General features: G+C 45.3%; 1 protein-coding gene across 2 annotated transcripts; it reads left to right on the top strand.

Moving 5' to 3' along the window:
- Positions 1–59,364: 59,364 nt before the first annotated feature.
- On the top strand, positions 59,365–106,304 carry ANP32A (acidic nuclear phosphoprotein 32 family member A). 2 transcript variants are annotated; one of them, XM_068275054.1, is made up of 7 exons: positions 59,367–59,521; positions 76,649–76,798; positions 85,917–86,039; positions 86,211–86,409; positions 98,674–98,771; positions 101,202–101,238; positions 104,242–106,304. In XM_068275054.1, the coding sequence occupies exons 1-7, from the start codon at positions 59,468–59,470 to the stop codon at positions 104,295–104,297; spliced, it is 717 nt and encodes a 238-aa protein (XP_068131155.1). In that variant the 5' UTR covers positions 59,367–59,467; the 3' UTR covers positions 104,298–106,304. The 2 variants fall into 2 exon arrangements, with proteins under 2 accessions (XP_068131156.1, XP_068131155.1); XM_068275055.1 differs by lacking the exons at positions 101,202–101,238; positions 104,242–106,304 and having other exon boundaries at positions 59,365–59,521; positions 98,611–98,699.
- Positions 106,305–110,320: the final 4,016 nt, after the last annotated feature.

The following is a 110,320-nucleotide window of genomic DNA, read 5'->3' as shown; positions in this document are numbered from 1 at the left end:
AGAGGATAGATAAAAAAAGGTCAATAGTTCATATATTTGATCACTCTGAGGCACAGACAGACTGGTTCATCTAAAAGTCATTGTTAGAAGTAGCAGGATAGACACAACTGTTTATCTCATCACAGAAAACGGAAGAAAGTTCCAAACAATGTACATAGCCACAATAAATCCCAAGTTTATTAAATCAGGTAAAAGCCATACAGCCTGGTAGCTGACATGTTTCGGACGTGCAGGTCCTTCATCATAGCACAAGTTCATGAAAAAAGCATGCTCTAAATCCCACCCCTCTCACAGGTGGGTCAGATTACACACCCTCCCAAACGAGGTGACGAAGTGGAAGGAAAAAGAGACAAACTAAAATAGGAGAAGTCTCCCAAGGTGAACAATAAAAGCATGCAAAACATATGAAAAAGGAGGGGTAATCAAACACATGACAAAGAAGAAATGTATCTATGCCAAAAGAATACAACCTATCTAAACAAATCTGGATTAGAAAGTCATATCTATAAAACCAAGAATAAAAGAAAAGACAAAAGGCCACCTTAAATTAGCTGAAAAAGGTGGGCAATCAGGTGATACAGCTCAGATCCCATCTAGTGTTCAGTCCATGCGGCGTACGTGTTCCCAACTGGAAAATCCAGAAAGCTTCCCTGATAAGTAATAATCTCTGCCTATCCCCACCCCGCGGTGGTCTAGAAATGCGTTCAATCCCTTGGAAGGAAAAAGAGGACATGTCACCGCAATGGACTTGCCTAAAATGACGAGCCACATTGGCGATCCCAGCCCTAAGCCACCCTTGCCCCTATAGTGCTCAGAAATACTTTCCCTGAGATGACTGGTAGTACACCCAACACATTGGACTTGACACAATGAACAAGACACCAAATAGACAACATACTTAGTATGAAAGTTGATCTACTGCTTCACCCAAAAATTCTTATTGTTGTGAAAAGAATATGTTTATCTCATCACTTTGTTTTCACTTAAGTTTCACTTTAACCCTTTCAGGACCGGCCGCCTAACCCCCCCCTTAAGGACCAGGCACTTTTCCATGGGAGAGAGGGGTGCACGTTTGGGGGGGGGGGGGGGTCAGGCAGCCAGATCCTGTTGCTGGGCTTTCTGGGCTGTGTCCCACTTTGCGGCCAGGTGTCCACCCTTTCAGCAGCAGCTTTGACTCACCTTCCAGGCTCCAGCTATGAGCCGCTGCAAACACCACTGCTCTCTCCGACATCCCCGCTCGTACTGACGCTAAGTCCTGGGTCGCGGCTTAATGACGTCATCAAGCCGCGGCTCGGGACTTATGTCACAATGAGCAGAGATGCCGGCAAGAGTGTTGGTGAGCGCCGAACAGCAGTGAGGTGAGTGGATCCTCTTCTTTCCCCCCTACTGCCACAGCTGTCAAAGTGATCACTACGATCCGCCGGCAATCGTAGTGATCACGTGATCAGCAGCCATACGCGATGGCTGCTGATCACTGAGGGGAGATGCCAGCTGTCATATGACAGCTTAATCTCCCCTCTCCGGTGCGCACGATCGCGTCGGGACGGTGCGTTAGCGCGGACGTTGAATCAACGTCCAGTCATGACGGCAGCACCACCTGTTGGACGTAGATTCAACCTACGTCGGTCCCCAAAAGGTTAAAGGACCACTGTCACAAACAATTTTAAAATTGAAATACATCTAAACACATGCAAACAAGAAGTATTTTTCTGACAAAATGTAAAATAAACTGTACATTACTTTATGTTGCTGTCCCTTACAGTAGTTGATAGAAATCTGATGGAACTGACATGTTTTTGACTAATCCATCTCTTCAGGCGGTATTCTCAGTATATCATTAATTCTTTACAAAAGCACTCCCTGGAAAGGATCTATACAAAGATGCAGTGTGTTGGGTTTATTGCACTACATACACAGATGTAAATAGATAGAAAGTTTGGTAGGGCAGGCAGTTAATAATAATGGTTAATAAAGTTATCCACTTGTAGTTTAAAAACATGGATGCCTAATATATTTTAGGCAGGGAGTAAATCTTTGGAAACTGTACCAGAAAAGGATCTGAGTGACTAAATTTTTATTTTTTTTAATTCACTTTGCTTTGTAGAATTATAATCTTTATTATTGATTTAAAAAGCACCAACATATTCCGTGGTGCTGTACAGATTAAGCAACAAACATGGGGTACATAATAATACATAATAATACAGACAATTGCATACGCAAAGTATAGACACTGGATTGGTAGACATACTGTGGTAATTGCAATAACAAATGTAACATGAAATGTATAGCCAATTCCAAGACACAATAGGGGGTGGTGGGGTGTCTATTATAGTAACCAGCACAGGGTGTCAAATGCCCTAGAAGCCACTGCTGCTATGTAAACAGTCTGTTATGAGATTGTAAAGATGATCTATCTATGTAAAACAAACATTTTCTACGTACTACACTTATCTAATAGACTGTGGTTAACCGCACATCCACAATTGGCATGATTCACAATGCTTTTTCACCTGTTTTCCTCTGTTTTCACCTTATCTATGTTACATTTTTAAGCTGCCAAAGAGCAAAAAATAATATAATTAAGGTAAGACGTAATATTGAAATGAAGTTCATCAGGAGCAACTTACTTTGAGGGTTTGTTTACACTAAGGGCGTTTTCACCTTTTTTTAAGTGCCAGCGATTTCTCCTAAAAGCTCTTGTGCAATGATTCCCTATGAGAGTGTTAACATCTGAGCGGTTCAATTCCGATCCGCTCACCAAAGCTCCGCCTGTACCATTTTTGGGGCGTTATGCCTATAATGGCAGGTATAGGGAAATCACAAAATGCTTGAAAACGCGATTGAATAGCGATTTCCCCAGTGCTTTTAAGAATAAATACATTGTATTTATTATTTTCCGGGTCAAAGTGTTCACTTCCTGACTTGCGTCGTGAAGTAAACAAACAAATCGCTCTCCAAAAGTGCTTAGAAAAGCGCTTCACCAAAAATCGTACCAACCAGGTAAGCACCAGAGACGCTAAAAAAAAATCACTCACAAAAACGCAAAACGCTGGCCTCAGCGATTTTAAATTTGAACAAAGCCTAAGTGATTATTTTGCTAGTAAATGTGCTGAAAGGTTATTTTTATCAATCAGGGCATAAATACAGTAAGTCATTTATGAGAAGTTTTGTGAATAGAGCCCATTGCCATATAAAAGCAGCCACTCTTCTGCGCCCCCACCCTTTTATGAAGAGGAGTACTGCATGCTGATACAGGTAAATCTTACCTGATAAGTAATAAGAGTCCAGCATTGAATTCAGCGGATTTTATTTAATTGTATTACATTTTATTATTATAAGGCTATGCCTATAATCTCATCTCTCCTACGTAATCTTCCTCTAAAATAAATGTCATATAACAACTGCTAAAACTTAAGAATTAGTCATTTGATATTTATTCAACAGTCTCAAACTAGGTGGTGTAACTATAGCGACTGCGAGTGGCTTGCTCCTCCCCCTTTTGCAGAGTAGCGCACTGGAGCAGTTTTATTTACCTGCTTAAGTGCTGCATTGGGTCTCTTCTGATCTTTTTGACAGCCACACGCTCTATGCTGCATGCCTCTGGCTCTGAATGCATGTCACATGATCGGGAGCTGGGGGTATGGAAGCAAAAGCAAAGAGTGCGCGGCCACTGGGGAGAACAGAAGAGACCCAATGCAGCGCTGGATAGAGTATTACACTGCTCCGATGGGCTACTCTGCCATGTGGGGAGATGGAGGTGTTGGTGTGAGGGGGTGTGTTTTATCTGCCTGTGGGGGGATGGGGGATCCCAGGAGGGGGCTATATGCTAATTATGCTAGGGGGAGGGGGTCCCCATGGGTTGTTGCTGCACCATGGCTCAAATTGTCAATGTATTAACCAGAAACATTCTCACCGGTGTGCTCCTCTGGATGAGAAGGCAGTGTGCTCTCGTTATTTTACTGCTTACAATGCTGCACGTTTAAGGTGAACCAGAGACGAAGCACCCTCATGTATTTTACCATATATCTCAATGGGAACATGACAGTAAACACCTACTCTGCTCTTTGTCTCATTTTTCACTGAACAGTCTGCCCATTATCAGCTCTGATAAGAATCCCCGACTGAGCATTCAGTCTAGCTTTGCTCAGGAATCATTATAGCTGAGTCAGTCTTCAGTGATGTCTTTCAAAGCCCAAGCCTACCTCGTTCTGGCTCTGCTTTCCTGCTATGAGGATACATAGCAGGAAATAAGAGCCACAAGGGTGCAGGCTTGGGCTTGAAAAGAAATCACAGAAGACTGACTCAGCTATAATCATTACAGGGCAAAGCTAGACTGAATGCTCAGTCAGGGATTTTATCAGGGCCGATAACAGGCAGATTGTGCAGTGAAAAATGAAACAGAGAGCAGGGTAGGTGTTTCTCTAATGTTCCCACTGATATATATGGTAAAATACGTGAAGGTGCTTCGTCTCTGGTTCACTTTAAAGCTCTCGAGGGCCATATAAAATTGTGAGTGCCGCATTCAGCCCGGGGTCTTGAGTTTGACACCTGTGCAGATATCTCTTCAGACTTCAGACTCTCTACGTACATCGTGCAAAATGTTCTTTACTGTTTTTTTCTGTATTAGCCTGTTTCTACCGTATATGTATGTTGCTGTATTATTATTATTATCATCAATTCATGGAGTGCTAAACAATACATACCGGTAAGTGTTAAATAAATCAGTAAAAATAATAATAATTGTCAGCCAAAGTGCAGTATTGCCCCTCCCCCACCGCCATCTGCTGCTGCCTTGCTGCTTTTGTATACCATGCCTAGGTTGACATGATGGTGCACTGAATGGGGCTTTACTTTTTCTCTACTGTAGCTCAGATCTTGTATCCATTCTCCAACCCCCACATGCTCCATATGTGTAGTCACTTCATTATGATTATCATTTAATCTGTCATTTATGACTGTCTGCTCGTTCTCCATCATTTGCAAGCGAGGCTCTTCATACGTATGAATAGACTCAATAACAGAGGAGCAATGCTCATTAACAATCACAAATGACTGAGTGTACTTTCCTGAGCTACTGCAGCAGGGGCAATCTCCATGGCGCTGACAACTTTCAGCATGTTTGACTGACACCATGGAAAACTTTATTTACATAGTCAAAAGGATGCCCGCTCTATATATGCAAACTAAAGCTACGTACCCACGGACAGATGGATCAGGGATCTCGGACGATTCATCTGTTCAAATTGTTAAAACAAATGACAAGTCGCAATCAATCGTTTAAATGACCATTCTAATTTACTGCAAAAATCCATCGACCTTAGCGGAGATCTAAACGATTGGTCATGCCATGATCCGACATGTATTGTAAAAGTATGGTGGTGTAGTGGCTTGCCTTGCAGCCGTGGGTCCCTGGTTTAAATACAAGCCAGAGCACTATGCACATGGAGTCTGTGTGGTCTCCCCATTAGATGCTTGTGCTACTTTTTTTCACTTCATATGTCCAATGAGAACTGACAGAAATAAAAGAAAAACAGACAATTCTCCCCATGTCTGGGCGGGTTTCCTCCGGGCACTCCTGTTTCCTCCCACATTCCAAAAATGTATTGTCTTCCCCCTAAATGGCCCTAGACTACAATGCTTACACTACACAATACATACTTAGACATATGATTATGGTAGGAATTAGACAATATACTCTGTACAGCGCTGCGGAAGATATCAGAACTATATAAATACTAAATAATAATAATAATAAAAAGGATTAATATAGTTTATTTAGTGCCAAACACATATGCAACAGCTGAAAGAAGCAGCAAATGGCAGATACACCTGGCATGCAGAAGTGCATATTGTCATGAAGATTCAGAGTCAACTAAATGAATGAGGAGTGCCAAACAAATGCACATTACAGCAGGCATAGCAGGTGACCTCCCCTGATGCCCATACACACGTCAATGCTTATTAACAATGTAAAAGTTTAGAGTGGAACATCATGTATATGAGTGATTATAGTGATATTCATACTACTATAGCAAGGCTATTTGTTAAAGGGGTTCTTTCGCGAAAAAAGTAGGCAGTTAAAAAATGTGACAGATGACAGGTTTTGGGCCAGTCCATCTTTTTAAGGGGGATTCTCAGGGCTTTCTTTGTTTTCAACAGCATTTCCTGAACAACAGTTGCAAAATCTAACTGACATAATAGTGTGCAAGTGATTAGGGAGGCTGGCTGGTATCTTGCTATTTTGACCGTTAAACTGTTGTTCAGGAAATGCTGTTGAAAACAAAGAAAGCCCTGAGAATCCCCCTTAAAAAGATGGACTGGCCCAAAACCTGTCATCTGTCACATTTTTTAACTGTCTACTTTTTTCGCGAAAGAACCCCTTTAAATCTAAGCTGACCTAGATTTACATAGTTACATAGTTATTTTGGTTGAAAAAAGACATACGTCCATCGAGTTCAACCAGTACAAAGTACAATTCCAGCCCGTCCCCCACATACCCCTGTTGATCCAGAGGAAGGCGAAAAAACCCCCACAAGGCATGGTCCAATTAGCCCCAAAAGGGAAAAATTCCTTCCCGACTCCAGATGGCAATCAGATAAAATCCCTGGATCAACATCATTAGGCATAACCTAGTAATTATAGCCATGGATGTCTTTCAACGCAAGGAAAGCATCTAAGCCCCCTTTAAATGCAGGTATAGAGTTTGCCATAACGACTTCCTGTGGCAATGCATTCCACATCTTAATCACTCTTACTGTAAAGAACCCTTTCCTAAATAAATGGCTAAAACGTTTTTTCCTCCATGCGCAGATCATGTCCTCTAGTCCTTTGAGAAGGACTAGGGACAAAAAGCTCATCCGCCAAGCTATTATATTGCCCTCTGATGTATTTATACATGTTAAAGGGGAACTTCAGCCTAAACAAACATACTGTTATTAAGTTACATTAGTTATGTTAATTAGAATAGATAGGTAATATAATCTTTTACCCACCCTGTTTTAAAAGAACAGGCAAATGTTTGTGATTCATGGGGGCTGCCATCTTTGTCATGGGGGCAGCCATCTTTTTGGTTGAAAGGAGGTGACAAGGAGCATGAGACATAGTTCCAACTGTCCTGTGTCCTGATAACCCCTCCCAGCTGCACACGCTAGGCTTCAAATGTCAAATACAAAATATAAGAAAAAAAAAATTGCACCGAAACAGCAGAACGAGAACAACATCAGAAATCCCATCATGCTTTGCACAGCATAAGGGGAAAACTGCCCGGGCAGTTTTCTTCTGTGAAGCTAAAAATGAGGTTTGTATAAGAGAAACAAAGTTCTGATGCTGTGAAACTGTTAAAGAAGCACCAGGCCTTTTCAGTGCTGCTGAGTCGATTTTTAGTCTGGAGGTTCACTTTAATTAGATCTCCTCTAAGGCGTCTTTTCTCTAGACTAAATAAACCCAGTTTATCTAACCTTTCTTGGTAAGCGAGACCTTCCATCCCACGTATCAATTTTGTAGCTCCTCTCTGCACCTGCTCTAAAACTGCAATATCTTTTTTGTAATGTGGTGCCCAGAACTGAATTCCATATTCCAGATGTGGCCTTACTAGAGAGTTAAACAGGGGCAATATTATGCTAGCATCTCGAGTTTTTATTTCCCTTTTAATGCATCCCATTATTAAAATGTGATGATCCGCTCAGCTGGCTGCACAGGCAGACAGCTGTTTGTCCATTCCTCTAGTCTGTGGGCTGCAGGTCTCTGGAACAGAGACCTGTCTTTCCATTGCAAGTTTCTGGTCTGTTCTCTTGCTGGGGAATTTGCATACATTCGTTATGCAAATCCTCTACCTGCCTTCTTTGATGACTGGCACTATAAGAGCTTTATGTTTCCCAGAAGGCTTTGCTGGTCATTTCCCTTCCATGGTCTGTTCCTGATGGACACTGCTGGAGTGTCAGCCATTGCTATCTAGTATAGTTAATTCCTGGGGGTTGCTTTAGGCTCCCCTTCTAGCCCAGTCAGGTTGTATTATCTGTTTGTTTGTTCTGTTGCCATGGTCCTGTCCCAACGGCGGTCGACAGGAAATGGTTCTGATCTCTGTTCTTGGAGTATAGCTGGTGCAGCGGTAGCTGTGCGATCTGATGCCTGTTTCTCAGATGTTCCTGCCGATTGTGATCGGCGTGAGTGTGTCAGTTTTGTCAATGATTTGTGTGATCCCTTGTCATGTAAAAACAGATCTTCTTCTCTCAGTACTACTTTAAGATCCTCCATCTATGATCTTGCTATGGGGAAAATTCCCAAACTATGCAGTTTCAAGAGTAAGGGTAATGTGATTAATAAAGTTTCTCATGTTGTTGTCACAACTCCTTCTTCTAATATTGTTCAGTATGTATGCTCAGATCTAGTCAGGTGTGAATGGGAGCCCCCGTTCCAGAAAAAGCAGCTCAAATCGCTGGTGTACGAATTAGAGAACGATTCAAAGTCGTTTTGTGAGTACTACATTGCCAGAAGTGAGTCTGTCTTGAGAGCATGTATAAGTTCTGCTTCTGCCTTAAGAAATGGAAAGGGGTGTGAATTTGACTTTGTGAGTCCGCTGATTTGTATGTGGAAAATGATTCTGAATGAACAACGTGTACTTCATTTAGTTGATGTTTGTAAAAGCACATTGTCAGCTGGCGTTTCTGAGATCCAGCAATCCAGCCTGGAGACCTCTGAATCCCTGTCTTCGAAATGTCCACTTTCGCAATCGACTGCGATCTTGGATTCGCAAATTTTGCGTTCTGACTCCTCGGATTCGGCATCGTTAGCCGAGTCCAAGAGTGAGACAGCGCCTTGGGTTTGCGAACCTGATACTGAAGCACCTTTGCCAGGGCTGGCCCGCTCATGAGGCGGGGTGAAACTTTTGCCTCAGGCGGCAAATTTCCAGGGGCGGCACCCGCCCGTCCGTGGGTGCGGGGAGCCGGCCGCCGAGCTGGAGGGGTAGCTGGCAGGACGGGGGTATTGGGCCAGCGGCGGGGAGGTGGGTCGGACCCCCCCCTCCCTCGCCTGGGTCCCCCGTCCTCCGCTCCCCTCCAGCCATAAATAGAAGCAGCCGCTATGTGTTAGAGGAACGGGCGGGGAGGACTCACCTCTTCCTCGTTCCAGCGTGCGCTCCACTGACGTCACTTCCTGCAACGCTGCAGGAAGTGACGTCAGTGGAGCGCACGCTGGGAAGAGGTGAGTGTCCTCCCCGCCCGTTCCTCTAACACATAGCGGCTGCTTCTATTTAAGGCTGGAGGGGAGCGGAGGACAGGGGACCCAGGCGAGGGAGGGGGGGGTCCGACCCCCCTCCCCGCCGCTGGCCCAATACCCCCGTCCTGCCAGCTACCCCTCCAGCTCGGCGGCCCCCCAGAGCGGCCCCCCACGGGGGGGGGGGGGGGGCGGGGCGACGGTGGCAATTTTTAAAAAATTTGCCTCAGGCGGCAAAAAGTCTAGGGCCGGCCCTGACCTTTGCTCTGTCCAGAGAAGAAGTCTCTGAGCCTGCCCTGTATCATGAATAAAGACATTATGTCCACTCGCATTGACATTTGCAAGTCTGATTCTGAAGAAAGTATTGACTCTCCACCCAGTACTCTGGATGAGTCAATATTGCCTTGTACAATATCTCCTGCAGTGTCCCTAGAGGCTCGTTTAGGTATTGCTGCTATTTTCATCTGTTTTTCTGCAGTTTTGGAATTGCAAGCTAGTTTGACTGCTACGCAGAATTCAGGGTGCAGTGAGATTAAAGTTAGGGAGTCAGTGTGTGGTCCAGTGAAGATGCCTGTACATTCCCCTCATGATTATGAAATTTAATCTCAGTTTATGGTGGAACCTTCCTTGGGACATCTGCCCTGTCCACAAGATAAAGTTCCAGTTTTGCCCTGTAACATGGATAGTTCAGAATCCTTCCTAGAAAACTTGAAAAATGATGTTCCTGAGGTCTTGTTTGATGTCCTGGAGATCTCTGAGTTCCTCCCAAAGGGTGCAGAACTTGTAGGAGATGTCTCCTGCCCCCCAGGTCCTTCTGAGGTGTTGCCCACTTCAGTAGGCATTGCTGCCTTGCTGACTACTTTTGCAGCTCTTGTGGAGCTTCATTCATGTGTAGTCAATGATGATATTACAGTAACAGAAAATTCTGAATTTGAGTCCGAGTCTTCTTTTGAAAGACCAGTACCTGTGACCTTTACTCGTGATGATTTTCTGCCCGGTACTGGTTTTGGTCTTGTCGTGTCGGACTCTGAGGTTGGCAGTTCCCCGACATGTCCTGAGGTTTCTCCTGTACTAGTGTACCCCGATGTGCTCTGTGACCCAGAAAGCCCAAGTGTGCCTCGGTTACCAGCGTACTCAGATGCTTCCTCAGTGGAGACATGTTCTGATATAGCCTGCCTGCTTGCATGCCCAGAAGTGGTCCCTGAAAGTCCTGATCTTGATGGGTGTCCTGCTAATTTGGAGTCTGGAATGATCATAGGTTCCATAGGGGTTCTTGGTGGTTCTCCATGTGAGCCTGGTGAGCGTTCTGGCTTCTTGGGATCTCTGCGGAGCTTCAAGGCGTTCTGGGAGATTCTGGGAAAGGTTTTGCTTGGTGCCCTGAATACGATCAGCAATGGCTTTGGTGTTGTAAGGGACACTTCGAACAGGTATTGCGGCAGGTTTGGTATTCTTGGACGCTCCTTGGAAGGTGGTGGGTATTGTCTGGAGGGTGTCGATGGCTTCTTCTCTGGTGTCCACAGTCCTGATAGGTGTTACGCTGAGACTTGTAGTGCTGATGGGCATGTTTCGGTGGCTTCTGCTTCCGATGAGGTCGGTTTCGGATTGACTGACTCTGGAATTGGGCCTTGTCGGGCTGTCCCGACCTTCATGAGTCTTCAGCTAGAGTTTTGTGATGATACCAGTTTGAGGGATGTCTGGAATCCATCCCTAGAGGATGGGGGGGGGGGGGGGGGTACTGTGATGATCCGCTCAGCTGGCTGCACAGGCAGACAGCTGTTTGTCCATTCCTCTAGTCTGTGGGCTGCAGGTCTCTGGAACAGAGACCTGTCTTTCCATTGCAAGTTTCTGGTCTGTTCTCTTGCTCGGGAATTTGCATACATTCGTTATGCAAATCCTCTACCTGACTTCTTTGATGACTGGCACTATAAGAGCTTTATGTTTCCCAGAAGGCTTTGCTGGTCATTTCCCTTCCATGGTCTGTTCCTGATGGACACTGCTGGAGTGTCAGCCATTGCTATCTAGTATGGTTAATTCCTGGGGGTTGCTTTAGGCTCCCCTTCTAGCCCAGTCAGGTTGTATTATCTGTTTGTTTGTTCTGTTGCCATGGTCCTGTCCCAACGGCGGTCGACAGGAAATGGTTCTGATCTCTGTTCTTGGAGTATAGCTGGTGCAGCAGTTGCTACCAGCTATCTCTTCTGATCTGTCTCTTTGGATCGCGCTAGCCACTTTTTGCTAGCGCTGTGGATCCTTCTGTTCTGTCTCCTGGGATCGCGCTAGCCACTTTTCGCTAGTGCTGTGGATCCTATGTCTCGATTGTCCCTGTTTTCGTGCGTCTGTCTTGTCTGCTACGCTTGCTGGAGGCTCGGTGAGTTAACCGTTAAGCAAGCGCTCGCGTCCTCTGTTTCATGTTTGTCTGTTAATGGTTAGTTAGGTGTGCTTGTCTCTATTGTGCTTATCACGTGGAGACTGCGCATAACCGCGTGCACTGTTGCGAATGAGTGCGGTGTTCGCGGTTAGCTAGCGTTTGTTATTTTCCGTATCTCCTCATTGTATTATTTGCTGTGCCTTTGCTACCCTCGTGCCCTGTTTTGCTCAGTCTTGTGTCTCTGTCGGCAATCGCCATTCTTGCGATTGCATTCCCACTTCGTTTCCGCCGTTGTGTGTTCACCGTCGCTGGGTGGCGACTAGTTTGGTGGACACACATTGGTTCTGTCCCTTTGCTCTGTTTCTTGTGGGCTATCTAGCCCTGCCTGATCGTACCTTGTCCTGGATCTGTACAATTCCCGTCTGGCATCTGTGGCTGTGCAGCGACTGTGTTCGCCTGCACTCCACAGCGCCATCTGCCGGAGGGAATTGCCCTCTGCGGGTGCATAGCACCTAGCCTGGGTGTCCTCAAATATACGCTTGTGGAGGAAATCCGCCGCGTCAGCGCACATCTGGTGCGCTGACCACGGAGACTATTCCGCAATCGTTACATAAAAACAATAATATGGGTGCATGTACAGTACACGGCAACAGCTGTGCAAATGCTAATTCATTTACCTTTCAACAACCCCTGTTATAATTAGAAATAACCAAGGAAAGTTTGACCCTTAATTGCAAATTATTTTTAATGATCACTTATGTTATTTAAAGTGTCCTGGAGGTGACATGATAATATACAGGATCTTCTCAAAAAATTAGCATATTGTGATAAAGTTCATTATTTTTTGTAATGTACTGATAAACATTAGACTTTCATATATTTTAGATTCAAATACACACAATTGAAGTAGTTCAAGCCTTTTATTGTTTTAATATTGATGATTTTGGCATACAGCTCATGAAAACCCAAAATTCCTATCTCAAAAAATTAGCATATTTCATCCGACCAATAAAAGAAAAGTGTTTTTAAAACAAAAAAAGTCAACCTTCAAATAATTATGTTCAGTTATGCACTCAATACTTGGTCGGGAATCCTTTTGCAGAAATGACTGCTTCAATGCGGCGTGGCATGGAGGCAATCAGCCTGTGGCACTGCTCAGGTGTTATGAAGGCCCAGGATGCTTCGATAGCGGCCTTAAGCTCATCCAGAGTGTTGGGTCTTGCGTCTCTCAACTTTCTCTTCACAATATCCCACAGATTCTCTATGGGGTTCAAGTCAGGAGAGTTGGCAGGCCAATTGAGCACAGTAATACCATGGTCAGTAAACCATTTACCAGTGGTTTTGGCACTGTGAGCAGGTGCCAGGTCGTGCTGAAAAATGAAATCTTCATCTCCATGGTGTAACAGTAATACTTTGAGTATTGCACCTTAGGAGAAGGTACAGAAGCAGTAAGGAGTACTGCACAGAGGTAAGTTCCTTCCGTATGCCTAGACTCTCCCGGGGGAGGAGCTAGGCTGAGGATAGGAAGGACAGAACGTTAGTGACACCAGAGAGAGGGTGTCACTAACAGGTCTGGGAACTGCCTCTAACGGCCTCTAAGAGACCTTGGCAGGGTCCATCGACAGGCCCGAGGTGGAAATTATGTACCCCAAAAAAGTGACAGATGTTACCTCGAAGATGCATTTCTCCAATTTAGCGTAAAGCATGTTCTGCCTCAGTTTGTCCAATACAATTCGGATGTGTGTTCTGTGCTCAGAGAGGTTGTTGGAAAAAATAAGTATATCGTCCAGGTATACTAACACGAAATTGCCCAACACCTCTCTGAATACCTCATTGTCATGATCGCTGCTGCAGCAGGTGCTGCTGGCAGTAGTAGTGCTGCAGCTCAGGCAGTTCTGATCTCTTTCCATGCAAGCTGCATAGCTTTGTCTGCCTTTCCCTGCTGTCAGCTTGTGACTGATTATCATTCACCTGTGTGGGAATCTGCATGTCTGCTCCCATTGGATGACCTCAGTATAAAGATCTGCTTCCTGCAGGGCTCCTTGGGTTATCATAGCTTCAGTTTAAGCTTGTCTTGCTGTTGCTTCGGCCCCAGATCGTGTTTCTTGTTCTAAAGATACTTTGCTGGTCTTGCATCATATATTGGTTCATTGCCAATATATATGCATACCAGCACGTTTATTATTTTCCTTGTATTCGTGTTACGTTGATACATCAGTGTCGCTGATGTATACGTACACGAACTGTTTATATCCTGCTCCTGGTTCTGTTTGTGGATTGCGTTCATCTCTGCGAAGAGATAGCGAATCCTTCTGAGTCCTGTTCCCTGTATTGCTCCAGTCCTAGTCAGTGTTCCTGCTTATGTCATATATCGGTTCATTGCCGATATATACATATGTTAGTCAGACGTTACAAATAGTTTCATTGATAGCTGTAATTGTAATACGCTAGGAAAACATACTTATTGTATTTTTGTCTGTGTTACGTTCATCTATCTTGATCCTGCTATTTCCTGACTATCCTGTCCTGTCTTTGTGAGGCACGCCATCGTTGCAACGCATTGGCTGCCTCATTCCAGTCTGTCTTGTTGTGGACGCTTGCTGTCACTAAGTAGCAGCTAGCTAGCAAGCGTTCATTCTGTCTACCTGTCCTGATCTCCTCTGTTTTGGTTTATGCGCTCAGCGCTACCTTGCACTGAGACGTTATCGCGAACGTATTGTTTGTGGCTGTCGGATCTGCACCGGCTCTGTGCGCCACAATCTCCTATTGGAGTCAGTCCTCCCCTCCACTATACTAGGGATAGCCTGTTTCCGTGTGCTAGTGTGTGTACCTCCTTCACGTCAGCTCATGCGTTGCATGCTGACTGTGGAGAATACACCACCAAGCCTAACATTATGATAACCTCATTACCAATCCCCATTGTGGGGGGGATTCCCAGAAAGTATGACACTGTTAATTATGGTTCCTGTTCCTTTAAGAAATTTGAAGAACTTAACTCTGAAACAGAAAATGAGTTTTTCTCTGAATGTGCCAGGTTTCTGGCCAATCCTGATCTCCAAGCGACTCCTGTTTCAACCTGGGCACTCCAGCTAAGTTATATCTTGTTTAAAGGGGAATTGTTTCAGTGGGCTTTCGATGTCCTCGATCATACCAATTTAAAAGAGAGACCGCTGGAATTTCTAGCGTTTGTGATCCATAACTGGCTGCGCAAAACTAATTTGCCTTACCCTTTTAATGAACTCCTGGCAGCAGGCCAATCAGCTGCTCCTTCAATTGCTTGCAAAAATGATCAGCAAGCAGAGAGTATTACTGATAATTTTCCTGCAGCTTTGAATAAATCACCAAAGGCAGCAGGGTCTAAGGCCAAACGCAAACGTTATAAGAAACGTGTCCGATCTGCAGAGTCGTTATCTTTTGCGACTGCGCATCAGACCTGTAATGAGATTCTGCCATTAACGGATAATGATATGCAATTGTCTTTCAGGGGAGTTAAATGGACTTATGAAACTACTAATGAACTTTCATCCCTGGCTAGGGAAAATAAAGATTTTTGTTTAAAAGAATTATCTGAGTATGATTATGAGAAGATATTACAGAGTATTGAACAAATCAACTTATTTGTGAAGCAAGGGAAGTTTGCATACACTACAGTTCAACACTTGCTACAGGTATTGGAGATTCTTAAGAATAAGGAATCTGCCAATCACCTGCTAATTAACCCAATACATGTCCCTGCCACAATCATATCTGCAAACCGTGATCAGCCTGAATGTTCAGCTGTTAAGTATGCATGGGATCCCCCATTCGAGAAGGGAGAGATGGAAGCCCTGGTCTGTGAATGGAAGAATGATTCAGGTTCATTTTGTCAATTTTACAGTGCAAAAAGTGAATTCGTATTGAATGCATGCATTAAGTCGGCCTATAACCTAATAGAGATTGGTGTGTGTAGGTATGACTTTGTGGCTCCATTGATTGATGTGTGGGAACTGATTTTGGATGATTTTTATGTGACTCCGAATTCGCAAATTTGGCGTTCTGACCCACCTGCTTCAGCACCTTTGGCTGATTCAGCAGGTGATTCTGAGCTCTCTTTGTGTGAAATTGAAGTTCCTGCAATTCCACCCTGTACCATGGATAACTCAGTGTTACTTTCCAGTAAAACAGAAGCCACTGGTACTTTCTTAACCTTGCCCTGCGCAAATTTCTCAGCAGAGAATCCAGAGGTCCTGCTGACTTCTGAGTCCAGCCTAGCCAGTCCTCATGACTCTTTGTTCAGTGAAACAGACATCAGAAAAATCTTGCCTGCCTCTGCAAACACTTCTGCAGAAATTACCTGTGTTAATAAAGTTCAACTCCTGTCTGATCCAGCAGATGCCAATAGATGCATTACATTATCTTCTGAGTCCCAGCAATCCTGTCTAGAAACCTCAGAACCCCGGCATCTGAATTTCCCAATTTTACAAATGAATGGTGATTCAGATGCGCAAACATTGTGTCTTGATCTTCCTGTTTCTACACCTCACTCTAGTTTCGTGAATAGCTCAGAGCATCTGCTATGTGAACCTGAAATCGCAGAATTATTACCTTGTTCAGAAAATGTTCCAGTAAATTTGCCCTGTATCGTGAATAGCTCAGAGCATCTGCTGTGTGAACCTGAGGTCACAGAATTATTCCCTTGTTCAGAAAATGTTCCAGTAAATTTGCCCTGTACCATGAATTGTGCAGTAGATCTCTCCTATGAAGCTCAGGTCACAGAATCCTTATGCTGTCCAGCAGGTGCTTCCATGGTTTTGCCCTGCAATCTGGACTGTTCAGTGATCCTGTCCAGTGAAGCTGGGGTCGCAGAGTCCTATGCTTCACCCAGTACTTTGGATACTTCAGACCCTCTAGCAGAGGAGTCTGAGGCACTGCTTAGTTCAGTGGGTGTTGCAGTAATATTCACTTGTTTAGCAGCTGTTTTGGAATTACAGTCTGCTCTAATAAAACTTGATGAATCTCTGCCCAGTGAAGCAGAAGCCATTGGGACATTGTCTTTGTCAGCAAGTGTTGTTGATACCTTGCCCTGTACACAGTCTGATTTAGCTAATGATGCTGAGTCCCTCTCTGATATTATAGTAGCTCGGGAACTTCAGCCCTGTCCTCTGAATGTTTCAGAAGTCTTGCCCTGTAACATGGATGATTCTGATTCTCTGGAAAGGGTAATAGAAATCTCAGAATTTCAGTCCGGTCTGATGAGTGTTCCTGAAACCCAGCCCTGTATCCTGAAAGATTCTGGTTCTCTGGCCGCTGTGGCAGAGGTTCCAGAGTCCCCTTCCTGTCCAGGGAATTCCTCAGTTTTGCCTAGTCCAGTGGGGGCTGCTGCAATACTGACTTGTTCTGCAGCCCCTCATGAGCTCCAATCCAGTGTATTAGATGAGTCTCTGTCCAGTCCAGAGGTAGTTGTGGAGTCCCTATCTGGTTCAGTGCGTACATCCGAAGATTTGTCCTGTCTTGTTAGTGCCCCTGAACCTGATTTGTTAATGACTTTGCTGGAATCAGCGACATCTAAGTCTGATCCTGCATTCTTGTGTGAGAGTCCAGTAGTTGCGAAGTCTAGTCATGATGATTTTTTTTTTGGCCAGTCCTGGTTTCGGTCCTGTCTTGGCTGACCCTGAGGCTTACAGTTCCTTGACATGCCCAGATGTTCTTTGTGTGCCAGAATGCCCAAGTGTGTCTAAGGTGTTAGCATGCTTCGATGCTTCCTTAGTGGAGACATGTTCTGATATTGCCAGTCTGCCTGCATGCCCAGAGATGGTTCTGGTCCCTGAAAGCCCTGATCTTGATGTTTGTTCTTGTGGCCCTGACTCGGGAGTTGCCCTAGGTTCCATAGGGGTTCTTGATAGTTCTCCATGTGAGCCTAAGGGGCGTTCTGACCTGTGGGGATCTCTTTGGAGCTTCAAAGTGTTCTGGGAGATCTCTGAGGAAACTTGTCCTGGTGCCTTGGACTGGTTCAACAGTGGGTTTTGTGTTGGTAAAGACAGTTCCGGTGGGCATTGCAAAGGCTTTGGCGTTTTTGGACGGTCCCTGAAAGGCGGTGGGTATCGCTCAGAGAGTTTCGGAGGGTTTTCTTCTGGAAATCATGGTTCTGATGGGTGTCACACTGGGGCCTGTAGTACTGATGGGCATGGTTCTGTAGGTTCTGGTTCTGATGGGTCCAGTCTTGTGGGGACTGATTCTGGAATTTAGTCCTGCCGGGCTGTCCCGGTCATCATGAATTATCAGTCAGATTGTTTTGTTGGGAATTTCAGTTTTGAAAAGCGTCTGGTATCCGCTTTTAAAGGGGGGGGGGGGATACTGTCATGATCGCTGCTGCAGCAGGTGCTGCTGGCAGTAGTAGTGCTGCAGCTCAGGCAGTTCTGATCTCTTTCCATGCAAGCTGCATAGCTTTGTCTGCCTTTCCCTGCTGTCAGCTTGTGACTGATTATCATTCACCTGTGTGGGAATCTGCATGTCTGCTCCCATTGGATGACCTCAGTATAAAGATCTGCTTCCTGCAGGGCTCCTTGGGTTATCATAGCTTCAGTTTAAGCTTGTCTTGCTGTTGCTTCGGCCCCAGATCGTGTTTCTTGTTCTAAAGATACTTTGCTGGTCTTGCATCATATATTGGTTCATTGCCAATATATATGCATACCAGCACGTTTATTATTTTCCTTGTATTCGTGTTACGTTGATACATCAGTGTCGCTGATGTATACGTACACAAACTGTTTATATCCTGCTCCTGGTTCTGTTTGTGGAGTGCGTTCATCTCTGCGAAGAGATAACGAATCCTTCTGAATCCTGTTCTGTTACCGTTTGTGGATTGCGTTCATCTCTGCGAAGAGATAGCGAATCCTTCTGAGTCCTGTTCCCTGTATTGCTCCAGTCCTAGTCAGTGTTCCTGCTTATGTCATATATCGGTTCATTGCCGATGTATACATATGTTAGTCAGACGTTACAAATAGTTTCATTGATAGCTGTAATTGTAATACGCTAGGAAAACATACTTATTGTATTTTTGTCTGTGTTACGTTTATCTATCTTGATCCTGCTATTTCCTGAATATCCTGTCCTGTCTTTGTGAGGCACGCCATCGCTGCAACGCATTGGCTGCCTCATTCCAGTCTGTCTTGTTGTGGACGCTTGCTGTCACTAAGTAGCGGCTAGCTAGCAAGCGTTCATTCTGTCTACCTGTCCTGATCTCCTCTGTTTTGGTTTATGCGCTCAGCGCTACCTTGCACTGAGACGTTATCGCGAAAGTATTGTTTGTGGCTGCCGGATCTGCACCGGCTCTGTGCGCCACAATCTCCTATTGGAGTCAGTCCTTCCCTTCCACTATACTAGGGATAGCCTGTTTCCGTGTGCTAGTGTGTGTACCTCCTTCACGTCAGCTCATGCGTTGCATGCTGACTGTGGAGAATACACCACCAAGCCTAACACTTATTGATTAGTTCTTGTAAGACGGCCGGGGGCGTTACACAGCCCGAAGGGCATCACCAAGTACTCGTAGTGCCCGTCGGGCGTGTTAAAGGCCGTCTTCCATTCATCGCCCTTTCTAATCCGCACCAGGTTGTACGCACCCCGTAAATCTAGTTTTGAAAATACTTTAGCGTTGGTAACTTGTGTAAACAGGTCATCTATCAGAGGCAAGGGGTAGCGATTCTTTACAGTGATTTTATTCAGGCCCCGGTAATCTATGCATGGTCGCAGACCTCCGTTTTTTTTTGTAACAAAAAAGAACCCTGCGCCAGCGGGCGACCAGGAAGGTCGAATGAACCCCTTGACTAAATTCTCACGAATGTATTCTTGCATGGCCACTTTCTCTGGCCCGGACAAATTGTAAAGATGACCCCTTGGTGGCATACAACCAGATTGAAGATCAATGGGGCAATCAAACGGGCGATGTGGTGGTAACCTGTCAGCAGCCTTGGGACAGAACACATCAGTATACTCTGAATATTGTACTGGAACCCCCTCCAAATGAATCCTGGTCTGGCCTAATGTCACCCTCCCTAAACACTGCTGGAAACAATGAGGTGACCAGCTGGTTAACTGCCCAGTGGTCCAATCGATCTGTGGAGAGTGACGGTGCAACCATGGCATGCCAAGGATGACTGTGGAGGTGGTCATGTGTAACACAAAAAACTGCAGTTTCTCCTTATGTAGCACCCCTATAGTGACTTCCACCTCTGGTGTCTGAGACAGCGGATGATTACTTTGCAGGGGGGAATCATCTACTGCCGTAACCTGAATGGGTGGTTTTACCGGGATGAGCGGAATACCTAAATTCTTTGCAAATTCAAAATCCATAAAATTTGCTGCCGAGCCAAAATCAACAAAGGCCTCGGAAACCTCGGTTTTATCTTCCCATGTAACAGTACAAGGAAGAAGTAACCGTTTATCTTCTAGGGGTAAGAGACGCGCGCCTAGGGTGTTACCCCCTACAACTCCTAGGCGGTAGCGTTTCCCGACTTATTGGGACAATTACGTACTCTATGACCCCCCTCTGCGCAGTAAATGCACAACTGCTCAGACATCCTATGTCTTCGCTCCACTTGAGATAATTTTGACCGACCAATTTGCATAGGTTCGGGTGGAGGCGAGACAGGAGGAGGTGGAGTTACTGTAGGCGCAGCATAGGACACCATCTTTACCTGACTACTACCCCGGGTCTGTTTCTGATAGCGCAGCCTGCGGTCGACTCGAATGGTCGATGAAATGGCCTCATCGACTGTCTTAGGTTCAGGCAGACTTAGCATGAGATTAGAGACCTCATCCGACAGTCCCGATAAAAAGCAATCTAAGAGGGCATAAGTGTCCCACCTGGCTGAAACTGACCACCTCCTAAATTCCGCTGCGTAATCCTCGACCGGACCCTTGCCTTGACGCAAAAGCTTGAGCTTCCGCTCAGAAGTCGCAGCAAGGTCTGGGTCATCGTAAATTACTGCCATAGCTTTAAAAAATTTGTCCACTGACGTGAGGGCTAAGTCTCCAGAGGGCAAACTGTACGCCCACGTCTGCGAATCGCTAGATAACAACGTCTTAATAAATGTGACCCTTTGGGCCATTGTTCCAGAAGTTCGGGGTCTCAACTCAAAGTAAGATAACACTCTACTTCTAAAATTTCGGAAGTCAGATCTGTGACCAGAAAATTTCTCAGGTACAGGCAAACGTATGTCAGAGCTAGGAGGGGATCGCACCTCATCCACTGCTGTCTGGAGGGTTTGTAAAGAACCAGACAAGGCTTCAATCATAGTCTTGTGACTACCCAGCACTTGGTTGATGTTTTCCACCGAAGTGGCAAGTGCGCCCAGACGGTCAGTGTGTGCGTCCATTTGCATTTTGGTCTGGCATTCTGTAACGATCGGTGTAACACAGAGAGGGTCTGATTACCGGGTAACTGCAGTATCACCGAGAATGCAGAATATACCCGATTATTGATGATCTGCAGTATCACCGATAATCAGATATATATTCTAACCTCTGGACACCTGAAGGATAAGAGTGTTTTGGTGTAACAGTAATACTTTAAGTATTGCACCTTAGGAGAAGGTACAGAAGCAGTAAGGAGTACTGCACAGAGGTAAGTTCCTTCCGTATGCCTAGACTCTCCCGGGGGAGGAGCTAGGCTCAGGATAGGAAGGACAGAACATAAGTGACACCAGAGAGAGGGTGTCTTTAACAGGTCTGGGAACTGCCTCTAACAGTAAGGCCAGTTCTCGAGGTCGGGCAATCCAGGTCGTTAACACACAGACAGATACGGTACAGATTCAGGAGACAGATACGGAATCCAATAAACAGGCAGGGTTTGGCAACAGGGTATCAGAATAGCGGGGTACAGAATCAGGAGGCAAATACAGAGTCCAGGAACGAGCAGAGTTTGGCAACAGGATATCAGAGATAGCAAGGTACAGAATCAGAGTTCAGCAGGATAGTCAGGCAGGCAGAAGGTCATAACACTAATACAGTTCAATATTCCTAACGCTAAGGTGTGAGGTCCGTGATCGTCAACACCTTTGGAAACTATGCTAGAACACAGATACAGACAAGGCCTGAGTGCTACCACGTAGTGATCGCAACGCCAGACACCAGAGGAATGACCAGCACCCAGTATATATACACCAGTGCTCTCCAGCACCTCCCTTAAGTGCTGGACCAATGAAAGTTGCTGCAATTGTCAGCTGACCGGCCTGGTCAGCTGACCCTCCTCTGACTGCCATAAAGGCCCTGCCTCTCTGCGCGCGCACGCGTCCTCCTAAACCAGTGTGGACTATCAGTCCCAGCCACACCAGTCATGTGTTGTAATGTTGTTGCTGTATGGGATGCGGAATCCACCGCCACGCTGTCTGAGCATGCGGCGTTTCCTCCGCATCCCGCCCCACTGAGAGAAGCAGGCATATGCGTACAAACCGCCGCGTCAGACGCGGCAGTTTCTCCACGTTCTGCAATGCCAGACACGGAAACAGCCGCCTCATCCTGCGTCCATGCAGCGTCTTTTCCGCGTTTCTTCACACTTTGCGCTCGGAAAGAAAGCTCATCACTCATGTGAGAACACTCTCCTAGAGCAACATTGCACAAGCGCTTTTAAAAATCAACAGCACTTAAAAAAAAAGCGAAAACGCTTAGTGTGAACAAGCCCTTAAACATTTTCATCTGCCCAGGAGAATGCAGTACACCAATTCAACATCAATTCAACATTTGCAGTACACCAATTCAACATTGTGAGAAAAAATATGGAAGTAATCTTCCTTTTGGCTTGTGTACCAGAAGAAAAGAGGTTCCTGGTACCAACAAATTAGTTCCTTGATGCTGGGCATACACGGGCCGATGCGCCCTTATCAATCGAGCCGCTGATGGCTCGATTGATAATTTCCAACAGGTTCGATGACCCCGCCGGATCGAAACCCCGCTCGATCACAGTGGGCGGCCAATAGCGGGGAATCGAGCGGAAGATAAGGAGCGCCCGCGGGGACGAGCGGGAATTGATCCGGACGCCCGCGGGGTCGCGGCGGGAGTCGATCCGGCGGCTAATCGAGCCGCCGGGTCAACTCGTGTATGCCCAGCATTAGCCTTGAGCCTAGCAACCCTGCTGTATTCTTGAGATCACTGATGAGATTATTCAGTTCATAGTTTAGGCTGTGTGAACAGTTGATTCTTGTTGGTACCATTTCTGAACAGCTTCACCATAATCACTGTGATCAGTGTCAAAGGAATGGAGACAGCCTCTAAGGAACTTGTCACAGGAATACCACGACCATGAGGAACAGGATGCAGAGAAGATGGGAGATTTACATATAAAATGTATTTTTTGTTTTTCTAGTTGTACTCCTTGACTGGGGAGATTGCCCATACCTGAGACTGCTTTTATTCACTAGCATCATCAGGAACGAGACCAGCTGAACAGGAAACCAGCAGCACCTGACTGAAACGTTAGAGCACTTTCTACTTTGTGGGATATCCTGTGATATGTGACCCTATATGTGAATTTCTGTTTTGCAAATTGGCTTTTAATCATCTATTTTATGGAATTGTGTGTTTTAACAATAAACAGTCTGCACTTAAAGGAACACTATCAATTAACATGATTTTTAACCTGTGATTGAGAGAGTTCCTGAAGTGCTGGTAAATAATGATGTATACATATTACTTGCTTAGCTTTTGTTAACTACATCAAATTCCTTTCACTCTAAACTGACGGTGGTCTGTTCTAGTCTGACGGCAGACTGAGCCATGAGGGGAGGGGGAATTCCCTCACAGTGCATATGCTAACCCTGTGTGTGTGTGTGAGAGAAAGCTATCAGCAGCTGCCTGTGTCCTGTGTCTCTAACTGACGTGTCTGAAGAGAGCAGAGAAAATGTAACTTGTTATAAACATTTATAACTGTCTGTGACGCCAAAGTTTTTCATACCCCCTCCCCCTCCCGGTAAATGTATGGCACAGCCAGAATCCCCCCCCCCCCTCCCTTTTTTTTTTGCAGTGGGCTGCCTTTGTGCTGATGCATTGTGCACGGTTTCTTCTGGCAACATGTTTCTCCCTAAACAGCACGCCTCTCTCAACAGAAAAACACATGTATTATAGTATCCTTGATGCATTATAGGTTCTGACAAAACCTCTTTGCTGAAACAACCCCCGCAAGTATTTTATTATCCTTGGTGCAATCAACTGCAATGTAGATTAAAAATCTGTCTGTGTCCTTACATACGGTGCTCTTTTACTGCAGTGGGTTGCATCTATACTGGTACAATGTACTTTCTTTCACAATGCTTCTTTCAGGCAACACGCTTCTCCCTATACAGAATGCTGGACAGCATGCCTCTCTATGCAGGAAATCACAAGTATTACAGTATCCTTGGTGCTGTCAGCTGCACCGCAGGTTCTGGCAAAAATAGTAGTTGTCCTAGCGTAAGGTGCTCTTTTATACTACATTGGGCTGCCTCTGTGCTGTTATACTATGCATGGCTCAGCTGATTGTAAACAGACTCTGATCTGGTCCAATCTAGGGAACCAAACAAAACTAATAATCAATCTATCTAGTGGCTAAGTATAATCTAACCAAGCTAGCAGTAGTCTTTTGAGAGAGGTAAAAATCACCTACTCCTCAACCTGCCAAACCTAACTTAATAAAGAGGGGATACCCATAATCTGATATTGCCTAATCAGCACTGTTTACCTCTCAGAAAAAAAAACATATATTTAAACCGGACACAATGGGCAGCCACTCGGTGGAAGAGGAAAAAGTGTGAGAGAACGCGGAAAAGCCGCCGCATGCACTGCTGAGGAGGCGGCTGATTCCGCGTCCAATGCGGCAGTTTGCACGCGGAAACGTGCGTCTGGTAACAGGGCAGAACGCGGAAAAGCCGCCGCATGTAACAACAGTAAGGCGGCTGGTTCCGTGTCCAGCGCGGCAGTTTGCACGCCGCAGCGTGTGTCTGGTGTGGCTGAGTCTGTTAGTGCACACAGGCTTAGGAATACGCGTGCGCGCTGAGAGGCAGAACTCTTATACTGGGTAAGGACAGGTCAGCTGATCACGCCGAGCAGCTGACTCCAGAGCAGGATACTATTGGTTGATCAATTAGGGGTGGTGCCGGAGAGCACTACTCCATATATAGTTAATTTTTTGTAGAAAAAGCAGCGGGTTGGCACTACTGTGAGAGTTGGCGTCCTGCGGTGGTCTTGAATCTATCCCACTTCTAGCATAGCGTGCTCTGGTGTATAGAAATGTACCAGGTGGCAGAGGAGGCAAAGCAAATGGATACCGGCACTGCTGTAAGCTATATTTAATAAATATGGTGAATACAGTACAAAAAGCATACGAAAATTCAGGTTGCTGTAGCTGTGTTACAAATTCATAGCATATCAGGTGGGATACCTTGTGGTGCGGTGGGTGCCGGGTGAGGTTAAGCCTGACGGCCGTTTCGCGCACGTCTGCGCATCTACGGAGGCTGCATAGGCGGGGGAGACGGACTGCCGGTATTTGTAACCAGGCGCGCACAGCGGTGACGTCCCGCTTCTCGGCTCCGCCCCTAAACTTCCTTCTCAAGTCTACAGACGGCTGGAGCGCATAGCGCACCAGCAACGTCTGACGTGATGGCAGCGTGGATACACTGAATCAGTTGATCAGTGTAGCGTGCATTACGCTTAGTCACGCGCCTATGGTGCTAGTTGGGCCGGTCTGGCACCATCTAGTGCTAAAAAATGAGAAAGCACCTCCGATGTGGTTTCAGGGTAGAATAGTAGGAAATGAGGATGAAAGGCATAAAAACAGGTAGCAAGAAAAAGTGGGAGTGACGTTTAGCATGGTGAACATGTATAGTGTCCTAATTCCACATCGTTAAGTGCTGTCCCTGCGGCGGAACTGTCGCCCCTGTAGTGGGCGACTGTGTCGTGATAAGTGACAGTGTGTCACTAAATCTACCTAGACTAAAGAACGGAGTTGATTAAAATCATTGACAAGATTGGTTGCCCGATGAATTGACCCCATAAGGGGTCAAACGAGGGGTCAATCCAATCTCTTAGAGAGGTAGGGAGAGGTATGGGGAGCTAGAAATGGACAGCCACTGCACCAGCATCGGATAAGTTTAAATATAGGGGAAATAGGTCAAAGGAGATGTAACAACTCTAATTGGCATTCTAAGGTTAAAAAGAGACATTCAGTCTAGGGGTCCAAAAAACAAGAAAGATCCGTGTAGTCATTTAGGCCTAAAGGGCCCATTGCATTGGTCCGTAGAATCAATAGGACTTCTTCACGTTTCAGTCTTTTTTCTCGATCGCCCCCTCTAGTAGGAGGTGGGACTTGTATTAAGCCTGCAAAAGTAAGTGCATTTGGATCACCCCTATGATTGTCTCTTATATGTTCCACCACTCTGGGTGATCCCTTGCCGGAGCCTATAGAATTGTAGTGTTCCCGGAATCTTTCACCCAGAGTTCTGGTAGTCTCTCCGATATAGAATCTGCCACAGGGGCACCACAGGGCATAAACCACAAATCTGGTCTTGCACGTCACAAATGTGCGTACGTGCCGTCGAATTGGTCCTACTTGTACATCTGTACCTGTCACCATCTGCTTACATGACTTACACCGACCACATCTGTGGTTGCCCTGTGGTTGGCCCCTGCGCAACCAGCTACTCCCATCAGGGGAGCTAAACTCACTTCTGCTAACAAGGGAACCAATAGTTGGGGATTTTTTAAAAGAAAGCAGAGGTCCCTCCTCTACTAAAGGTCTGAGACTAGCATCCTTTGTTAAAATGTCCCAGTGATTGATTATGGATTCCTTTATGACATCCGACATGGCGGTATATTCAAAAGTAAAGGGGGTTGTTTTCCTCTCATATTTCCTTTTGGCCGTCTTTCTCTGGAGGAGGGTTTGTCTGTCTTGGGAAAGGGCTTTTTTGAAGGCTTTCTGGATTAACTCCTTCTCGTAGCCTCTGGCAATTAGCCTAGACCCTAGTTCCTCGGATTGGCGACGAAACTCAGCGTCGCTCGCGTTGTTGCGGCGAAGCCTGAGGAACTGGCCATAGGGTAATGCCTTGGTCACGTGCTCAGGATGGAAACTTGTTCTGTGCAACAGGGAATTGGATGCGGTGGGCTTCCTATAGCCCCTTGGTATTAGCCTATCATTCTCCACTTCCAATTCCAGATCTAAGAACGCCACCTTTTCATAGCTGGTGGTGGCTGTAAAGATCATGTTACATTTGTTTTGGTTAATGTAGCCTAGAAAGTCAAAGAATGATTCACAAGTCCCGGACCAGAATACGAGGACGTCGTCCACGTACCTGGACCACGTCCTGAGTTGTCGCCTGAAAGGATTGCACGTGGAGTGGATATGCAGCTCCTCCCACCATGCCAAAAATAAGTTAGCATAGGTGCAGGAGACTGCTGTGCCCATGGCAGTGCCAGAGACCTGGTGGTACCACTTTTTATCGAACAGGAAGGCATTGTGTGTCAAGACAAACATGAGACACTCACAAATGTATGCCTTCCATGCCTCATTTCTATCAGTTCTGTTCAAGAAGAGCCTAACAGCCTGCACCCCCAGATCATGGGGTATGCGGCTGTACAAACTCTCAACGTCAATCGTCGCCAGTAGGTCACCTACGTGCCACGTATGGTCCTCGAGGCCCCTTAAAACATCGACCGTGTCGGAAAGGTGGGAGGGGATCTCCTCCATAAGTGGCCTGAGGACGTGGTCCAGGTACCTGGACAGTCTCTCCGTCGTCGACCCAATGCCAGAGACAATGGGCCGACCCGGAGGACTAGTCCGGGACTTGTGAACCTTTGGGATATGGTACCAAACTGGCTTTGTTGGGTAAGTGGGCAGCAGCCCATTGGCTAGCGTGGAGGTGAGTATTCCTTGTTCTACTCCTTTCTTCAGGAGGGACCTTAGGGAATTTTGATAACGGATAGTGGGGTCTTCGGTCAGGGGCTGATAAACACTCCTGTCTTGCAACTGCCTGAGGGCTTCACTTTTATATTGTTCTGCGGTCATCACTACAATTGTCCCTCCTTTATCCGCCCTCTTAATTAATAGATCTGGTCTTGAACGCAGCCACTTGAGGGCCCGAGCTTCCCTTTCAGATATATTCTTAGTAGCCTTTGGATAGATTTCTGCCTTTAAGTCTCTCTCCACCATTTTCTGGAAGACATCCAGGCAGGATCCAGGTTGAACATGGAATGGAGTAACAGATTTACATGGTCTAAAGGTAGAGACATCGCCAAGACCACATCTGGTCACGATTATGATGTACATTCTGAGTCAGACGACGACAATACATCAAGCGATGATGAGCGAGAGGAACTAGCGGTGATCAATGGGAGATGCGATGTTCAAAGTTTTTTTAAAAACACAGCGACATCTACAGCGACATCTACAGCATCAAATAAAACGGTGGGTGCTCGGGTTGCTGAAATCAACTTGGAGAGGTTAAGCGAGAAGGAGGTGAAGTTGTTTTGGACGGTCACAGCATTACAGCAGTATAAAGTATATCCGTTATCAAAATTCCCTAAGGTCCCTCCTGAAGAAAGGAGTAGAACAAGGAATACTCACCTCCACGCTAGCCAATGGGCTGCTGCCCACTTACCCAACAAAGCCAGTTTGGTACCATATCCCAAAGGTTCACAAGTCCCGGACTAGTCCTCCGGGTCGGCCCATTGTCTCTGGCATTGGGTCGACGACGGAGAGACTGTCCAGGTACCTGGACCACGTCCTCAGGCCACTTATGGAGGAGATCCCCTCCCACCTTTCCGACACGGTCGATGTTTTAAGGGGCCTCGAGGACCATACGTGGCACGTAGGTGACCTACTGGCGACGATTGACGTTGAGAGTTTGTACAGCCGCATACCCCATGATCTGGGGGTGCAGGCTGTTAGGCTCTTCTTGAACAGAACTGATAGAAATGAGGCATGGAAGGCATACATTTGTGAGTGTCTCATGTTTGTCTTGACACACAATGCCTTCCTGTTCGATAAAAAGTGGTACCACCAGGTCTCTGGCACTGCCATGGGCACAGCAGTCTCCTGCACCTATGCTAACTTATTTTTGGCATGGTGGGAGGAGCTGCATATCCACTCCACGTGCAATCCTTTCAGGCGACAACTCAGGACGTGGTCCAGGTACGTGGACGACGTCCTCGTATTCTGGTCCGGGACTTGTGAATCATTCTTTGACTTTCTAGGCTACATTAACCAAAACAAATGTAACATGATCTTTACAGCCACCACCAGCTATGAAAAGGTGGCGTTCTTAGATCTGGAATTGGAAGTGGAGAATGATAGGCTAATACCAAGGGGCTATAGGAAGCCCACCGCATCCAATTCCCTGTTGCACAGAACAAGTTTCCATCCTGAGCACGTGACCAAGGCATTACCCTATGGCCAGTTCCTCAGGCTTCGCCGCAACAACGCGAGCGACGCTGAGTTTCGTCGCCAATCCGAGGAACTAGGGTCTAGGCTAATTGCCAGAGGCTACGAGAAGGAGTTAATCCAGAAAGCCTTCAAAAAAGCCCTTTCCCAAGACAGACAAACCCTCCTCCAGAGAAAGACGGCCAAAAGGAAATATGAGAGGAAAACAACCCCCTTTACTTTTGAATATACCGCCATGTCGGATGTCATAAAGGAATCCATAATCAATCACTGGGACATTTTAACAAAGGATGCTAGTCTCAGACCTTTAGTAGAGGAGGGACCTCTGCTTTCTTTTAAAAAATCCCCAACTATTGGTTCCCTTGTTAGCAGAAGTGAGTTTAGCTCCCCTGATGGGAGTAGCTGGTTGCGCAGGGGCCAACCACAGGGCAACCACAGATGTGGTCGGTGTAAGTCATGTAAGCAGATGGTGACAGGTACAGATGTACAAGTAGGACCAATTCGACGGCACGTACGCACATTTGTGACGTGCAAGACCAGATTTGTGGTTTATGCCCTGTGGTGCCCCTGTGGCAGATTCTATATCGGAGAGACTACCAGAACTCTGGGTGAAAGATTCCGGGAACACTACAATTCTATAGGCTCCGGCAAGGGATCACCCAGAGTGGTGGAACATATAAGAGACAATCATAGGGGTGATCCAAATGCACTTACTTTTGCAGGCTTAATACAAGTCCCACCTCCTACTAGAGGGGGCGATCGAGAAAAAAGACTGAAACGTGAAGAAGTCCTATTGATTCTACGGACCAATGCAATGGGCCCTTTAGGCCTAAATGACTACACGGATCTTTCTTGTTTTTTGGACCCCTAGACTGAATGTCTCTTTTTAACCTTAGAATGCCAATTAGAGTTGTTACATCTCCTTTGACCTATTTCCCCTATATTTAAACTTATCTGATGCTGGTGCAGTGGCTGTCCATTTCTAGCTCCCCATACCTCTCCCTACCTCTCTAAGAGATCGGATTGACCCCTCGTTTGACCCCTTATGGGGTCAATTCATCGGGCAACCAATCTTGTCAATGATTTTAATCAACTCCGTTCTTTAGTCTAGGTAGATTTAGTGACACACTGTCACTTATCACGACACAGTCGCCCACTACAGGGGCGACAGTTCCGCCGCAGGGACAGCACTTAACGATGTGGAATTAGGACACTATACATGTTCACCATGCTAAACGTCACTCCCACTTTTTCTTGCTACCTGTTTTTATGCCTTTCATCCTCATTTCCTACTATTCTACCCTGAAACCACATCGGAGGTGCTTTCTCATTTTTTAGCACTAGATGGTGCCAGACCGGCCCAACTAGCACCATAGGCGCGTGACTAAGCGTAATGCACGCTACACTGATCAACTGATTCAGTGTATCCACGCTGCCATCACGTCAGACGTTGCTGGTGCGCTATGCGCTCCAGCCGTCTGTAGACTTGAGAAGGAAGTTTAGGGGCGGAGCCGAGAAGCGGGACGTCACCGCTGTGCGCGCCTGGTTACAAATACCGGCAGTCCGTCTCCCCCGCCTATGCAGCCTCCGTAGATGCGCAGACGTGCGCGAAACGGCCGTCAGGCTTAACCTCACCCGGCACCCACCGCACCACAAGGTATCCCACCTGATATGCTATGAATTTGTAACACAGCTACAGCAACCTGAATTTTCGTATGCTTTTTGTACTGTATTCACCATATTTATTAAATATAGCTTACAGCAGTGCCGGTATCCATTTGCTTTGCCTCCTCTGCCACCTCCATATATAGTTACTGCTGGCCAGTCTCAAGTTGTCTGCCGTTGCGAACACTACGTGGAAGCACTCAGACCTTAGTCAGATCCAACAGTGTGTTTGAACCAGGTGGACCTGGGAATTCACACTGAGTCAGATTACTTGTATTGTTATTCTGTTTATGCTTAGACTAGTTCCAGGGTGTAGAGACCACGGACCTCACACTCAGACTAGGGAACTTGCATTATCCATCTGTTATACTTCAGACTAGTTCCAGGGTGTAGAGACCACGGACCTCACACCCAGAATAGGGAACTTGCATTATCTATTTATTATTCATCAGACTAGTTCCAGGGTGTAGAGACCAAGGACCTCAGACCCAGAATAGGCATTGTTGATATCTGTTATGACCTTACTGCTTTCTTGACTATCCTTCTGATCTCTGATTCGGTACCTCGCATATCTGATATTCCGTTGCCAGACCCCGCTTGCCTTGGATACCGAATCAGCCTACTGTCTTGTACTTTATCTGTCAGTGTGTTGCCGACCAGGCGTGCCCGACCTCGAGAGCTATCTCTCCACTTAAGAGATAGTCTCCAGATATGATAGTGACATCCACCTACAGGTGTCACTCACTCTCTGGTCCTTCCTATCTCCAGCCTGACTCCTTCCCTTGGAGAGTCTCAGGCTGCTGGAAGGTTCCTGTGTCCTCTAGAGCAGTATTCCTGGCTGCTTCTGATCACCTGCTCCGCAGGTGCATGTCTCAAAGTATTACTGTTACACCAAACACTCACATACCTTAGGTGTCCAGAGGTTAGCAATATATCTGTATTATCGGTGATTCTGCAAATCATCAATAATAAGGTATATATCTGTATTCTTGGTGATACTGCAGATCACCAATAATCAGATTCTCTCTGCGTGCTGACACCAATCGTTACAGAACGGCAGACCAAACCCAAATGGACGCACTCAGCAGCCGTCTTGATGCACTCACCACTACGGTGGAGAATTACACCCGAGTGCTGAACAGTAACCAGACCCAAATCAATGCTCTGTCTGGGACTGTAGAAGTCTTTCAGACGGCTGTGAATGCAGTGCGATCTCCTCCTAGCACAGACATACGCATGTCTGTACCTGAAAGGTTTTCTGGTCACAGATCTGACTTCCGGAATTTTAGAAACAGAGTGTTATCATACTTTGAGTTAAGGCCTAATTCATCAGGAACCGTAGCACAGAGAGTAACCTTTATTAAGACTCTATTGACAGGGGATTCCCAGAGTTGGGCATATAGTCTTCCCATGGGGGATAAGGCCCTGACCTCGGTGGAGGAATTTTTTAAAGCTATGGCTATAATTTACGATGACCCGGACATTGCCTCTACCGCTGAGCGGAAGCTCAAGTTGTTACGGCAGGGCAAAGGTCCGGTAGTGTCAGCCAGATGGGACTCATTCGCTCTTTTAGACTGTTTCTTATCAGGGTTGTCAGACGCAGTTTCTGATTTAATGTTGGGTCATAGTGAGCCCAAATCCATTGATGAGGCCATTTCATAGGCCATCAGAATTGATCGTCGTTTACGATATAAAGACAGACCCGGGGTAGGAGCAATGTGAGATACTTGTCCTACGCAGCATCTCCTTCTGTTCCATCTCCTCCTGCTTCACCTCCGCCGGAACCAATGCAGATTGGTCGGTCGAGATTGTCTCAGGTGGAACGGAGACGCAGAGAAACAGAGCAGCTCTGTCTATACTGTGCAGAGGGGGGTCATAAAGTGCAGAATTGTCCCAAGAAATCGGGAAACGCTGCCGCCTAGGTGTAGTCGGAGGTAATACCCTAGGCACGCAATCATTACCTCTAGATGATAAACGGTTTCTTCTCCCTTGTACTATATCCTGGCAGGATAAGACAGAGACTACTGAGGCCTTTATAGATTCTGGCTCAGCAGCTAATTTTATGGATTATGAATTTGCTAAGAAATTGGGGATTCCGATCTCCCCATTGAAACAACAGATCCGGGTCACTGCAGTGGATGATTCCCCCCTGCAGAGTAACTACCCTCTCTCCCAGACCCCAGACTTGGGGGTCACAATAGAGGTGTTGCATAAAGACAGTTTACCATTTTTTGTGTTACGAATGGCATCCTCCACGATCATTCTTGGCATGCCATGGTTACAAATTCACTCGCCTCAGATCGATTGGGCTACGGGTCAGCTAACTAGCTGGTCTGCCCATTGCTATCATCATTGTCTAGCGAAAGTAAAACCAAGATTCACATGGAGGGATTGCCAGATCAGTATTCAGAATTTGCGGACGTGTTTTGTCCCAAGTCTGCAGATAAACTTCCTCCACACTGTCCTTTTGATTGCCCCATTGATCTCAGGTCTGGTTGTATGCCCCCTAGAGGTCATCTCTATAATTTATCTGGGCCAGAGAAATTGGCCATGCAGGAATACATCCGAGAAAACTTGGCTAAAGGTTTTATTCGCCCTTCTCGGTCCCCGGCAGGGGCAGGGTTCTTTTTTGTGAAAAAAGAAGGATGGAGGCCTCCGTCCATGCATTGATTATTGGGGCTTAAATAAAATTACAGTAAAAAATCGCTATACTTTGCCTTTAATAGACGATTTATTTACTTAAGTCACCAATGCTAAGATTTTCTCGAAACTGGATTTAAGGGGTGCGTACAACCTTGTGCGGATCAGGGATGGTGATGAGTGAAAGACGGCCTTTAACACGCCCGACGGGCACTACGAGTACCTGGTGATGCCCTTCGGGTTGTGTAATGCTCCGGCCGTCTTTCAAGAGCTGATTAATGGAGTTTTTAGAGAAGTATTGGGCAGATTCGTCTTAGTATATTTAGACGACATACTAATCTTCTCGTCCAACCTCTCAGAGCACAGAAAGCATGTTAAGTTTGTGTTACGGAAGTTGAGACAAAATATGCTGTACGCTAAGCTGGAGAAATGCATTTTCGAAGTGACCTCTGTTGCCTTTCTGGGGTACATAATTTCAACCTCTGGCCTCTCTATGGACCCTGGGAAAGTTTTAGCTGTTTTGGAGTGGCCCCAACCTGTGGGATTGAAGGCTCTCCAGAGGTTCCTGGGGTTCGCCAACTACTATAGGAGGTTCATAAAAGGGTACTCTACGGTGATCTCACCTCTCACCAGTCTCACAAAGAAAGGGGCAGATACTCATCACTGGTCCCCTGAGGCCTATGCTGCTTTCTCCACTTTAAAGAAACTGTTCTGTACTGCACCCATTTTGAGACACGTCAACACCACCTTCCCCTTTATTGTGGAGGTAGATGCCTCAGAGGTAGGGGTGGGGGCTGTGCTGTCTCAGCGTTCTGGGTTGCAGGGAAGATTACACCCCTGTGCCTATTTTTCACGTAGGTTTTCACCCGCAGAGAAGAACTACGATATAGGCAATAGGGAACTTCTAGCCATTAAGTTGGCCTTCGAGGAATGGCGACATTGGCTAGAAGATGCAGAACATACCATTACTGTCTATACTGACCACAAGAATTTGGAGTACATTGAGGGCGCTAAGAGACTTAGCCCTCGACAGGCCCGGTGGTCATTATTTTTCTCGAGATTCAGATTTGTAATCACGTATACCCCTGGTAGTAAGAACATCAAAGCTGATGCCTTGTCCAGATGTTTTGAGCCCGAGACAGCACAGCCCTCAGACCCAGAAACCATTCTTCCTCAGAGAGTGGTTCTGGCCGCCACTGAGACCTGGAGGGACTGAACAGAAACGTTGGGTCCATTCCAACAGGATGTACCAGAGGGGAAGCCTGAAGGGGTCATGTTTGTACCATTGCCTTTTCGTCTACAAATACTGCAGTTGTTCCATTCCCACAAGAATGCTGGGCATCCTGGGGCCACCAGAACTCAGGACCTCGTTGCGAGATGTGCCTGGTGGCCGTCATTGGCAACTGACTGCAAAGAGTATGTAAGAGAATGTGCAGTGTGTGCTAGGAGCAAACCCTCCCGTCAGGCACCGGTTGGGACTTTGCAACCATTGCCAGTCCCGAGTGAGCCATGGACCCATCTGTCCATGGATTTTGTGGGCGAACTCCCCAGGTCTGAGGGCATGACGGTCATTTGGGTGGTAGTCGATCGATTCAGCAAGATGGCCCATTTCGTTCCCCTGAAAGGACTCCCCTCAGCCCAGGAGTTGGCCGATCTCTTCATCCAACATATTTTCCGACTGCATGGTATTCTGGAAAATATAGTGGCAGATCGGGGAGTCCAATTTGTTTCTAAGTTTTGGAGGGCATTCTGCCATCAGTTAGATATTGAGCTATCTTTTTCATCAGGCTACCACCCACAGACCAATGGCCAGACCGAGAGAACCAATCAGTCTCTGGAACAGTTTCTAAGGTGTTATGTGGCAGATGTACAAACCGACTGGGTCAAATTTCTGCCATTTGCAGAATTTGCACACAACAATTTGAAGAGCTCCTCCTCAGGTTTTTCCCCATTCCAGGTGGTCACCTAAGTTCACCCCATTACCAGTGGCTGCCACTCCGTTTCCAGCCCTGGAGGATTGGCAGAAGTCCTTAAAACAGGTTTGGGAAATGGTAGAAAGGAATTTGAGGAGGGCTTTTCAGAGTCAGAAGAAACAGGCTGATAAGAGACGTTCCATAGAGTGGGAATTCCTTCCAGGTGACTTGGTCTGGGTGTCCACACGACATTTGGCTCTGAAGCAACTGTCCCCCAAGTTAGGTCCCAGATTTGTGGGTCCGTTTCCAGTGACCAGGAAAATCAATGACGCCACTTATGCCATCGATCTCCCTACCAGCATGCGAGGTGTGAGATCGTTCCATGTGTCCTTGCTCAAGCCGGCAGTGCACGTGGATTCCGCTCCCCCCCCCCCTGTGTTGATTGATGACCAACCTAAGTATGAAATTGAGAAGATTCTAGACTCCCGGCTTGTGCAGAGCTCCGTGCAGTATTTAGTGCACTGGAAGGGGTATGGCATCGAGGAGAGAACTTGGGTGCCAGAATGTCGTATGCACGCAGAGGACTTGAAAAGGGAGTTCTTTAACTTGCATCCTGAAGAGCCAGGCAGGAGATGTCCGGAGTTCACTCCTCGGGGGGGTACTGTGAGAGAACGCGGAAAAGCCGCCGCATGCGCTGCTGAGGAGGTGGCTAATTCCGCGTCCAATGCGGCAGTTTGCACGCGGAAACGTGTGTCTGGTAACAGGGCAGAACGCGGAAAAGCCGCCGCATGTAACAACAGCAAGGCGGCTGGTTCCGCGTGCAGCGCGGCGGTTTGCACGCGGCAGCGTGTGTCTGAGTCTGTTAGTGCACACAGGCTTAGGAATACGCGCGCGCGCTGAGAGGCAGAACTCTTATACTGGGTAAGGAGAGGTCAGCTGATAACGCCGAGCAGCTGACTCCAGAGCAGGATACTATTGGGTTGATCAATTAGGGGTGGGGCCGGAGAGCACTACTCCATATATAGTTACTGCTGGCCAGTCTCAAGTTGTCTGCCGTTGCGAACACTACGTGGAAGCACTCAGACCTTAGTCAGATCCAACAGTGTGTTTGAACCAGGTGGACCTGGGAATTCACACTGAGTCAGATTACTTGTATTGTTATTCTGTTTATGCTTAGACTAGTTCCAGGGTGTAGAGACCACGGACCTCACACCCAGACTAGGGAACTTGCATTATCCATCTGTTATACTTCAGACTAGTTCCAGGGTGTAGAGACCACGGACCTCACACCCAGACTAGGGAACTTGCATTATCCATCTGTTATACTTCAGACTAGTACCAGGGTGTAGAGACCACGGACCTCACACCCAGACTAGGGAACTTGCATTATCTATTTATTATTCATCAGACTAGTTCCAGGGTGTAGAGACCAAGGACCTCACACCCAGAATAGGCATTGTTGATATCTGTTATGACCTTACTGCTTTCTTGACCATCCTTCTGATCTCTGATTCGGTACCTTGCATATCTGATATTCCGTTGCCAGACCCTGCTTGCCTTGGATACCGAATCAGCCTACTGTCTTGCACTTTATCTGTCAGTGTGTTGCTGACCAGGCGTGCCCGACCTCGAGAGCTATCTCTCTACTTAAGAGATAATCTCCAGATCTGATAGTGACATCCACCTACAGGTGTTACTCACTCTCTGGTCCTTCCTATCTCCAGCCTGACTCCTTCCCTTGGAGAGTCTCAGGCTGCTGGAAGGTTCCTGTGTCCTCTAGAGCAGTATTCCTGGCTGCTTCTGATCACCTGCTCCGCAGGTGCATGTCTCAAAGTATTACTGTTACACCAAACACTCACATACCTTAGGTGTCCAGAGGTTAGCAATATATCTGTATTATCGGTGATTCTGCAGATCATCAATAATCAGGTATATATCTGTATTCTTGGTGATACTGCAGATCACCAATAATCAGATTCTCTCTGCGTGCTGACACCAATCGTTACAGAAAGAAAGCAGTACTATGTAAGTTCTTGGCTAGTGTGAGGTCCAAGCGAGAGATCAGAAACACAATGGAAGAAACTGTGAAAACACCTTTTTCTATCTGTCCCCTGCCCTAAGTTGTATTCTGCCAGGAAAACTTTCATGGCTGTAATTTTCTTATCGGTGATGTTTACTATATTCCCAACAAGGTACCAACAAGAGAGAAGCAGTCACTTCCATGCTTAGAGATAAACTCTTTCAGGCATCAAAATAAAAAAAAAAAAAAAAAAAAAAGAAAAAAGATAAACAGCCTGGTTATTAATATGTTTTGCACTGTACATACATGTGTTTGTCATGTCACATGTTGCGCCGGGTACACTTTAAGCCCCTCCTTACTCTACTTTTTCAACAAATAAACTACCCAGTACTGAGAACGTAAGACAGGAACTCACAACAGTAACACCCATTACTGAATATTCTATGCCATTTCTTTTTTCTATTTTTCCTGAAAGTCTCAAGACTAGCCTTATTGAAGAATTCCAAAACTTGGTCAGGTCCATGATTGCAAGCGAGTTAGGTCCCATAAAGAAGGTGGTTAAAGAATAGACAGGAGCAATCAAAGCTACTGAGAATGATACAGTATAATCTCCTTATACCTTATAGTATGCTTCAAGGGAGTGGTATACTAAGATGTTTGCTATATCAGAAATTGTCCTAGAAATGGCCCAGCATGCCCTGGTACATTCTGTGCTGCAAAAGACCAACTCAACCGCCCATTGAAGGTACAGTACAAGCACTTGCAAATTTGGTGGACTACAAGGTTAAGTATACCTTAGAGCAGGGGTCTCAAACTCACGGCCCGCGGGCCATTTGCGGCCCTTGATACAATATTTTGTGGCCCTCGCTGGCAAAAGCTTCCTTATAGTTCGCTTCAGTGCTCCCAAGTATTCCGCTGCATTCCCGCTGCTAAACGAGGGCTGCAGAGCCCCCAAATCGCCCAGGGGGCAATCCGACGGCATTTCCTGGAAGGGGCAGAGCTTTCAGCTTCAGCTCTGCCCCTCCTGACGTCAATCTCCTCACGGATCGCTGCCTCTCCCCGCCCCTCTCTGTGAAGGAAGAGTGAGAGGGGCGGGCAGAGGCAGTGATGCGCCGCGATTGTGAAATTCCTTATGCGGCCCAGCCTCATCCTGACTTTGCCTCCTGTGGCCCCCCAGGTAAATTGAGTTTGAGACCCCTGCCTTAGAGCCATACCCAGGCTGGCCAAATTGCTGGCACAGTATTCAGGACACCTTAAAAATTGCAAGTCGCTGAATAGAGGCAGCCACTCGCTTGCTGTGTGTTATCCCAAAACCTCTGTGGGTGGGACTTGCAACATGTGTCCTGCAAAACTTTCTGCTACACTTGAGCCAATCATGAAGCCTCTCTTCAAAATGCAGCTAATCATGATAAGCCACTCACATCTGTAATGCCAGGGCACGGGAGGTGCAGTAAAGATCCGTGCAGCTCCCCATACACACATTAGGCATCCAATACCTTTGTGGGCGGAACTTCACACTTGCTTCTCCACTCTCCTTAGTTTTGCAGCAAGATGGCCTGCTCTGATTTGCACTACCAGTGAAAGTGGCCTGTACTGCGCTCCACACGCTACCAGGAGCGTCATCACTAATAAGGGAAGAGATACCTGGGAGTGCATACAATCCCATGGGAGGACTGTAATGATACTTTTATCAGTGATTACAAAGTGGAAGTGGTAACGCTGCATCCTCTTTTGCTTACGTTCACATCATTCCTCATTTTCCCCAGGCTGTATACAGTACAGTACTGTATATCCAGCGCTGGTGTCATTCTTCTTGTCTTACAAATGTTAACAGGCATCAACTCACTGCACTAAGCCTGAAGAGAGCAGCAGACCATGGGTTTCACACCGACATATGACGCATGCCCACTTTTTACTATATCCAGAGCCAATGTCTCGAAGAGGCCAAAAAAAAAAAAAAACATTTACTACAACCCAAATTTTATTATATCCGGGTTTACTATACCAGGCGTTGCTCTTATAGACTTATAATGAAGATTGGCCAGGACCTGGAGAGGTAGATTACTATACGATCTGCCTCCTCGGTTTCCCCTCTTCTAATTCAGACAAATATCTAGCTATATACAGTGGGGTGCGAAAGTTTGGGCAACCTTGTTAATTGTCATGATTTTCCTGTATAAATTGTTGGTTGTTACCATAAAAAATGTCAGTTAAATATATCATATAGGAGACACACACAGGGCTCTATTCATAAAAAAGTTGTGGCGAAAAAACTCCTGGAGGGAAAATACCGCAGCGGTATTTTACACTTCTGGGTGGTCATTCAAAAAAATGTTGCCAGCTGCGATGCAAGTGCGGAGATCTCCCGCTGAAGGCTGGCGGTAAGCTGTCGGAAGGCATGCGGAAACACTTCAGCCAGCAGAGTCCCTCCGTGCACTGCTCTCTCTGGGAGGTCTGTCCCATTCACTTGTATGTAATCCGCAAAATCAGAGGAAGCGGTATTTCCCGTCCACATACCGCTTCCTCTAAACTTCATGAATGGCCATTTTGTTACTTTTTTTCTAGATAAACCTAGAAAAACACTGGAGAGGGCGGAAATTTCTCGCTCTGCTGGGGGATTGTAGATTTTCATGCGGGAACAGCTTTTATGAATGCCCACTTTGCTAAATGGACGGGAAAATCCGCTGTTTTGAGCGGAAAACTTGCGGTAACCTTTTATGAATAGAGCCCACAGTGATATTTAACCACTTGCCGACCGCCCCCAGCCGATGGGTGGCGGCAAAGACTGGGCCCAAACGACCGCAATACGCCCATCGGCGGGGGCGGCTGCGGGAGTGGCTATGCGGCGATCGCGTCATTCGTGACGCGATCAGCCGCCGGGGACTGGCTCCGCCCACCGCTCGTAGTAACCCGCCGGCCGTTCGGAAGCGCCGGCGGGTTACTAGCACCCGGATCGCCGCATTTACATTGTATAATAGGCTTTGTAATGTATACAAAGCCTATTATACTGGCTGCCTCCTGCCCTGGTGGTCCCAGTGTCCGAGGGACCACCAGGGCAGGCTGCAGCCACCCTAGTCTGCACCCAAGCACACTGATTTCCCCCCCCCCCCCTGCCCCCTGATCGCCCACAGCACCCCTCAGACCCCCCCCTGATCACCCCCCAGACCACTGTTTGCACCCAGTCACCCCCCTAATCACCCATCAATCACTCCCTGTCACTATCTGTCAACGCTATTTTTTTTTTATCCCCCACCCTGCCCACTGCCCCCTCCTGATCACCCCCCACCCCTCAGATTCTCCCCAGACCTCCCCCCCCCCCCGTGTACTGTATGCATCTATCCCCCCTGATCACCTGTCGATCACCTGTCAATCACCCGTCAATCACCAGTCAATCACCCCCTGTCACTGCTACCCATCAATCAGCCCCTAACCTGCCCCTTGCGGGCAATCTGATCACCCACCCACACCAATAGATCGCCCGCAGATCCGACATCAGATCACCTCCCAAATCCATTGTTTACATCTATTCTCTCCTCTAAACACCCACTAATTACCCATCAATCACCCCCTATCACCACCTGTCACTGTTACCCATCAGATTAGACCCTAATCTACCCCTTGCGGGCACCCAATCACCCGCCCGCTCACACGCTCAGATTGCCCTCAGACCCCCCTTTATCAATTCGCCAGTGCAATATTTACATCTGTTATTCCCTGTAATAACCCACTGATCACCTGTCAATCACCTATCAATCACCCCCTGTCACTGCCACCCATCAATCACCCCCTGTCACTGCCACCCATCAATCAGCCCCTAACCTGCCCCTTGCGGGCAATCTGATCACCCATCCACACCAATAGATCGCCCGCAGATCCGACATCAGATCACCTCCCAAGTGCAGTGTTTACATCTCTTCTCTCCTCTAAACACCCACTAATTACCCATCAATCACCTATCAATCACCCCCTATCACTGTTACCCATCAGATTAGACCCTAATCTACCCCTTGCGGGCACCCAATCACCCGCCCACACGCTCAGATTGCCCTCAGACCCCCCTTTATCAATTCGCCAGTGCAATATTTACATCTGTTATTCCCTGTAATAACCCACTGATCACCTGTCAATCACCTATCAATCACCCCCTGTCACTGCCACCCATCAATCACCCCCTGTCACTGCCACCCATCAATCAGCCCCTAACCTGCCCCTTGCGGGCAATCTGATCACCCACCCACACCAATAGATCGCCCGCAGATCCGACATCAGATCACCTCCCAAGTGCAGTGTTTACATCTCTTCTCTCCTCTAAACACCCACTAATTACCCATCAATCACCCCCTATCACCACCTGTCACTGTTACCCATCAGATTAGACCCTAATCTGCCCCTTGCGGGCACCCAATCACCCGCCCACACACTCAGATTGCCCTCAGACCCCCCCTTATCAATTCGCCAGTGCAATATTTACATCTGTTATTCCCTGTAATAACCCACTGATCACCTGTCAATCACCTATCAATCACCCCCTGTCACTGCCACCCATCAATCACCCCCTGTCACTGCCACCCATCAATCAGCCTCTAACCTGCCCCTTGCGGGCAATCTGATCACCCATCCACACCAATAGATCGCCCGCAGATCCGACATCAGATCACCTCCCAAGTGCAGTGTTTACATCTCTTCTCTCCTCTTAACACCCACTAATTACCCATAAATCACCTATCAATCACCCCCTATCACCACCTGTCACTGTTACCCATCAGATTAGACCCTAATCTACCCCTTGCGGGCACCCAATCACCCGCCCACACGCTCAGATTGCCCTCAGACCCCCCTTTATCAATTCGCCAGTGCAATATTTACATCTGTTATTCCCTGTAATAACCCACTGATCACCTGTCAATCACCTATCAATCACCCCCTGTCACTGCCACCCATCAATCACCCCCTGTCACTGCCACCCATCAATCAGCCCCTAACCTGCCCCTTGCGGGCAATCTGATCACCCACCCACACCAATAGATCGCCCGCAGATCCGACATCAGATCACCTCCCAAGTGCAGTGTTTACATCTCTTCTCTCCTCTAAACACCCACTAATTACCCATCAATCACCCCCTATCACCACCTGTCACTGTTACCCATCAGATTAGACCCTAATCTGTCCCTTGCGGGCACCCAATCACCCGCCCACACACTCAGATTGCCCTCAGACCCCCCCTTATCAATTCGCCAGTGCAATATTTACATCTGTTATTCCCTGTAATAACCCACTGATCACCTGTCAATCACCTATCAATCACCCCCTGTCACTGCCACCCATCAATCAGCCCCTAACTTGCCCCTTGCGGGCAATCTGATCACCCACCCACACCAATAGATCGCCCGCAGATCCGACATCAGATCACCTCCCAAGTGCAGTGTTTACATCTCTTCTCTCCTCTAAACACCCACTAATTACCCATCAATCACCCCCTATCACCACCTGTCACTGTTACCCATCAGATTAGACCCTAATCTACCCCTTGCGGGCACCCAATCACCCGCCCACACGCTCAGATTGCCCTCAGACCCCCCTTTATCAATTCGCCAGTGCAATATTTACATCTGTTATTCCCTGTAATAACCCACTGATCACCTGTCAATCACCTATCAATCACCCCCTGTCACTGCCACCCATCAATCACCCCCTGTCACTGCCACCCATCAATCAGCCCCTAACCTGCCCCTTGCGGGCAATCTGATCACCCACCCACACCAATAGATCGCCCGCAGATCCGACATCAGATCACCTCCCAAGTGCAGTGTTTACATCTTTTCTCTCCTCTAAACACCCACTAATTACCCATCAATCACCCCCTATCACCACCTGTCACTGTTACCCATCAGATTAGACCCTAATCTGCCCCTTGCGGGCACCCAATCACCCGCCCACACACTCAGATTGCCCTCAGACCCCCCCTTATCAATTCGCCAGTGCAATATTTACATCTGTTATTCCCTGTAATAACCCACTGATCACCTGTCAATCACCTATCAATCACCCCCTGTCACTGCCACCCATCAATCAGCCCCTAACTTGCCCCTTGCGGGCAATCTGATCACCCACCCACACCAATAGATCGCCCGCAGATCCGACATCAGATCACCTCCCAAGTGCAGTGTTTACATCTCTTCTCTCCTCTAAACACCCACTAATTACCCATCAATCACCCCCTATCACCACCTGTCACTGTTACCCATCAGATTAGACCCTAATCTACCCCTTGCGGGCACCCAATCACCCGCCCACACGCTCAGATTGCCCTCAGACCCCCCTTTATCAATTCGCCAGTGCAATATTTACATCTGTTATTCCCTGTAATAACCCACTGATCACCTGTCAATCACCTATCAATCACCCCCTGTCACTGCCACCCATCAATCACCCCCTGTCACTGCCACCCATCAATCAGCCCCTAACCTGCCCCTTGCGGTCAATCTGATCACCCACCCACACCAATAGATCGCCCGCAGATCCGACATCAGATCACCTCCCAAGTGCAGTGTTTACATCTCTTCTCTCCTCTAAACACCCACTAATTACCCATAAATCACCTATCAATCACCCCCTATCACCACCTGTCACTGTTACCCATCAGATTAGACCCTAATCTACCCCTTGCGGGCACCCAATCACCCGCCCACACGCTCAGATTGCCCTCAGACCCCCCTTTATCAATTCGCCAGTGCAATATTTACATCTGTTATTCCCTGTAATAACCCACTGATCACCTGTCAATCACCTATCAATCACCCCCTGTCACTGCCACCCATCAATCACCCCCTGTCACTGCCACCCATCAATCAGCCCCTAACCTGCCCCTTGCGGGCAATCTGATCACCCACCCACACCAATAGATCGCCCGCAGATCCGACATCAGATCACCTCCCAAGTGCAGTGTTTACATCTCTTCTCTCCTCTAAACACCCACTAATTACCCATCAATCACCCCCTATCACCACCTGTCACTGTTACCCATCAGATTAGACCCTAATCTGCCCCTTGCGGGCACCCAATCACCCGCCCACACACTCAGATTGCCCTCAGACCCCCCCTTATCAATTCGCCAGTGCAATATTTACATCTGTTATTCCCTGTAATAACCCACTGATCACCTGTCAATCACCTATCAATCACCCCCTGTCACTGCCACCCATCAATCACCCCCTGTCACTGCCACCCATCAATCAGCCTCTAACCTGCCCCTTGCGGGCAATCTGATCACCCATCCACACCAATAGATCGCCCGCAGATCCGACATCAGATCACCTCCCAAGTGCAGTGTTTACATCTCTTCTCTCCTCTAAACACCCACTAATTACCCATAAATCACCTATCAATCACCCCCTATCACCACCTGTCACTGTTACCCATCAGATTAGACCCTAATCTACCCCTTGCGGGCACCCAATCACCCGCCCACACGCTCAGATTGCCCTCAGACCCCCCTTTATCAATTCGCCAGTGCAATATTTACATCTGTTATTCCCTGTAATAACCCACTGATCACCTGTCAATCACCTATCAATCACCCCCTGTCACTGCCACCCATCAATCACCCCCTGTCACTGCCACCCATCAATCAGCCCCTAACCTGCCCCTTGCGGGCAATCTGATCACCCACCCACACCAATAGATCGCCCGCAGATCCGACATCAGATCACCTCCCAAGTGCAGTGTTTACATCTCTTCTCTCCTCTAAACACCCACTAATTACCCATCAATCACCCCCTATCACCACCTGTCACTGTTACCCATCAGATTAGACCCTAATCTGTCCCTTGCGGGCACCCAATCACCCGCCCACACACTCAGATTGCCCTCAGACCCCCCCTTATCAATTCGCCAGTGCAATATTTACATCTGTTATTCCCTGTAATAACCCACTGATCACCTGTCAATCACCTATCAATCACCCCCTGTCACTGCCACCCATCAATCAGCCCCTAACTTGCCCCTTGCGGGCAATCTGATCACCCACCCACACCAATAGATCGCCCGCAGATCCGACATCAGATCACCTCCCAAGTGCAGTGTTTACATCTCTTCTCTCCTCTAAACACCCACTAATTACCCATCAATCACCCCCTATCACCACCTGTCACTGTTACCCATCAGATTAGACCCTAATCTACCCCTTGCGGGCACCCAATCACCCGCCCACACGCTCAGATTGCCCTCAGACCCCCCTTTATCAATTCGCCAGTGCAATATTTACATCTGTTATTCCCTGTAATAACCCACTGATCACCTGTCAATCACCTATCAATCACCCCCTGTCACTGCCACCCATCAATCACCCCCTGTCACTGCCACCCATCAATCAGCCCCTAACCTGCCCCTTGCGGGCAATCTGATCACCCACCCACACCAATAGATCGCCCGCAGATCCGACATCAGATCACCTCCCAAGTGCAGTGTTTACATCTTTTCTCTCCTCTAAACACCCACTAATTACCCATCAATCACCCCCTATCACCACCTGTCACTGTTACCCATCAGATTAGACCCTAATCTGCCCCTTGCGGGCACCCAATCACCCGCCCACACACTCAGATTGCCCTCAGACCCCCCCTTATCAATTCGCCAGTGCAATATTTACATCTGTTATTCCCTGTAATAACCCACTGATCACCTGTCAATCACCTATCAATCACCCCCTGTCACTGCCACCCATCAATCAGCCCCTAACTTGCCCCTTGCGGGCAATCTGATCACCCACCCACACCAATAGATCGCCCGCAGATCCGACATCAGATCACCTCCCAAGTGCAGTGTTTACATCTCTTCTCTCCTCTAAACACCCACTAATTACCCATCAATCACCCATCAATCACCCCCTATCACCACCTGTCACTGTTACCCATCAGATTAGACCCTAATCTACCCCTTGCGGGCACCCAATCACCCGCCCACACGCTCAGATTGCCCTCAGACCCCCCTTTATCAATTCGCCAGTGCAATATTTACATCTGTTATTCCCTGTAATAACCCACTGATCACCTGTCAATCACCTATCAATCACCCCCTGTCACTGCCACCCATCAATCACCCCCTGTCACTGCCACCCATCAATCAGCCCCTAACCTGCCCCTTGCGGTCAATCTGATCACCCACCCACACCAATAGATCGCCCGCAGATCCGACATCAGATCACCTCCCAAGTGCAGTGTTTACATCTCTTCTCTCCTCTAAACACCCACTAATTACCCATCAATCACCCCCTATCACCACCTGTCACTGTTACCCATCAGATTAGACCCTAATCTGCCCCTTGCGGGCACCCAATCACCCGCCCACACACTCAGATTGCCCTCAGACCCCCCCCTTATCAATTCGCCAGTGCAATATTTACATCTGTTATTCCGTGTAATAACCCACTGATCACCTGTCAATCACCTATCAATCACCCCCTGTCACTGCCACCCATCAATCACCCCCTGTCACTGCCACCCATCAATCAGCCCCTAACTTGCCCCTTGCGGGCAATCTGATCACCCACCCACACCAATAGATCGCCCGTAGATCCGACATCAGATCACCTCCCAAGTGCAGTGTTTACATCTCTTCTCTCCTCTAAACACCCACTAATTACCCATCAATCACCCCCTATCACCACCTGTCACAGTTACCCATCAGATTAGACCCTAATCTGCCCCTTGCGGGCACCCAATCACCCGCCCACACCTCAGAACATCCTCAGACCCCAGCCCTGATCACCTCGCTAGTGCATTGCTTGCATCTATTTCCCCCCTCTAATCACACCTTGAGACACCCATCAATCACCTCCTGTCACCCCCTAGCACACCTACCCATCAGATCAGGCCCTAATTTGCCCCGTGTGGGCTCCTGATCACTCGGCCAAACCCTCAGGTCCCCCTCAGACCCCCTTCTGATCACCTCCCCAGTGCATTGATTGCATCTATTTTCCCCTCTAACCGCCCCCTGAGACACCCATCAATCACCTCCTGTCACCCCCCTAGCACTCCTATCCATCAGATCAGGCCCAAAACATCCTGTCATCTAAGAGGCCACCCTGCTTATGACCGGTTCCACAAAATTTGCCCCCTCATAGACCACCTGTCATCAAAATTTGCAGATGCTTATACCCCTGATCAGTCATTTTGAGAAATTTGGTTTCCAGACTACTCACAGTTTTGGGCCCGTAAAATGCCAGGGCAGTATAGGAACCCCACAAGTGACCCCATTTTAGAAAGAAGACACCCCAAGGTATTCTGTTAGGTGTATGATGAGTTCATAGAAGATTTTATTTTTTGTCAAACGTTAGCGGAAATTAGATTTTTATTGTTTTTTTCACAAAGTGTCATTTTTCACTAACTTGTGACAAAAAATAAAATCTTCTATGAACTCACCATACCCCTAACGGAATACCTTGGGGTGTCTTCTTTCTAAAATGGGGTCACTTGTGGGGTTCCTATACTGCCCTGGCATTTTAGGGGCCCTATACCGTGAGGAGTAGCCTAGAAAACAAATGCCTCAAAATGACCTGTGAATAGGACGTTGGGCCCCTTAGCGCACCTAGGCTGCAAAAAAGTGTCACACATGTGGTATCGCCATACTCAGGAGAAGTAGTATAATGTGTTTTGTGGTGTATTTTTACACATACCCATGCTGGGTGGGAGAAATCTCTCTGTAAATGGACAATTGTGTGTAAAAAAAAATCAAAAATGTGTCATTTACAGAGATATTTCTCCCACCCAGCATGGTTATATGTACAAATACACCACAAAACACATTATACTACTTCTTCTGAGTACGGCGATACCACATGTGTGACACTTTTTTGCAGCCTAACTGTGCTAAGGGGCCCAAAGTCCAATGAGTACCTTTAGGATTTCACAGGTCATTTTGAGACATTTGGGTTCAAGACTACTCCTCACGGTTTAGGGCCCCTAAAATGCCAGGGCAGTATAGGAACCCCACAAGTGACCCCATTTTAGAAAGAAGACACCCCAAGGTATTCTGTTAGGTGTATGATGAGTTCATAGAAGATTTTATTTTTTGTCACAAGTTAGCGGAAATTGATATGTATTGGTTTTTTTTTCACAAAGTGTCATTTTCCGCTAACTTGTGACAAAAAAAAAAATCTTCTATGAACTCACCATACTCCTAACAGAATACCTTGGGGTGTCTTCTTTCTAAAATGGGGTCACTTGTGGGGTTCCTATACTGCCCTGGCATTTTAGGGGCCCTAAACTGTGAGCAGTAGTCTAGAATCCAAATGCCTCAAAATGACCTGTGAATAGGACGTTAGGCCCCTTAGCGCACCTAGGTTGCAAAAAAGTGTCACACACGTACTCAGAAGAAGTAGTATATTGTGTTTTGGGGTGTATTTTTACACATACCCATGCTGGGTGGGAGAAATATCTCTGTAAAAGGACAATTGTGTGTAAAAAAAAATCAAACAATTGTCATTTACAGAGATATTTCTCCCACCCAGCATGGGTATGTGTAAAAATACACCCCAAAACACATTATACTACTTCTCCTGAGTACGGCGGTACCACATGTGTGGCACTTTTTTGCACCCTAAGTGCGCTAAGAGGCCCAAAGTCCAATGAGTACCTTTAGGATTTCACAGGTCATTTTGCGACATTTGGTTTCAAGACTACTCCTCACGGTTTAGGGCCCCTAAAATGCCAGGGCAGTATAGGAACCCCACAAATGACCCCATTTTAGAAAGAAGACACCCCAAGGTATTCCGTTAGGAGTATGGTGAGTTCATAGAAGATTTTATTTTTTGTCACAAGTTAGCGGAAAATGACACTTTGTGAAAAATAACAATTAAAATCAATTTCCGCTAACTTGTGACAAAAAAAAAAATCTTCTATGAACTCACCATCCTCCTAACGGAATACCTTGGGGTGTCTTCTTTCTAAAATGGGGTAATTTGTGGGGTTCCTATACTGTCCTGGCATTTTAGGGGCTCTAAACCGTGAGGAGTAGTCTTGAAACGAAATTTCTCAAAATGACCTGTGAAATCCTAAAGGTACTCATTGAACTTTGGGCCCCTTAGCGCAGTTAGGGTGCAAAAAAGTGCCACACATGTGGTATCGCCGTACTCAGGAGAAGTAGTATAATGTGTTTTGGGGTGTATTTTTCCACATACCCATGCTGAGTGGGAGAAATATCTCTATAAATAGACAATTGTGCGTAAAAAAAAATAAAACAATTGTCATTTACGGAGATATTTCTCCCACCCAGCATGGGTATGTGTAAAAATACACCCCAAAACACATTATACTACTTCTCCTGAGTACGGCAATACCACATGTGTGGCACTTTTTTGCAGCCTAACTGCGCTAAGGGGCCAAAAGTCCAATGAGCATCTTTAGGCTTTACAGGGGTGCTTACAATTAGGCACCCCCCAAAATGCCAGGACAGTGAACACACCCCACAAATGACCCCATTTTGGAAAGTAGACACTTCAAGGTATTCAGAGAGGAGCATAGTGAGTCCGTGGCAGATTTCATTTTTTTTGTCGCAAGTTAGAAGAAATGGAAACTTTTTTTTTTCTTTTTTTTGTCAGAAAGTGTCATTTTCCGCTAACTTGTGACAAAAAATAAAATGTTCTATGAACTCACCATGCCTCTCACTGAATACTTTGGGATGTCTTCTTTCCAAAATGGGGTCATTTGGGGGGTATTTGTACTATCCTGGAATTTTAGCCCCTCATGAAACCTGACAGGTGCGCAGAAAAGTCAGAGATGCTTGAAAATGGGAAAATTCACTTTTGGCACCATAGTTTGTAAACGCTATAACTTTTACCCAATCCAATAAATATACACTGAATGGTTTTTTTTTTTTTATCAAAGACATGTAGCAGAATAACTTTCGCGCTCAAATGTATAGGAAATTTTACTTTATTTGAAAAATGTCAGCACAGCAAGTTAAAAAAGTCATTTTTTTGCCAAAATTCATGTCTTTTTTGATGAATATAATAAAAACTAAAACTCGCAGCAGCCATCAAATAGCAGCAAAAGAAAGCTGTATTAGTGACAAGAAAAGGAGGTAAAATTCCTTTAGGTGGTAGGTTGTATGACCGAGCAATAAACCGTGAAAGCTGCAGTGGTCTGAATGGAGAAAAAGGCTCTGGTCCTTAAGGGGCGAAAAGACTGTGGTCCTCAAGTGGTTAAGAAGTGAAATGACGTTTATTGGATTTACAGAAAGTGTGTAATAATTGTTTAAACAAAATTAGGCAGGTGCATAAATTTGGGCACCACAAAAAAGAAATGAAATGAATATTTAGTAAATACTCCTATTGCAGAAATTACAGTCTTTAACCACTTAAGCCCACAGGGTTGTTTATTGCATCTGAGCAACTTTCACCTCCCATTCATTTGTCAATAACTTTATCACTACTCATCACAATGCATTGATCTATATCTTGTTTTTTTCTGCCACCAATTAGGCTTTCTTTGGGTGGTACATTTTCCTAAGAATTATTTTATTCTAAATCCATTTTAACAGGAATATTAAGAAATAAATGGAAAAAATCATTATTTCTTAGTTTTTGTCCATCATAGTTTAAAAAGGAATACATGTTACTGTAATTAAAACCCATGTATTTTATTTGCCTATTTGTCCCGCTTATAACACCATTTAAATTATGTCCCTATCACAATGGCCTTCATTCATAAAGCATTACCTCATGCGGTAATGCTGAAAACAGCAGACTTTCCCGACCACTTAGAAATTTGTCAATTCATAAAGGCTGTTACCGCATGAAAAGCTGACATTACCGACCAGGGAGATAAATTACCGACTTGGCTGTAGTTACCTCCAACACGTCAGTAAATTGTCAGCAAATGTCAATTCATAAAGCCTGCAACAAGCGGTAAGCCTGACGATAGTTACCAACATTTTTGGTGAGGCGTTAAAGTGAACCTAAAGTCCCCCCAAAAAAACGAGATGAACTCACCTGGGGCTTCCCTCAGCCCCCAGCAGACGATCGGTGCCCTCGCAGCTCCGCTCCGATGCCTCTGGACCCGCCGGCGAGCACTTCCGGTTTGGCCGTCACCGGCCGACAGGCATGGGAACGCGAGTGATTGTTCGCGTTCCCAGCCTGTATATCGCCCCCTATGCTGCTATTGCGGCCAGGAGGTCGCAATAGCAGCATAGGGGGCGATATACAGGCTGGGAACGCGAACAATCACTCGCGTTCCCATGCCTGTCGGCCGGTGACGGCCAAACCGGAAGTGCTCGCCGGCGGGTCCAGAGGCATCGGAGCGGAGCTGCGAGGGCACCGATCGTCTGCTGGGGGCTGAGGGAAGCCCCAGGTGAGTTCATCTCGTTTTTTTGGGGGGACTTTAGGTTCACTTTAACAAGTTACCGACACCTCTGATGAATGCAAAGTGCAGAGAGCCGAAGTCTGTTTGAGTCATCCGTGGAGAGAGCCGTCTGTGTGAGTAATTTGAGCAGGCAGGAAAAGTCTGTGCGAGTCATCTGTCTGAGTCATTTGTGCAGGCAGGGAAAGTCTGTGCGAGTCATCTGTCTGAGTCATTTGTGGAGTCATTTGTGCATGGCAAAAGAGAGAATCGCCACACTGCTCTACTCTACCGCTCAATGGGCTGCGGTAATTTACCGACCTTCAAAGGCAGCTGGGGAAATCTTTATGAATTAGCACACAGACCGGGAGAATACCAAGTGCGGTATTTTCCCGACAAGATTTTTTTTTATCGCACTGCTTTTTATGAATCAAGGCCAATGTATGGGGCCAATATTTTATTTGGAAATAAAGGTGCCTTTTTTCAATTTGCGTCCATCACTATTTACAAGCCCATAATTTAAAAAAGTATATTAATATACTCCTTTGACATGCACATTTAAAAAGTTCAGACCCTTAGGTAACTATTTTTTTTTTCTTTTTTTGTAATTTTTTTACTGAAAATTTTATTTGGGTAATTTTTGGTGTGGGGAAGTAAACAGCTAATTTTTAAATGTAATTTAATGTATTTATTAAAATATATATGTGGGTGTAGTCTACTATTTGGCCACAGTCAAAAAAGTCAAAAAGTTTTTTGCAGAAATACCGCGGTCTCGGATGAGAGACTGTCGGTTTTCTGCGGGGGACTTAGATCGGTGAATGGGAAGGGAAGTATTTTCCCATTCACTGATCGGGGGGCTAACGGCGGGTGCGCACGCGATCGCGCGCACCGCACACTGGAAGGTGCACAGCCTATCTGGACGAACATATTCGTCCAGATAGACTTAAGTGGTTAAACGCTTCCTGTAGGTTTCAATCAGAGTCTGGATTTTGGTTAAAGGCATTTTGGACCATTCCGCTTTACAAAACATCTCTAGTTCATTCAGGTTTGAAGGCTTCCAAGCATGGACAGCTCTCTGTAACTCACACCACATATTTTCAATTATATTCAGGTCTGGGGACTGAGATGGCCATTCCAGAACGTTGTATTTGTTCCTTTGCATGAATGTCTTAGTGGATTTTGAGCAGCATTAAGGGTCATTGTCTTAAAGGATTCAGCCCTGGCACAGCTTCAGCTTTGTCACAGATTCCTGGACATTGTTCTCCAAAATCTGCTGATACTGAGTGGAATCCATGCGTCCCTCAACTTTGACAAGATTTCCAGTCCCTGCACTGTCCACACAGCATGATCGAGCCACCACCATATTTACTTTAGGTAGCAGGTCTTTTTCTTTGAATGCTGTATTGTTTTTCCTCCATGCATAACTTCCCTTGTTATGCCCAAATAACTAAATTTTAGTTTCATTAGTCCATAGCACCTTATTCCAAAATGAAGCTGGCTTGTCCAAATGTGCTTTAGCATACCTCAAGCAACTCGGTTTGTGCTGTGGGCGGAGAAATGTCTTCCTCTGCATCACTCTCGCATACAGCATCTGCTTGTGTAAAGTGCGCCACATGGTTGAACGATGCACAGTGACTCCATCTGCAGCAAGATGATGTTGTAGGCCTTTGGTGCTGGTCTGTGGGTTGCCTCTGACTGTTCTTACTATTTGTCGCTTCTGTTTATCCGAGATTTTAGTCTGCCACTTCGAGCCTTAACTTGATCTGAGCCTGTGCGGTCTTCCATTTCCTCAATGTTTCTAACTGTGGAAACAGACAGCTGAAATCTCTTACACACCTTCACCTAAACCATGATGATGAACAATCTTTGTCTTCAGGTCATTTGAGAGTTGTTTTGAGACCCCCATGTTGCTACGCTTCAGAAAAAAATAAAAGAGGGAAACTTACAATTGACCCCCTTAAATACTATTTCTCATAATTGAATGCACCGATGTATGTAGGTCAGGGGTTACTGAGCTTACCAATCCAATTTGAGTTCCAATAATTAGTTCTAAAGGTTTTGGAATCAATAAAATGACAACAGTGCCCAAATTTATGCATCTGCCTAATTTTATTTAAACAATTATTGCACACTTTCTGTAAATCCAATAAACTTCATTTCACATCTCAAATATCACTGTGTGGGTCTCCTATATATATTTAACTGACATTTTTTATCGTAACAACCAACAATTTATACAGGAAAATCATGACAATTAACATGGTTGCCCAAACTTTCTCACCCTACTGTACCTGGTGAGTTCAGACAGATCGGTCCCATACCCTTTGCATATTTGAAGAACATTTTATTGCCAAAACACCCCCCTTGCCTCCCCCCACCCACCCTAAAAATTACGCACAAGCCTTTTTCAGATTCCTGTTTAACCACTTAAGCCCAACTGGACGAGATTTCTCGTCCAGTTGGGCTGCGCGCACTCCCGCGGGTCGCGCACGCTCCCGCGGGCCCCCCCGTGCGCGCCCCCGCTGCTGGCCGCTAGCCCACCGATCAGTGAAAGGGATTATAAATCCCTTTCGCTGATCGGACCCCCCCCGGAGAAAAGCCGACAGCGTCTCTTCAGACGCTGCGGCTTTTCTGAGCTCTGGTCTCCTTTCTTCTGCCTGGGAGCGAGATCGATCGCTCCCAGGACTTTTTGATTCTGGCCATCTTGTGGCCAAATAGCAAATTACACCTAAAAAAAAAAGTTTTAAAAATAAACATATAAATATATTAAAAAAAAACCCTGTTTACCTCCCACACCAAAAAATACCCACATACAAGTTTAAATTAAAAAAAAAAAATTACAATAATAAAAATTAAAAAAAAACAAATAGTTACCTAAGGGTCTGAACTTTTTAAATATGCATGTCAAAGGAGTATATCAATATGATTTAATAAATTATGGGCTTCTAAACAGTGATGGACGCAAAACGGAAAAAATGCACCTTTATTTCCAAATAAAATATTGTCGCCATACATTGTGATAGGGACATAATTTTAACGGTGAAATACCCGGGGCATATGGGCAAATACAATACGTGAGTTTTAATTATGGAGGCATGTATTATTTTAAAACTATAATGGCTGAAAACTGAGAAATAATGAATTTTTTCCATTTTTTTCTTATTCTTCCTGTTAAAATGCATTTACAGTAAAGTGGCTCTTAGCAAAATATACCACCCACAGAAAGCCTAATTGGTGGCGGAAAAAACAAGATATAGATCAATTAATTGTGATGAGTAGTGATAAAGTTATTGGCAAATGAATGGGGGGTGAAAGTTGCTCGGATGTAAAAAAATTTCAACCCTTCGGGCTTAAGTGGTTAAACACAGTGACCCCATCCCTAACAAGATCAACCTAGACAGCTCTCATTTAATGAACAAACCTGGTTAAGCACCATAAGATATATGTGGCTGCCCAAAAACACATAACTAATACAATATAAAGTGAGTATGCTATTGTACCCCCAATGTTAGTTAAAAGTTTGGTCGCTCAGCGTCATGTTAGTGCTGTGCACAACTAAAGGTCAACTATACTCACGTTTGGTGGACTTGACAGCCAATAAATTCACCTTGGAAAGCCATTGAACCTCTATTAAAAAAATACATCCGAGCAAAAAACAAAAACAAGATCTACTTACCTGGGGCTTCCTCCAGCCCTGGCAGCCTATCTGTCCCTCACCACATCTCCAGTGTCCCCGGATCCTGTTGCAGATGTTGACCTCGCCAAGTCAGCATCTACTGCACGCCAACGTGAGGCTGCACCGCTCGCGCTTCACGTTGTAAAGAATCTTATAGTGGATAACTGGGGAACAGATAGGATTCCGAATCTTGAGGAATGGAAGAATAGCTTGTGCAGTATGTTCGGGTCAGTTGTCACCGACCAGGAAGACTTCACATATTACTGGAGAGTGGAGGGAGACGCCAGGGCATGGGAGGTGCAGTAAGGAACTGCACAGCTCCCCATACATACTATTTATGTTATATCTTGCATCTCATGTTGTCTACATATGTGGGGTGCACTACTCGCCACTTGAGAGCGCGTATAGCGGAGCACTATTGTGGTACAAATTGGAACACTTTCCGTAAATCCGCTGTATCCAAACACTTTGAAACTGTGCACAGGGGGGATTTATCTGCTTTTAGGTTTCAGGGGGTGGAGCGGGTGGTTTGTCCAGAGGTTGCGATATCCAAAGACTGTTGCTAAACGCGAAGCCTTTTGGATCCATCGATTGGGTACTCGCACACCACAGGGTTTAAATAAAAACTGGAATTTAAGCTTGGTTTACACATATTGATAGCATATGCACTTTTTCTCAATTGCATAAAGAGTTATGTCTGTTCATTATATTGTATTTGTGCTGCTTTTGTTCTCTTCTTTCTTGTCTATATATTTATATTGTTAATTCAGTGGTTACTTTTTATACATCTCTTTCAATGTTATTAAAGTAATGCTTTTACAAGTGTTTTCTGAGAGTGTATGTTCCTTTAAGGAGTAGTTTGTGTGTTCCCGGGGGTGGAGCTTTTCCTCCCTGGCTCCATATAAATTCCTCCTTATACAGGTTCACTTTTAACTACGATTAAGGGCAGATGGTAAGCCCGATACGCGTGAGTTGATCCTGTGATTTTATTGCACTGTCTGTGGATTTTTCAAATAAATATATCAGCCTTTTTCTACTTCAATCTGGTCTGGTTTGCGGATCCCTTTTTTGTTCATTTATCTCGTATGGCCTGGCTGACCTGATCCTGCACCGACTGATATGATGTTTGGGGGTTTAGAGCGTTTATGAACTTTCTTTGTTGCTACAGCTCCCCATACACACATTAGGCACCCTTTTTTAATTTAATTTAGCGCTAAGGTATCCTTCAATATTGGCTTATGTTAAAAAACAAAACAAAAAAACCCACTTATTCTTTCTGCAAACCATGATGTAATGATGAACCCGATGCAAAGAGCTTCATTATGAAGCCTATCTATGATTAGGTTCCATAAAAAATGGCATAATATCAAAGCTGAGTGTTTGCCTTTAAAAAAAAAAAAAAAGCTGCACTTAGTACAATCTCTCTCCATGTTTTTTGCATGGAGTGTATATGATCTGGAAATAAATTACAGACAGACATTCACTGTGAAGAGGTTCTGTGGAAAAGAACTTCAGATGTTTGTTAACCTCCCTAGCGTTCTGATTATATGCGGCACACGGCCGCGGGAGGCTTTTTTTTGGCTATTTTTTTTTTTTTTTTAACATGTAGCTAGCGCTAGCTACATGCTTCCCCCCTCCCTTCACTATCCCACACACCCCTCCGATCGCCGCAAATACCCAACAGGAAATCCAGTTCTGAACGGGATTTCCTGTATGGGCTTCCCCCGTCGCCATGGCGACGATCGGACTGACGTCATCGCCGTCAGGGGGAGTCCCGATCCATCCCATAGCGCAGCCTGGCGGTGATTGGCCAGGCTGCGCAAGGGGTCTGCGGGTAGCGGTGACGATCGGAACAAACACGCAGCTAGCAAAGTGCTAGCTGCATGTTTGAAAAAAAAATGTATGCAAATCAGCCCACCAGGGCCTGAGCAATCCAGCACAGCTGAGCTCGTCCGTAACGCCCAGCTGGAGTTGGAGGATCTGTCGATTGAAAAAAGGAATGGTCCTATGACTTTTTAATGACCCATGCGTGTTAACTATTTTATAACCTGGGTTGTTGAGGGCTGACAAGCCTCCTTTTAGTGTCTTTGGTGCAGGGCACAAGGTTAGAGTGTTGAGACACCCCGGCACTTACTGGACCAAGAGTGCTGGAATACTGATTATCATTGATATTCTACTATTGCTTCCTCTAGCCCAGGGCCAATCCATCTACATTGGGGGCCCGGGGGACGCTCTTCACATCCCATTGATGCTGATTGAAGATGTGGCTGCTAAACCCACGATTACCTACCCCCAGCTCTTGGGTCCTTGAACTGTGCATTTACACAGGGGATTACATGGCCCTGAACATAAAGACCCTCAGATGATGCAATATTAGGTTTGTCGCACAGTGCGGCTTTTCAGGAACCTTGCGTTGGTATCGCAACGTAACATGCACAGTGCGAAAGAACCAGTAGTAAGGCCAGAAACCCACTAGGAGCGATTTCTAATTTGAAAAAGCTCTTGCTAATGCAATTCAATGGGGGATTTTTATAAAATCAAATCGCTGAAGTGGGATCACATCCGTAGCATTACATTAGCAAGAGTTTTCAAATCGCAAAGCGCGTAGAAAATCACTCCTAGTGGGTTACTGGCCTACGAAGAAGCAGCAACTAAAATTTGATATGACCTTAAAAGTTTAAACACACATGCTGCTTGGGAATCAGACGTGATGCACAGTAAACTGCAACAGGTTTGAGGATGCACAGATGTCAGTGGATTTTGAGAATGAAATGCCTGGCTATGTGTAGATATCCTTTGAACTTCAAATAGCACAAAATGATCAGACACTGGGTACATTTTATTGATGAGACCAAGGTTGCTTTTGAAAAGAGCAATTCATCTGCGTAGAAATAACTAGCACAGGTTGAGCATCCACTTCCTTGGTGTAGTAATCAATACCAGGGCCGTTTCTGGACATTTTGGCGCCCAAGGCAAGGGAGCTGTCCCCTCCGAACTTATGAATAGGAAGTCTATGGCCTACATTTACTGGCTTTATTGTTTCTCAAACCAAGTCTATAAAGTATTTTCACGCATTATTACCAGGCCAGATATTACTCACTGGCTCAAACTCACACAACCCACATAACACATCCTTCCTATAACTGTTAAGAGGATAGCACAACTACAGTATACTGTTTATGTGAAGCCCGCACACACACAAATTGCCTGTCCTCTGATTTTGGAGTGTTGGACAACAATCAGGCGTGTGTATATGTGGCAAACGACAAGACAGACGAATGATAACAGGCAGTTTGCCCGATCCATCCGGAGGACCGACTCACACGACCGTTGGGCCGTTAAAATGTAGTTGGCCACGCGTGTTCAACATCGTTTCAATGGTGTTGTTGTTTTGAATGCAGCCATGTCGTGTAGTTTGTCGTTTCGCTTGCCCATGCAGTATTTTAAATCGGTTGGTGGTGTCTTGTCAATGATGGCAGATTGAAATATTTTCAGGAAACATTTACAGGATGAAATAGTGTCCTTGAAATTCCAGCTTTATTATGTAAATTAGTAGTGCCTATTTAAGCATTAAAATTACCATTCATCCATGTCTTAATGGACCTAGCAGTTATCTGTAAGTATTCCGTAAAAAGCAGTCTACAAAAAAAAAAAAGCTCCTTAGTGCCCCTCTCAAGCAGCTGTCACTTCAGGCATCTGCCTGGTTTGTCTATGCCCAAAAACGGCCCCAATGCATTCTTATAAACAGTGTAAAATGAAACTGTTGTAACTATCTTGGCTCAAAAACAGGTCACTGTGTAACTCGGCGAATTTAACAAAACTATTCAGCGGCGTTTCGTGCATACACCGCTATATACAATGGAACAAAATCCTGCAAGACAAGATTTCCTACATAACTGCCAACACGGAGGCAATAGCGCTCATACACGGGCAGGAGAGGGGATCGCTAGGAAACGAGATTACTGCCAGGCAGGCACCACCCGGATCCCCCATGCCAGTCTCTTCCCTGCAGTGCGCGCCCTTTCTCCAAGCAGCTTTGCGCGGCGCTGGGCACTTCTGCCCATCACTTTTACACAGGAGCGCCCGGGAACAGATAACAATTGGCTGGTTATACGAGAAAGCGCCTCCCGATTGGTCAGAACAAGCGTCAGTCAAGAGAAACGTCGCCGCCCCCTGAGCCAGCAGGTTAGTGTTCGCCGCGGTGCAGCGCAAGACCCGCGAAGCGCAGTGCCCGGAATCGGGTGAGACTCGGAGATCGCAAGATGGACATGAAGAAGAGAATCCATCTGGAGCTGCGAAACAGAACCCCGGCCGATGTAAGAACTGCTGCCCTTGTGGCCACTGCCAGTAGCTGCCAAGCCGGCTGGTGTAGAAATGCCGCCAGAGATAGGGGGGCACCTGAGCAGAGGGCACTCGCTGCGAGCTGGCCGCTGTTTACTGCTGGGCTCCTCATCATCGGGAATGTTTGTAACTTTGTAACCTCAGGAACGCGCCGCCCTCTCGTCGCGCTTCGTCTAGTGCAGCTCGCAATGATCACACATCTCCGAATCCGCCGACCGACTTGTATAGATCACTTTCCCCAATCGTCGATCTACCGATCTAGATCTCCCCAAACATCTCCAATCCGCCAATTAACTTAGATCTCCCAGTCGTCCCCAATCCGCCGATCCTCTAGATTACTTTTCCCATTCCGCCGATCTTTTAATATAGATCACTCCCTCATTCATCTCCAATTCGTCGATCTACTACTATAGATGACTCTCCCCAATATCCCCCCAACACCTGCGCAGCATCGTTCGGATAGATCTGCCCTGAAGTTCCGTGCGGGTTTCCGTTTGTTTGATTTTTAAACCCCCGGAAATTCTTAGTTTAGCGTCTGTTCTACTCTGTACAGTGATGTATGGCTTTGTGGTTGCTAGACGGTCAGGTTAGTGGGCAGCATTGTGCAGTGATGGGTGGTTATGTGCTGCATGCCAGGCTGGTGGGCAGCATTGTGATGGGTGGCGGATAGTACTAGTGGCAGAGGATCCAGTGAATGCGCGGCGGCGTCCTATGGAATGTGCCTGTCTCAGCAGCCTGGCCGCGCGTAATGACTCCGGGTTAGTGGCGCTGTGGGCAGCCTGGAGTTGTGCAGCGCGGCGGCTCGACGTTCTGTGGCAGCGTTCCATTCTCCCCGCGGCGTCATTGTTGCCGAGTGATAGGTGGGCATTGCTCTGCCATGGGCTGGGCGCCGTGTCTTGCACAGTATCAGCCCGTATAATACACACAGTAGATCGGGTTATGCGCTGTGTGTGAGGAGCAGTGGCGGGTGCTGCTGGCGGGGCCGCATGGTTTTTGTTGTAAGCTTGGTTAGCAGAGAGGGTGGGGTGACGGGAAAGGTGAGTTCTGGGTGTGGCGTATTTGGTTGCCACTTTCTGTCGCTGGGAAGGGCCGCCCCAGCCGCCTTTTGTATTCCCCTTTGAAGCGGCGTCTGTTTATACAGCAGAGGCGCCATCTTTATAGCCTGCCAGCGAGACTGCCTCCCTTCCCCGCCATGGTATCAGGGTGTTACGCAGCCGCCTCGCTCGGATAACATAATGGCGGATCCGGGGTCACATGACCAGCCGTTGAGGCCATTTTGTTTCTGTAGCGTGTCCTTAGGAAGGGCACGCAAATAAAACCATAACGGCAACAGTGTGAGTGTATGTAGTTGGGAATTCTAACGTGCAGCGCTATGGCAGCAGCACAGACTGCTAATAAACTGTAATTCTCATTTCTCAACTGCCCGCCCTTCTGTCTGAGGGGAGGGACTGGAGCTCCTCTGCTGGATGGAGGATCGCTCTCCATTTGTCTTCTGTGACACTGACAAGAACAGGTGGACACAAGGCAGCGTTCTGTAGTGTGCTGGTTGCTAAACTGCCATAGTTATTTTTTTATTTATTTAACTTTGCCAAATTGATAACATGAATCCCCAACTGACACACACAGCCACTGATACTTGCAGCTTATTAATGTGCAAATACCTCATAAGCTTGCCTTGGTAAGTTGAGATTTATGCAGGTCATACAGTGTGACCATTCAACAATATAACATTTAATAAAAAGTTTTCTTCACCAATGGCAAATAAATCTTAAAAAAGAAAACACAGAGCAATTCATCACTTCAACATACATAGCAAGCATTAGGGCCTTTTAGGCCCGGTTCACATTAGCGGTGGCTATCCGGAATAGCCGTGCCGGAGCCGCACCGCATGCTGGCCGGACGAAACGGACGCACGGCATAGCAATGTAAGTCTATGCCAGGGTTCACATGTGTCCGTTTCGTCCGGACCGGATCCGGACTCCGGTGTCCGTTCCAACATGCGCTATTTTTTGGTCCGGCTCCTCCGGCAGCCGTATCCGGGGCGGAGCCGGACTGCACCATCCGGCCAATGGAAACCAATGAGAACCGGAGAGCGCACAACACACTGGCAAAAAATCCGGATGTTCTACCCCACTTCCTATGAGGATTGTTGCGGCGATATTGTATCGGGGACACATGGGCAACCATTTTGGAGTGGAGCAGCACGAGCTGGAGATGTTGGCAGCATGTTGGAGGTGGAGGTGAGTGCTAAACAGCGGAGGGCCTGATTCCACAGGTCCCCCTTCTGCTGACCTCCCAGACCCAACATTTTTTTTTGTTTTTATACAGGTTGTTATCTCTTTTAGAATCCGGATCCGGACCGCAACCGTGTTCATACCGCACGGAAACCGTATGCAACCGGACCGGATCCGGACAGGAACCGTACGGTTCAGGTCCGATCCGGCTCCGGTGCGGTCCGGACATCCGGTGCGGTTTTTGCAAAACCGCAAGTGTGAACCGGGCCTTAGGGCCCTTTTCCACTAGCAATCACAAACACCATTTTGTTATGCGATTGCGCTTTTTCATTTGCATTGCTTTATCCCTCTTAAAATCGCTTCAGAAAGCGTTGCAAATCGTATCCATATAGTGGAAAATACTTCTCATGATTTCTGTGACAAAGTAGCAACCCTAGCGATTTTAAAAATACTAGCGATTTTGCGATTCAGCTGTGTAGTGGAAAAAGGCCCTAAGTCGTGATTTGGAATTACTGGCGATTCCAGAAGCTCTAGGCTAATTAAATTCAAATGTGGAAACCTGCATGATTTTTGGAGCGATTTAATAGAGGACAGTGATAGTCCAACATCACTTTCTTCTAAATCGCTCCGGAATCGCTTGTTTTTTAAGTTGCAAAATCCCTCTCAGCATTCTGAGAGTGATTTTGCAATCGCAAGTGGGCATTCAGCGTTACAGTGCTTAGAATCTTGGATGCAGATATACAGGATTCCAGCATATACTGTTTGAGCCCTGGATATTGTCAGGGTAATATTTTGCTGATGTCATTGTTGACGGCTTGGGCTCTACCAGCAGCTAACTTATGTTAAACAAACTCTAACCTCCTCCCTTCTCATTCATCCATGGCAAGATTTGCCTCTCCTCACTTCTACGATCCAGTACCTCTTGCCTAACCTTAAAGTGTCAGTTCATGCATACTTAAAGGGACACTTAAGCCAGGAAAAAAAATGAGTTTTACTCACCTGGGGCTTCTACCAGCCCCCTGCAGCAGTCCTGTGCCCTCGCAGTCACTCACTAATCCTCTGGTCCCCTGCTGCCAGCTAGTTTCGTTTTTGCCGACAGTCCCATCAGGACTGGCCATGCGTAGCTTTTTCCGCATTTCCGACTGTAATTAGCGGGCTGCAACACGTACAAAAATACGCGTTGCCGCATTACGCACGCATAGATATGCGACAACGCGTATTTTTTTACGCGTTGCATCCCGCAATAGTGCTAATTACAGTCGGGAATGCGGAAAAGGCTACGCATGGCCAGTTCTGACGGGACCATCAGCAAAAACGAAACTAGCTGGCAGCGGGGCACCAGAGGATTAGTGAGTGGCTGCGAGGGCACAGGACTGCTGCAGGGGGCTGGTAGAAGCCCCAGGTGAGTAAAACTCTTTTTTTTTTTTTTTTTTTCTTCTGGCTTAAGGTTCACTTTAAAGGATACCCGATGTGACATGATGAGCTAGACATGTGTATGTACAGTGCCTAGCACACAAATAACTATGCTGTGTTCCTTTTTTTTATGTCTCTGCCTGAAAGAGTTAAATATCAGGTGTGTAAGTGGCTGACCCAGTCCTAACTCGGACAGGAAGTGACTACAGTGTGACCCTCACTGATAAGAAATTTCAACTATAAAACACTTTCTTAGCAGAAAATGGCTTCTGAGAGCAAGAAAGAGGTAAAAAGGGGAATTTCTTATCAGTGAGGGTCACTGTGTAGTCACTTCTTGTCTGAGTCAGCCACTTACATACCTGATATTTAACTATTTCAGGCAGAGAAAGAAAAAAAGGAACACAGCATAGTTATTTGTGTGCTAGGCACTGGACATACACAGTCTATCTCATCATGTCACTTCGGGTATCGTTTAAAAAGACTCTGAAGTCTCCCGAAAATGAGGTTTTTAAGAGGATTTTACTTTAAAAACCTCATTAACATTATTGCCCCTCTTAAAATGCAGCAGAACCGCGGCTGAAAACCCCCCTCAATTACCCCAAACGCACAGGGGTACATCGTGGGCTCCTTCCGCATAGAGGCAGCGCAGCTCTGCCTCTATGCGTGTCAATCAGCCCAGATCGCCGCCTCTCCCCCGCCCCTCTCAGCCTTCCTTCACTGAGAGGGGCGGGGGAGAGGTGGAGATATGTGCTGATTGACGCGCATAGAGGCGGCAGCAAAATCCGCGACCAAGAAAGTTGTGGATTTTGCCTACCAAGTAAGGGGTGAGTTTAGGGTGATTGAGGGGGTGTTCAGCCACGGTTCTGCAGTGTTTTAAGAGGGACAATAATGTTAATGAGGTTTTTAAAATAAAAACCTCATTTTCGGAAGACTTCAGAGTCTCTTTAAGGGTGCTTAAAATGGGAGTGTGATTTTACTCCCAGATTCAGATACTGCCATAGTGCTGTTTTACCTTTTTCATTGTTTTCATCAATTGCTTTTTAACACTAGTGTTATATTTCCTCTGTGGTGTTTATCCACAAGTTACCACAATCCATAAGACATATTTATGTGTCCAGGTAGCATTATTAACTGAATGGTCGCAGGGATTTAGAAGGTTGACACGGTGGCACTCACATGGGGAAATGTTAATCAGATTTAGTAAATGCCGCAGACTTTTTCTGTACGAGGGTGGAGCTACGCATTGGAACTCACTTGATACTGGGCTTTGGTGAATGCTATTGCACCAACAACGTGCCATTAGAATATAACTTTAAGCATGAGCGTACCTCTGTGTTTTTTATGTACAACAGAGGTATGCTGTAATATATACCATGTATACCAGAAGTTGTTTTTGTTTTTTTTTCTAACTTTTATGATTTATGTAGTTTAAAGAGAATCTGTATTGTTAAAATCGCACAAAAGTAAACATACCAGTGCGTTAGGGGACATCTCCTATTACCCACAATTTTGCCACTCCTCGCCGCATTAAAAGTGGTTAAAAACAGTTTTAAAAAGTTTGTTTATAAACAAACAAAATGGCCACCAAAACAGGAAGTAGGTTGATGTACAGTATGTCCACACATAGAAAATACATTTATACACAAGCAGGCTGTATACACCCTTCCTTTTGAATCTCAAGAGATCATTTGTGTGTTTCTTTCCCCCTGCAGCTATCTTCCACTGAAGTGTCAGGCTGTTTCTTCCTGCAGAGTGCAGACAGCTCTGCCCATATGTAATTCATCAGTATGTGAAAGCCCAGCCAGCTCAGAGGAGGATTTATCCAGCTTGTAAAAGATAAGAGAGAAGAGAGAAGCTGCCCTAATCTAAATAATACACAGGCAGTGTGCAGAGAGGGGCCTGGAAGGGGGAAATGCATCACAGAACCACAACACTGAAGAACTTGGCAGCCTTCCAGACACAGGCTGACAAGTCTGACAAGAGGGAGATAAGTTGATTTATTACAGAGATGGTGATAGTAGAACGTGCTGCAGTAAGCCAGAGCACATTAGAATAGCTTTTGGAACTTGTAGGATGATAAAAAACAGGATGCAATTTTTGTTACGGAGTCTCTTTAAAGAGGAACTCCAGTGAAAATAATGTAATACAAAAAAGTGCTTCATTTTTACAATAATTATGTATACATGATTTAGTCAGTGTTTTCCCATTGTAAAATATTTCTCTCCCTGATTTACATTCTGACATTTACCACGTGGTGACATTTTTACTGCTGGCAGGTGATGTCAGTGGAAGGAGATGCTGATTGCTTTTTTTTTTTGGCAGTTGGACCCAGCTGTAAACAGCTGTTATTTCCCACAATGCAATGATGTTCACAGACAGGAAACTGTAAGGACCATGGTCCTGACATCACACTGTGGGAGGGGTTTCACCACAATATCAGCCATACAAAGCCCCCTGATGATCTGTTTGTGAAAAGGAATAGATTTCTTATGTGAAAGGGGGTGTCAGCTACTGATTGGGATGACGTTCAATTCTTGGTCCCGGTTTCTCTTTAAGGTGGATACAAGATAAAATATGGGGTTATTACAAATAGCCTCCTTACATATCTCGTGTATTCTCCTCCCAAATATTTTCTTTTCTTTTTATCCCTCCTATTACCTTATTAGCCACCTTTTCCACCACTACAGCATATCTACATCCTCTGTGACTGCATCTAAGCCACGAGGGCGTAGATATACGTCTTGTGCCTTAAGCACAGCTGTGTACAATTTGGCTTGCCCCTGTGCAAAACCTATGCCACTATTTACTGTAGCACTAATTGGTGAATTGGAGTATATGTTCCTTGAGCCAATAAGATTGATATTTACCATTAAAAATACTTTTATGCATATTTGTACCTGTATTTTATACTGTACCAATTTTTTCTCAATAAACACTTTTGGTTGATGAAAAAAAAATACTTTTATTTTCTCAGTTCATAGTGAGATATGCACACTGTAGCATTATTTCAGAATCAAATATCCTCACCATAGGTGTCGAGAGTAGGGATAGAGTTATTGCTGATTAAATAGGGACATAGCTACAATGTCAAAACTGCTCTGGTCCATAAGGTGGAAACGAGGTCTGAATGCAAAGTGGTTAGGTCATGTATTTCCCCATCTCTCCAACAGCCGCTGCGTTCCCTAGTCCAATATCACAAGTGCTCCCGAGTGCATCTCTTCAGGGGGCTCATAGAATCGCGAACGCAGAAAAATCACATGCCCTTTGCTTTTTCAAGATGGTGGTAGCCTGAATTTGATACAGCATCCCACTTATACGTTTTGAACAATGGGTGAGGTTTAGCTAGGTAGTATTGTACATTCTATTTATAATGCTGTGGTTGCAATATGTTCAAAGCTGTTCCTACTTTGGTTCCTGTTAAAGTTTGATGTTGTTTTACAATGACGAAAGGATGTGGAAACAAGGTTTTAAATCGGGATGATACCAGGATGTGGTTTATATTTTTGAACCGTAAAACTGTAATGTTGCTCCTGATTTAAATATACAGTGGATTGCGAACGTTTGGGCAACCTTGTTAATTGTCATGGTTTTCCTGTATAAATCATTGGTTGTTACGCTAAAAAATCAGTTAAGTATATCATGTAGGAGACACACACAGTGATATTTGAGAAGTGAAATGAAGTTTATTGGATGTACAGAAAGTGTGCAATAATTGTTTAGCTACCTAACGACCACGTCACGCCAATGGGCGTGACCGTGGCAGCAGCACCAGGACCGCCTAATGCCAATTGGCGTCAAGTCCTGGGGCCGGCTACTGCAGGAGATCGTGCACAGGCTGCGCGCGCATCTCCTGCTTGAGGGGCAGAGCTCCGCCCCGCCTTCAGTCTCCTCGGGGCGACTATTAGACAGTAAAACCGCCGTCTTTTGACTAAGTACAGCGCTGGGATGTGCAGCAGCGCTGTACTGGGGACAGCCGTGTGACACGGCTGTCCCCCTGGAGCACAAGAGAGCAATCGGCTCTCATAGGCAGAAGCCTATGACAGACGATCACCAGGATTGACCGTCTGGGGGGGAGGGAGGGGTTTTAGAAAACAAAAAAACAACAACAACATTTATTAATAAAAATATAATGTAAATATTTGTTTAAAAAAATAAAAATAAACACTGTGTGTGTGTGTGTGTGTGTGGGGGGGGGGGGGGGGGGTCAGACCCCACCAACAGGAAGCTCTGTTGGTTGGGAGAAAAGGGAGGGGAAGAAATCACTTGTGTGCTGAGTTGTGCGACCCTGCAGCTATGCCTTAAAGCTGCAGTGGTCAATTATGTACAAATTGGCTTGGTCTTTAGGGGGGTTTAACACTGTCGTCTTCAAGTGGTTAAACAAAATTAGGCAGGTACATAAATTTGGGCACCACAAAAAAGAAATGAAATCAATATTTGGTAGATCCTCCTTTTTCAGAAATTACAGCCACTAAACGCTTACTTTAGCTCCAATGAGAGTCTGGATTCTGGTTGAAGGTATTTTGGACCATTCCTCTTTACAAAATCTTTAATTCATTAAGGTTTGATGGCTTCCGAACATGGACATCTCTCTTTAACTCACACAACAGATTTTCAATTATATTCAGGTCTGGGGACTGAGATGGCCATTCCAGAACGTTGTACTTGTTCCTCTGCATGAATGCCTTAGTGGATTTTGAGCAGTATTTAGGGTCCTTGTCTTGTAGAAAGATCCAGCCCCAGGGCAGCTTCAGCTTTGTCACTGATTCCTGGACATTGTCTCCAGAATCTGCTGATACTGAGTGGTATCCATGCGTTCCTCAACTTTGACAAGATTCCCAATCCCTGCACTGGCCACACAGCCCCACAGCATGATGGAACCACCACCATATTTTACTGTAGGCAGCAGGTGTTTTGCTTGGAATGCTGTGTTCTTTTTCCTCCATGCATAACCCCCCTTGTTATGCCCAAATAACTCAATTTTAGTTTCATCAGTCCACAGCACCTTATTCCAAAATGAAGCTGGCTTGTCCAAATGTGCTTTAGCATACCTCAAAAAGCTCTGTTTGTGCTGTGGGCGGAGAAATGTCTTCCTCTGCATCACTCTCGCATACAGCATCTGCTTGTGTAAAGTGCGCCACATGGTTGAACGATGCACAGTGACTCCATCTGCAGCAAGATGATGTTGTAGGCCTTTGGTGCTGGTCTGTGGGTTGCCTCTGACTGTTCTCACTATTTGTCGCTTCTGTTTATCCGAGATTTTAGTCTGCCACTTCGAGCCTTAACTTGATCTGAGCCTGTGCGGTCTTCCATTTCCTCAATGTTTCACTTTCACATACAGCATCTCCTTGTGTAAAGTGTGCCGAATGGTTGAATGATGCACAGTGACTCCATCTGCAGCAAGATGATGTTGTAGGTCTTTGGTGCTGGTCTGTGGGTTGACTCTGACTGTTCCCACCATTCATTGCTTCTGTATATCTGAGATTTTTCTTGGTCTGCCACTTTGAGCCTTAACTTGAATTGAGCCTGTGGTCTTCCATTTCCTCAGTATGGACATCTGAAATCTCTGAGACAGCTTTCTGTATCCTTCCCCTGAACCGTGATGGTGAACAATTTTTTCTTCAGGTCATTTGAGAGTTGTTTTGAGACTCTCATGTTGCTACTCTTCAGATAAAATTAAAATAGAAGGGAAACTTACAACTGACCCCTTTAAATACTCTTCCTCATAATTGGATTCACCTGTGTATGTAGGTCAGGGGTTACTGAGCTTACCAAGCCACTTTAAGTTCCAATAATTAGTTCTAAAGGTTTTGGAATCAGTAAAATGACAACAGTGCAACCATTTATGCACCTGCCTAATTTGGTGTACTTTCTGTAAATCCAATAAACTTAATTTCACTTCTCAAATATCACTGTGTGTGTCTCGTATATGATAAATTTAACTGACATTTTTTTTATCATAACAACCAACCATTTATACAGGAAAATCATGACAATTAACAAAGTTGCCCGAACCTTTACAGCTCACTGCATGTAACTATATGCTATTCACTTTATAGCTTCTTGATAACAACTAAAAATATAATTGTATTTGATTTTTTTTGTCTGTTGTTATTATTTATGAACAATTCTTTGTATAAACAATCGGAAATGATCGTTTGTGACCACTAATGGGGAAAAAAATCCTAACCAATCTGGTTACATTAATGAAATCTATGCAATTTTGTATCATTAGCGGCCACCTTAAGACTAAAATTTTATCTCATTCACAGGATCACAGGAGCTTTGTTTTGTTCCCAAAAAGTAGATGCTTTCATAGATCAGTAATATCTGGATCACACACCTGAAACAAGCATGCAGCAAATCTAGTCAAACTTCAGTCAAACTTCTGATTTGCATGCACGTTTATGTTCTATGGCTAAAAGCATTAGTTTATTTAGTTTAAAGGCAAATAAATATGTCAGCCTCTATATCCTTCTCACTTCAGGTATCCTTTAATATAGCTTTAAAAATCTGAAATTATGTTGCATTATTTCAGTCAACATGGAAAATACATTGTTATATATTTTTATTCAAGGAACATGAGTTGTTGGTACTATAAACTGAGGAGTCAGATGATTTTTGTACGAACTCCAGAGCCTTGCTAGTAATTACCACAATAACTTGGGAAAACCTCATTTCTTATAGATCCATCAATTATTCTCTGAGGTTTTTAAAGAAATAGTTAAAGTGGACCCAAAGCAAACAATTTTTCAAAATAAAAAATATTTAGTTGCAGCACTCTGACACATACAGAGATAAATAAGAACTTCTTCAAGCCTATGAGCATTTCAGTGCATGCTTTTCACCCTTCTCTTTTCATAACTAGGGTTATACAGGGGGCCGCCATTAGCATTTCCTCCTTTGCCGGACACTACCTACTCCACCAGTTTGCCGGATTCTGTCCCGGCAATAAGGGAGGGGTTCCTCCAATAAATGTAAAATATTTTATATTTGTCATCATGCAGCTGAAAAAAGGCTGCTATTTATTATTATTATTATTTAGAAAATAGATTTTATTTTTGAAATCTTGTATTTTTAATTTGGGTCCACTTTAATAAGTACCTTTTATTCCTGCATTTGGTACAGGATTGTACTTGTCAAATGACAGCGTGGCACTCTTTTGCAGACTTTAACCCATTTTGGAGTAAAGGCTCTGGTCCCTCTAAGAACCAGAGCCATTTTTACTTTTGCATTTCCTGATCACTATGATTGGCTCACAGTGATCATGAGCCAATGAAAATGGCTTCTGGCCAATGCACAAAACTACGCTGCATCAGGCTTAGGCAGCCACAAGTGAGCCGTAGTTTTAACCTGCAGTGGTCTCGAGGCGTTTAAAGAACCACTCCATTTATTACCCACTTCCCATGGCTGAACCATCCTCCCTTCATTGCCCCAATGGAAGGAGGTCAGAGTGTCTCACAATCTGGCCACACCCCCTGTCTGCCCTCTCATTTGAAGATATTACTCTTTTACTAAAGCCAGAGAAAGGAAAAATAGTATAGCAACATCCTACATTTAAGCAGAGGCTTAAATGTGACTGCTATGGGGCATACCTGTGCTCCCATAACAGGGAGTACTTTCATTTCCATTATGTGCAATACCCACAGTTTCATGGTTGGGAACACCTACATCTCTACAAAGGTAGAACTCACACTTCCACAGTGGTGATTACCTGCACCATCTTAAAGGACTCACGAGGTGACATGTGACATGATGAGATAGACATGTGTATGTACACTGCCTAGCACACAAATAACTATGCTGTGTTCCTTTTTTTTCTTTCTCTGCCTGAAAAAGTTAAAAAACAGGTATGTAAGTGGCAGTTCCTGTCCAGGTTGGGACCAGGTCGGACTCTACACACGCCAGACTGTAGGCAACGACGGGTCCGTCGTCACCTCCCGCTGGGCGGGCGTTCCAGCGACAGTCCGGCGTGTGTACAGTCTGTCTGCAGACTGATACGGCTGCATTTCCATAACTGCTATCCACACTAACGTAAAAGGGAGTATATGCCCCTTCATAGCAGGTATTACCCATACTTCCATAAAAAGGACAAAAACTGGAGGTACCGCTCCACCGCACCGTGAGAGACAGTGCTGGATCACGGGCACGGACTATGATTAAGGACTTTATGTTCGAAACATGTAAGTCAAGTGCTTTTCTGTAGATCTGGATATGTCCTGAATAAACTGATTAACACTGATGCGGAGACATTGTGCGGACCTTCCTTCGACTTCCATAAAAAGGAGTGTCTGCATCCCAATATTTGGTACTACTGATACGTTCATAAATGGGAGTCTCTGCAGCTCCATAACAAGGACTACCCACTACTTTACTTCTACAATGAGTACTACCCACACTTCCATAAAAGGGAGTGTCTGCACCTCCATAATGGGTGGTACACCACTTCCATAAAAGTGAGTGTCTGCACCTTAATAATGGGTGGTACCCCACTCCCATAAAAGGAAATGTCTGCACCTCCATAATGGGTGGTACCCCACTACCATAAAAGGAAATGTCTGCACCTCCATAATGGGTGGTACCCCACTCCCATAAAAGGGAATGTCTGCACCTCCATAATGGGTGGTACCCCACTTCCATAAAAGGCAGTGTCTGCACCTCCATAATGGGTGGTACTCCACCCATTGCTTTCTCTCCTATATTTGTACCTATATTTCAGGTATGTGAGTAAATAACTATCCAGGATCCTGTAAAGTCAAATGACACAAACTGATATTAAACATGCACAAAGAAAACCGTGTAAGTGCAAAGGCTGATAGCTCCCATACATTTTAGAAAGCCATGCAGAGTTCAGGTAAAGTTCGTAACACAATTTTCAGGTTCATGAACATTTGGAGAGAGAACAGCCGGGAGTTCTGTCGCATTAGGTGCGCATTTTCACACTCCATTACCACCGCACACCCAATCGACCACATCAACCCAAGATTTGGGTAGAAATTAAAATGATCGAATCAGATGGTCGATTGGACCACAAAATCACCAGATGTATGGGTACCTTAAGTCTAAGTGCAGAACAAAACCTTTTTGTAGTATTCATTCCAGCTCCTTTGATTCCTGTATTCTTTGTATTTTAATTCTGTCCATTAGCCCATCCCAGCATTCTATAAGAAGGCTGCAGCATCTAATCGCTGTGTGCAGATGGTGCTGTTTAATATTTTAGGACGTAGCTTCCATCTGATCAGAGCAAGGAAAGTGCTGCCACTTGACAGATGTCTTGCTGTCCTCAAACCTGGCGTTTTCTAAGATTTACATTAGCCTGTAGAGTAAGATATTTTGTAGCACATAATGCTTTTATCTTTTGTAGTATTATTTCAAGGCTCAGCACAGTTTATAGCTGGCTGCAGGTTGATATTTTAGTGTTAAGTAGCATTTTAAATGACTTTTGTTTTCAGTATCTTTCCAAATGCTTAAAGAGAAATTTATTTATTACAGTTCTTATTTAATTAGGTTATAATGTTTATGCCTTCTGTCAGTTCAGTGAAAACTGATATATTAATGACGAGGCGTAACAAAATTTCCTTCTAAAGTCTGAATTCTCCTAAGGGAGTGTTCCCCGGTACTCCATCTGGCTTCAGCGTCCAACAGCACTTATAGGAAGAAATGGATTAATGTACAGATATAGATTCAGCTCAGTGGGTCATTCTATGAGATCTTTGAAAGTTTGCATGCAGTGCCGTGGTAGCAGTCATTTCACCAGGAAATGAAGTAAGATTGGATGTACAGGTTTCAAAACTTTATGAAAGTTATTTTTCCCAGTTGAAGTGCCTGGTTGACATTGGGCATGATTCACAAAGCTTTTTCACCTGTTTTCCTCTGTTTTCTGTCCTCTTATCTGTTACATTTTTAAGCTTCCAAAGAGCAAAAATATAATATAATTAGGCAAAAAAAAGTAATATTAAAATTAAGTTAATCGGGAACAATTTACTTTGAGTGATTATGTTGCTTGTAAATGTGCTGAAAGGTTATTTTTATCAATTAGGTGATAAATAAGTTATTTATGAAAAGTTTTGTGAATAGAGCTCGATGTGGTATTTCAATTATGACCGCTTGACCCTCATTCATTCCAGCACCATGAGCTGCCCAGCACTGACTGAATGCCAGCAAAAGTTGCCAGTTGAAGTTTAATGGCTCATATTGCGCTTAAAGCTAATGTAACCCCGTTTCTTTAAAAAAAAAAAAAAGGCAGATACTCACCTAAGGAGAGGGGAGGCTTGGTCCTAATGAGCCATCCCTCTCCTCTCCCGGTGCTGCGCTGGCTCCTCCGTTCACATCCCCCACCGAGGGGAATTCGGAAGTCTTCGGGACGCGAGTGCGTCATAGAGGGCGCGCGTGCGCAGTGTAGAGCGGCCCGTCTTCGGGAGCACTCGGGCTCCCGAAGCATTTCCGAAGCCTCCCTTCGGCCAGGAGACAGCGGTATTTGACCGAAACGGTCGAATACCGCTACGGGGGAGCCAGGACAGCAGCGGCCACCGGGAGAGGAGAGGGAATGCTCTATGGCATAGTTCCCCAACCCTGTCCTTAAGGCCCACCAACAGTTCATGTTTTGCAGGAAACCACACACAATCACAGGTGAGGTCATTAGTGTCTCAGCAGAGCTGATTAACTACTCTCTGTGGATTTCCACAAAACATGCACTGTTGGTGGGCCTTGAGGACAGGGTTGGGGAACTCTGCTCTATGGGACCAAGAGCCTCCCTCTCCTTAGGTGAGTATCTGACTTTAAAAAAACAACGGTTCCCACTAGCTTTAAAGAGACTCTGAAGCGAGAATAAATTCTATTTTTTAACTTGTATTCCAGTCAATGACTATAAACCCTGCTAACCGCCGCTATCCCGCGGCAAAACGAGGGGTTTATACCCACCAAATCCCCTGCAAAATCCACGACTTTCTTGGTCGTGGATATTGCTGCTCATGGAGGCAGAGCTATGAGCTGCAGCTCTGCCTCTATGCGCGTCAATCTGCCGGCAGATCTCCGCCTCTCCCCCGCCCCTCTGTGAAGGCAGATTTGAGAGGGGCGGGGAGAGGCGGCGATCAGCCGGGATTGACGCGCTGAGAGGCAGAGCTACAGTCATTAGCTTTGCTTCATTCAGGAAGTGCTCCACGGACAAAGGAGAGGGGATTTGAAGGGTATAGAACCCAGGGCTGTGGAGTCGGTACAAAAATCTTCCGACTCCGACTCCTCAGTTTATAAAACCACGACTCCGACTCCGGGTGCCCAAAATTGCCTCGACTCCGACTCCTTAGTCTAATACTTAAAGGAATACTGTAGGGGGTCAGGGAAAAATGAGTTGAACTTACCCGAGGCTTCTAATGGTCCCCCGCAGACATCCTGTGCCCGCGCAGCCACTCACCGATGCTCTGGGCCTGCCTCCTGTTCACTTCTGGAATTTCAGACTTTAAAGTCTGAAAACCACTGCGCCTGCATTGCCGTGTCCTCGCTCCCGCTGATGTCACCAGGAGCATACAGCGCAGTCCCAGTATGGTCTGTGCCTGCGCAGTACGCTACTGGTGACATCAGCAGGAGCGAGGACACGGCAACGCAGATGCTGTGGTTTTCAGACTTTAAAGTCTGAGATTCCAGAAGTGAACCGGAGGCGGGGCCGGAGCATCGGTGAGTGGCTGCGCGGGCACAGGATGTCTGCGGGGGACCATTAGAAGCCCCGGATAAGTTCAACTCATTTTCCCCAGACCCCCCTACAGTATTCCTTTAACAGGGCTGTGGATTTTGTACAAAAATCATCCGACTCCGACTCCTCAGTTTATGAAAATCAACGACTCTGGGTGCCCAAAATGGCCCGAACTCCTCGACTCCGACTCCACAGCCCTGATAGAACCCTCGTTTTGCTGCGGAATAGCGGCGGTTTAGCAGGGGTTATGGAGGGAAGGAATACAAGTTAAAAAAATAGAATTTATCCTCGCTTCAGTCTCTCTTTAACACTAGCACTAATCCACAAACCATGCCTAAACCTAATCTCTTCCTAAATTATCCCTAACACCTCCCCTGCTTATTAGCCAGCGCTCGTTGCTCAGGCCTTTTGTCTAACCCTAGCATCACTCTGATTTAAAGTAACTGAAGCTGAATAACTAGGTTGCGCTTGGTGGGCGCATATCAAAGTATTGTATGTTACCTACTCCCCTGATGCCTTACTGTAACCATTCTTCTTTTGATGCCATTCCCCCCCCCCCCCATTTAACCCTATTTTTATTTTCCATTTTTAATAGCTTGGCCTCACCTTTCTTCCTACATGGATAACTGAAACGTTCTCTGGGCATGTATGCGCATGCGTGAGGCCCCGTTCACACTGCACGCGTTGCCGTCTGGATTTCAGCAATGCGTGCAGGAGGCCGACATGCATGACATCAGACAGTGCATAAACAGCACTGTCTGATGTTCACACTGCATGCGTTCCGGACCAATGCTGCACGCATTTTTTCACAAAATGCGCGGCTGACCCATTCACTTACGTGAATGGGATCAGCCACACGACGCATAGAAACACAGATAGCGTGTATGTGTTGCATTCCGAAAGGCACGGCCATCCGCGTTTCATGATGTGAACGTAGCCTGAGTCATTTGATAGAATATAGCTTTGGCTATTTTGGATTGTGGCTACACTTAAGTCTATTGGCAATGTGATTCGGCACATATATGCGAACGCTTTTTTTTTTTTTTAGCTTCCTATTGATTGTGTTCTGCATAATACCAAGACTGTTGTTTGTTTCATCCCAGGCTGATAAAATTATCATTTACGATATATTGTTTTATTATGAAAAGTGTAGCCTTTCACTATTAGGCAGACTTTACCTATATTGTATCACACCAAGACTTTAGACAGCAATATTACTGTTACATATTACAGTTTACTGCAAGTAACACTGTTAGCACGACCCATGGTATTCAAGTAACGTGAGCGTTGCTACGGTATTGACATTACTGATGTGTTACCATAGCAATGCTCCTGTATTTCAGTACCGTGGGTTGTGCTACAGGTGTAACTTTGGGCACCCTGCTGGTAGTAGCGGTAACATTGTCATACACTGTCTACGCACAGCAATATTACCATAGCTTGGTGCATCAACTCCGTGGCTTCTAATTGTATATTCTTACTTGTTACTGGTTAGACTAGACTTGATTAATAAATGTAACTTTGTCAATTAGCACCTGGGAGCAGAACAGTGGTCTCAGTCGCAATGAGATAGCAGGTTGGATTTCTGGTTGACGCATAAAGGCTGCCATAGACATGTTCAACCTTTCCCAAGAGCCATCTAAACTGTGTGTGAGGCTTACGTTTTTTTTCACTTTTCGCTTGCCTTGGGCAACCCTTGCATCAGATCCATTACGTTCTTGTTACTTTAGAAGTTTATACCTTCACATTCATTATGTTTTGTTTCCTATCAGGTGAAGGAGCTTGTGTTGGATAACTGCCGGTCAAAAGAAGGAAAAATAGAAGGGCTCACAGATGAATTTGAAGAACTGGAATTTCTAAGCACAATAAATGTCTGTCTCAGCTCTGTTGCAAATTTACCGAAGCTAAACAAATTGAAAAAGGTAATTTGATCTGCTGGTGGTTTGGAATTTTCAAAGTGATAATATCCATATCTATGAACTACGTTTCATACAGACATCCCTTAACTGCTGTCCAGTCTCACTGGATCAGGGAACCATTTCTTGTTTGTATTGTTTACCAAGTGTCCTCTGGCCAAATGTATTTGGAGTAAAAAGTGTTACAGCAGAATGGCTGAATTTGTTGTACCAAATACAGAGACAATAGATCTACTTCCTCCAGCCAAACCTCCCTCATTTCCAACTCCATAATGAATGAAAGTTCAGTTGGTTTGCATCAGAAATCCAGGCCCCATTTACAGTAGTAATGGTGAGGCAGGGCTGAAGGCAGCAGAGCGAAGCACTGCACAATGTTAAAAGGCGCAGTGCATCAGTAATGGTGAGGCAGGGCTGAAGGCAGCAGAGAGAAGCACTGCACAATGTTATGAGGCTCAGTACAGCAGTAATGGTGAGGCAGGGCTGAAGGAAGCAGAGAGAAGCACTGCACAATGTTATGAGGCTCAGTACAGCAGTAATGGTGAGGCAGGGCTGAAGGCAGCAGAGAGAAGCACTGCACAATGTTATGAGGCTCAGGACAGAAGTAATGGTGAGGCAGGGCTGAAGGCAGCAGAGAGAAGCACTGCACAATGTTACGAGGCTCAGTACAGCAGTAATAGTGAGGCAGGGCTAAAAGCAGCAGAGAGAAGCACTGCACAATGTTACGAGGCTCAGTACAGTAGTAATAGTGAGGCAGGGCTAAAGGCAGCAGAGAGAAGCACTGCACAATGTTACGAGGCTCGGTACAGCAGTAATGGTGAGGCAGGGCTGAAGGAAGCAGAGAGAAGCACTGCACAATGTTATGAGGCTCAGTACAGCAGTAATGGTGAGGCAGGGCTGAAGGCAGCAGAGAGAAGCACTGCACAATGTTATGAGGCTCAGGACAGAAGTAATGGTGAGGCAGGGCTGAAGGGAGCAGAGAGAAGCACTGCACAGTGTTACGAGGCTCAGTACAGTAGTAATAGTGAGGCAGGGCTGAAGGTAGCAGAGAGAAGCACTGCACAATGTTACGAGGCTCAGTACAGCAGTAATAGTGAGGCAGGGCTAAAAGCAGCAGAGAGAAGCACTGCACAATGGTATGAGGCTCAGTACAGTAGTAATGGTGAGGCAGGGCTGAAGGCAGCAGAGGGAAGCACTGCACAATATTATGAGGCTCAGTACAGCAGTGATGGTGAGGCAGGACTGAAGGCAGCAGAGAGAAGCACTGCACAATGGTACGGGGCTCAGTACAGTAGTAATGGTGAGGCAGGGCTGAAGGCAGCAGAGGGAAGAACTGCACAATGGTACGAGGCTCAGTACAGTAGTAATGGTGAGGCAGGGCTGAAGGCAGCAGAGGGAAGCACTGCACAGTGTTACGAGGCTCAGTGCAGCAATAATAGTGAGGCAGGGCTGAAGGCAGCAGAGGGAAGCACTGCACAGTGTTATGAGGCTCAGTACAGGAGTAATGGTGAGGCAGGGCTGAAGGCAGCAGAGGGAAGCACTGCACAGTGTTATGAGGCTCAGTACAGGAGTAATGGTGAGGCAGGGCTGAAGGCAGCAGAGGGAAGCACTGCACAGTGTTATGAGGCTCAGTACAGGAGTAATGGTGAGGCAGGGCTGAAGGCAGCAGAGGGAAGCACTGCACAGTGTTATGAGGCTCAGTACAGGAGTAATGGTGAGGCAGGGCTGAAGGCAGCAGAGGGAAGCATTGCACAGTGTTATGAGGCTGAGTCTGCTCATAAAGCCAAACATTGGAGCGCAGCTGTGGAGTTCTGCTTAAAGAGAACCCGAGGTGGGATTTAATTATGTTAGTGGGGCACAGAGGCTGGTTGTGCAGCCTCTGTTGCCCCATGGTATGCCTTCAGGACCCCCCTGCGCACCGCTATACCCCCCGCAGTGCTAGCGACACACAGCGTGTCGCCAGCACAATGTTTACCTATGCCTGTCTGTTAGCACCACTCCTCCGTATCGGCGCTACCCGCCCGCGTCACTTCCCTCCAATCAGCAGGAGGGAAGGGAAGCGGGCGGGTAGCGCCGATACAGAGGAGGCGGGGGAGTGGCGCTAACAGACAGGCATAGGTAAACATTGTGCTGGCGACACGCTGTGTGTCGCTAGCACTGCGGGGGGTATAGCGGCACTCAGGGGGGTCCTGGAGGCACAGCATGGGGCAACAGAGGCTGGTGACTGTGTGCACAATCAGCCTCTGTGCCCCACTAACATAATTAAATCCCACCTCGGGTTCTCTTTAAAGGAATACTATCAATACCCAAGTGTTCTAAAATGACAATGTACAAATAATGTCTAAGTAGCTGTGTAAACATTTTCATACTTTTCATGTTAAATATAAGAGGCAAAAGCTGTAATTTATTGAGGGTAGGATTTAGCTATATTGGGACAAATCAATTGCAGAAGGGGTGTCTGCTTCAGTGCACAGCCAGAGTTGCATATCAGACTACAGAAAGCAAATATCAAACATACCAAACTCTGAAAGCAAAAACAGCATGAAAAGCTGTGACAATTAGTTATTATTATTTCCTCTGCTCTCTTCAGATACTTTAGTCAGAAACACAGGACACTGAAGCTGCAGCTGTTGGGAGCTGTTCTCTCTGTCGCACACACAGTTACACATAGAGTTAACTGATCAAGCGTGAGGGGAATTTCCCCTCTCCTCATGGCTCATTCTGCAGTTTTGGGGTCAGTAAAGTTTTAAAGTATTTTGATAACAGTAAACAAGAGGTTGGTACTAAAATGTATACACCAGTACTTAGCAGCACTTCCCAAACAATTCCTGTGTCAATTGAAAAAATATGTGAATCGATAGTATTCCTTTAAGGCTCTGATCTGACAAAGCTGCAGGCTATTCTTTAACAGAAATAAAAGAAAGCTGCAAGCTTAGTCTTGAGTAGTTGTGGGGGGTGCTACTTCTTTATCCCTTTACTTCTGCCTACATAGAATGAAACCTGTTGCTTGGCTTGGAGCTAAGCATTGTGTTGTACAGTGTTTGCTCCTAAACCGTCACCAGAAATGATCTCTAATTATTATTTCAGGCAGTAATCATTTAAAGTGTGTAGATAGCTCACTGGGCTAAGCTATGCAGATGGACACTGATAGTTGGCTGCCATAGCTGGAGCAGGGTAGATGAGATGGGGAGACAGCAGCACAAATCTGTCACCGACTTTACAGTGATAATCCTAGTGGAGCTGACGGGGACAGAAAACTTACATTTTTGGCAAATAGCTCCAAACTATTTCATAGCTGGGCTATAAAAAATATTCAAATTAATGTTTAATCAAAACATATCCAGGTAGTCAGAAAACCCGTTTTTTGAGGGGAGTCTTTTTAATGGGAATACAAACAATGATAGCCTAAAACAATTCCTAATCCTTTCCTACAGTAGAAAATACCTCTTTCTCTGTGGCCATTAGAGAGATTTTCCTGAATTACAAAACCACACACTCACTCTCTCTCTATCTATCTATCTATATATCTATCTATCTATATATATATACCGTATATACTCGCAAGCAAGCCGAATTTTTCACCCCCCAAAAGTGGGCCAAAAGTTGGGGGGTCGGCTTGCTTGCGAGTCATGTGTGGGTGGGTGGGTAGGTGCTGTCCCTCCCCGCTCCCCCTGCGGCCGCCGCTGCTGCTATTACCTCAGGCGGCGCCGCTTCCTCTATCCCCGTCCTCCTCCGGTAGTAACTCATTCACAGCAGCGCGCCCCCCGCTGCTGTGATGACGCAGGAAACCATAGAGAGCGGTTCCCATAGTAACGGCATCGCGCTACAGGAAGCCGCTCTCTATGGTTTCCTCGTCATCACAGCAGCGAGAGGCGCGCTGCTGTGAATGAGTTACTACCGGAGGAGGACGGGGATAGAGGAAGCGGCGCCGCCTGAGGTAATAGCAGCAGCGGCGGCCGCAGGGGGAGCGGGGAGGGACAGCACCTACCCACCCACCCACCCATACTGGGGCACTATGCTAGCTATATGGGGCACTATACTAGCTATAATGGGGCACTATACTAGCTATACTGGGGGCACTATACTAGCTATACTGGGGGCACTATACTAGCTATACTGGGGGCACTATACTAGCTATACTGGGGGCACTATACTAGCTATACTGGGGGCACTATACTAGCTATACTGGGGGCACTATACTAGCTATACTGGGCACTATACTAGCTAAACTGGGGCACTTCACTAGCTATACTGAGCACTATACTAGCTATACTGAGCACTATACTGAGCACTATACTAGCTATACTGGGGCATTTTACTAGCTATACTGAGCACTACCTACCTATACTGAGCACTATACTAGCTATACTGAGCACTATACTAGCTATACTGTGGCATTTTACTAGCTATACTGAGCACTACCTACCTATACTGAGCACTATACTAGCTAAACTGGGGCACTTCACTAGCTATAATGAGCACTATACTAGCTATACTGAGCACTATACTAGCTATAATGAGCACTATACTAGCTATACTGGGGCATTTTACTTGCTATACTGAGCACTACCTACCTATACTGGGCACTATACTAGCTATACTGGGACATACTGGGGGGATCACGCGGCCAGCGTTTCCTACCCCCGGCTTACATGAGGGTCAATCATTTTTTCCTGTTTTTTGGGGTAAAAGTGGGGGGGTCGGCTTACATGCGGGTCGGCTTGCTTGCGAGTATATACGGTATATATATCTCTTGTGTGTCTATCTATATAAAACTGTTACTGAGACAGCAAACACGATCTCCTTAGTGAGGACCTGGAAATTCTCACAGAAGTGTAATGCTAGGTACACACTATACAATTTTCTAGCAGCTTTACCTGCCGGATCGATTATTTCCAGTATGTCCGCTCTGAATTTTTATTCATTTTTCATTTTTTTAATTGTTTTTTCGATCGATTTTTTTTTCAGTTCTATTAAAAACGATCGTAAAATCGATCGAAATTCAGATCGAACAAGTTGGAAATAATCAATCTGGCAGGTAAATCTGCCAGAAAATTGTATGGTGTGTACCTAGCATAAAACCTGCTTCACTCTGTTCTACTACAGAAAAGTTTTGGCTGGATTTCCACTTTTAACAGTCCTGTGCCATAGACTCTGATATTTAGGGGGTTGGTGTCTATGAGTATTTGTAATGATCATAAAGTCAGTTTCTGTGCACCTAGCAAGCACCTGATTGCCCAGGAGCACTCTACATCAGATGATTATTATTTATATAATTGTGTATTTACATTGTGCAGACATTTTCCACAGCGCTTTACAAAATCTGTAGTCATTTTGAACTTCACAGTTCTGTTATATCCTTTAGGAACAGTGTATCGTGTATGCCAAGTAGATGGCAGCAAAGCTCAAGTTTCTTGTGTTCCTCCAGCTGACAATATAAAAAGTGCTAAAAAAAAAAGCAGTTGCAGAATTCGAAGTTTCCCCAGTAGGTGAAAGCTGCAGTGTATGGCAGTCGCAGCTTGGCAATATCACGGTGAATGGTGCACTGCTAAGCATTGTGCGGTATGAAAGGCTGCAGCATGGGGGGAAATAGCAGATTTTGTAAATAGCCTATCACAGAGCACAGCTCTTTTAAAGTGCCTTTTCTTTGTAAATAGTGGAAATGTATGTTTGTATGTATTATTCTTTATAACATCACAGCAGTCTTATTTATCTACAGACTGAGTCTGTAGAGTAATAATGGCTGCTGTGGGCTGCACTTCTGCTTGTATTTTCCTTTATTCCTCAACCATGACTGTGTCACTTATTTATTCTGCCCTTCAGGGGAAGGCCTATGTGTATGAATACATGTAGAGTAATATGTATGTGTATCTGTATATTAGCAAAAAGGGTTTTGCAGTTTTTATGGCTTAAAGAAACACTATCGATTAACATGATAAAGGGGAAAGTGGCGCCCAGAGAAGATAAAATACGCTTCAAACAAATAAAATGAAAAAAAGTGAGGTGGCTTGCCTCAACGAAGACAAATTCATGTATTAGGCGGCTTATTTGTGGCTACAAGCACTATTAGGCACTGCTATTTGGCCTGAGGAAGTGGGTATGCACCCACAAAACGTGTTGCCAGTGCAATACAATTCTATTAAAGCGGAATATAACCCTGCATTTCAACTTTGCTCTAAAACATTATTTACAGTATATTATATGCAACCAGCATTTTTTTTTTTACTAGACCAGCATTGGAAGGGTTACACAGTGCTTTAAAGTTCCTGGAGAGAACTGCAGACGCATCCGAAGCGGACATAGATACATTTTGTTTACATAAATGTATCTAAGTGTTGAATGTGACTCACTCTCTCTAACTGAGAAGGAGCCTCAGGACAGCCAAAGAGTGTGTAACATTTCTCAATAGATACATTAAACTAAATAGAATGTAACAATCTGAACTTCTGCATATCTCTCCACGGAACTTTAAACCTCTGTGTTTAACCCTTTGCATATAATATAAATGCTGTAAATAATGTTTTAGAGCAAAGATGAAATGCAGGGTTATATTCCGCTTTAATATGTGAATTTGTATTCATTGAGGTAAGCCACCTCACTTTTTTCATTTTATTTGATTTTAACTTATTTGCTGGGCACTTCTTTCCCCTTTATCCTGGGCCTTCAACCTCGTTTTTTGAGGGGGGTCAACCCTTTTTGACCAATTTAGGTCATTTGAGGTTTGCTTTTTATCAAGAGTGCGACCATCACCAGCTCTGTCTGGTCACCAAAGTGGAGTTGGGGTTATACATCCCCACCTGCTTCTAGTGGTCATTTGCCCTTCTGCAACCCACCTTTGTGAGTATAATCCATCCGCATATTTTACATACTTCTGGTACTGTGACATACTGCACCATTTGGGCTCCTATTGTCTCTGTGTTTTCTTTCTACAGGGTGTAATTTTTATTATCCCTACTTTTTATCGATTTACATGTTTTAATTTTTTCAATTGAGATAGGAAATGTTTGAGAAGTGCTGCTAAATACTGGTGTATAAATTTGAATTCGTATCTCTTTGTTTACTGTTATCTAATTCCTTTCACACTTTTCTGACAGCAAATCTGAAGGTATAGTGAGCCATTGGTGCGGGGGGGGGGGGGGGGGGAATTCTCTCACACTGCAGCTGTGTGTGTGAGAGAGAGAAAGCTCTGCCTGTCGCTCTGCCTGTCTCTGACTGAGCTCTCTGCAGAGAGCAGAGGAAATGTATCTTATGTGCAACATAAACATTTGTAATTGTGTGAAACCTGGCAGGCTTTTCATATAACTCTGCTTCTATATTACACTTTTCTTAACATGTCAGACTGCAGAGATTCATACCTTTGCAAATGGGACATTGCAAACATTGCTAAATCCTACACACAATGAATTACAGCTTTTGCCTCTGATATTTAACATGAAAAGTAGGAAAATGTTTACACAGCTACTTAGACATTATTTGTACATTGTCATTTTAGGACACTTGGTTTGATGGTGTTCCTTTAAATGTGCATACAGTTCTTTTAAATCTACCAGTTTTCTTCTATTTTATCTGTTATGATAAAGCTAGTGCTTCAGCTCTGTGATGTGGTTTTTTTTTTCTTTCTTTTACTACTATGGGATCATTTTTGAGACTCAATGTGAATTGATTGTGCTTAATGTGACTATGAAGCGCATGGAAATGGTAATGCAGTCATATTCTGGAAAATATAATTGTATGCACAGTAGTAATACCATGTTTTATATGGAATGTCTTGGTGTCTCATTATTTTCATTGTAAAGGGTTACATTTTAATTGTTAGATGTGTACAGCAGTCATGCCAGTGTGACAAACCGGATTCATTCAACTGCTAAAGCTAGGTAGACCTGCTAGATGACACTCAGCCAAGACTTTCCGGAATGGCTTTGAATATAGCATGTCTACAGTTGCCCCTGACGTCTCCTAAAGATCTTAAAGAAAACCTGTACTGAGAAAAGTGGCCCCTGGGGGGTACTCACCTCGGGAAGGGAAAGCCTCCGGATCCTATCGAGGCTTCCCCCGTCCTCCTCCTGCGTCCCAAGGGAGTCCTGCTGTGCCCCTCTGAACGTCGGCGATGTAAATATTTACCTTTCCGGGTCCGGCGCAGTAGCGCCGCTGCGCTCCGAAGTAGGCGGAAATACCCGATCTCAGTCGGGTCCGTTCTACTGCGCAGGCGCAAGTCTCCGGCGCCTGCACAGTAGAACGAACCCGACTGAGATCGGGTATTTCCGCCTACTTCGGAGCCAAAAGCCTAAACGGCGCCCCCGCTGGAGCCTGGAAAGGTTAATATTGAACAGGCTGACGGATTTGTCGGGCCGGCTTTGAAGGGCTGCAGCGAGGCCCCCGTGGGACAGAGGAGGACGGGGGAAGCCTCATTAGGATCCTGAGGCTTCCCCCTCCTGAGGTGAGTACCCCTCGGGGGAGTTTTCCTAGTTACAGTGTCTCTTTAAAGAGAATGGATGGAGAAACCATTACTTAGTCAAGAGTACCTTTCTAGACTATACAACAAGGAAAATCCAGAACGGGGTTGGCAGAACCATAGTAATAAAGCTCTTTATGGTAACACCAAAGTGCCAGGAAAACCAAGCAAGTGTATGGGCACCTTAAAGGATACCTTCGTGCAAAAATAATTTAAAAATGTGGGGAGCAGGCATGTGAAGTGGGCTCTCCTTATGCCCACCGCTCCTGTCGTTCTCCTCCGTCCCCTCTTACTTCCTGGTCGGTGTGGTCATGGCTGACTGCACAGGCGCTGCCCGGCGGCGCGTGTCCTTTGATCGCACAACCGTGGTCGGGAGCGTTCTTTGCATGCGCACTATATAGTTGTGACGTAATGCGCATGCGCAGAGAGCTCCTGGCTGCAGCTGAGCGATCAAAGGTTGCGCAGCCCCTTTGTAGGCCATGGACTCACTTGCCGTCCTCCCGGGCTGCTCCTTTATTATGTAGTCAGCTCTGGTAGCTGTCCGGTAGTAGAAAGCATTAAAATAATGATAAAAAGCTGAGAGTTCTACTGCACCATACCACTTTAATAATGTCTTCATGATGTGGATTCAGCTCTGTTGTTCATAGTTGTGCATTACTTTTTGTTCATCTGCAGTTGGAGTTGAGCGATAATAACATTTCTGGAGGACTGGAAGTGCTGGCAGAGAAATGTCCGAACCTCACACATCTCAACCTGAGTGGAAACAGAATAAAAGATTTGAGCACAATAGAACCTCTGGTGAGAAGGCTGTTATTTCTTGTTGTTTGAATGAAGCATTTGTTAGAGTATGCATTGCAAAGCAGGGCATTCCAGTTCATTCGGTGTGTGAATGTTGCTCCCAGACCCGTTACAACTCACTTCTGTTTTATCGGCTGCAATTATTCTAAACATTATTTTTCCCATCTGCAGAAAAAATTAGGAAGCTTAAAGAGCTTAGATCTGTTTAACTGTGAGGTAACCAACCTCAATGAGTATCGAGAAAATGTCTTCAAACTGCTACCCCAGCTCACTTATCTAGATGGATATGACAAAGATGACAAGGAGGCCCCCGATTCTGATGCCGAAGCCTATGTGGAGGGCTTAGATGATGATGAGGAAGAAGAGGATGGTGGGTACTGGATCTATCTGTTTCCCCACTTCATATTTGTTTCCTTGTTATTTGCGCATAAGGGAGATTTTTGAAAAAAAAAACCTATGTCTGAATGAAGCCTTGATCCTTCTGGTCTCTTTACTAAGGTAGCCATACAGGAATTTTTCCAGCAGATTTGATCACTTTGAACAAACCTACCTGTGATCTATTGATTACAAAAATCCAGTCCATGAACTTCTGAGCCAGTTTCAGACAAAGCTTGGTGCAGTGCTGCACTAGCAGCACCTGCACGATTACCATATTTCTACCAAGGTTTTATTAAATGGTGCAAAGGGATACATTAGTCCCTACTACCTGATCAGTTGCTAGCTGTTTTGTCCCATATATTAGCTTGCTCACTCTGTAGCAGCTAATACTCAGCTGTGGTTGAGTTGCTCCTGAGGGGGGAAGAAAAGCAGTGGCATTTAAAGTGTACTGGAGCCAGAGTTCGAGTACACAATCACATGCTTAGCTAAGAAGAGGGAAGCCTCTGGATCCCATTAAGGCTTCCCATGGCATCTGCGGGGTTGTCGGTATTCCGGTCGGGGCTATGCTCCTCTTTAAGCACAAGCGCGCTGTATTGCACCTGCGCAGTAAGCCGCTCGTGCTTGGAGGATCCAGAGGCTTTTCTTCTTAGGTAAGTCTGTGTTTCTGAAACCGAGCTTCAGCTTGGGTTCTCTTTAAGACATTTCTGTGCTGGCTCTTTGTTGTTACTGCTGTCTTCACCATTTCCCTGGCCTGAGAATTTGTCAAGTGCTGCAAAAAGTGGTGGCCTCTTTATCCACATTAAAGGTATTGGTGGGTTTAGTATTATCAGATCCAGGGCTGATCATTTTCAAGGACCCAGGTAGCCAGTGTTCTTTATTCCAAGTGACACCTAATGGCGGTCATCTGTGATTGTAGCCAATGGAGCGTTTATAAAAATGTGCTGCTGGTTCTTTGATTTAACAAACTGGCTCTTGGAATTCATATACGCTTGTCCATTCCTGGTCAGAGCTCTTTGGAGGCTGCCCTTGCAGTCTAATGAGAGATATATAACCCTTATGTTTAAAAGTGCTCTCTGTTGCTCATAGCTAGAAATTCAATTTCTTACACAGAAAAATCACACCTATAATTTGATCGGCTACCATGCCAACCCAGCTAAGTTTTTTTTTTTTTTTTTCCCTACAATTTATTTTTGTTTCACAAGACAAATATGTAGTGATTTAATAAAAAAATAATGGAAATAAGGATTTTCAAATGTTAATTATCTTTTTGAATAGGGACCTAAATGTATTCTTAAAGGATACCCGAGCTGAGCTTGAAATAAATAAAACAGATGCTACGTGTGTTTGTGGGAAGTTGTGTAGATTCTGTGGCAAACTCCCCTGTGCCAGCGTCCCATTTTGTTTAGATGTAAAAATGCCCTGTTTCTTCTGGTAAGTAGGGCAGTTTGGTGCCCTTTGACCCGGACATACTTCTCTGTGCATGCGCAGTATATCAGGTTGGCAGCCTTGTGACTGCGCTCTCCCTGTAGAAGGAGATGAGCGGGGCACATAATCACAAGGCTGCTGACCTGACATACTGCGCATGTGCAGAGAACTATGTCCGTATCACAGGGAGCCAACAGTGCCGACTTACTAGACAAAATGTACAGCTACACGGGGGGGAGGAGTAAGAATCTGCACACACATGTAGCGTCCGTTTTTTTCAAGCTTGGCTCGGGTATCCTTTAAAGCGGACCCAAAGCAAACATTTTTTTTTTAATTAAAAATATTTAGTTGCACCACTCTGACACATACAAAGATAAATAAACACTCCTGCAAACCTATGATCATTTCAGTGCATGCTTTTCACCCTTCTCTTATCATAACTAGGGTTATACAGGTGGCAGCCATTAGCAATTCCTCCATTGCCGGACACCATCTACTCCACCAGTTTGCCGGATTCTGTCCCAGCAATTTGAAAGGAAGGGAGGGGTTCCTCCAATAAATGTAAAATATTTTATATTTGTCATCATGCAGCTGAAAAAAGGCTGCTATTTATTATTATAATTTAGAAAATAGATTTTATTTCTGAAATCTTGTATTTTTAATTTGGGTCCACTTTAAGTTATAAATACTTTGGTCAGCTAAAACTCAGTATTTACCATTGTGCCAACCAATTGCTGCACCTGGCAAATTATTGTTCTTGGATTAAAAAAACAAAAAATGATCCATGGGAATGGATTGTTTCAGCTCATGATAAAGTAAGCAGAGTGGGGCATCCTTGATCTGGACTTCTGCTCCAGTTTTTCTTGACCTTCTGTTGATAAATCTGCCCACTGCATCTATGACAACATCACCCTAATGTTCTACAGGTGTCAATGCTAAGTTCTGAGTTTGGTCACTGTATGTGACATGACTCATTCACTTAAAAGAGGTCTACTTCTTACACATACAGTATATATATATATATATATATATATATATATATATATATATATATATATATATAGGCTGCACGATTTGGGCTAAAAATTGAAATTGCGATTTTTCTGTCAAAAATTGTGATTTCGATTTTTTTTTTTCACGATTTTTTCCAAAACAAGCTGTAGCACTAAATTCACAATGTACCCCTGAGCTTGAACAATAGTGTGTGGACTGTGGCGTCCAGCAGGTGTCCCCAACCTTTTCCGGCCCAGGGACCGCTTTCTGACCAAATTTTTTTCTCTGGGGACCGGGGGGAGGGATGGGTGGCATCCTAGTGTAGTGTACAGTGCCATGCACAGCGGGTTTTGGGGGGAGGGGGGGGCTTGGGTGTGGCGGCATAGCTAGCATAGTTGCCCCAGTATAGGGAGTTTAGTTGCCCCAGTATGGCTAGTGAAGTTACCCCAGTATAGCGAGCATGGTGCCCCAGTATAGCTAGCATGGTGTCCCAGTATAGCTAGCACAGGGTGTCCCAGTATAGCTAGTATAGTGTCCTAGTATAGTGCCCCAGTATAGCTAGTATAGTGCCCCAGTATAGCTAGCATAGTGCCCCAGTATAGCTAGTATAGTGCCCCAATATAGCTAGTATAGTGCCCCAGTATAGATAGTATAGTGTCCAGTATAGATAGTATAGTGTCCAGTATAGATAGTATAGTGCCCAGTATAGCTAGTATAGTGCCCCAGTATGGGTAGTATAGTGCCCCAGTATAGCTAGCATAGTGCCCCAGTATAGCTAGTATAGTGCCCCAGTATAGCTAGCATAGTGCCCCAGTATAGCTAGCATAGTGCCCCAGTATAGCTAGCATAGTGCCCCAGTATAGCTAGTATAGTGCCCCAGTATAGCTAGTATAGTGCCCCAGTATAGCTAGTATAGTGCCCCAGTATAGCTAGTATAGTGCCCCAGTATAGCTAGCATAGTGTCCCAGTGTAGCTAGCATAGTGCCCCATTATAGCTAGCATAGTGTCCCAGTATAGCTAGTATAGTGCCCCAGTATAGCTAGTATAGTGCCCCAGTATAGATAGTATAGTGTCCAGTATAGATAGTATAGTGCCCAGTATAGCTAGTATAGTGCCCCAGTATGGGTAGCATGGTGCCCCAGTATAGCTAGCATGGTGTCCCAGTATAGCTAGCACAGTGTCCCAGTATAGCTAGTATAGTGCCCCAGTATAGCTAGTATAGTGCCCCAGTATAGCTAGCATAGTGCCCCAGTATAGCTAGTATAGTGCTCCAGTATAGCTAGCATAGTGCCCCAGTATAGCTAGTATAGTGTCCAGTATAGATAGTATAGTGTCCAGTATAGATAGTATAGTGTCCAGTATAGATAGTATAGTGCCCAGTATAGCTAGCATAGTGCCCCAGTATAGCTAGCATAGTGCCCCAGTATAGCAAGTATAGTGCCCCAGTATAGCTAGTATAGTGCCCCAGTATAGCTAGTATACTGCCCCAGTATAGCTAGCATAGTGTCCCAGTGTAGCTAGCATAGTGCCCCATTATAGCTAGCATAGTGTCCCAGTATAGCTAGCATAGTGTCCCAGTATAGCTAGTATAGTGCCCCAGTATGGGTAGTATAGTGCCCCAGTATGGGTAGTATAGTGTCCCAGTATAGCTAGCATAGTGCCCCAGTATAGCTAGCATAGTGCCCCAGTATAGCTAGCATAGTGCCCCAGTATAGCTAGCATAGTGCCCCAGTATAGCTAGCATAGTGCCCCAGTATAGCTAGCATAGTGCCCCAGTATAGCTAGCATAGTGCCCCAGTATAGCTAGCATAGTGCCCCAGTATAGCTAGCATAGTGCCCCATTATAGCTAGCATAGTGTCCCAGTATAGCTAGCATAGTGTCCCAGTATAGCTAGTATAGTGCCCCAGTATAGCTAGTATAGTGCCCCAGTAGAGCTAGTATAGTGCCCCAGTAGAGCTAGTATAGTGCCCCAGTAGAGCTAGTATAGTGTCCCAGTAGAGCTAGTATAGTGCCCAGTATAGTGCTCCAGTATAGCTAGTATAGTGCCCCAGTATGGGTAGTATAGTGCCCCAGTATAGCTAGCATAGTGCCCCAGTATAGCTAGTATAGTGCTCCAGTATAGCTAGTATAGTGCCCCAGTATGGGTAGTATAGTGCCCCAGTATAGCTAGCATAGTGCCCCAGTATAGCTAGTATAGTGCCCCAGTATAGCTAGCATAGTGCCCCAGTATAGCTAGTATACTGCCCCAGTATAGCTAGTATAGATAGTATAGTGTCCAGTATAGATAGTATAGTGTCCAGTATAGATAGTATAGTGCCCAGTATAGCTAGCATAGTGCCCCAGTATAGCTAGCATAGTGCCCCAGTATAGCTAGTATAGTGCTCCAGTATAGCTAGTATAGTGCCCCAGTATGGGTAGTATAGTGCCCCAGTATAGCTAGCATAGTGCCCCAGTATAGCTAGTATAGTGCCCCAGTATAGCTAGCATAGTGCCCCAGTATAGCTAGTATACTGCCCCAGTATAGCTAGTATAGTGTCCTAGTAGAGCTAGTATAGTGTCCCAGTAGAGCTAGTATAGTGCCCAGTATAGTGCCCCAGTATAGCTAGTATAGTGCTCCAGTATAGCTAGTATAGTGCCCCAGTATGGGTAGTATAGTGCCCCAGTATAGCTAGCATAGTGCCCCAGTATAGCTAGTATAGTGCCCCAGTATAGCTAGCATAGTGCCCCAGTATAGCTAGCATAGTGCCCCAGTATAGCTAGCATAGTGCCCCAGTATAGCTAGTATAGTGCCCCAGTATAGCTAGTATAGTGCCCCAGTATAGCTAGTATAGTGCCCCAGTATAGCTAGTATAGTGCCCCAGTATAGCTAGTATAGTGCTCCAGTATAGCTAGTATAGTGCCCCAGTATGGGTAGTATAGTGCCCCAGTATAGCTAGCATAGTGCCCCAGTATAGCTAGCATAGTGCCCCAGTATAGCTAGTATAGTGCCCCAGTATAGCTAGTATAGTGCCCCAGTATAGCTAGTATAGTGCTCCAGTATAGCTAGTATAGTGCCCCAGTATGGGTAGTATAGTGCCCCAGTATAGCTAGCATAGTGCCCCAGTATAGCTAGTATAGTGCCCCAGTATAGCTAGCATAGTGCCCCAGTATAGCTAGCATAGTGCCCCAGTATAGCTAGCATAGTGCCCCAGTATAGCTAGTATAGTGCCCCAGTATAGCTAGTATAGTGCCCCAGTATAGCTAGTATAGTGCCCCAGTATAGCTAGTATAGTGCCCCAGTATAGCTAGTATAGTGCCCAGTATGAATAGGTAGTGCCCCAGTATAGCTAGTAAAGTGCCCAGTATAGGTAGGTAGGTACGCCGTACGGGACTCGGGGGGGGGGGGGGGGGGGGATCCAGTGGCAGAAGCATTGCATATGAGCGATGGTATGACGGCAGCGGTAGGCGGAGCTGTACTAGAGCTTGCAGCTCCGCCTACATCATTCCATTGCTATCCAGCGATTGGAGAAGCTGTGTGTGAAGCGCCGCTCCGGACTGGACTCTCCTCCCTCCGCTGCCCGGCTCATTAGCATCATAAATATGCACTGCTTCTTCCACTGGATCCGCCCCTCGAGTCCCGTACGGCGTACCTACCTAGAACTATGTGCCGCGCTGCACTGGACGCGCCTCTCCCGCCCCCGTATTTAAAACCGAAAACCGCCGGATACAGACGATCCCCAGATCGTCTTCACAGGAACCGGGGTTTCGGTTTAAAACCGAGAACTTGTGCAGCACTAATATATATTTCTCGTTCAGTTGAAGACTTTGATTAGACGAGACTTACCTCTGCTTGCAAAGCTAAAGAAAAAAAAACAGTATAGCTTTAAAGCCAGAATTTCAGATTTCAAAGCATGAAGGCCCATCAGTTGTAGTGTAGCTGTGTGCTCAGTGGGTTGCTCACAGCGCTGTAGGACCACATTCCTTTACTAGACTTGGAATTGCTAGAATGGCTCCAGTTTCCATTTAGGCCAATAAACTCTTCCAATCTATAATGTGCCAATTAAAGACATAATTACGTTTGCAAAGAGGCCCTCTAACACTCCTGCCAGTGTTCAATAACCCCATCTCAGGCGCAGAATTGCCAGGGGACACTAATCTGGGACAGCATACTGCTATTTAATTACACTGGCATATTAGATTGACTATTGGGATAAAAGTGACATACTTTTCTAGATTATGTGTGCTCCAGAATGGGCCTCTCATTCTGAGCAGGGCTGTTTTCAGCATGCTTTTCTTGTACATATAAAATAATATACTTTACCGTACTTCATGGAAAAATATATTTGGTTTGAGTATACATATATATTTCAAAGAATTAAAACCTGCTATGCTGACTACAGATGTTATTGTCCAACACAGACAACTGAATGGCTGTTTGTGCAGCCAATGCATATAAGCTCTCCTATCTACATTTCTGCTGGGGGTGGAATTTTTACTACTAAATTTCCTGCAGATATCGTTGTGGCAAAAGGCCTTCTGCTTCTCCCCATCCTCTCTTCATAGGAAAACAACCCTGCATGCTTAGCCAAGTGTAGCTTGGCTGTATGGTTAGCTAGAATAAAAATATAGTAGTTGCGTTTTGCTCATCTGATAACAGTCTAAACTCTAAAACACATAAGGCAATGCTAATTCACCAGTACTTGTCATTAGTCTAGTGTGCAGAGCACAGCCAGTCAGCCAATTAAGACACAGTGGCCCATATGCAATTACATTTTTCACCCAAGTTTTCTCCTATGAAATACTTTTTCATCTTCTTTTTAAAATAACTTTTCAGCACTTTGCAACGGAAAAAGTACCACAAGGTAGGTGAAAAGGTACTATCCAAATTATTTTGAGTATTCTCTTGCTTGCTGGTGGATTAAAAATCATTTTATTGATACATTTGAAAATATCACCTAGGTGAAAACTCAGGTGAAAAAGTGAATTCATGTGGCCCATAAGCAATTAACTTTTTCTCACAAGTTTTCTCCTAGGAGGTAATTTTTCATCTTCTATTTAAAATAAATTCCAGCACCTTTCAACTGAAAAAACACCAAAAAGTAGGTGAAAAAGTACTGTCAAAATTAATTAGAGTATTTTCTTGCTTGCTGGTGGCTTAAAGGCATTTTATTGACCAGTTTAAAATTATCACCTAGGAGAAAACTCAGGATAAAAAGTAAAAAACAATTTCAAGATCTCCTCTATATTAGACGAATATCTTCAGTTTCACATTGCAATGCAGGGTCAGTGCGGGCAGCTAGTCTCCAGTCACCCCACCACCATCACTAATGTGACCTGTGAGTTGCATTACCCATAAAAATGCCTCAAAAAACAGTCTAAACTCTTCCCAATCAAATTGAAATGTTATATGCTTTATACTGTATATCATGTAGCTTATTACTTGTGCAATCTCAACAGAGTTAGCACACTCAAGTGCCAATTAGTGTTGAGACTGATACCTAGATGTGCTATTTATATGGGAAACAGGGTTGACTTGGGCAGAAGAATGATGAAAAGACCACATGCCTTATTAGGCAAAAAAAAAAAAAAAGATTACTTGATAAAAGAAAAACGAGGACATAATGATAAGATCTGGGGGAGTGATGAATCTTTTCCAGCCCATCTTGACAGGCCATTTATTTTGTAATAAAAATATTCCCAATTATAGCATGTGCTAGTTACCTTGGAAACTATCGCCCATCCCTGTGCAAAACACTTTTACTTCATTTTTTTTAAAGCAGTGTGCTTTTGATGTATTATAGGAGTGCAGAAATGAAAGTTGTGGCGCACATATACTGTATATACTCGAGTATAAGTCTAGAAATTGAGGTCTGCATAACTTCATAACAGTATAGGGGTCGACTTATACACGAGTCACAGGCAACACTGTGCACACTGAGTTATGTGTGTACTAATAGTGTCATTCCCATTTGCAGCAATTCACCCTGTGGTGATAATTTTTCATCTTGTGTTTAAGACAAATTTTCAGCACTTTGCAATAAAAAGTAGGTGAAAAGGCACTTTTAAAATTATTTTGAGTATTTTCTTGCTTGCTGGTGTTTTAAAAGGCATTTTATTTATAAGTTGTCAAAATATCACCTTGGAGAAAACTCCCAGGGGCCATATGCAATTTTCACGCAAGTTTTCTCCTAGGTGATATTTTCACAACTTGTAAATAAAATTACTTCTACACCACCAGCAAGCAAATAAATAAACAAAAAAATGTTTACAGTACCTTTTCACCTACTTTTTGGTACTTTTTCCATTGCAAAGCGCTATAAAGTTAATCTAATTTGAAAATGAAACATTATCTCCTAGGAGAAAACTCAGGAGAAAAAATGAATTGCATACGGGCCCAGCCAGGGTCCATATGCAAGTAACTTTTTTCTCCTAGGTGATATTTACACACCTTGTCATAAAATGCCTTTTAAATTACCAGCAAGCAAAAAAAATACTCAAAATAATTTTGTACTTTTTCACCAAGTTTTAGGTAATTTTTCAATTGTAAAATGCTTAAAAACTATTTCAAACAGAATATGAAAAATATCTACCAGGAGATAGCTCGGGTGAAAAAGTTAATTGCATATGGGACCTGGGGCCATATGCAATTCACTTTTCACCTGAATTTTCTCCTAGGAGATCATTTTTCATCGTTGATTTAAAATAACTTTCCCGGACTTTTCAACAACAAAAAAGTACCAAAAAGTAGGTGAAAGGTACTATCTATTTTAAGTATTTTCTTGCGCTTTGTTGGCTGGAAAGGCATTTTATTGACAAGTTTAAAAATCTAAACTAAGAGAAAACTCAGGAGAAAAAGTTTATTGCATATGGGCCCTGGACCCACATGCAATTCACCCTTTCCCTGAGTTTTCTCCTAGGTGATATTTTCACAACTTGTAAATGAAATGCCTTTTAAATTACCAGCAACCAACATAATACTCAAAATAATTTATGCAGTACCTTTTCACCTACTTTTTGATGCTTTTTCAATTGCAAAGTGCTGAAAAATTATTTTAAATAGAAGATAAAAAATTATCTCCTAGGAGAAATCTCAGGAGAAAAAATAAAGGAGGAAAAAAAGATCATTGCATATTGCCCCTGGGTATTTTATGACTAGGGTCCAGATGCAGTTAACCTTTTTCTCCTGAATTTTCTCCTAAGAGATAATTTTTCATCTTCACTTTAAAAGAACGTTTCAGCTCCTTGCAGTTGAAAAAGCATCAAGTAGTAGGTGAAAATGTACTATCAAAATTATTATGAGTATTGTCTTGCTTTCTGGTGGCTTAAAGGGACTCCGAGCTCTGTTTAAAAATAAAATTTGAACTTACCCGGGGCTATTTCCATCCCAGCCCTGGTCGGGACGTCCCACGCCGGCCTCCTGGCTCTTCTCCCGGCGGCTGTCCGCATAGCGCGGACAGGCCGGGCCCCCGGGCGACACTGGCGAGTGGCGGGGCTTCTCCTTCCCTATACGTCACGAATGACGTCACACGCCGGCCGCCGCGCGTCATGACGGCGGCCGGCGTGACAGCACGGCGCATGCGCGGTTTAATCGCGCATGCGCCGTGCTGTCACGCCGGCCGCCGTCATGACGCGCGGCGGCCGGCGTGTGACGTCATTCGTGACGTATAGGGAAGGAGAAGCCCCGACACTCGCCAGTGTCGCCCGGGGGCCCGGCCTGTCCGCGCTATGCGGACAGCCGCCGGGAGAAGAGCCAGGAGGCCGGCGTGGGACGTCCCGACCAGGGCTGGGATGGAAAAAGCCCCGGGTAAGTTCAAATTTTATTTTTAAACAGAGCTTGGAGTCCCTTTAAAAGGCATTTTATTAACAGGTTGTGAAAATATTTCCCAGGAAAAAAACTAAGGAGGAAAAGGGAATTGCATATGGGCCAAGGTGTTAAAATATCACCTAAGAAAATTCAGGAGAAAAGGTGAATTGCATATGGGCCCAGGATGGAAGATTGTACACTTTTACACATAAGGGTTATTCTCACATTTTAACATTCCGTAGTAAAAAGGTGTGGCACAACAGAAATGGGTAGGAGCCTGAAATAGTTTGTTAATCCCTTTCAGTATATTATATGTGGTAGATCTGAGGTTGTTCTATGAAGTGGCTAGTGTTTCACTCCTTGTATCGCAGAAATATAGTAAATTCCTTCATATTATTTTTAAAGGACTTACGAGGCCAAAAGCACTAAAAAAGTAAAGTACCTGCATGATGTTTAAATGCATGGAGGACGCCATCCGCGCCCTCCGTGCAGTTCCTCCGGGTCCCCTTAGTGAAATCGACCCCCCCCCCCCCGTGCCGCTCGCCGGGTCGAGCACTCTGCCACTCCTAATATGGCCGCCGGAGCAGGCCGCAGCTGCGCAGTCCGCATGGCCGCGCAGCTCTGGGGCCAACCCCCCGAACCACGCACTGTATCGTGGATCGGAGGGGGAGGCCCTAGAGCTGCGCAGCCGCACTCGCGGCAATGCGGACTGCGCAGCCGTGGCCAGCTCCGGCGGCCATATTAGGAGTGGCAGGAGAGCCCGGCCTGTGGGGTCGCAAGCGGCATGGGGGGAGATTTCACTAAGGGGACCCGGCGGAACTGCACGGAGGGCGCGGATGGCGTCTTCTGTGCATTTAAACATCATGCAGGTACTTTACTTTTTTAGTGCTTTTGGCCTCGTAAGTCCTTTAAGTATAGTAACTTGTTTATCTGTCCAGCTATTGTGCATCTACCAGTCAATCCTGGGACGCCTATGAGTATATTGTAAACTGGGATTTGTGCTACAAAAGTACTTGGAGAGCCATTAGTTGCTTCGTTATATGCACTTGACAACTTTAGTGTGTAAAAACGTTAATCTAGGGATGAAGGAAACTAGGCTCATCTGCAAAACACTAACAGGAATGCTCTTGTGTATTTAAAAATGCTAGTTCATTATTTTAGAGCCATCAAATTTGATCACGAGTGGTTTCCCCACTCTGCATTATGTGTGGCCTACTTTAGACCACCAGGGAAGTTATATTGGAGCTGAAGCTCTAAATCCCCTGGGAAGCTGTAAAGGGGAGGGAAGGGAATGCATTAGACATCAGGGAACTATACAAGGAAGGGGAGTCACTAGACACCTGGTAATGGTATGGGGGGGGGGGGGGGGGGCACTAGACACCAGGAAACATTATAGGGGAGGGAGGACCACTAGACACCAGGGAAATGTATTGGAGAGGAAGAAGGCTTTAGGCAGCAGGAAACTGTATAGGGGAGGGTGGGGCCACTGCACACCAGGGAATTGTATAGGGGAGGGGGCATTAGACACTAGGAAACATTACAAGGAAGTGAGTTGTCCACTAGACATTGAAGTTGGCACGTCACTTGGTCGAGGTTCATGTTGTAGTCCTGTTTAAAGTAGAATATTTAGTTATTTCTGGTAGTAATTAGGGTTCATTGTCAGGGTAAAGACTTAAAATGGCTGTTTACAGCAAGCAGGCCCCTAGATTTGCAGCCTACACAGGATCCATGGATACCTCTGCCAGCACTACTGTATTAAAACCTAAAATAAAAAAAACACAAAATAAAAAATGAACATACACTGGAGGTTCAAGCTTTCAGTGTTTCACAGATGAGCTAAGTTTCACTCACACATGAAACTTGTCAAATCTACAAATAATTTCATTAAATTCAAAAACTTAATGTAACTTGGTGTCTTCACTTGATGAGCACCATGCAAAGACACTAGTGTCAGCTGATGTTCTGTTACTCCCTCTGTCTGTGGCTCACAGACTGGAGACTAAATTACACACATCTCCAGTCAGTTTGTGACTGAAGCTGCCCCCCTCACACAGAGGAAGACTATGATGAGGACGCTCCACCGGGTGAGGAGGGTGAGGAAGACGAAGAGGAAGAGGAGGGAGAAGAAGAGGAAGTGAGCGGCGAGGAAGAGGTATAGTTTTTGAACTTCTTTGCTTTTTAACCTTCTTTACGTTAGCTTACTGTGATGTTTCTTGGTAAAATACGGTGATACTTTTTCTTTCTAACCCAGTTGTGTTGATTCTTCCTTATTTACCACATATGAGGATATAAAGAAGTGAGCCAAGCTCTGTTTTCAACTTCAGTATGACAAGGGCAGAATCGCACAATCTAGCTCAAAGAGCATATACCACAAGGTGTTCACTTTCTTTGTCCAGGCAAAACTGAAATCGCATATTTGTGAGGACACCTTTAAAGTAAGCCTGTTACTTTGACAGACATCTTAAAGTAAGAACAAGTTGTTGGCCAGAACATAAGCTACCTGTAGTTCTTCAAAGGCTGCTTTTTGGCACCAAACCAAGATGGTACATCCAAAAGCCTCTTGGGCAGCTTCTGCAAAGAGCAACACATTCTTTGCCTTGCTATGTTTGTTAGTAAATGTGGAGTAAGTCACATCATCATCATATTATCTGGAAATAGTATTGCAACTAGTAGCAAACTCTGGAATCTAACACCAGCTTATTTTTTATTTATTTCCTAAATTTAGATAGGAGTAAAATACTAAGCAGCTCATAGACCCACATAGCCCCTGCTCCCAAAGGAGCCTATCTTGTAGGGTTCCCGCTACTGTCATTCCAGTACATTCATGGGTTGAAGACTGGAAAACCTGCAGATCTTCCACAAAAAAAAAAAAAACACAGGAGAAACCAGGAGTCCCGGATAGTGTAGAAAGTCAACACAATGGTGGAGTTTAAAGAAATTAATGGTGGTACTCACAAACCCGGGTTGGGGAACGGCAACCACGACAAGATGCTTGGTTGTGGTGGGTCAGACCACCCTGTATATCCTGGTAGATTCAGTTGCTCTCTGGAAAAAGTTATGTTAGAGGGGAAAAAAAGGTGTTCTTAATGTGTACCCAAGACAGTTTTTAGTATAAAAAATGGACACAGAGGCATGTTCCCATCTGAAGGACATGCCTCTGTGTGCCCCCCTGCACCACTGACAGCCCCCCGTCCCCCCTCCCCTCGTTCGTGCTAACACCCCCTTTTCGAGTCTGGCGACAAGGAGCTTGTTGGCAGAGTAATTCCCTCCCTTGCAGGAGAGGAATAAAGCCTCTATGAGCCTCTCACTGGCTCTCCTCTGCCTTCTCCCCACCCCCTCATGCCAATCACGACTGTGCTCTCGGACAAGATACCTAACTGTAAATGGGAAGGGAAGGAGGTGTACCAAAAATATAAAATATCTAAAAACAGTTTAAAAGGTAAGATTCGCTTACCTCAAGAAAGGAGCCTAGTTGAAATAAGTGTAATCATTTTATTGAAAACATTCACTATTGTGTGTGTAGCTGTATTGTCCTGGGTTTGTTTTCAATGAAATTGCTTAAAAAAAATTATTCCAACTCTGCCTAAACTGTTTTTGATATTTTATATTTTGGGGACACCTCCTTCCCTGTCCACATTTATTGAACAGTTAACCTACAAATGACACTTCAGATTGTTGCACGAAATGCACACAACCTCTTTAACGACATTATGGGCTTTGTTGGCTGCCAGTTGGTGCAGACTTGGCTGAGTCAGGTTGTATGCACTGTGCTATGGAGATAACAGAAGCAGGAGGCTGCTTTCTGCATTCAGGAACAAAGCAATCTTCTGTAATAACCTGGTTGCTGGTCACAACAGCTTTCAAGCAAACCTGTGAGGTTTGCTGCACCCCTCCCCCTAAGCATGGCTGCACTGCGCCTGTGCAGTTGCACCGATCCGCTTAGGCTCGTCGGAAAAAGATGATCAGACACCGAGGGTTTATACTTGACTTTTTCTGCCAGAGCCCAAGTAGGTCCATGTTGGTGCGCGAGGCGTCAACAAGCGGCTTTTTCAGGGTTCTCAGTGCTGGGGCGGGCCAGTGAAGGATGGGGGAATCCAGAGACCTCCCCTTCCTAGGTGAGTAAGCCTTAGGGGAACTTTTTTCCTACAGGTACACTTTAACAAGCAAAGAATGGTAGGGGATGCCTGTAAAGTGTTGGTCAAAATGATGGAGAATGATCATTTGGGCCTTCAAATGTCTGTTTCCTGTATGAGACTTTAGAGCCAGCATGACAAAATGTTCTTACTACTTCCTCATTACCCTGACTGATTGAACAATATACTTCTGCTTGTAATTTCTAGTAGATATGAGGACATGGTGTAATGAGAGAAATATAATGCTTTATGGGAAAATGTTTGTATAATATTACATTGTTCTGGCCAATATAACTTCACAAAAGTGGTTACAATTTGTTATTATCCTTCACTTTGGTGCCCTTAGCATGTTTCTCCATATTCTGTACTATTGGAATAGTTATGGGTTAATCTGTACTGGAGAGGCACATACCGGTAAATCCTGCATTAATCTGCTTTTTGTGTTATAGGAGGATGAAGGAGAGGAGGATGAAGCTGAAGAGGATGGTATGTGATTAATCTCCCTTATGTACATAGCTGTAATTTAGAAGCTGTGGTTGCAAGTGGTCGGTGCTGTTAGTCACTGTATTACTGGTCATTAAGATTATTGTGTATTTATATAGCGCTGACTTTTCCTCAGAGCTTCACAGAATACATTGAAAATCTCATGTCACTGGCTGTCCCTCTGATGAGCTCAAAACATAAAATGAGGGGAAAAAAACTGGGAAAAACCTACATACACATGGGGAGAACATAGAAACTTCATGGAGACAGTGTTCTTTGTAGAGCATCATCCATTTAGCCACCATGATGCCAACATTATATTACAGCTATCAGATGTCTCTGAATTTACCAGTCTTATAAAAGATGCTTCTTAGAGTGGGAGATTCAGTATATGTACGCTGTAATGTTTTCCAAGTAGTCTGCAATACCTTTCCCTCATTTTCTTTAAATTAGAATTTGGGCGTTTGTAATTTGTGGATTTTAAAGCAAACCTGCAGTGAGGAAACTCTATTCAGGTCAGATACATAACAAGTAGAGGGAATGCTCTGGATACCATAGAGACTTCTGGGTCCTCTCTCCGTTAGGTTATTCCTGCGGCGTCGCCCGTTGAAGTTATACGACCAGCTAGGTCTTCGGCAATCCCTGGGCAGATCTGTACTGCGCGTGCGCTAGCCCGGACTCATGCGCATTCACTACAGATGCGCTTGGCTTCGGAAGGCTGTCCGAGGAGTGCCGAAGAACTATTAGACTTAGAAGGTCAAATAGGACAATGGGACAAAACCGAGGAACGAAATAGGAACTCTGACTCTTTCCACTACTTAAAAAAAAAAAGAGAGAGAGAGAGATTCACTTACATGGGGCATCTCCCAGCGCCCTGCAGCCGTCCTGCCCTGGTCCTCAAAGATCCTCCGGTCCCCCGTCACGGCTCTGTTTCTTCACCGCTGGCATACAAGACAACGGCCACTGCGCCTGAGCGGCCCTGGCTGCGCACATCCTCAGTCGCGCTCCTGTGGCCAGGAGTGTCCTGCACAGTATGAGAAAATCTCTACTGCGCAAGACGCTCCCGGTGACAGGAGCACAAATGAGGACGCACGCGGCCAGGACTAATAACTTTTAAAGAAAAAACATTTATTTGTTACAGCTGATACAAATCCTGCAATCAATATGCAGTGTGTCCAATTCCTGCTTTCATGGAAGCAGACATAGGGTTAACATACTGTGTTGACAAATTAGTAGCTACGCCGAGGCAGAGAAGATTCCTGAGCTGACACAGCTGAAGAGATCAAATCACAGTGGTGATTAGTCACAGATGAGGGGGAATTAGACAGGCTAAACTCTCTAAATACATACAGGGTGCATTTCTATATGGTTTCCATTTTCCCTGTGCTAGAGTTCAGGTCCACTTTAAGAGATTGACAAGTCCAAAGCCTGTCAGATTACTACCTACTGTAAGTGACAGCAACGTAAGAAAAAGTAAATTGATAGTGCATTTTGTTCGGCATCAATTTATAATGTGCATACTCGTGTCTTTTAAAACATGATTGTAGTGGGTGCCGTACATACCGGTAACTGCCAAAACTTTCTGCAGTGCTTCACTGAGAGCACTGAATAAATCATGTCACTAACTGTCGTACAGAGGAGATCGCAATCTAATTCCTATCATTGTCCTAGTCTAATGTCTATACCATAGTCAAGGGGGGGCCAACCAAACTATTTTCAATCACGTTCTTGGGATCTTAAAGTGAACCTGATTTAAAAAAATCTTTCCCCCCATAGTCTGTGAGGTCCCTCGAAGTCCTCTGGGTCCCCTCTGTTCTCCCGCTGGCAGCTCCATTACCTGTGCGACCCAGCCAGGAGTTGTGCGTGACTGCGCATGCACGGCCTATGCGTGCGCTCATCTTGATCACGCTCCCGTCGCGGGAGTGTTCTGTGCGGGTCTCAAAAGAATGAAATGCGCAGAATGCTCCTGGCAACGGGAGTGTGGTCAAGGCAGGCAAGCGGTTGGGCTGCACGCGACTCCTGGGCGGGTCCTGCAGGTAATGGAGCCACCAGCAGGAGAACGAAGGGAACCCAGAGGACACCAAGGGACCACACGGTCTACAGGGGGCTGGAAGAAGCCACAGGAGAGTTCAGAAATGCATTTTTAACATCAGTTAAGGTTCACTTTACGTGTAATTGAGTTCCTGAAGGGAATCCATGCAAACATTAGGAGCACATACAATCTCCCATGCAAAATACTGTTGTGGTTGCGATTTCAGCCTGGCCACCTAACCCTGCAAGACAACAGCTGGCCATTAAAGTGCTGTCCTACCCTGTTGTTAACTCCTGCAGGGGCCTGGTATAGTGTAGAAAATGCTCTCTAGCTTTTTGTATAGTATATTTGTTTGTAGCAGAGCTTTATGTAATCCTGAACACAGCAGGCAAGTATACACACTGCTGGTGTTCTACCAGTTCAAACTTACATCCCTGCAGCTTCCTAAATTCAGCATCACAGTCTCCTCCAGAATCTGTTATATCGCAGCAGTGTTTTGTGGTTGCCTTGGGAATGTGCTGTAAGTACAAATTGTCCTGAGAGCACTACCTTCCATTCAGTCCTGCAGAAGAAAAGCTCTCATGAGAAGACAAGAATTCTCACGAGAGCTCCTTGCCACATAGGACTGAATGGGACGGAGTGTTCTGGAGACTGTACTGACAGCACTGCTGGAAGCAGTGACAGAACACTGCTATATTATAACAGACATCAGAGAGGGGCATTTTGCTGAATTCAGGAAACTGAAGAGGATGAATATTTGTCCTGCTACAGCATCAGCAGGCTATCTTTGTTTCTGGTGCTTCTAGCCAGCTACATTCAGTATTACCCTAAGCAATTAAAAAAAAATGGTAATTTCCATACCAGTATTGTCTAATTTCCATATGCATTTTTGTAATTGTTTTTTGTTTGTGTGAGCACTTAAAAGTCTCATTCCCATTTGTGGGCTTAGAAATATTTATTTTCTCTGGAAACAGGAAAGGGGCAAAAAAGAAAGCGGGACCTTGAGGATGACGGAGAAGAAGACGACTGAGCATCGGTGACAGCAGGACAAACCACAGGAGGAGTGAGCCTCCCCGCTCAGCGGAGGACTGGACCCCAAGACCCCATCTGAAAACTCTGTTGTAATTTGACTGTTTTACTTTCAATGACCCTTCTCCTTTATTTCCTGATTGTGAGGTTGCTGTGAGCTGAACAGACACCAAGCAAGGAGAGTCACGCTTAGTATTTCTTCGGCTGCCCTGCAGGGTTTTTTATTTTTTAGTTAATTATTTTCGGAGAATGATTTTGTGTTTAGCACAGATTCCCTACAATCCGAGTCATGCAGTCTTTTCTGAATCCCATTTCTACTGTGTTTGTTTTTTGGACGTAGTTTGACTTTAGTTACCCTTTACTTCCAGTGAGGAAAGTTTAGCTAAAAAACCCAAACCTTAACCCTTTGCCTGCTGTTCACTGTTAGAGGGCAGCCTAAGGGTTAACGTTTCGATCATAAAAGCCTGGTGATTTGGTCGCATGATTAAGTGATGTGTACCACCTCTCTTGTCTCCTGTTACCCCAACACCAGCACCCCATCCCTTAGTGAGTTGGTATTTGGACGGAATAATCCAGCTATTAGGAGTTTAAAAAAAACCAAGGCTTGTTTAGAATGTTAGATTTGTGTAAGGATTTACCAGGTGGAATGTCTATCAATATTTTCATGGCTAGCAGAAGAGTCAGAACAGTCAGTGAGTGGCATATGATCAAACAGAAAGGACTACTATAGTTAGAGCAATGGAATGAGTTTTCTAATTGTATATTAGGAAATAAAGTGCAGCTTTTGTATACAAGATGATTTAAATCAATGGATTGGCTACTACATGGATCTGCTAGTACAATGATAGGCAAATTTGGCTCTCCAGCTGTTAAGGAACTACAAGTCCCACAATGCATTTCCCTTTATGAATCATGAGTGTGACTGTCAGACTCCTGCAATGCATTGTGGGACTTGTAGTTCCTTAACAGCTGGAGAGTCAAGTTTGCCTATCACTGTGCTAGTACAATGCCACAAGTTCGTATACCTGTAGAAACAAGGGTAGAGTAAAATCTTAGAAATTCAATCAGATAATATGAATAAACTTGCTTTCCAGCCAATGGGGATTCTTTTGTAATTTAATTACTTTAATCATGTCTCTTGGTCATTTTCCTTAGCATGCGTATGGAGGATTTTTGTAAGATCTCGTGTACATGCATTAGTTGACCAGAGGCGTTAGTAAACAGGATTCTGATTGGCTGCTGCAGGATACTGCAGTGTGCATATGATCAGCATATAATCAGCATCTTTGCACTGTCTTACTGAATTGGCTTTTAGCGCAATACTTAAGTTGGGGCTTACAGTGAGCTCATTGGCTCTTGAAAAGTAGGGAGTCGGGTAAACGTTAGATTTTTGAGCTTTAAATTCAGTATAGACTTGAGGTAGGGCTAATACATTGATATTTTAACAAGCTATCACTGGAATTTCAAATTATTATTAGTTGAGTCAAAACAAAATGTGCTAAGGGTTTATGACACAAATAGGATTGTTGTCAGTCGTTTATAATATATCAGTCCAATGCATTCATTTTATAGTAACAGGATTGATCATATAACCGATAACATACACTTTGTACAAAATATTTTAGTAGTAAATGTGATTGCTTAGTGTGTGTATCCAGCACACTGAGAATATCATACCCTTAGAGCCACTAAGAGATGCCACTTAGGAAAGTCATTGCTCCCACACCTTCCACTGTCATATAGCATGTTCATGGCACTTTCTTTGCTCTAGCACAGTATTCATGTGTCGTCATGTGTGTCACAGCTCAGAGAGGTTCTGTCAGTGTGGCCGGGGTGTCCTGGGGCGTCCTGTGCTGATCTCATCAGGGCTCTGGTGGCTGCCCGGTCCGTACTATAAATCTCTAATAGGCAATCGGGGATACTTTTCTTTTTCTTCCAGGAAACCCAAACACTGCAATTTCTGTCTATTTGTCATTGGTAAATTTCAATAAACTTGTTTTTTACAGAGTTTTCTTTATTTTGCCATTTATATGCTGTGTACATTCCAAACCATGTGATCAAGAAACCGCTGCTTCAGCCCATGCTGTGGTGTGGTGCATGGACAGCAAATAACGAGTTATGCTGTGGGGTTTGGAGCACATTTAGGGGTGTTTACAAGGTGCAAACAGGTAATTCTCTTGCATGATTGGTTATAAATAGCACCATTTTTTTTGTTAATCAAATCTATAAATGTGCAGGTGATGTAAATCTCTCATTTTTTTTACTTACATAAAGGTGTAACACCTGTTCAGCAGATAGATTTATTTTTTAGCACTTTGTTAGTGGAGGACACCATAGTGGAACAAAGAGCATATGCTCGTTTTCCACTTCTGGCATTATCTCTGCTTTTTTGGTCTTTTCAGTGCAAGTTTATGGGGCTTATATATCCCTTTAGGCTAGGTGCGCAGTAGGACGATGCATTGTGATGCGACGTTAACCACCTTAGCGGTATGGACGAGCTCAGCTCGTCCATTACCGCCAGAGGGTGCCGCTCAGGCCCTGCTGGGCCGATTTTAATGAAATAAAGTGCAGCACACGCAGCCGGCACTTTGCCAGCCGCGTGTGCTGCCTGATCGCCGCCGCTCTGCGGCGATCCGCCGCGAGCAGTGGCGAAAGAGGGTCCCCCCAGCCGCCTGAGCCCTGCGCAGCCGGAACAAATAGTTCCGGCCAGCGCTAAGGGCTGGATCGGAGGCGGCAGACGTCGGCTGACGTCCATGACGTCACTCCGCTCGTCGCCATGGCGACGAAGTAAGCAAAACACGGAAGGCCGCTCATTGCGGCCTTCCGTGTTACTTTTGGCCGCCGGAGGCGATCAGAAGAACGCCTCCGGAGCGCCCTCTGGTGGGCTTTCATGCAGCCAACTTTCAGTTGGCTGCATGAAATAGTTTTTTTTTTATTTAAAAAAAACCCTCCCGCAGCCACCCTGGCGATCTTAATAGAACGCCAGGGTGGTTAAAGTTGCAACGCAGCAAAAGAGTGGTAACGCGCATTAACGCTGCGTTGCGGTCGTATTAAGTTGGTACAGTAAAGCTTACAGGCAAAGAAAACTACGGTTTCCTGTACGTGGTAACGTGTGCGTTTAGAGGTAACGGACTGCAGCAGCAGCACCAAACAATGCAAAGCCAACGTCACATAGACTTCTTATTGCAGTGCGGTAAGCTGTGTTATGGGCTCTTTCACACCAGAGCCCTTTACCTGCGTTTCAACGCAAAGGCAATTCTTTGCGTTAACCAAGGTAAAATGAAAGTCCTTAGACTTTCATTTTACTTTTCACACCCGACGCTGCGTTTCAGTTCGACGCAACCGGGAGCGTTGAAACGCCGAGAGCCGGCGTTTTCCCATCGTTCAATTAATAGCTACCACCGCTGATTGCGTCACACCGCAGATTCCTGACAACACACCGCAGGCTATTCAACGCGTGCAGGAGAACGGCTCTTGCACTCGTCTAATGTGAAAGAGGCCTATAAGGTTATAACGCAGCTCCACAACGTCCTACTGTGAACCTAGCCTCACCACTTCTTTGATCTTCTTTAATGAAGCTTCTTTTCTTTACAATTCCAGCCTAGTTCAGCAATTAAAAATGTCTGTTCTCTCTTTTTTTTTTTAATTCTTGTGGGAAAAAAACTTGTGAACAGATTCTGAAAGGTTGAAGATAAATCAGAATGTCCCTCTACTTTTATAATTGGTCCCTTAAACTCATTTTGTGAGTGTAAAGGGTTTCACACTGAATCCGTTGCAACAGAAAATATTGCGATGCAATGTTATTCCTGTGGTACGTTCACATCGGGTGTGATGGAGCAGGGCCCATTGGGGTAACACACAGCATGCTGTGCGTTTACCGGAAAAAGTGCACATTTACGGTAGCACTGAAGCCTGCTGTCGTACTGTATGCTTCAATGTAGTCGCATCTAATGCACAGTGCGAGTTAAAGTGAACTTCCAGACTAAAAATCTACATAGCAGCACTGAAAAGGCTTGGTGTTTCTTTAACAGTTTCACAGCATCAGAACTTTGTTTATCTTAGCAAAGTCTCATTTTTAGCTGCACAGAAGCTAAGGTCCGCCCCATCAAAGAAAACTGCCTGGGCCTTTTTCCCCTGATGCTGTGCAAAGCATGATGGGATTTCTGATGTTGTTCTCGTTGCCTAGCACGCGCAGCTGGGAGCGGTGATCAGGACAGTTGGAACTGTGGCTCATCCTCCCCATCACCTAATTTGAACCAAAAAGATGGCTGCCCCCATGAAATCACAAACCTTTGCCTGTTCTTTTAAAACTGGGTAGGTAAGAGATTATATTACCTATCTATTTTAATTAACATAACTATTGTAACTTAATGACAGTATGTTTGTTTAGGCTGGAGTTCCTCTATAAGCAACGTGCACTGTGTAGAAGGACCCTTTAGACATGATTGAAGGAGTAATGTCAATTGTAGTGTTAGTGGAAACCTCACCTAAGGCTGGGTTTACACAAGCAGCTGATATCAATTGATACAATTTAACTGATGAGTTGTTCTGTGCTTTCTCCTTCAGTTGTAAGGTATGATGTAAACAGCACCGCTGATGTACCGATTTTAACGTACCATAGAGATATAACTGCGTTGCATTATTATGCAATTATATCGTCTATATCAATGTAATGCAACAGGTGCCGTGTGAAAGCAACCTGATTCTCTGCCTGTAGTACTTTCTAAATCACTGAACAAGTATGCACACTGGTGTTCTGATTCATCTCCCAGCACAACTGACTGCGCTGAATGCTTGTTGCAGGTGGAACTCACTCTATTAAAGTAGAAAATAAACACTGCAGCCAAACAACTGGTGTTTTTATCTTTAACTGGAAATAAAGATGGTCGCAGTAGCCCTGTACTGAAAATGCCCAGTCTCTGATGACAAATAACAGTGGACCGCACAGTAATGGTTTAATATGCATTCACCACAATACACTATAGTAGGGCTGCAATGATGATAGCAATGCCACAAATACTGTCCAGCACACACTGTATACCGGTAAGATTAATCCGTGCCAAAATTTTTACTATGTATTTTACTATGTAAAAATATTTTGGTGCAGCAGTGATAATATACAATTTGTGAAATATTGAGTGTGCGCTGCTCTTATGTACCTGGGTACACTATTAGGGCTAGTTCACATTACGAAAGCAAAAAAAAACAAAAACACAAATTTGCGTTTCAACAAAACAACAATCACATCGCAAATGCCCCCAAAGTCCTGCATGCAGCACGATTTCTACTTATGCAAATCGCAAACACTGCAGTGAGAATGATCCCATAGGGATACAATAGCTGCAGCACTTTGCTGATCACTGTCAATCTGTAAAGTGCTGAAAAGAGCCAGATTGTGAGCCAGCCCTTACACTACTGCACTGAGTACAACACCCTTTCATTATAAGATATACAGGGACATCCGACAGCTAATGTGTCGGATGACACTAATGTGCTTTCTGATAGCACACTGCTGCATGTATTTGCTGTCTCATTCAATATAATTGAATGAGGTCAGTGTTGAAATACTGGTCCTGTGCATTTCTGTAAAATGCACAGATACCTACATTGCAGAGCAACACAACAGTGTGCTCTTAGTCCTCTTTCAGACAGGCTACTGACAGGTGGTACCTCTTCTCCTGCATCGGCTGGGCACTTGTTAGTACTCGATACCAGCCCTAGACAAGTCCTCCCCCCCCCCAATGAACTCAGATCTGAGTGAGGCCACAGCTGTGACTCAGGCTCGCCAGGGCGACAGAGAACCGCTTGACACCACCGCGTGTCAGCACTTGACACACGTGGTGTTACAACAACTGCAATTTGGCTGCTTTTAAATTGCACGTGAATTGCTCTGGCAGATGGGGGATACTGAGCTGTTCAGCACGCGCGCAGTTCAGCCTCCCATCTCAAAGAGGCCCTATGGCTCCCATGACTAGCACTAACCTCCCCTCTGATGCCTGGCACTAACTTCTCCCCCTGAATCTA

Source organism: Hyperolius riggenbachi, chromosome 3, assembly GCF_040937935.1.
Source record: "Hyperolius riggenbachi isolate aHypRig1 chromosome 3, aHypRig1.pri, whole genome shotgun sequence".
NCBI classification, from domain to species: Eukaryota; Metazoa; Chordata; class Amphibia; order Anura; family Hyperoliidae; genus Hyperolius; species Hyperolius riggenbachi.
Note: the sequence above shows the minus strand (reverse complement) of the source record. Positions and strands in the feature narration are given on the sequence as shown.

Coding starts and splice junctions, on each gene's coding strand:
- ANP32A (XM_068275054.1), top strand. CDS start 59,468: ATGGACATGAAGAAGAGAATCCATCTGGAGCTGCGAAACAGAACCCCG. Junction 76,799..85,916: donor AGCTAAACAAATTGAAAAAG/GTAATTTGATCT, acceptor GTTCATCTGCAG/TTGGAGTTGAGCGATAATAA. Junction 86,040..86,210: donor TGAGCACAATAGAACCTCTG/GTGAGAAGGCTG, acceptor TCCCATCTGCAG/AAAAAATTAGGAAGCTTAAA.